The sequence below is a fragment of the Chenopodium album genome, chromosome 16, assembly GCF_948465745.1.
Source record: "Chenopodium album chromosome 16, dcCheAlbu1.1, whole genome shotgun sequence".
In the NCBI taxonomy this organism is placed as follows: domain Eukaryota; kingdom Viridiplantae; phylum Streptophyta; class Magnoliopsida; order Caryophyllales; family Amaranthaceae; genus Chenopodium; species Chenopodium album.
In genome coordinates, this window is record NC_137849.1 from 10,465,102 (window position 1) to 10,589,933 (window position 124,832).

Consider the following 124,832-nt stretch of genomic DNA (forward strand, 5'->3'; position numbering starts at 1 on the left):
AACGAATAATATTCACATTAGACAGTCGTGGAACCAATTCCCAAGTTCCATTGTCAATAAGAGCATCAAACTCTTCCTGCATAACAATTTTCCAATTATGGTCACGTAGCACATGTACGGGATTTTTTGGAATAGGTGATATGGAGGTAGAAGTAAGAAGGAAACTGTTTTGGTATTTTGGGTTTGGTTTGACTATCCCATGCTTGCTACGAGTAGCCATGGAGTGGGATGGTGGTGGTGGAGGGATCGGACAAGAACTAAGAGGAGATGTGCGAGAGTGGGATGAAGAAAGCGAAGAGAGAGGAGATGTGGACTGCCAGTCGAGCCCTCACCAGCATGTGCTTGGAAATCAGCTTGCTGGTCAGCAGCATCAACGAGTGTGACGCCTCGCATGCTAGTGCCCGCTTGTATCCCGGCAGGGTTAGCAGTTGGTGGTACAAGACCACGGTGCTGGGCACTAGCTGGAGTGTCACACAGGGGTTGAGGCGGGCTGTTAGGTGTAGAGGAAGGGTTGAGAGGTGTGGAATGCAGTCCACTCCGCGAGGAGGGTGCGGGCTGGTCAGACTCCCTACGGCCAGGCTGCGGAGCTGTCTGGTTGGAGGCATTCGGTGAAGGTGAGATGCCTAAAATGTGGTGTCTAACCACGGGATTAATTAGAGGACTTGAGACATCATCTAAAAAATCATAGGTGTGAGGATTAGGCGTGTGAATTTTAGAGAAAGGAAAGGACGACTCATCAAACCAAGCATGCTTAGCAATAATAATTTTCCGAGATGATATATTGATATGTCTATTTTATATAGTGATTTTCCCCTGTCCCTTGGTTATAACTAGTAGTGTTTTTGGCTCTTTAGAGCCACTTTTATTACTAATTTGTGTTTTCTAGTATTTTTGTAGTTTTAGTTGAGTTTTGTAGGGAATTGCACACTTGGAGCATTTTCCCGGGATTATTTGGAGCAACTACAAGCATTGGAAGAGCACGGCCATCTTTCATAGCCTAAGGCCAGTTAGAGTTATCAAACCGGTGATTAAGGGCTCGATATAGGAGAATCCGAGGCATTGGACCGAGTTTTCAAGCCCCAAAGAGGAAATCTGGACTAGGCTAAAGAGTTGAAGCCCAATCATTAGTCCGAATTAGCCCAAGTAGCCTCGCCCGTCCAGATAGGGCCTCGCCCGAAGGCTAGCTCGGCCGGGCAGGGCAGAAGAAGGAACGAGCAGCCTTTCGCCTGAGCTCGCGCCCGACCGGGCGCGAGAGAAGCTTCGATGATCAAAAAGGCAGGCGCGGTCGGGCGGTGCTTCGCCCGACCGGGCCCGTGTCTTGGAGGATTGTTTCCGATGATTTTTACTTAGTTTCTAATTAGGAGTTTTGTATAAATACGTTTTAGTTGTTTTTGGTACAATTTTCTCTCTTTCATTAGTTTAATCTTCTCTTAAGCTTAAACTTCTCTCTTGTTTTTCTCTCTATACAACTTTGTTCCTTAATTCAACTCATTATTTCCGTTAAATTTGGTAATGATTTCTTCTCTATTATTTTCAGTAATTTAATTCCTTTAATTCATCATGTCTTGTTTAATTGCTTTGATTAGTTTAGATTTAATTATGTGTGAGTAGTTTCCTTTCTAGGGTTTGTGGGGATCCATAAATAATATGAAGGGGGTAATTTATTATTGTTGATTGTCAATGCTTGATTAATTTCCTATTGATTGATTTAATGTTATGCAATTAGATTAGGCTTGGTTTAATTGTATGAGTTTTGCAATATTGATTCAAGATGAGAGATGAGAATTGATGTTTTGGCTTAGTTTCAATACGAAGATTAATTTATAAATGGTTAAGTCGAGATTCGAGAGATGAGATTTAATACCGGTAGATTAACTCTGTGATTACGTAGTGAAAGCCCTTTATGATCTTAATTGATGCATTAATGATTGATTATTATGTTTTCCCTAAAATATTATTTTTGACTAGGTGATACGACTTTATCCTGTAAAAATTTGGCGCCGTTGCCGGGGAAACGGTTTTATTTTTATTTCTGATTGTTTTTGTGGTCTAAATTATTTTCTCCCATCTCAGAGAACGCAAGTTCTTTGAGACAATTTTCTCATATTTGTTTGTTCAGTTCTGTGTTTATGCCCAGGGATTCTAAATTAGGTTACATTCCATTCGATCCTGAAATCGAACGATCTTTTCATAGACAGAAGAACCTTTACTGACAAGTACGAGACACTTTTGAAGGTAATCCACCTTTGGAACCCCCATCTGATTCTAGTGATTCAGAAGTTTCTATAGAATCAGAATTAGAGATGGCGAATCCACCTCCACAGCCATCTCACAAGCTTAGCGATTATTCGCAGCCGTCAGTGACAAATTTTCCACATCTTACTCCTACTGCAGCTCTTGATGGAGTGCAATTCGAGATCAAGCCCCAATTTATCACGATGATTGAAAGAAAGCAATTCAGTGGAGCTAAGGGTGAAGGTCCTAATCTTCACATTGCAAATTTTTGTCAATATTGCAATACCATTAGGCAAGCTAGGGTCACGCAAGATCAAATCAGGGAGATTCTTTTTCCCTTTTCTTTATGTGGAAAAGCTAAACTGTGGTTTAACGGTTGGAATAGAACTGCACTTGGTATTACCGACTGGGAAACTCTTGCTTTAAATTTTTATAATAAATATTACCCTGCAGAAAGAACAACTTTACTAAGGAGTGCAATTCAAAACTTTGCCCAAGAGCCAAATGAAACTCTATATGAGACTTGGGAAAGGTTCAAGGATCTACAGAGAGAATGCCCCCACCATAATTTAGCACAATGGCAATTGATTCAAGATTTTTACAATGGGCTTGGAAACACATCAAGAACAATTCTAGATTCTACAGCTAGTAGGAGGTTTATGAATCTTAATGTTGATAATGCAGGTCACGTTATCGAAGATATGGCAATTCATAATTCCCAATATGGGAATCCTAGAGGGTTTGCTAACAAAGGAAAACATAATGTTGATTCCGTATCCTTTTTGCATGCTCAGTTATCATCTATTTGCCAAAAACTAGATAATCTTACTGTTGTTCCTAACTCTGTAGCTAATGTTTCTGCTGTCAATAATACTAATTAAGCTTTTTGTGAAAATTGTGGAATTGTAGGACATTGGGAGCAAGATTGTAGGAGTTCCATGGAGAAAGTTAATGCCTTCCAAACATATAGGCAAAATAACCCATACTGTAACACTTATAATCCTGGCCTCCGGCACCATCCATATCTTTCCTACCGGAGTACCAATGTACAAAATCCTCCACCTCCACTACAAACACAACAACAACCACCACCACAGCAAAAATATTACCATCCTAACTCTGGCCAGAAAACCCAATCACAACCCTCCTCATCTTCTGACCCTACTTTGTCAAAAATTAGAGCAATGCTATCAAATATGCAAAAGCACATGGAGAGTAGGGATGCACAAATTGATTCGATTATAGCTCATAATAAAATTATGGACAATCAAATTGCGCAGATTTCATCTACCCTACAAACCCGTCAGCAAGGAGCCCTACCATCTCAACCAATCCACCCTACGGATCATGCTAATGCAATTACTCTAAGGAGTGGTTCACATTATGATGGGCCTTCTATGCCCAAGGATGATGAACCTATTGCTAATCCTGATTCCCTTATACCAAGTGCTAATGTTACTAACCCTGCAGGGCTACAAGAGAAAACTAATCCTTCTAATGTTTCTTTGCAGGGTAAATCTCAGGACAAGGGTGGAGATGTGCAGAGTCCAGTTATCAAACTTCCATTCCCAAATAGACATTTAAAGAGTAAGTTTGATACGCAATTTGGTAAGTTCTTGGAGGTTGTGAAAAATTTGCAGGTAATAGTTTCTTTCACTGATTTAATCACTCAGGTTCCTACATATGCTAAATTTATGAAAGATATCTTGACTAGGAAAAGGACCTTTGATGAGGTAGAAACTGTAGCTTTTACAGAGGAATGTAGTGCTTTATTGCTAAATCCCCTCCTAAATTAAAGGATCCTGGTAGTTTTTCTATCCCTTGTCATATTGGTAATGTCTTCATAGATAAAGCATTATGTGATTTGGGTGCTAGTGTCAGTATTATGCCATCGTCTGTGTGTTCTAAACTTAATATGGGTGATTTGAAAGTTACTAACATTACTTTACAGATGGCAGATCATTCTATTAAATACCCCTTAGGTATTCTAGAGGATGTTCCTGTCAGAGTTGGTAAATTTTTTATCCTTATAGATTTTGTTGTTTTAGACATGGCTGAGGATACACAAATTCCCATTATACTAGGTAGGCCTTTTCTCCACACTACAGGAGCCATAATTGATGTGAAAAATGGAAAACTAACCCTTTTAGTTGGAGATGATAATATCACTTTTAATTTAGGGAAGGTTTTAAAAGGACCTATGCTAGAGGAAAATTGTTGTTTGATTGATGTTATTGATATAACGGATGATATTTGTGAAGAAATATTACCACAGGTTCTTGCAAGGGATCCCTTGGAGGAAGTTCTTTGTGGAGATCTGACTGCAGGTGATGCAAGTATTTGGAGCAACGAGGTGGATGCTATAGAAAAAGCTCTTGCCATAGAAGAACTTGATCCTATAGAGAGCAAGAAGGTAGTAAAATTAGTTTAGGAATCAAAACCTGCAGAGGTTAAGAAACCTAAACTAAAACCTCTTCTTTCTCATTTAAAATATGTTTTTCTTGATGAGGAAGAGCTATACCCTGTAATCATTAGTACTGCACTTGATGACCCACAAACTTCCCAACTTCTAGAGGTTCTTCGAGCCCATAAAAAGGCAATATGGTACAATATTGATGATCTCAAGGGTATTAGCCCTGATTTTTGTATGCACAGGATACATCTAGAGGACAACTACAAGCCATGTATTCAACCCTAGAGGAGGTTGAATCTTAATATGCAGGAAGTAGTTAAGAAAAAGGTTATGAAATTACTTAATGCAGGTATTATCTATCGTATTTCTAACTCAAAGTGGGTAAGTCATGTTCAGATGGTTCCTAAAAAGGGTGGATGACTGTGATTAAAAATGACAAAAATGAATTGATTTCCCACTAGAACTGTTACGGGATGGCGTATGTGCATTGATTATCGTAGATTAAATATCGCCACTAAAAAGGACCACTTCCCCCTCCCTTTTATTGATCAAATGCTTGAGAGGTTAGCTAATTATAAGTTCTTTTGTTATTTAGATGGGTATTCGAGATTTTTTCAAATTCCAATTCACCCTGAAGATCAAGAAAAGACTACATTTACATGTCCTTATGGTACTTTTGCATATCGTAAAATGCCTTTTGGTTTGTGTAATGCCCCCGCTACCTTTCAACGTTGCATGATGAGTATTTTTTCTGATTTCATAGAGTCTATAATGGAAGTATTTATGGATGATTTTAGTGTGTATGGGTCTTCATTTGATGCATACCTGGTAAATCTCGCTAAAATTTTGAAAAGATGTGAAGAATGCAACTTGGTTTTAAATTAGGAGAAGTGTCACTTTATGGTGGCAGAGGGAGTAATCCTTGGTCATATTGTATCTAATAAGGGTATATAGGTAGATAAGGCTAAGATTTCTGTGATTGAGCAATTGCCCCCTCCAGTTAATGTTAAGGGGGTTAGAAGTTTCTTAGGTCATGCGAGGTTTTATCGTCGTTTTATCAAGGATTTTTCTAAAATTGCTAAACCACTAACCCAGCTTTTACTCAAGGATGCCCCATTTAATTTTACTGACGAGTGTCTTGAGGCTTTTAACGGGATTAAGCAGGCTTTGATATCGGCACCCATCATATGTGCACCCGATTGGAATCTTCCTTTCAAGATTATGTGTGATGCAAGTTATTTTGCATTAGGAGCTGTGCTAGGACAAAGAAAGAACAAAGTTTTGCATGCTATTTATTATGCAAGTAAAACTTTGGATGAAGCCCAAGTCAACTATGCCACTTCGGAGAAGGAGTTTCTTGCTGTGATTTATGCTTTAGAAAAATTTAGATCATATCTAGTTGGTTCTAAAGTTATTGTTTTTACTGACCATGCAGCTTTGAAGTACTTAATAGTCAAGGCGGAATCAAAGCCTAGGCTCCTCCATTGGGTTCTCTTGCTCCAAGACTTTGATATGGAGATTAAGGATAAGAAAGGTGTAGAGAACGTTGTGGCAAAACACTTGTCACGTATCAAGTATGATGAAGGTAAGGATTCTCTTCCCATAGATGATTCTTTCCCTGATGACCACTTGTATGCAATTGTAGAGCAACACCCTTGGTATGCTGATTATGCTAATTATTTGGTGGTACTCTACCTCCTGACTTGTCCTACCGACAGAAAAAAGAAGTTCCTTTATGATGTTAAACATTATTTTTGGGATGATCCTTTTTTGTTTCGTGAGTGTGCAGATGGATTATTTCGCAGGTGTGTTCCCGAATGGGAAGTTCATGGCATTCTCACTAGTTGCCACAACTCACCTTATGGAGGACATCATGATCCCACCAAAACGATGGCCAAGATTAATGAGTCAGGTTTTTATTGGCCCACTATGTTTAAGGATGCTAACACTTTTGTGTAGGCTTGTGACTCTTGCCAGAGGACTGGAAACATCTCGCGGCGGCATGAGATGCCTCAAACTGGAATATTAGAAGTTGAAATTTTTGATGTTTGGGGTGTTGATTACATGGAACCGTCCCCTTCTTCAAGAGGGAATCGTTATATACTTGTCGCCGTTGATTATGTATCTGATAAAGGAATAATTGCGTCATTAGACAACTACACCTAAATCAAATACAATTTATAACACTCGACTTATCCTAATACAAGTATATGGCAAGAAGAGGGGTCGAACCACAGGGAGAAGCACATAAACACCGCATTCATCACTAGACTTTAAGCTATCTCGGGACAAAGGATAGGAATGACTAAGAGATTAAACTAAAGATAAAACGAGTTAAAATCAATATAACTAAACACCAAGGAAGATGGGTATATGTAGATGCCGCTTGATCATGCAATAACATAAAAGCAAATCAATAGTGAACTAAACATGCATGAATATCGATATAAGGTTCAATCTAACCGCCTTCCGGGGTTAATCGGTTTCTCCTAACATAGCCTCTATGTTTCCACACTAGAACCATATATTGGGAGGTGCAATCAAAGAACAATCGATAGAAATGAACCTTAACTAAGTCAACTTCCGTTCCTTATTAGCAAAGATTCACCTTTAATCAACTAACAATGTGCACTTGCAAGAAGATCAAAGAATATCAAGCATGCAAAGATTTTAATCACAATTAACTTAATCTCAATATTAAAAGCATGAACAATTAGCAACTACACCATCCCCACACCCTTGGCTAAGAGACTACTCACAAATCATGTTGAGAACAATATCAATCATCAAATCAATAAGCATCAACATGATTAATAAGCAAAGAAGGAAAATCAAAGTAAACAAGCAAAATTAACTGCAAAAGTAAAGAGAAAGAGTAAGAGATTGCTCATTAATTGAAGTTGAAGATCTACAAAAGATTAAACAAGCTTCTTCTTCAAAATCCAAGTTCATCAATGAAGAAATCCACACTTTCTCTCTCTACCAAATGAAGACTAATAGTATTTCTCTCTCTAGATTAAGCTAAAAATTGTGCAGAAAATTAAAACTAAGTTTATCTAATTACATCAAAACGTTCTAAAATGGGACTTATATAGTCCGTACAAAGCCAGCTGAAATAGAGGAGTGGTCCGACCGAACACTAGGAAGGTTCGGCCGGACTACAGGGTAGGTTCGGCCAAACCATGGGTAGGTTCGGTCGAACCTCCCTGATCCTGGTCTGGTCGAACTTCTGAGGTTCGATCACTCCTGCAAAATTGCCAAATTGCTTCTTGACTCTGCCTCAACGTTCGGCCGGACCACTGAGCAGGTTCGGCCACACCCTGGTTCGGCCACACCTTCAGGAGGTTTGGCCGAACCTCTTCTGAATCTTGCTTCCTTCAGCTTTTCTTGAGCTTAGCTTCCTCCTCTTGAAAACCCCGATGGTTCCTACAAAGCATAAGCATGGAAATCAAAGTAAAGAGTAGGAAAAAGGGGCAAAATCTAGGAAAGAAGATGCATAAAGGGAAAGGGAACTAAGCGCAAAGAAAAGGATGCAAGCAAGCCGCAAATATGGGAAAATGACCATCAAAATGAACTTTAATCGTGACATAAATGCCACTCATCAGTATCTAAGTAGGTTGAAGCCATTGTGTAATACCTCGTATTTTTATACGTATTTTATTTAAAATAAGTATTTTGAGAAGTATTTAATTGAATTTAAATGTTTTATTTAAAGTATTTTAGTTATTTATTTTAATAAGTTGGAAATATTTTATAAAAGAAAAGTTTATTTAATTAATTATTTTAATTAAGTTGGGGTTTAATTTAGGAAAGTTTATTTTAGTAAACTTTTATTAGGGATGGGATTAGGAAAATTAAAAAGGGAAAGTTTAGGGATAAGGGTCTTAGAGAAGGGGTATAAATATCCCACATATGAGGCAAATCAAACTTTGCCCAGAGTGGAGAAAACCCAAGGTAAACTTCTCTCTCCTTTTTCCTTATTTTCTTTCTTTTTTTTCTTTCTCCTTTTTCCCCTTCCCCTTCTTTTTTTCGGCCACCCGCACCACCACTACCAGCCACCGGCAGCAGGTGGTTGCCGCCGCCAGCAGGCGGCCACCGGCGCTGGCAGCCGGCGTGGTGGCTGCCGCCACCGGCTTCCTCCCTCTTTTTCGAATAAAAAAAAATTAATTTTTGTTTTAAAAATCAATTTAATCTTAGATCTAAATATTAATTGTGGATTTTGTGCTTTGATTTTGATGTTTGATTGTAAGTATTATGTTAATTAATTTTCAGATTATGTTTTAATTAAAAAGCCCAATTTTTGAAACCCTAGGTTCTTGATTTATAAATTATTGAAGGATTATGATATATAATGGTGTAAACCTTTGATTAAAGTGTTTTAAGACTAAATTACAGCAAGATTTAATTAAAATATAGTGCTGGAATTTTTGGTAAAGCATTAAAAATCAAGTTTCTTTAAGGAATTTTAATTACCCATTAATTGAGATTGAATTATAATGTTTTAAATATAATTTCAGCTTATTTTAAATAATTATGAGGGGTTTTATAATAGTATATATTGCTGGAAATTTGTGTAGAGTGGGTTTTAATATTCTTTTATGATTTTAAATTGTAGGAGACTTTGAAGTGAGTGATTTCTATTAATTGTGGCGATATTAAGATCGTATTCAAGGTACGTTCGCGTACTTAGCATAATTATGTTGATGTAGTAGCATGCTAAATGTGTCTGATTGATTACAAATAGTATCATGCTAGGTTTGGATTGGAAATTATGATTTGGATGTTATTGGTGAATGGATTGTGAGGCATCATTCATTTGTGATGGATTGTTGATTGGAAAATAATAGCTTGGAATATTATTTATGAGCCACATATTTATTTATGGCATGATAGAGAACATGTTTAATTAAACTAAATGTTTAATTTGGCTTGGAATATTGAAAAGGAATTTATTTATGATTCATATAATTTTTATTGATGCTATAAGCATGAGGAAAGGAGCTATATAAGTGTCTTTGTACACGAGGAATAAATTGTATGTTGGTGCCTTAGTGCACTTAAGGTGTTTTTAACACCGAGGGATAGGATTTGTGGCGCTTTATGCGTTTAAGGTGTCATTGGCACCGAGGTAGAATTAAAAAGGGTTCAACATTAAATATTATGTGGTCACTAATTATTCAAGAATTAAATTGGTATATTTGATTGTTGATTAATTATTGTTGATTGAACGATTATGGTTTGAGAGTCATCACCAAGTTTAATAATCGGTAAATAACGTTCAGTGGAAGAGATTACGCACCAAAACTCTTGAAACGTATATACCTTGAGTATGAACATATGGGGGGAGTTATGGGGTTTTATATTTAACCATAACTTCTAATGGAGTACAGGACGCTGTATATTCCTTTTTATTATTATTATGCGCAAGAATTCCGCCACCTACGTGTGGTTTTGATGCTGGCACGGTTAGCTCCCGTGTCAGTAACCTCAATTTATTGGGGGAGGCTAGGGGGAAACCCGTTGGATGCGTAATCAATGCTAAATAAATTATTTAGTGTCTAGTGAGAATTTTTATTTAATGTTGTATGCTTGAAAAACAGGTGCAACAAGGTAAGCCGTGTGTTGATAGGGAATTGTATGCTAGTGTGTTATTTACGCTTATGTACTCAGCTTTGCTGATTGTGTGTTTTGTGTGTTTGTTGGCCTTGTCTTTATCTTGGCCCTATGATGACCCATTTATAATGGAGAGTAGTGGAAATAGGTAGAGATAAGCTTTTCAGGTGTTGAAGCATATTCATGAATGGACATGAGGGAAGAGCGTATTATGCTAGTTTCCATAAGTATATGATGTGTTTACTGCTTTAATTATTTATGATAATATTATTATGCGTGACTAACAAAAGGATTTTAAATTTGGTTTGGTTTTAATAAGGGCCTATAATGATTCCAAGTTGTAGGTTGATTTTATTTCACTGCGTTTGACTTCGGTTTGACTTTATTTTCGTTGATTGACTTTTTAAGTTGACTTGTTTTGAAAGGGTTAGGAAAATTAGTCTTCCGATGTGTGTCTTTGATAGTTGCCTTAGCCGTTATCACGGTGGCGGTAATGTCTTAGATATTCCTAATTAAAATTTTAAACAGGGCAAAACAGGTATTTTAAAAGAAAGGAATTTCTAGGGTGTTACAAAGTGGTATCTGGGAGCTTTGGTTGAGATTTATTTCCACTAAAGCCAAAAACGTGTTTTAAAGTGTTTTAAATTTAAACTTGGCCAAGTACTTATTTATTGGTAAAATTTTTAGAGAATTAATTTTTATTTTATTTTATTCTATTCTAATTATTTTATTTTTGGAAGATTAAATATTTATCGATTTAATTTAAAAAAAAAATTTATTTGGTTCGAATTTTTTTAAAAGAGGGGTCAAATTTTTTTTTTTTATTTTATTTAATGGTCCGAAAATTTTTTTTTTTAGAGGGAAGATTCGAAATTTTTTTTGGGAAGTTCGAATTTTGCCTTCTTTCTTATTTAATTTCGAAAAATTTAATTAAAAAGGAGCTAAAATTATTTTTAGTTTGTTCATTTTGCAGGAAAGCAAGGATTAAGGTAAGTATTATGTGTTAATAGCTTTTAAAAAGCATGCTGGTGAGATTGGGTAGGAAAGAAATTGGGCATATAAGTTAGAAATAATCATGTTCTTGTATGCATTAATATTTAGGTTGTGATGTTTAATCATGTTTATGGACTACTTGTGAGCATGTATTTATGTGGTTAGAAATAAGAAAATTGTTTGATTGAACATTGAACCTATTTCATGCAAGAACTATATTTTTTTTTTCTTTGGGAAAGGGAATTCTTTTCTAAGTCTTTTCCTTACATGATGCCGAATCTTCCTAGCAGATACACCGAACTAGGCACTCTCACTAAGAAACCAAATGAACATCCCTATGATTACGTTCAAAAGATTCGCTTTTACTGTTCCTACAGGAGCAATGTTTTAAAGGATAGAGTTTTGATAGCCCTGATCGTATTTCAGCTATGATTCTCCGTTGCTTGCCGGATGAGCCCCCTTATTATGCTGTCAAATCCAAATTTTCTGATTTCTATTTACCAGGGGACATCCCAAACTACTACAAATATAGGGACTATTATGGACAATGGTACCCGAATTACAGATTTTTAATTTCCTACCTTGTTAGGGTCGAGAAAGCCCATTGCCGACAACCTCACCTTCCATACCATGATTATTATTTCGAAAATCCAATTGGGCAAAATCCACCTTCTCCTAGTCATCAGTCAGGAAGTTCTTCTTCTTCTTCTCATTCTTCAGGAGGAAATCAAGCAGAAAATGAGGAACAACCACAAGAAGATAGTTCACTCATGGAAATTTCTAATCCATATCCACCTCCAACTCCAGTCATTATAGAAATTTCTTCTGATGAGGAGGAAGAGGGAGAGTTCGTGCAGGTGGAACCTGAACCAGAATCACCTGAGCCAATGGAGGAGGAAAATGATCCGGAGTTCGACCCTGGTAGCTACAAACAGTCGGCCGACAAGAGAGACGATGTCCGAAAGGATTAGATTTTTATAGTTTTCCTCGTCATGAATTTTCAGTTTTTATTTCAGTTATTATCACTTTAGTTTTAAATTAATAAGTGGCATGACCACCTAAGTTTCTAGGAAATAATTTTATTTTAGTAATTCCAGTTTATTTTAAATAATAAAATCTTGTTTATTTCTTTGTCGGAATTTTTATATGATTAATAAAGAAATTCATTTATTTTCCAAAATCTTCCATTTCACATCACTATTCCAATAGCCAAAATTCCAAGCAAATTAATCCCAATAAATTATTTCTAAGCTATGGGAATCTATGGGAATTATTTTTTTTTATATCTATGTGATGCTTTATTAAGTGTATGGTTGGTTAGAAATCAATAATTGATTGACAAAGTTACAAATTTAGGGAATTCTTAGCTTTCGCTATCCCAATTTGTTAGCTTCAAATTTTACTGTGAATGTTTCAAAGGGTGCTAAGTAACAGATGAGTGTATGTTTTGAGAGTTAATCATAGCCATTCTCTAACATAGACCCTTGTTCTTAATTCAGGAGAAGCAAAATGGCAGGGGGAGGTAATTTTGGTAATAATGGGAGTGAGTTGAATGAGGTTGTGAGGCAATTAGTAGTTGTAGCCCAGCAGTTGGCAAGGAATTCATCCTCCAATGGGGATGCTCAGGGAGAACTCTTTAAGAAGGTGGCTCAAAGCAAACCACCAACCTATCAAGGAGAGCCTAACCCTCCCATACTGGAAAATTGGTTAAGGGAGTTTGAGAAACTATTTGGGGCAGTTGGGTGCCCAAAAAATTCTAAGGTGGGTTGTGCTACTTACTACTTGAGAGGTGAAGCTGATCTTTGGTGGCAGCAAAATGAAACAATTATTATTTAACCATAACTTCTAATGGAGTACAGGACGCTGTATATTCCTTTTTATTATTATTATGCGCAGGAATTCCGCCACCTATGTGTGGTTTTGATGCTGACACGGTTAGCTCCCGTGTCAATAACCTCAATTTATTGGGGGAGGCTAGGGGGAAACCCGTTGGATGCGTAATCAATGCTAAATAAATTATTTAGCGTCTAGTGAGAATTTTTATTGAATGTTGTATGCTTGAAAAACAGGTGCAACAAGGTAAGCCGTGTTTTGATAGGGAATTGTATGCTAGTGTGTTATTTACGCTTATGTACTCAGCTTTGTTGATTGTGTGTTTTGTGTGTTTGTTGGCCTTGTCTTTATCTTGGCCCTATGATGACCCATTTATAATGGAGAGTAGTGGAAATAGGTAGAGATAAGCTTTTTAGGTGTTGAAGCATATTCATGAATGGGCATGAGGGAAGAGCGTATTATGCTAGTTTCCATAAGTATATGATGTGTTTACTGCTTTAATTATTTATGATAATATTATTATGCGTGACTAAAAAAAGGATTTTAAATTTGGTTTGGTTTTAATAAGGGCCTATAATGGTTCCAAGTTGTAGGTTGATTTTATTCACTTCGTTTGACTTCGGTTTGACTTTATTTTCGTTGATTGACTTTTTAAGTTGACTTGTTTTGAAAGGGTTAGGAAAATTAGTCTTCCGCTGTGTGTTTGATAGTTGCCTTAGCCGTTATCACGGTGGCGGTAATGTCTTAGATATTCCTAATTAAAGTTTTAAACAGGGCAAAACAGGTATTTTAAAAGAAAGGAATTTCTAGGGTGTTACACATTGCCACTCCTACCAATGATGCCAAGGTGGTCCATAGGCTCTTCAAGAAAACCATCTTTCCAAGATTTGGAGTGCCTAGAGCTATAATCATTGATGGAGGATCTCACTTTCATGAGCGAAAGTTAGACTCCCTCCTCAAAAATTATGGTGTATACCATAGGACACGTTTAGCCTATCATCCCCAAACGATTGGCCAAGTCGAAGTTTCTAACCGTGAGATTAAGGCCATTCTAGAGAAGGTGGTGGAAAAATCAAGGAAAGATTGGAGTGATAAGTTGGATGACGCCCTTTGGGCGTACAGAACTACATTTAAGACTCTGATTGGTACTACTCCCTATAGACTTGTGTATGGTAAATCATGTCACCTCCCGGTGGAATTGGAGTACAAGGCATATTGGGCTATTAAGGAGCTCAATTTGGATGCTAAGCTAGCAAGAGAAAATAGGCTACTTCAACTTAATCAACTAGATGAGTTTAGGTTGACGGCCTATGATAGTGCACGTGTCTACAAGGAGAAGACCAAGAGATGGCACGACAAGATGATCCCTCCAAGAGAGTTCAAAGAGGGTGACAAGGTTTTGTTGTTAAACTCTAGACTTAAACTTTTTCCAGGAAAGTTAAAGTCAAGGTGGTCGGGTCCTTTCACTGTTAAATTGACAAATAAGTTTGGTTCTGTGGATTTAATCGATGAACATGGTAGTGAGTTCAAGGTAAATGGCCAAAGACTTAAGATATACCATGAAGGGGCTACGATTGGTGTGGTTGAATTACTTCACCTAATCGATTTCAGTTCATCTTGAGTGACATGTGGTAAGAGGGTCATGCGGGCCCTAGATAAACCAGCACTTTACGGGAGGCAACCCGTATTTTCTTGCTTTTTAGTTTAATTTTCTTTCTTTCCTTTTCTTGTGAGGGGAGAGAGGAGGGAATTTAATGAGTTTTATGAGTTGTTGTACAGGTTTGGAGGAAAAGAGTTAGCCAAATTTGGAGAACAGAAAAGAAAAATCGGACTAGTAGCGCTGTAGCGCGCCCGACCGGGCAATGCTCCGCCCGACCGGGCGCGAGAGAAGGGTAAAAAATTCAACAATTCTCGCCTAACCGGGCGCAAGAGGTGACGAGTACAGACTTAATTTCCGCCCGTTCGGGCGAGATGGCGCCCGACCGAGCGCGAATGTAGAAGAAAATTGAAAGGGTTTGTTCGCCCAATCGGGCGAGCTGGCGCCCGGCCGGGCGCGAAAGGGGCAAAATTACATATTCAAGATCACCCGATCGGGCGACCTGACGCCCGATCGGGCGCGAGTTTCGGCCGCCCTTTTTTTTCTTCTTCTTTCTTCTTCCTTCTTCTTTCTTTCCTCCTTTCTTCTCTTTCCTCATTATTTCTCTCTCTAAAACCTTAAAAACCTCTACCTTCTCTCTATGATCTCCTCTCAAATTCTCACCCAAATCCAAAAATATTTACATATTCATTCTCCTCTCTTCATCCTCTACATTTCTACACCAATTTCATTCAATTTCAATCAAACTTTTTCAAAACCCATATTCAAAAATGGCGTCAAAGAGGTCAAGAACACAAGGGGGCGTGGTTCAAGCTCAAGCCAAGGTTATGACCCGGATTTGCAACTCCCTCAATGGCCGAGCATCCGAATCACAACGGAAACCCAACGAGAACGGCTCATCAAGCTCTATGAGCGTGAGATAATCCCTTCTCGGTGGTTACACCGCCTTACTCTTGAGTTTTTGGGATTGTATGATCATGTTAGAAGATTCATGAATGACATAGGAATGAGGAAATTATTTGACATGCATTACCCTACTTTTCGTGAATTAAAATGTGAATTTCTGTCCTCTTTGAATGTTGTTAATAGTAAAAATGGTCCTAATTTGTATTTTAGGTTGAACAATAGAAATATTAGTTTAACTTATATCGAATTTTGTAAATTGTTTGATTTGGAATCTGAACACCTCCACCATTGGCATGCACAATATAAAATGGAAGATATTTATCGTGTTCTAACTGGTTTGCCGACTGTAAACTCCCAACATGCTAGTGCCCGGCCTATTCACCATCCCGTCCCTAAAATCTAGCAAAGATTTTCGGGCACATATTTTTTAGGTATATATGAGCCCCATAATGCCCAAACCAACGAACTAGCAATTATAGGACACTATGTGTTTGGGTACGATAAATTGAACATAGGTAGATATATTATCCACCACTTGAGTAGACATGCCACTGCTAGTACCACCACTAGGACCCCTATCCGATTAGGAGGCCTTATTACTAGAATAGCGGTTAAGAAAGCCGGGTTTAGTGAGTCTAGGCTTCAGGGTTTCACAAACTGTGGAGGGGATACCTATATGACCACTAGGTACCTTGAGAGTTTGGATTGGGTAGAGTAGGATAGCCAACGAATCCCCCATTGGTGTGTTAAGGCAGGAACGGAGCCTCCTTTGCGTGTCTTTCCCCTCCCTAACCCCGAGTTGACCGCCTTTCCCCCTGAGTAAGAGTCTTATACCTATGATGCCTTAGTTGCCCATGCCCAGGGGCGAGCACCACCACCACCACCACCACCACCCCAGCCTGAGCCCATGGCGGTGCCATCACCACCACATATGCCTACACCTCCCCCTAGGCAAGTTTCCGAGACCGTTTGGGATTTACAGAGTATAGGACAGGCCATAGGCCGTATTAAGGGGTCTTATGGGGAGATTAGACAAATGGTTGGTTTTATAGACCAACAGTTAGGGTACATTGAGAGAAACCAGGGTAGAGCTTTATAACCCATGTTTGATTACTATGCTTGTCGGGGTGCTATTCTTGACGATGCTCTCTACCCCGACTGGTTTTAGGCACCACCTCAGGGATACGTCGATCCCAACTCCTATGGCATTTACACGAACTATTCGGCCTTTTCATGGTTATGGCCAAGACATTCCTTTTGGGGGGCCTCCAAGGGGGACTTATAACTCTAACTATTTTGGTGGTAGTTCATCTGGTGGTGCAGGTGGTAGCGGCGGAGGATTTGGCTTCATGGATGAGGATGCTGCGGATTAGCCATGCTGGGCTAGTTCCCGAGCTAATGAGGACATTGTCTGATCTTGGCTTGGGGGATATTTTTGGATGTTGGTATCTTTCTTCTTTTCTTTCTTCTATTTTTGGTGTGTTTTAGTACAGATTTATTGCTTTCCAGTATAGTTTTTATTGCTTTGAAAAAATAAAAAAATACAAAAATACGTTCCAATGAATTGTAAATCATGCTTTCCTGTGCCCCATACTTAAAAATTATTTTGATTCTTGGTATATGATGATGAACATTGTGGATAGGTTAGCCATGATTTGATATTTGATTTGCTTGGATGCCTAACATTCGTCAATTTTGCCCAACTACTTGAGAATATAGTGCTTGACTAGTTGATTTGGTTAGGATTGTGTGTTAGTTCCTGGTATGTCAATGAATTTGAGTATTGGATTGCAACTTTGAGTAATGTTTGTATGACTCATTATTATGCACATTGAGGAGGACGAAGGCATTTGTTCTTTTAGGTAGCCTTCAGAAGAATTTAGATACATTTGTTCCCTTCTTGCTACCCATGTTGTTGCCTTGACTATTTCTTGTTTATTAGCTATATTACAAGCCGATTTTGCCCCATTGGTTACTAGTCCCAAGCTTGGCTTGGGGGAGCTAATAGTTAATGAGGTGAGCGGGTTTATAGTGTGCATATAATTTGCACAGTTTGGGTGAATTTGAGAAGTTATTTATTTGTTCTTATGTTATGATTGGAAAAAAAAATTAAAACAGGTGTTCAAAAGTTGAAAAAATTCCAATGTGAGATAAAAAGAAAAAAAAAAAGAGCAAAAGAAAAAAAATCGTTTCAATGTTCAAGTGTTCTAATTGAAGGTTGCTCAAGAGAAAAATAAAATAAAATAAATAAGTGAAAAAAAAAAAGTGAACTTCAAAAGAAAAAGAAAAAAAAAAAAAAAAAAAAAAGAGTTTTAATGAAAAAAAATCAAGTTTGAAAGTTAAAGTTTGTTTATTCACTCAAGTTCTACATTGTTATATTTTTATGAGTGAAATTGTAAGTGTTGGGAATTATTGTTATGACTGGAGTTGTATTTGGTGAATTTTTGGTGGAGTTGAGTTTGTTGGAGTTGTTTGGTCATTATTTATTTTTGACCTTGGGTTTTATTAGGATTTGGCTCCCTTAAGCATGGCTTTACTCTCACATTTTCCAAAATTTATCCTACCTTTTACCCTAGCCTTACATTACAAGCTTTAAAGACCTTCCGACCTTTGTGCACAGAGTTATGTGAATGTGAAATTAGTTGTTTATCAATGCAAAGAATGATTTGACATATTTCGAGTCGACCGTTAGGTTGAGTGTATGTCTTTTTAAACACACGAGAGTGTGAGTTGGGAGGGCATTGTTCACATATAAAGGGGTTGGGATGGAGAACGATCGAGTACATCTTTTAATCGCCACATAAATGAGAGTTGAGTGTGTGAGCACTAGTCTTAAATTCTATATGCTCTTGTGGTTTACTCTACCTGACAATTGTTAGGGAGGATGAGTGATTGGATGGATGAGATTGGTTGATGTTGAATCATATTTGTTAGATTTGCCTTGAATTGCTTGTTCTTGATTTTGATTATTTGGGGTGAGGCATGTTTTATTTATTCATTGATGAGCTCTTTGCTTAGGGACAAGCAAAGGCTTGGCTTGGGGGAGTTTGATATGTTTATTTATATAGTGATTTACCCCTATCCCTTAGTCATAATTAGTAGTGTTTTTGGCTCTTTAGAGCCACTTTTATTACTAATTTGTGTTTTCTAGTATTTTTGAAGTTTTGGTTGAGTTTTATAGGGAATTGCACACTTGGAGCATTTTCTCGGGATTATTTGGAGCAACTACGAGCATTGGAAGAGCACGACCATCTTTCATAGCCTAAGGTCGGTTAGAGTTATCAAACCGGTGATTAAGGGCTCGATATAGGAGAAGCCGAGGCATTGGACCGAGTTTTCAAGCCCTAAAGAGGAAATCCGGATTGGGCTAAAGAGTTGAAGCCCAATCATTAGTCCGAATTAGCCCAAGTAGCCTCGCCCGTCCAGATAGGGCCTCGCCCGAAGGCGCGCTCGGCCGGGCAGGGCAGAAGAAGGAACAAGCAGCCTTTCGCCCGAGCTCGCGCCCGACCGGGCGCGAGAGAAGCTTCGATAATCAAAAAGGCGGGCCCGGTCGGGCGGTGCTTCGCCCGACCGGGCGCGTGTCTTGGAGGATCGTTTTCGATGATTTTTACTTAGTTTCTAATTAGGAGTTTTGTATAAATATGTTTTAGTTGTTTTGGTACAATTTTCTCTCTTTCATTAGTTTAATCTTCTCTTAAGCTTAAACTTCTCTCTTGTTTTTCTCTCTCTACAACTTTGTTCCTTAATTCAACTCATTATTTCCGTTAACTTTGGTAACGATTTCTTCTCTACTATTTTCAGTAATTTAATTCCTTTAATTCATCATGTCTTGTTTATTTGCTTTGATTAGTTTAGATTTAATTATGTGTGAGTAGTTTCCTTTCTAGGGTTTGTGGGGATCCATAAATAATATGAAGGGGGTAATTTATTATTGTTGATTGTCAATGCTTGATTAATTTCCTATTGATTGATTTAATGCTATGCAATTAGATTAGGCCTGGTTTAATTGTATGAGTTTTGCAATATTGATTCGAGATTCGAGAGATGAGAATTGATGTTTAGGCTTAGTTTCAATAGGCAGATTAATTTATAAATGGTTAAGTCGAGATTCGAAAGATGAGATTTAATCTCCCTACCCCGTTGCTATTGCTTTAAGACTTGTGTGTTGTTTTAAGTCTTTATAGATATTGTGCTTGCCTTGTTTTAAAACATCCCCACCAAACCAAGAGACCCTCAAAAGACGCCTTCATCTCATCGGTTCCGCTTGTGTCCGATTCGAAATATCGGTCGTCACAAGCCCCGACCCCGCACTCATTGTTGATGAGTGTAATGCCCCGTATTTTTGAAACGTATTTCTAATTAATTAATTAATTAATTAGTATTATCTTAAAAAGGGTATTTTAGTAATTTATTTTACTTTTTGAATTTTGAAGCCAAAATGATAATTGAATTTTGGCGCCAAAAGTATTTTAAAACTCAATTATTATTTTTGGATTTTGGAAAAGATTTATTATCCATTTATTTTATTTTAAAAATCGAATAATTCGGATATTTCAATTAAACAAAATTGTATTTTCTTATTTAATTTAAAAGGGCCGAATTTCCCTAATTAATTAGCTAAGATATTCGGATTTTCTAAGTAGAAAATCTGATTTTTCTTAGTTAAATTAATTAGAGAATAATTGGTATTTTCCAAATTAATTATTTTATACAAAATATATTATTTACACAATTATTTTTAAGCCTAAAATCTAGCAAAATAATTTCCTAAACACTACTAATATGGTCCGAAAATTTGGAGCTATGGAAGCTCAAAATTTTCAGCCACTTTGGTTGGATTTTGGGTAATTTATTTTGGTAATTGTATTTTTAATTATCTCCTTAAAATCTCTTATTTTCCTTAATTTTATTTTTCCATCTCACAAAGATTTGATCATCTTATTTTCCTACCTTATTTCATCTTTGATTATTCCCCAAGTAATCACTTTTGTCATATTATTTTCATGACAAACTCACTTTCCTAAATTATATTATTCTTAATCACCTTAATATCAAAAGTTTCTATATTTCTTTATTCACTTCTCCAAGTAATTTCTTTATTTCTTTTTACCATAATTCTTCCCACATTCTCTTGCCATAATTCTTGCATGAGCTAGCCTATAAATACCCCTTCATACCTCTCATATTCTTCACACCAAAAACCCAATTCTCTTCTTCTCTCTTATTCTTCTTTTCCTTGAACCTTTTCATACTTTTCTTCTCCTCTTTTCATACAAATATTATCCCGTATACCTTTGAAGCCAGTTTTTGGGCACTTCTGGTCAGTTTTTGGGGTATTAATGTTTCACAGAAGATTGTTCCTCTCAAAAAATCCTTGAGGTTAGGCTCAAAAATCACCCAATTCGGAGTTATATTGAAGGAGTTATGACCTCTGCAAGTTCTGCCTATTCTTTCCAACGAAAATTTAATTCTCTTTAATCCTATTCCTTTATCTTTTTCATGGTTAGTTTTCTAGAATACAAATACCTATTGCAAAGCTATAATTTTATATTAAAGTATTATTTTAAAAGAGTTTTATAGTCCATGCACATTAGATTTGAGTTTATGTTGTGATAACCTTATGGTTATGTTATTTGCAAGGTGTATTCGTGATTGAACTTTGAAAGTGCGAAATGTTGATTGATATTCGGAATCAAGGTTCTTGAGGTTCTTTTTGTGTGTTTTTTCTAGCAAGGATCAAGGTACATTTAGGTGGCTAGATACCTTTGAAAGTGATTGGTTTGAATAACATGTTTTACATGATTTGATTGGTGATTGAATTAAATTGATTTGAATTATGATTTTGAAATAAATTATGTTTGAAGGTATTGATTTTTAATAAACGTATTTTGAATGATTGATTTTTAAATCATGTTTTGAATGGTTTGAATTACTTATCGTGTTTAAATAAAGGAATTGATTTTAAAAGGTTTGTTGAATTAAATAAAAGGTTTTTCAAGGAAGAGTTATTGATTTTGAAAAGTTATTAATATGAGATTTTATTCTCAAGTATCTATTTAAAAGGTTTTGATTTTGAAAGTATGTGGAATTATTAAAAAGGAGTTTGAATTATATTGGAATTTAATGGATATTAAAAGGATTTATTGAACCATTGAATTATTATTATTATTATTAATGCTTTATAAGCATGTTGGTAATCCCACTATGCGGATTTGGTTTATTGATAAGGCCTTGGACTTTGTATGACCGGATCTTTCCTCAAGAATAGCCTTGTAATATAAGGAGACTAGTTGGAGGATGTGTACACTTGGGTGAGGAATTGGATTAAAAGAAATTGGTTCTTAATAAAAGAATTGGTTTTATTAACTATTATTTTGAATATTGAATCATTGAAATCGGATTTGGAATAATGTGTTTGGAATTTATTGGATTAATTATTGAAATTGATTTTAAAAACATGTTTGCAAATAAATTGAGTTTACATTATCTTGCACTTATCGTACTTAGCATATTTTGCTAATCCGTATTTCCTATTTGTTTTGGTGCGCCCTGTTTACCGTAATGGTAAGCAATGTTGACTATTTTCAGGTGGAGTCATGAATGAGCATATAAGAGTCCGGGATTTGCTTCACCTAGTTTAGGAATGTTGGTCTTGTTTTTATTTTGACTACTCATAACAATGTTACTATTTTTATAAGTATTAATAAAAAAAAGTTGAGTTTCCGCTGCAAGTTTTGTTATTGAGTTAAGTATTTTGAGTAGGCTTGCGTAATCACGCGGCTGTAATATGTCTAAGTCTATCTCTACGGTTTAATTATATGTATTATACTAGTATTTCCGTAGAGGGAGATTTGGGGGTGTTACAACGAGTACTTCCTTAAGATACTTTAGGTCCGTGTTACTGTGTGCTCACGAACCTCTTTCATTATAGGCTCGCATCCTTGTCGCTAAAAGACAAGAGTGCGCCACACGATCCGGTGTCAAAACTCTCGGACCGTGACAGTTGGTATTGGTAGATTAACTCTGTGATTGTAATACGTAGCGAAAGCCCTTTATAATCTGCTTAATTGATGCACTAATGATTGATTATAATATTTTTCCCTGGAATATTATTTATTGGTGAACCTATACCCTAGGCTTTTATTAATTGATTTCTCCCTATTTTTATCTCCCTTAGTTTATTTCATCATATCTATAATTTAGTTACTTAATAATTTAGATTATTTTAATTAATTAGGAATAGGAAGACTTGTTTCCCTGTGGTTTGACCCTTCTTCCCTATCTGCATAGTTAGAGGAACTTAGGAATTATTTTTGACTAGGTGATACGACTTTATCCTCTCATATATCAAAGCATTTATACCCCCGATGATTGGACGGATAACCAAGAAAAACACAAGGTGAAGACCGAGATTGAAGCTTGTGAATTTTGGAAGAAGGGAAAAGGGGATAGCACAAACAACCAAAAACTCGAAGATGTAAGTAGTCGGGTTGTTTTTGATATAAAATCTGAGTCGGAGAATTATAATCAAAAAGCTTTGTGGGCAAAATATTGTGAAGATAAGTGGCCATTTCAAGAGCATGATGCCAAAAAGACGGTGGCAAGGATGCATGACAGAGAAGAGTACGAACAATATTATTGATCGTTTTAATTTTCTTTCGGCCTTGCCATTTTGAGGAGAAGTGTAAGGACAAGAAAGACGGAAAGTCATTCCATGTTGGTGACCAAATTTTTTAAATGGATCATTTTTAAATTCAGTACCATTATCAAATTAGAAAGCCTTAATTTCTCTCTCAATTGAGTGCGAATATATGTACGAACACGAATAAATAAATTAAAGACTTGTGACTTTGAGGAACTCGGAAAAGTCCATAAAAAATTTGTGTAATCGTCGAGAAAGAGAACATAATATTTATGGCCAAGAGAACTAAGAACAGGAAAGGTCCACAGATCACTGTGTATAATATCAAAAGGCATAGTAGTGTAAGACATAGAATCGTAAAAAGGCGATTTTATTAATTTACCCAATGGGCAAGAATGACAGACATGAGTGGCCTTATTACATTGAATGAAATTACTACTACGTAATGAACTAAGAATTGCATTTCTCGGATGACATAGACGGGAATGCCACACACTAGGAGAAATAACTGCAAAAGCTGACGGAGTTGAGGATGAAAGGACTTGACGATCAGTGAAGAAGGGATAAAGATCGACACTGCTATTACACCTCACTAGCTTGCTCCCCGTCTGCAAGTCCTTCACAGAAAACCCAAAAGGATCAAACTCAATGGAAACATTATTGTCAATAGTGAATTTCTTAACAGAGATGAGATTTTTAACTAATTTTGGGGCATGAAAAACATTTTTGAGTTGGAGTGTGTATTGGTTCAAAGATTTGTGACCATAACCATTAATAGGAATTTTTCTACCATCACCAACAATAATTGAATTATTTTGACTATTGCTCAAAGGAAAATACAATGTCAAATTACCTTGAGAATTTGTCATATGAGACGTTGCACCGGTATCCATGTACTAGTTCGAATCAGTCAAAGTCATAGTGTGCATCGCTTGTTCAATGTTGGTAGGCATGTAACTAGGAGAAGGGTGAGGCGCCACATAGTATGCTTGAGGTGGTCGTGGCCCAAGAACACCAGCTTAAGTGTGTTGCTGCTGCGGTTGTCTAGCTGCTAGCTGGGACCCGGACCTGTTGAAGGGTACGGGCAGGGGGGATGGCCCAAGGGCCTTGCTGCCAGTAACCCCAAGGTGGAGCATAAGCCAAACCCGGCTACTGGGACTGCTGCTGTTAGGAGGGACGGTGCTAAGTCTACTGCTGCTGCTGCCCAGAGCCACCCTTGCCCTTGCCGGAGCCACCTTTGCCCTTGGTGTTCTTCCGGCCATTTTGCTGATTTGTTCCACGAGAAGATGTTTGGGAATTTTCAGCATGGTTCAATGATGCTGTTGGGGTTTGCGTGAGTGAGCCTCTATAATACCCCGTATTTTCATACATATTTTCTAATTAATTAATTAGGAATTATTTTATAAAAAGGGTATTTTAGTAAATTTATTATTTGGAGCCAAAATGATATTTGAATTTTGGTGCCAAAAGTATTTTGAAATCCAATTATTATTTTGATAAGATTCATTATCCATTTATCTTATTTAAAAATCGGATTATTTATATATTTCGGATATTTTAATTAAAGCAAAATTATATTTTATTAATTATATTAAATGGCCGAAAATTCCCATTTATTTAGCTAGGAAATTTGGATTTTCTATGTATAGAAAATCTGATTTTCTTAGTTATTTATTGGTGAATAATTGGTATTTAATTAATTAATTATTTAACTAATCATTCTATATTATTTATACAATTATTTTTATTCCTTAAAACTGAGCAAAATCTTCCTAAATACTACTAGAGAAATCCGAAAATTTGAGCTATGGAAAGCTCATGATTTTCGACCCTCTTGAATTATTTTGGGGGAAATTATTTTGGTAAATTGTATTTTTAATAATCTCCCAAAAATCTATTATTTTCCTTAATTCTATTTTCCATCTTCTTAATATTTGATCATCATATTTTCTTACCTTTTATTCCTCTTGATTATTCCTCAAGTAATCTTCCTTGCCATATTATTATTCATGACAAACATACCTTCCATATTTAATTATACACAATCACCTTAATATCAAAACTTTCCATATTTCTTTCATTCACTTCTCCAAGTAATTCCATAAACCCTACTTGCCATAATTCTTCCTACATTCTCTTGCCATAATTCTTGCATAAGCTAGCCTATAAATACCCCTCCATACCTCTCACATTCTTCACACCAATCCTCTTCTTTCTTCTCCTCTTTTTACACAAATCATCCCGTTTATCTTTGAAGCCAATTTTCGGGCACTTCTGGTCAGTTTTTGGGGTATTGACGTTTCACAAAAGATTGTTCCTCTCGAAAAATCCTTGAGTTTAGGATCAAGAATCACCCAATTCGGAGTTATATCAAAGGAGTTTCAGCCTCTGCAAGTTCTACCTATTCTTTCCAACGCAAATCCAATTCTTCTCTTTTCCTTGGTTCCTTATCTTTTCTTCTTCTCTTCTCTTATTCAATTATTATTATTATTATTATGGGGGATTTATAAAAATTAATATGAGTAGTTTTAATTATATAAAATCAGATTTTTAATGATGTTTATGAAAATTAATTTAAAAGGTTCATGTACATATAGTTGGGGGGTTTTTAATTTAATTATTGTGATTATTTGTTAACCTTATATTGATTAAGATTATATTTATTTGTAGGGTGTGTTCGATCAAGATTCTTGAGGTTCCTTTTGTGTGTTTTTGCTAAGTAAGGATCAAGGTACGTTAGGTGGCTAGATACCTTGAAAGTGATCGGTTTGAATAAGCTTATTTGAATGATTTTTGATGATTGAATTAAATTGAATTGAATTATGATTTATGAAATAAAAGTATGTTTGAATAATTGGTTTTAATAATTAAATTTGAGTGTTGATTTTATATCATGTTTTGAATAATTAAAATTATTATTCATGTTTAAAAGGTTTGATTTTAAAAGCATGTTGATTTAAATAAAAAGGAGTTTGAATTATTATTAAAAGTTGGAATTATTGGATTTAAAGAGGATTTATTGAATTATTATTATTAATGTTGTACAAGCATGTTGGTAATCCCACTATGCGGATTTGGTTTATTAATAAGGCCTTGGACTTTGTATGACCTTGTCTTTCCTCAAAGATAGCCTTGTAATATAAGGAGACTAGCTTGGGAGGTGTGCACACTTGGGTGAAGAATTGGTTTTAAAGGAATTGGATTTTAAAGAGGAATTGGTTTATTGAATTGACTATTGATATTGATTATTGAAATTGGTTTTGGAATTTTGAGTTGGAATTATCGGTTAAATCATTGGAAATGATGGAATTGATTTCAAAAGCATGTTTGCTAATAAATTGAGTTTAATTATCTTGCACTTATCATACTTAGCATATTTTGCTAATCCGTATTTCTTGTTTTGTTTTGGTTCGCCCTGTTTACCTTATGGTAAGCAATGTTGACTAATTTCAGGTGGAGTCAATAATTGAGCATTCGGAGTCCTGGGAGTAGTTTCACCTAAATTAGGAAATGTTGGTTTTGATGTTTATTTTTGAGTACTCATGACAATGGTTTTATAGTCTATTATTAATAAGAGAAGAGTATTGAAGTTTTCCGATGCAAAGTATTGGTTTTGTTTAGTAAGTTTGAGTAGCCTTGCGTAATCATGTGGCGGTAATACGCCTAAGTCTATCTCTACGGTATAATTATACGTATGATACTAGTATTTCCGTAAAGGGAGATTTGAGGGTGTTACAGCCTCGTCATGAGACTCAATAGAGAGATCAGCGGCATTCCCTTGTTCTTCCAATTCAAGCATTGAACGAAGAGCATCAAAAGAGGGCAAAGGATTAAGATGACGAACGAACGTCCGAAAGGGTTTATACTCCTTCGAGAGACCTTTCAAAAGTTGAGAGCCATTCGATTGTCAGAAACCTTGTCTCCAACATTTCTCAAATTATCATCCAGGGTTTTGAGATGAGTGCAATAAGACTTAACAGCATCGAATTGTTCAAGCCGAGTGTTTGTAAATTGCGCATCAAATTGCAAAGCTCTCGCAAACTTGTTGTTGAGGAAAAAATTCTTCAATCGGTTCCAAGCATCAACCGCCGCGTCATCGGGATCGAGGATAGAATTGAGTAGGTCATTGGAAATAGTCCCATAAATCCATTGACGAACTATGTCATCAAGTCTCTGAGTGAAAGCTTTTTCAACTTCCGTCGGAGCGGTAGCCTTGGCCGAAGGATCAACTGACGGAGGTATAATATGGTCAATCACCATATTTGCGAGGCAATGCAGTTGAAAAAGCGTAAACCAGCTGTTATATTGCTTTCCGTCATAATCAAGGGTACACAGGTATGCAAACCTTGATGTTAGGAACAAGAGTGGCTGGATGTACTTTGCTAGAGTTGGCCATGGATAAGAGGATGAAGAAGAGAAGTGGAAGTTAAGGTTTAAGGAAAAAGATAACCTAGAGCTCTGATACCATATAAGAATATTTGTCGTGCCTATTATAAATCACAAAGGTCAGTTATATACAAACTATGAGCATAACTATAGGCTACAAATAAGGAACTAATTGATAGCCCTTTGACTATGAGATATACAAGATAATTACAAAATAATTATAAGAAATTGTTTACATAATCTAACACGTATAGAATTTTCGAGATTATATTGAAGATGAAAATGAATCATTCTAGATGTTTTAATGTATAATTTAAAGCAAAATATATTAAGGGTCTGTTCTCTTCATCTTAAGTTCAGTTCAGTTCAGTTCAGTTCAGCTCCAATATATTCAGTTCGGTTCAGCTCACTTTAGTAAATCAGAACAGGCCCTAAGTCCAAGACCTTTTTTACTCTGTAAATATTTGCACTCAATTGGAAAAAGGAGAATTAAATTAAATTATTAGACTCAATGAATGTATTGGTTCTTATTGATTCGCTAAAAAAGATATGAACCTTAAAACTTCTTCAAACTCAAGACATGTAGTTAGGAGAGATTAAGTGTACGAAGAGTACATGTACTCTTCATTTTTTTAATGACAAAATATTTCCACATGGAGATTTAAGAAAAACATGTAGTGCGTGCACTTAGGCCCCGTTCTTTAGAGCTGCTCTGCTTTGCTCAGATCAAATCTGCTCTACTCTGCTCAAAAGAAATCTGCTCTGCTCTATTTTCAAATAATAATTAATAATAACAATAATAATTAATATTCAATTATAATAATTAATATTGTATTGATGATAATAATTTATTATTTTAAATAATTATAATAATTATTAATATTAATAATAATTAATATTTATTAATCATAATAATAATTATCAATATTAATGTAATGTGTGTGTGTGTGTATATATATATATATATATATATATATATATATATATATATATATATATATATATATATATATATATATATATATATATATATATATATACATATATATATATATATATATATGAAGGGGAGTTTTTTCCCAAATTTTTAGAGAGCCATATAGGATTTAATTTTCTTAACGCGCTGTAATACCTCGTATTTTTAATGTATTTTATAAATTACTTATTTATTTATTTATTTATAAAATATAATTTGGGTCAAACTATTTTAATTATTGGATTATTAATAAAGCAAGTATTTATATTTAGGCCAATAAGTATTTAATCAAAATGTAGCCCATCTTCATTATAAACCCAACCATCCTATTTTTATATTTGGGCCAACTCTTTTATCATCTAAGTTTATTATTTTTATGAAGCCCAAACCTACACTAATTACCCTACACTATATATATCTACTAGATCCCCAAAATCTCCCACACAAAAAGGTTAGTCTTATTTTCTTCCCTTTTCTCTCCTCTTTTCATTCTAGCTATTTTGATGATTTTATTTATGGGTTTTGGTTTTAATTATTCAAAGTATGTTTGATTAGTATCATAATTATGTTTTGATGATTAAAGATTGTAAATTTTAAATCAGATTTCATAAAATTATAAGTTAGGGTTTTAAAATTATTAAAGACTTGATTTTTAGGGTTTTTATGAACAATTGATTTAGGGCTTTTATAGTAATGATATTTTGGAAATTTTGGTGATTATAACTACTAATTAGTTTAACTTAATTCTAGATTATTTTGAACACATAAATTCGTGTTTTAATTTTTAGATTTTCCGTTCGTTAATAATAATCCCGTATAATTCCGATCAGGTTCTAAACTCATCCGATTTTGACAAAAAAGTAGTGTTTTCCATGTGGAAACAACGTTTTAAGAAAGACTCACTACCTTTGGTAGTGAGCATCACCCTCTCGTGGCCAAATTCAGCCTCTAAGTATGATTTTTGGGCAGTTTTTGATTTTTAACGAAGTTTTTTTTTAATTTTTATCCTTGAGTTTAAAGGGTAAAGGATAATTTAATTTTTCTATGGATAATTTAAGTATGAAAATATATTTTGATGAAGTTTTAAAGGGGTTTTTGATTAGTTTAAAATGCTGGAATTTTATTTAAAGTAGTATAATTGTGATTTTAATAAAAGGGTGTGATAACCTATTATAAAGGAGTTTAATTAGGGGTTTCTAAATAATTTTCAGATTATTCTAAATAGTTTAAAGTGAGTTTAAGTTGCTGGAAACTGTGTGTACAAGAGTAATTAATTTAGTATTATTGTCCCTTTATGTAGGAGACTTGATTCGGGAATTGTTGTAGTGTTTTCGGCCACTTTATGGGTTTAATTGAGGTACGTTCGCGTACTTAGCATATTTGATGATGTAGAATCATGCTAGGTTTGGTTTCAATCAATTACAAGCAGCATCATGCTAAGGTTTATGTATTAAATTGTGAATTATTAGTATTGGTGATTGAATTATGAAGCATGAATTTATTTGTGATGATCTATGGATTGGAAATTTATTTTTGGCATGAGTATATGGACTACATATTTATTTATGGCATGTTAGAAAGCATGTTTAATTAAACTAATTGTTTAATTATGTTTGGAATATTGAAAAGGAATTTTATTATAGTCCATATAATTTTTATTGATGCATTAAGCATGAGGAAGGAGCTATATAAGTGTCTATGTACACAAGGAATAAATAGTATGTTGGTGCCTTTGTGCACTTAAGGTGTTTTTAACACCGAGGGATAGGATTGTTGGCGCTTTATGCGTTTAAGGTGTCTTTGACACTGAGGTAGTTTTAAAAAGGGTTCAACATTAAATTATATGTGGTCACTAATTATTCAAGAATTAAATTGGTATGTTTGTTTGATTGAATAATTGTTGTTGATTGAGTTATTATGCTATGGGAGTCATCACCAAGTTTAATAATCTGTAAATAACGTAAAGTGAAAGAGATTACGCACCAAAACTCTTGGAACGTATATACCTTGAGTATGAACATATGGGGGGAGTTATGTGACTTTATATTTGATCATAACTTCTAATGGAGTACAGGACGCTGTATATTCCTTTTTATTATTATTATGCGCTGGAATTCCGCCACCAATGTGTGGCATAGGTGATGCTGGCACGGTTAGCTCCCGTGTCAGTGGGCCTCAATTTATTGAGGTAGGTTTAGTTGGAAACCCGTTCGATGCGTAATCAACGTTAAATGAATTATTTAGTGTCCAGTTAAAGAGTCTTGTTGTTTGTTGTGTGTGCTTGTAAACAGGTGCAATGAGGTAAGTATGTGTGATGCTAGGAGTTGCATGTTAGTGTGTTTAAATACGCTTATGTACTCAGCTTTGCTGATTTTGTGTGTTGTTTGTGTCTGGCTATGTCTTTATCTTGGCCCTACGATGATCCATTTTAATGGAGAGTAGTGGGGACAAGTGGAGATAATCTTTTCGGGTGTTGAAACATATTTATGACGGGGCATGAGTGAAGAGCGAATCATGCTAGTTTCGATTAGTTGAGATGTGGTTTATTGCATTCAAATATTATATTATATTATATTATGTTATGCTTATGAGACTAACGCAAAGGTTTTCATAATTTAATTGGTTTTGATAAGGGCCTTCAATGGTTCCAAGTTGTAGGTTGATTTTATTTGACTTCGTTTGACTTTGGTTTTAATCTTTACTTTCGTTTGGTTGACTTTTAAGTTGACTCGTTTTTGAATGGTTTTGAGTTAAGTCTTCCGCTGTGTGTCTTTGATAATTGCCTTAGCCGTTTTCACGGTGGCGGTAATGTCTTAGATATTCCTAAATCGTATTTTAAAAAGAGTAAAGTGTACTTTAAAGGAAAGGAATTTCTAGGGTGTTACACGCGCCATGTAGGATTATAGATTTTAATTGTAGCCAATAAAATAAGAGATTATTAATTTCTTTTTAAACTTAAATAATTCAAATTCCATGTAAGCAAAATTGTCGAATGAGATTTTTAAATTTTAAATTAATTAAATATAAAATATTATCTTTTGATATTATGAATTTTATCTAAATATATAACAAATTTTAGCACATACATAAAAAAATATATATTTTTAAAAATTCAAACAAACCGTGCATCGCACGGGCTTCATCTAGTATTTTATAATTCAAACTATTAAGAATTAATATTTAATAATATTATTAATTAATAATTATAACAATTCTTTCAAAAAATAAAATAAATAATAATAATAATAACAATTAATAACAATTTCCTTTTATAAACATTTGATATTAGAATCACAATGTATAGAAACATTTAACGTGGGTATTGATTGTTAGTTCATTGAGTTGAATTATTTTTCAAATCTTTCCATACAATTTATGAATTAGAAAAAAAGAGGTTGTTTTCAAGTAGTACTTTGTATATCATTATTTTGAGGGTTAAAAATATATGATTAAGACATATTTATAAGTAAAATCATTATTACTCATTAAATCATTTTATTTTAAAATTTTTGTGAAATGAATATAAGTAAACTGTTGTCTTTTATCTTTCTACTATTAACACATGTTAAATATGGTACACATTTATTTATGTTTTCACTCATCTAAATCAATGGTATATGCACATAATAATAATAATAATAATAATAATAATAATAACATTAATAATAGTATTAATAATAATGTTGAAATCTGCTCTACTCGACTCGGCTCTGCTCTGCTATCCTGAAATCTGCTCTGTTCTGCCCAGAAGCTCAAAAGAATAGGGCCTTAGGGTTTAAAAAAGTTGGAGTGTTAAAGTAATGTTGTCTAGTTGAATAACTTGAATTGATTAAGGACTCTAAAACATCATAACTTTCTCCCATTAAAATTAAATAATTCTAAATTTGAATTATTTTTAAATAATTTGAACTTTTCTAACTTTAAATTATTTTTAAATAATTTGAACTTTAGGAGTCCTTCGCTTTCTTTGGGGCAGCTGTGTCAACCTTAGGGGCAGCTGTGTCAACCTTAGGGGTGTTCATCATTAGATACCTTTGGGGCCTTCATGCTACGTCACAACTGTTCAATTGAGAATTTGAGATCTACAATTAAGCAATATTTCTCCTTCGTCTATCATTATTTTATTTTTTTTTCATTATTTTTCTTGGGATCAACCGGCATAAGCTCATTGCATTGGTGAAACCATTACACTCAAAACTCATCCAAGTCTTCAACCATAAAAACAAGTTTGAACATCTAATTATTTTTTAACTGAATACAAATCACAACAAAATCCATAAATTGGAGATACATATTTCTATCAAAAGGCTGCAGCATCAAAAATACAATTCAAGGTAAAATATAGGGACGCAACCAAGTCTGCAAAGCTGGTTGTGTTCCTGGTTAATGAACATTTTTTGGGGTACGGCGAACAATATAAAAAAGAAAATTAAAAGTACAACAGCTTAGAAGAGCACTAGATATGAATGAATGAAACTAAATTGAATCCTGATATGAACTCTCAAATCTGCACCCCAGCAAAGACCTCTTAACCGAAACCTAAGCCACAGCAGGCATGTCCTTCAGCCAGGGATCCAAAGGCTTACCAATCGAGTACACGATGAACCCAATCTGCCTTAGTTCATCAGCATTCACGATGTTCCTTCCATCAAACACAAAAGCTGGCTTCTGCATGTTGTCAAAAATCCTCTTGTAATCAAGTTTCTTGAATTCATCCCATTCTGTCAAAATGCAGACAGCATGAGCATCTTTTGTGGCCTCATAAGCATCCCAAACCACGCTGACTTGCTTCACAGTTGTCGGACTTGTAGGCTGGAGATGAATGGGATGGTCCCAGTCAAACTTTTTCATGGTGAGATCTCGCTGAATCTGGTCCTCTGTAACTTGCGGGTCATAGATGCTCAACCTTGCCTTGTCTCCCAACAACCCCTTGCACACATCAATGGCGGGTGTCTCCCTAGTATCACCTGTATCCTTTTTGAATGCAAATCCAAGAACAGCAATCTTTTTGTTTGAAACAGTGTTGAACATGGAGGCAACAACCCTGTTCACAAAACGGGTCTTCTGGTAGTCATTGACCTTGATGACCTGTTTCCAGTACTCAGCCACCTCAGGGAGGCCGTTGCACTCACAGATGTATACCAAGTTCAGAATATCTTTCTGGAAGCAAGACCCACCAAACCCGACACTAGCGTTCAAAAACTTGGACCCAATTCTAGTGTCCTTACCAACAGCATATGCTACTTCGGTAACATCTGCTCCAGTTGCCTCACAGAGTGCTGACATTGCGTTCACAGATGAAATCCTCTGTGCTAAGAAGGCGTTGGCAGCAAGCTTTGAGAGCTCAGCAGACCAAAGATTAGTGGTCAAGATCTGGTCCTCAGGAACCCATTGAGCATATACTTCCTTTAATGACTGGACTGCCTTCAGGCCCTCTGGGGTTTCCCGACCACCAATGAGAACTCTGTCAGGGTTAAAAAGGTCCTGAATAGCAGTACCTTCAGCAAGGAACTCGGGATTTGAGAGGATCTGGTATTTGATTCCTTTGCTGTTGTGTGTCAGAATCTTTTCGATTGCCTCAGCAGTTTTCACAGGGACAGTTGATTTCTCAACAACGATTTTGTCAGATTTAGAAACATCAGCAATCATACGGGCAGCACTCTCCCAGTAGGTCAAATCAGCAGCTTTGCCTGCTCCAAGACCTGTGGTTTTGGTCGGGGTATTGACAGAGACAAAAACAATGTCGGCCTCAGCAACGTGCTTTTCAACATCAGTGCTGAAGAAAAGGTTCCTCCCACGGCATTCCTTAACTACATCTTCTAGACCTGGCTCATAGATCGGAAGCTGGTCACTGTTCCATGCAGTGATCCGAGACACAGAGATATCAACCACTACAACTTCGATCTTTGGGCACTTGAGTGCTATCACGGCCATAGTAGGGCCTCCCACATAACCAGCCCCAATACAGCAAATCTTCACCATTTTTACTATCTGCAATAAAACAGAACAAATTAATCATGCATAAAAATCACAGAATGTAAAGGACAATACAAAAAACACCCCACATGAAAAAAATACAATCTTAAATTCCAGATTTACTTGGACTTTCTTTCATCAATAAAAATTATCAATGATCACTACATGCTTCACATTATAAACACGATGGAGCCAATTTATTTATCAATTTTAACAGGTAAAGAGTAATGATCAACCAGATCTCTAAGCCATCTGACTCAAACGGTCATATACCAACATAATCAAACAAATCTCACCTAATACATTAATTAACAGACACTACTAATTAATAGCATATACTTTATTCCATGAAACACCAACAACATTCCATACTATTGTAAGCTACAAGTACCACCAGCATTAGGGGCATTAATGCGAGTGATTCAGAATGGATGAATGGATCAAATCCATAAGTCAATGTCGGTTGAGCCTGATCAATGTCATGCTTTGGGCATGGAAAATTGAAGTGTGATCCAATGAAATTACCATAGTATAAGGAAACAAATCAATTAAATAAACATATTTTTCTGAACTCTTAAGATTTCCAACATAACATTCAAGATCTGACATTTACTTTAAAATAAATGGAACCCAATTTGCAAATCAACTATAATTACCTTATTTGTGATTAAAAATAGAATTTTATTCATCATATTATTCAAAATCATATCATATGACAGATCTAAATGAGATGTCAGCATGCTTAAATTTGCAAAAATACAATACATCCAATGCATTAATCAATACTAGATCCACAACACTAAAAAAAACAAACAAGAACAGCAAGCAATAAGATGAAAACAGATCAAATCAAATTCAAATTCAAACAAAATATTCCAAAATTAAGAAAACCCATGAAGCTTCAGATTAAAAATGTGCATTTAAAATGAAAAATAAGCAAGAAAACAAAAAGCTATAGATGAAAGAAGAAGAGAAATTACCTGTAATAAGAGAGTATAGTTGACTAGAGAGAGAGATGCGGGAGAAAAGGAAGAAAGGTAAGAAGGGCGGGGTGAAGAAGTGACTATTTATATGCAAAATTGAGGAGAGGAATGAAATGCAAGAAAGAGAGAACAGATCTACCCACTGGTAGGAGAAGTGTGGGGACACCTTTACTTTGGTTTCAGCATTTTTGATTGAAACTGTAGCGGCAACCATTACGCGTCATTTTTCTATTGCACGTACATAAAGATGCACATAGGGCCGTGTCGGGCCGTCACTCGTGCCGGGCCGGGCTGGATTCACAGAGGGCCGTGGCGTGCCATACCAAGTTTTGGCACACGCCCACGTGCCGTGTCGGGTTGCGGGCCAATTCTATTTTTTAAATTTTTTTTTAAATATATATGTATATTAAAAAAAATCGATATATAATTTATTTATTTTTTAACAACTTAAGTTTATATAAATAATTTTTTAATGTTAATATATTTTTTTTAACCTTAATTTAATTAAGTTTATATAAATAATTTTTGTTTAACTTTATATAAATAATTTTATTAATTTAGCAAAAAACAATAATGCTTTGCTAATAATAATAATAAATACGTGCCGTGCCGGCGTGCCGATCCCGGGCCGATGACCGTGCCGCCCGTCGTGCCCGTGCCAATTTTCCAGAATTTTGTTCACGGCACGCCCCACAAGTGGGCTGCGTGTGCCGGAATCGTGTCGGGCTCGTGCCGCCCACGTGCCGGCACCGCCCATGGCCATCTTTACACGTACATAAACTATCGGAATACTCCCTCCATATTTTATTACAGCACTACTTCCTTCATTTTTCCGAGTTTTAGAGTCTGTTCTGATTTACTAAATTGAGTTGAATTAAACTAAAATGAACTGAACTGATTGGAGCTAAACAGAACTGAACTTAACTTAACTGAGTTGAACTAAACTGAATATTTTGTGATAGAAGGAAATTAGAAACTTAACTGAACTCAACTGATTGGAGCTGAACTGAACTGAATTGAACTGTTCTCTGAACTAAAAATAAGCTGAAGAGAACAAGCCCTTGGACATATCAATAAAAACAATAACTGTGGTATTAGACGGGCTTACAATAATGTTATTGTAAGACATCATGTTAAGGATAACTTTACAAAAATTTATGGTAACTTTAAGGAAATTTCTCTTTGATAAGACCTAATTTCTCTTTTTCTCTTTGGTAAATTGAAAAAAAAATAATAAATAAATAAATAAAATAAAATAAATTATCTTGATAACATTATGTTATTGATTATTAAATATAATAATTATTTTAATAAAAATCTTCGACTATAGTTAGTTTTTTAATTTTTTTAATAGTTAAATTATTACAAAAATAATTGAAAAAAAAATACCAAACTCCCTTACCCAACTCCACTAAGCCAAAGTGTATCATTCTCTCTCTTCTCCCTCCTCTCTCTTTAGTATTTTAATTTTTTTGGTCGTTTAGGACGAAAATAGTCTAATTTCTTCAGAAATTAGATTATTCCTGACCCTTTTTCTTTGATTTAATTTGCTTTTTTGTTATTTGATTTATTTTGCTTTGTTTTGTTCTCTCCGTTTGTGAGAGTCTATCCCAATTTTTTTGGGTTTTTCCCAAATTTCTAGGATTTTGATTCTCATCTATGGATGAGAATTTTTATTTTTAGGGTTTTAATAATAATTGAGAAGGTGATTTGGATTCATATGAGTTTAGGGCTCGTCATTAACTCTACCATCAAAACATCAGCGCAGATTGCAAAGGTCTGTACTTGGAAAGATGCAAAAACATCGAAAATCACGGCTCGCGTCAAGTTTGAAGCGGTGGAGTGTGAGCTATGCACGGTATGCAAATTAGTTATGATTTTGATTTTAAAAGTTATGTTATTTTCTCTAGATCTGTGGTTTACAAATCTTTATTGATGTCGTATGGCTATTTATTAATGATAATATTCTTCTTCCAATCAAAAAAAAAATAAAAAGAAAAAGAAAAAAACCACTCCACCCAACCACCAGCTTCCCCAACCCTTACAGAAGCCTCCCCACCTACTGTCGGTCGTACCCAACCCACCCACTCCCGGCTGATGGCGCTCTCCCACCCCCCGTCGGTGACCCTTCCCCTCTCCTTATTTCTTTCCCCTTACCCCGCAACGGATATCCTCTCCTCCCATTTCCCCTCGACCCACCACACTCACCTTAAACCAACCCGAAAAAGGCCCCCTCCCCGATTCACGACTCCCCTCCCCTGTTTTCGGCCCCCCAACCCCTAAAACCCACTCAAAACTACCTAGAAAACCAACCACCCAAACCGATTTCTAGGTTGTTTAACGGTTTCTGAGTGGTTTTGGGTGGGGCTTAGGGTTTGGGGGGCGGAAAATAGGGGAGGGTCGATTCAGGGAAAGGTTGGTTTCTCGAGGTGGTTTGGGGTAGAGACAGTTGGATTGGGGCGTGCGATGAGGGGAAAGAGAAAAGGAGTGCGCGGGGGTCGCTGGTGGGGAAGGGGCTTCGGGGTGCTACCGGCCGGGGCCTACTGGCTGAGGGGGCAAGGCTGGTGGTTAGGTGGGTGAGGGTTGGGATTTTTTTAAAAAAATTATTTTTGTAATAATTTTATTACTCATTCCGTTTTTTTTTTATTTGCATCACTTCTATATATAGTAACTTTATACCATAAATTATGATTATTTCCGTTTCTTACTTTAAATTCCACTCAAATTAATTTATCATTTTCTCTCTCATGGTCCCCACTACTTTCTCTCTCTCCCTTACATATACTTTCACTTTCATGGTCCCCACATTACCTTTGGCATAATAAATTATTCATCTACTCACATTATTATGTTATGGGAGGGACTAGGGTACACATAATGTACCAAATAATATTGTACACAGAGCTCCCATTGGTGGAAATGGTATCTTTTTTATATGGGTCATCCCTCTTTTCATTTGAATTTCAAACCTTATTTCGGAAATTTTAAAGTTTGAATTTCAAATTTACCGTAACCTTTCAACTACATAATTTAATTTAGTATATAATCCCAAAAAAAATACCTCTAATTTTTTTCTCTCTCCAATTTTTTTCTTTCTCCAGTCCTCATAAAAAGCAATAAAGAATGAAGAACTTTCAAGGATTCTAGAATTCTTAGTTGCGTCATGAGATCGTTTGCCCCGCTGCGATTGTTGAGAATTACTTTGCCGTTGATTTGTTTTGTCCTCGACGTGGTTATCGGCCATTCGCCGGTGGTTTATAACTATTAAGATTAATTTTAATGTTTATAATTTTGAAGAATAAAATTGTTTAAATACAAATTTGGTTGATACAGATTAATGTTGAAAAATTTTCATAAAATTTGTAGTTGGAAATTGGTTTAATGTTGCTCTCGGAATTGTAACTGGACACATAAAATTTTGCCAAAATTTTAATGGACATCAAAGTTTCGCCAGAATTGTAATTAGACACCAAAATTTCGTCGGAATTGTTATAGACACTAAACCATTTTAATAAATAAATTTCTTTTCACCTAATCAGATACCCCTTAGTCCAATGTTCTACTATACAAGTTAAGTGTGTAATTTGTATAGTTTACCTGAGTTCGACCCTGTGACAGTGCGTAAAGCTTTTTTTATTTTTTTGGTTTGATAACTTTTCTATTTTACGGAATCATATTTTTTTTTTAATATAAAAATAACAAAGTCATATTTTATTTTATTTTTGAAGGGAACAAAATTATACTTTTAGATGTATAACACTTTTTTATTTATCTTTAATAACTATTTTTTATTAATTCAAGTCTACACCGTGCTCTTAAATAAGTATTTTATTTTTCCTAAATAACAATTTTTTAAATTTAAGAAATTAAAAAAGAAAACCACTTCATTTAATACCATCATATTTAATATTAAATAATAATGTTTAGAACTAATGAATGTGTTGATACCCCCTTAATTAATAATAATGTTTATAACTAATATTAAATGTATTCCATGTTTATTGATATGATAATTAAAAAAACAAAGATTATAAGAATTATTAAATGATTACCATAAATAGTTCATTTTAGTGGATGTTTATGAATATGTTGACTATTATATATACATGTATTGGATTTCAAATAAAACTTAAATAAAGTAAAACTACTTAGTAATGCCTAACAGAGAGTGTATATAAGCATTTAGAATACTTACAATTTACCTCTATGTTAATATGTATTATTAAATTATTTACAATTTGAACTCCGTGGTAATACATAAAACGTACAATTTTAAGTTACAAAACGAATGACACACATTTTTTTTTTTTTTTGAAATGTAAACATAACACTAGTATTAACATATCAAATAGAAGAAATCATTACAATGTATAAAAGCAACTAATACATCTGTAAACTAATCCATTCAGAAAGTGATGCATATAACAGAATAAGAACTGTACATAAATTATGGTTACATATTCTTGTGAATACATATTATTAATACAAACTCTTGCTCATGCATATTATTAAACCACACAACGACATTCAATACCATTATCCTTACATTTGAATCCTTGTAAACCCTAAACCCTAAATACAATGATAAGAAGCAATAATAATTATGTATTACTAAGCGTCATTTGAATATTTAAAGAATCATATTGTCATTTACAGAATCATGGAATTCATTTGACATCAACATCAAATGTAGAAAACAATACAAATTTCGTTCACCAATGTGCTGATACCCCTTGGTTTAGTTGGTCAATGCTTTCTTATTGTACACAAGTAATTCGTGTTTGATACCTAACTATACCCATTTTTCTTATTTGTTTTAAATTTTTACGTAAAATCACATATTAGCCATAGATTCGGCTGAATAAACAACTGCTCTGTCTAAATATTCCTTTTTATGTATCCAATTTAAATTAGACTTTTAAATACTATTGTACTAATTATCAATAAAACATTTGAGGGTTTACAAAAACAAAAAAAAACAAAAAAAAAAAAAGGTCAAAATAACAATTCAAAAGGTCATTTTGTCTTTAAGAGAATCATATAATTCATTTGATGACATTACAATAAAATGGTGCAAATACTAAATATTTGAAAATTTACGTGCTGATACCCCCTATCTTGGTTGGTCAATGCTTTCCTATTGTACACAAGTAATCCATGTTTGAAACCTTACTATACTAGATTTTTTTTAATATTTTTTTTTCAACCACATATAACCCATAAATTCTCCTGAAACTGTGTTATCTGAATATTTCTATAAAAACAAAAACTTAATACTTATATATTTAAAAATATAAGATGTATCCAATTTATAATAAATGTAACCCATGTTTATGGATAGGGATGGCAACGAGTCGGATCTGGACCGGGTCCGGATGGACCCGGATCCAGATCTGTTTTTCAACCTTGGATCCAGATGCGCCCCGGATCCGTCGGGTCCAGAAAATGAGGACTCAGATCCGACGGATCCAACGGATCTGGGTCCAGATTCGGGTCCAAAACGGGTCTTGCACGTTTTGCCTACTTTTTTCAAACAAATGTAATAAAAAAACGCATTTCAACCAAGTTCAACACATAAGTTAGAGTTATACAGCTAAAAATACAAAGTAAAACACATATTGTCTTTGGAAAAAAAAAATCCAAACTTATAAAAAAAAAGTACGATGTTACAAATGACCAAGAAAAAAAAATAACAATGATATATCCGAAATGAGCATCCAATATCCATCTCCCGAAAGGACTAATCTTCATCACTAATTCACTACTAATATCATCACATCCTAGAATAAAGAAACAAAACAAATAAAGAAAAGAATTAGTAATTGGCAAAAACTAAATTATACTTCGTATCAATCATATGTCTTAATATTAATTAATAATAATTTATAAACCTTACCATATCAATTATATCCACCTCTTGTAATTATGCAATTCCTAATTGCTAATAAGTAACTATGCAATTCCTAATCGAACTCACAGTAGGACATTACAAATAAATCAAACAAATACACACAAATTACATAAATTACACAAAATTGCAGCATAAATACATATAATTAAACACACAAAATCGCAGCAAAAACATGTACAAATAACTTGTAAAAATAAACCCACGAAATAAACCCATCAAATCAAACGCAAACTTGTAAAGAAACATCAAAAAATAAACCCACGAAATTGCAGGAAACCCATAAAAATAAACCCATCAAATCAAATGCAAAATTGTACAGAAACATCAAAAAATAATCTGAACTACTACCTTAATTTTTTTTGCTCATAAAAGGTAAACAAAAATAAACTAAAAAAGAGAAGGGAGTACGCTTTACAGATCTGAACGGAGGTCTTTGATGCCGTTTCGTTCGTCGGCGATCTGACTGGGAGTCCGATGGAGATTGGAGAGTAGGTTGAGTATAGGGAATGGAAACTAGAGAGAGAAAGCTAGGGTTTGTAAATTGTTTTGATTTTTGTTCTTGATATGGGCCGAAAGTTGTGAGTCCTGTATTACAAATTTTTTTTTTTCAAAATAAATTTATAAAACGGATCCACGGATCCGGATCCGGGTCTAGGAGTTAGACCCAGACCCAGATTCGTTTTTTCAGCTGGACCCGGATCCGACCCGAATCCGTCGGGTCCAAATTTTGAGGACCCGGATCCGTGAAAAACGGATCTGGATCCAAGAATCCGGGTCGGGTCCAGATCCACTGCCATCCCTATTTATGGATATGATTCTGGCAATAAAAAAACAATTGTATTAATTCCCCTAATGATTAATATAAATAGTTCATTTTAGTGGATGTTTTTTAATATGATGAATTTAATACATGTATGATTTCAAACTAAACTTAAATAAATGAAAACTAACTTAGTAATGGATAACCCAGAACTTATATAAAGAATACTTACAATTTACCTCTTTGTTAATCAATCAATAACTTAATACTAAAAGCGAAACCACTGATGACACATGTCATCCACTGGTTGAAAATTTTCCCTCCACTTGTTTTTTTTTTTTTTTTTTTTTTGGGTTGTCTATCGTTTATATGAAAAGTATTTATAGCCTATAATATTCACCTTCCACAATTGTATTTATTCTATACATACTCAAATGAAATATTTTTACTTATTTATTTTTCCTTAGGTAATTTGGTTATAAAAATGAACAAATAAGTAGTATATTAAGATACTATAAAATTTTTAAAGTATATAATTGTTAATTTTTGCGTTAATGTTATACTTTACTATACAAATATAATTTAGTATTTTTTTCCCCTTTCAAAAAAAAAGAAGTATAATTTAGTAAAAACCGTGCATTGCACGGGACTTTAGCTAGTACGTATTATTTAAAAAAACTTACAATTTAATTAAACTCCGTGATAATATGTAAAACGTACAATTTTAAGTTACAAAACGAATAACACACTTTTTCTTTTGAAATATAAACAATTGACTAATATTAACATATCAAATATAGAAGAAATCATTACAGTCTAAAAAAACAACCGATACATCTATAAACTAATCCATTTAGAAAGTGCATGCACATAACAGAACAAGTATTGTACAAAACTTCTTGTTAATACATATTATTAATATATATTCTTGTTAAAACACATTATTAAACCAAACAACAACATACAATACTATTATCCTAACATTTATAGCCCAATAAAATTTTAACCCTAAACCATGTACCCTAAACCCAACCCTAACAACATTTATATGCAACAATAATTATCATAATAAATTAATAAGCGTCCTATTAACATTTAAGGATGGATGTGGGGATTAACATCCGATTATTGAGAACTATTCTGAGAACTCATGACGACTTATCTGGGAACGCCTCTGCCACAACTACATAGGTTCATAGTTGTTCTAGGCTGTTGAAATACTTGACCACCTGGGCTTTGATTTAATCCTCCATATGGGTTGTGCTGGTAAATACCTCGAGGGTTAACTGATCCATAGTGAACAGGACCACCGTAAACAAAGCTGAAATTACCAGCATGGTGCTGTGGATTCACTCCATAAAACTGGTTTACGTCACCAAAGATACCATTTTCAAAAGGATCATCCCCAGGTTCCCAAACATAGAACAGTAAAAAAAATAGCAAGAATTAAAGAGTATATATAACACCAGAATAGTTGTAGTTCAATCAACACATTTCGCTTTCCACTTCACTGCCACAATGTCAAACACACTACTGTATTTTATTTCAGATGCTACAAAATAACAAAAGATACTATCTATAAAATAATATTTTAATTTCTTATTGACAAAATGATCCTACGTATAACAAAAAGCAAACAAACCTCGATTCCATTTAACAATTGTTTCCATTACAATGGAACCCAGAAATACTCCTTCTTTAATTAAATAACATTTACATGAAACAATTATAAAATACACAAATCCAAAACAACATACAAAGCAATTTATTAACCTGAACGATTTACCCTTTCAAATCAATCTTTATAAAATTTCTAATTTTTACCCAAATTCAATGTTTTTTCAAAATCAAACAATAAAAACCCTAAATTATTACTAGCGAATATTTGTAAATGATTGACGAAATTGATATCCACACTTGAATAATTTCTTCACACTTCATTCCCTTATTCAAATTAGTATGTTCTTCGCCAAGAAATTTTGGGGCAGAAAATGAAATTTTGGGGGAGAAGATGAAAAATTTTAGCACTTAATTGGGAACTTAATTGTGTATTATCCATTAATTGATTGTTTGATTCAATTCATTGATTGTTGGCACCAGTGAAAATCATCCCACTTAGCTTCCTCCCAATGGCGCCCAAAGTGAAATTTTTGTCGCCCCTTTTTTCCCTCTTCTTTTTTTAGTTTTCCTAACTTCAAGGCTGAGTTGGCGATTACTGATTGGTGGTGTACAATATTCTTTGGTACACTATTATACCAAATTCATTCTCCTAAAACTCCGCGCATTTGCAAGTGATGCAAAAAAAACGAAGGAAGTATTTAAAAATTAAATAAAGAAGACCAAACCTCTGACTACAGTTAAAAATTTAATAAAAAAAATGATAAGTAATGTTATAAATAACTAAATACTACGTATAATAATACAATGTTGCCAAAGATAATTGTTATTTTTTTTCCAATTTACCAAAGAGAAATAGAGAAAGTTATTATTATTATTTTTTTTTTTTTGACATCAGCATAACACAAGCAAATTACAAATGAAAAATAAAGGTAATTAAACTAGATCGACTATGATAAGCCAGTAAATGTTCCCGCTGTACCTAGTCCCTATCTACTTTTAGGATATTGCAACACCGAAAACTTTGGCCCAGCTTCTTAATATCCTGTATGGTTCATAATATGCTTATATCATTTATGTCTTCCTTTCGTAAAAGTCTGACTAGATTTATTGAGTCCTAATAAAGAAGCACTTTAGTAAGTCCCATTGTAGAACGCCATTTTAAGGACTCGAAACAGGCTTGGGCCTCCGCATGTAGGGCTGAAGTTGCAAGACCAAAGTTTGCTCCGCATCAAAGTAATCTCCATCGTTAACTTTCATAGCCCATCCAGAACCACTTCTCCCACTTGTTTTTTCCCATGAACCACCAATTTGTAGCATACAATCCGGCCATCCCATACTTGGACAGAAACTAAAATTCTTCTGTCTGATATGTACTTGGGAAAACCAGGTAGCCCTTGGATTTCAATGTCTTGATTATGTAGCATACCTGTAGTTTGCAGACTTGTTTTGTTGAAATCCTGAAGAGATTGTAATGCTTCTTCAATGTTCCTTTTCAAAGTGGTAGCACCACCACTGTCCCCACAAAAAAGGCGCTGGTTCCTAGTAATCCAAAGACCCGATAAAGTTGCAATAAAAGTGGATATTGCTGGACTATGAATACCATCCCGACTATAAAAAAGCAGGATATAAGTCTGAATCCATTCTCAAATTGAAAGGGAGGTGGAATCATTAGTTGTATGACCATCAAAAATGATTGCATTATTCCACGCCAATTTAGCCAAATCGCAAAACCTAAAAATGTGTTGTGTGCTTTCATTCTCCAACCCACAAAAGTCACATAGAGCATTCATGTGCATACCTCGTTGTGATAATTTCTCTTTTGTAGGAAAGGCATCATAGAAAAGTTTCCATATGAACATACTTCATTTTGGTGGAATTTGAAGTCTCCATATTATTTTAAAGAACTCAAAACCTTCTTTACTGTGAATTAGTTCCTGGGTTGTGATAAAAAACCATACCCAGTTTTAACCATAAACTTTCCTGAAGAGTGATTAGGCCAATACAAGAAGTCCTCCGTCCTAGCTTCTAGTAGTTCCATCCCTAAGATTTCCTGGGCACTATACCACTCAAACTTCTCTCTTACAAGAGAAGCCCTCCATGACCTAGAATGTTGGTTAATAAAGTCTTTAACCTTCCATCTCAAACTGTCATGTAGAGTCTGATTCGAATTGACCACTGGAACTTTCCTGTTAACTCAATTACTGCTATAAGCAGGGATGTTATCACCATTCCCAATTTTCCAAGCAAAACCCGGTAGGAAACGGTTAGCAACTTGAAGAAAACCTCTTCGAGCATACGAAATAGGCCCAAGCACCTGATTTTTAGGAATACCATGACACAGAGCACATTTGATTTTTGCATTGAAGACCTTATCTGCTAAAAGTTGAGGATTTTTGTGCATTCTAAGAACATTCTTGAATAAAAGGGTGTCATTCATCAAAGTAGTAGCCCTAATTCCTAAACCGCCCATTCCTTTTGGTAACTGAATGATTCGTCTCTTCGCCCAATGAATACCCTTATCTCCACTTGTAGCCCACCAGAACCTGGTTATGATTGAATCTAATTTGTTTGCTGTTACTAAGGGCAACTTAAGAGATTTTATAACATGTGAAGAAATTCCCATTAAAACTGAATTTATAAGCACCAGTTTTGCAGATTGAGACAGTCTACATGTAGACCATGCCAAGATTTTTGTTTTCACTTTTTCCACCATGAAGTTAAATGTAATACCCCGTATTTTTATAGGTATTTTATTTAAAATAAGTATTTTGTGAAGTATTTAAATAAATTGAAATGTTTTATTTATAGTATTTTAATTATTTATTTTAATAAGTTTAGAAATATTTTATAAAAGGAAAGTTTATTTAATTAATTATTTTATTTAAGTTGGGGTTTAAATTATGAAAGTTTTATTTTAGTAAAGTTTTATTAGGAAAGGGATTAGGAAAGATTAAAAAGGGAAAGTTTAGGAAGAAGGGTTTCTAGAGAAAGGTGTATAAATATTCAACACTTGGGGCAAATCAAACTTTGCCCAAAGTGGAGAAAACTCAAGGTAAACTTTCTCTCCCTTCTCCTTTATTTTCCTTTTCTTTTCCTTTCTTTTTCCCCTTCCCCTTTTTCGGCCTCACCACCACCGGCCACCACCGCACCACCGGTGGGCCGTCGGCCACCGCCAGCAGCAGCAGTGCCACCACCAGCACGGCAGCAGCCGGTTGTGGTGCCGTGGCTGCTGCCCTGTTTTCTGAAAAAAAAAAATTAATCTTTTGTTTTAAAAATTGATTTAATCCTAGATCTAATTATTAAATATGAGTTTTGTGATTAATATTATGATGTTTGATTACAAGTAGTATGTAATTTAATTTTCAGATTTTAATTTTAATTAAAAAGCCCCAATTTTGAAACCCTAGATTCATAAATTATTAATTATTGAAGGATTATGATATAGGATGGTTTAAACCTTTGATTTAAGTGTTTTAAAGCCTAATTACAGCAAGTTTTCATTAAAATATAATGCTGGAATTTTTGGTAGTGTATTAAAAATCAAGTTTCTTTAAGGAATTTTAATTATCCATTAATTGGGATTAAAGTATGATTTTTTAAATATAATTTCAGCTTATTTTAATTAAATTATGAGGGGTTTAATAATAGTATATATTGCTGGAAATTTGTGTAGAGAGGATTTTAATACTCTTCTATTATTTTAAATTGTAGGAGATTTCGAAGTGAGTGATTTCTATTAGTCGTGGCGATATTAAGATCATATTCAAGGTACGTTCGCGTACTTAGCATAATTTTGATGATATAATAGCATGCTAAATGTGATTAATTGATTACAAGTAGTATCGTGCTAGATTTGGAATGGAAATTGTGATTTGGTTGTTATTGGTGATTGAATTATGAAGCATGATTTATTTGTGATGGATTAATGGTTGGAAAATAATAGTTTGGAATGTTGAATATGAACCACACTTTTATTTATGGCATGATAGAAAGAATGTTTAATTAAACTAAATGTTTAATTTGGTTTGGAATATTAAAAGGGAATTTTATTATGGTTCATATAATTTTTATTGATGCTTTAAGCATGAGAAAGGAGCTATGTACGTGTCTATGTACACGAGGAATAAATTGTATGTTTGTGCCTTAGTGCACTTAAGGTGTTTTTAACACCAAGGGATAGGATTTTTGGCGCATTAAGCGTTTAAGGTGTCTTTGGCACCGAGGTAGATTTAAAAAGGGTTCAATATTAAATATTATTTGGTCACTAATTATTCAAGAATTAAATTAAAGTGTTTAATTGTTTGAAGAATTATAATGTTTGATGTTATTATGATTTGAGGGTCATCACCAAGTTTAATAACATGTAAAGAACGCAAAGTGAAAGAGATTACGCACCAAAACTCTTGGAACGTATATACCTTGAGTATGAACATATGGGGGGAGTTATGCGACTTTATATTTGACCATAACTTCTAATGGAGTATAGGACGTTGTACATTCCTTTTATTATTATGCGTAGGAATTCCGCCACTTACGAGTGGTTCTTTTATACTGGCACAGTTAGCTCCCGTGTTAGTACCCCTTTATTGGGGCAGGTTAGGGGGAAAACCCGTTCGATGCGTAATCAAAACTAAATAAATTATTTAGTTACTTAATTGAGAAGTTTTGTTGAATGTTGTATGCTTGAAAAATAGGTGCAATAAGGTAAGTTGTGTGTTGATAGATAAATGCATGTTAGTGTGGTTAATTATGCTTGTGTACTCAACTATGCTGATTGTGTGTTTGTTGGTCTTGTCTTTACCTTGGCCCTATGATGATCCATTTTGAATGGAGAGTAGTGGAAACAAGTAAAGAGAAGCTTTTCAGGTGATGAGCATATTCATGATGGGCATGAGTGAAGAGCAAATCATGCTAGTTTCCTTAAGTATTCGATGTGTTATTGCTTTTATTTATTTTATGATATTTCTATTGCGAGACTAACGCAAAGGTTTTAAATTGAATTGGTTTGTTAAGGGCTTACAATAGTTTCAAGTTGTAGGTTTAACTTTGTTTTACTTTAGTTTGACTTTATTTTCGCGAGATGACTTTTAAGTTGATTTGTTTTAAAATATTTTAAAGGAGAGTCTTCCGCTGTGTGTCTTTGATAGTTGCCTTATCCGTTTTCACGGTGGAGGTAATATCTTAAATGTTCCTATTTAAATTTTTAAATAGGGCAAAACAGGTATTTTAAAAGAATGGAATTTCTAGGGTGTTACATTAAAGATGTCCGACTTTTTCCCCAGTATATCAATCGGATTTCCTAAATGTGTTCCCATAATTTGAACACTAGGAATCCTGAGAATTTCCTTAAATTCAATAATAAGATCTTGGGGAACAGAAGAACTAAATTTTATGTATGATTTTTGAAAGTTTATTCTTTCCCCCGAGACTGCTCCGAATCTTGTTAAAATATCCCGAATGTTAGTGCAAGAAGAATGATCAATTTTGAAGAAGAACCTGGCATCATCCGCAAAAAATAAGAGTGAAATTTTTGGAGCTTTTCTTGCAATTTTGTGTCACTAAAAAGTTTAATTTCTTTGGCTAAAAGTAAAATTCTTGACAAAACATCCATACAGAAAAGGAATAAATATGGGGAGAGAGAATCACCTTGTCGGAGACCACAGTGCGGCTTAAAGCCTTCGGTAGTTTTCCCATTTACGATGGCCTTAAAGGTGACGGTCGAAACACATTGGGAGATCCACTGAATCCATCGCGAAGAGAAACCATAAGCTTTAAGGGTTTTAAATTAAAAAAACTCAGTCTACACGGTCATAAGCTTTCGACATATCCACCTTGACAGCTGCAAGATGAGTTGAGTGTTTTTTCATATTAATAAAATGAATAAGTTCCTGCGATAAGTACACATTGTCTTCCATATAACGACCCGGGATGAACGCGTGTTGGTAATCTGAAATTAAGTAAGGTAAAGCTAATTTCATGCATTTCACCGAACACTTGCAATACACTTGTAGACTGTATTACAAAGACTAATCGGCGTGAATTGTGTAACCATTTCAGAAGAATCAACCTTTGGTAGAAGAACCAAAAGTGAAGCATTAAGTTCAGTCAATAGAAAACCCATGTCAAATAAATGTTGCACACTTTTAATGACTGTTTCTCCGACGGTCTTCCAGTGAATTTTAAAAAATTCTGCTATAAAGCCATCTGTCCCTAAAGACTTTGAAGAATGGATGTCAAACATTGCATCTTTAATTTCTATCAAATTGAAAGGTTTTTCCAAATCCTCCGAAATATGAGTTGGGAAATTAGGGAAATGAATTTCCCTTAAGAGAAGATCAATGTTCTCCTCATGTCTTGGATCTATCTCAGGCTGGAAAGCATTCTTGAAGTTATTGAAAAACAAATCTGCAATTTTCTCCTGCCCTTCCACCCATTCCCCATTATCATTGCATAAGGTTACAATTTCCTTTCTCTTCTTCTCTTGTTTAACCTTGTAGAAAAGACGTTTAGTTGGAGCATCCCCTTCTTTCAGCCAATTTGCCTTGAGACGTTGTTGCCAATTGCCATATTGTAGCAGACACTTAGAGATAATAACATTGAGATGTTGTACTAACTTATTACCATCACTCAAGCAAGAAATATTCGAACTAGAACAGAGGAGTTCCTTGTTCACAACTTTCCAGTTAATACCTGAGACCCTTCTATTATCAAGACACCATTTTTTAAGGAAATGTCTCAAGTTACGCAATCTTCTCGCAAGAGTAAAAAAGCTAGAGCCAGGAATGTGTTTGCCCCATTCCATTTTAATGAGATGAGCAATTTCCGGAAATCAAAGGCACCACACCTCCACCTGATAAGGCCGGTTTACAGCAAGTGGTGGTGGGTTCAAATCAAAAATGATTGTTGCGTGATCTGACACCGTAATGGGTTCGTATAAAATTCTCCCATTACCAAATTCATCAAGCCAATCAGAAGAAACGTAACCACAGTCTAATCTTTCCATAATCAAATCATTCCCAAGTCTTTTATTGGTCCAAGTAAATCTTGGACCCGAAAAAGGAATTTCAAGAACATCATTATTTAAACGCCAATCCACGAAATTATCTACTCCTCTAATAGTCGGGCTTCCACCAAGTTTATCCGCAAGATATTCTATTTGATTAAAATCACCAAGTAACAGACATTTAGGATAATTGCAAATAATGTCAATTAACTCATGCCAAACCGAAACCCGGTCCTCAAGAGCCGGAGCACCATACACAAATACTACATACTTGGATATTCCACTAATTTCAAGAATACTACATAGCATAATATTTTGAGAGCAAAAGCTTGGAGTAATTGTAGCATTACACCAAGGCAAAAGAACCAAGCCGCCCCTAGTACCTACTGCATCAATGCCAAAAGAAAAATTAGGGGAAAGACAGTCCAGAATAGGATTAACATCAGTGACAACCATTTTTGTTTCACACAAGAACAAAAGACAAGGTTTTTTAGTATTAGTTAACCACGCAAGATAAGGAATTTTAGGGGCGTGTGGGTCATTTAAACCCCTAGAATTCCAGCAAATTATCTTCATATCGAACTCGGGGGCTGGAACGATACAACCGCCTCACTAAGATGCTCCACAAAAGATCGTTGTACTGCTTTCTGAAAATCAACATCCATTTCATCCTCATCTTGATGTCTCCATTTAGAAGTGACTTCCTCGCTTCTCTGTTTTTTGCTTGGACCAGACGAGGACGAAGATGAGGTAGCAGAGGGCCTCATCTTCTTCCCCTTGAACTGATGAACTAGTGGCTTCACACCCAAGTTCGAGCCATGTCGACATTTGACATAGCTTTAGATTTAAATTTTAGAGTACCATGTTTATCACGCTGTTAAATATTAAATGCTCCCTTTTCTGACCACCGATTCAGCATCTTCAGTTTCCTGTTCGCCACCAATTCCAGATCATTAAAGCTTCTTCTGACTGTCGACCCATTTTCAGATTTGACACGAGTAGCTTCATCCAATTTCCTTCTTTTCCCAGCCCAACTAGAGTGGCTTGAGTTGAATAAGCTGTCAATATAAAGCGTTCCAATTGGAGAAATTGAAGTAACATAGTCCAGTTCTTCACAATGTTGCATGAAATCATCGTAGTAGCGAGTCTAGCCTGAGTTAACAATTGGAATTGTTATTTTCACGTCTTATGGTGCTAGTTGAGGGATTTCGACGAATTCTTGCAGTCATATTTGTGGTTGTAGGTTGTACACTCGGGATTTCTTGACATAGTGGTACAAAAAACGTGTGAGTAGTGATCGGTTTTTTTGGTTGGCGAGCTCCATGCTTGTGCACCGCACGCTGATAAACCTCTTCAGTGTTTGCTCCAAGTGCGGTAAGCCTTGGGCGAGGTATGGTTTTCTGTGTTTAATTCGACGGTATTAATGTCCCTATAAATCTTTTGTTTCCTGACATCCTTTTGGGTGTTTGGTGGACCTTGTGGCTGGGTCCGTCCTCCAACCTCAACGGCGAAAACCAAGCGTTGTTGGTCACGGAGTATTAGGTGGATCGTACTCTCTAAGTGGCACGTTCGGCAGGTTCGTACCATAGATAGTTGGAGACGAACCTACAAAGCGCGAACGAGTAGGCTACCCTTTTGGGAAAACACGAGCTAAATTGCTTCTTGAAAGTCTGAGATTTCGCGCAAGACGCCGACCTGTTTCAATAAAATTATATGCAGCAGATGTAATACAAAAATCACGATTAGAATCCTGACTATTTTCGGGCAGAGCAATGGGTTCCGGTCTTGGCTCTAAGAGCCTAGGACACGACATAGGAAGCACCAACGAAGGTGGCGCAACAATAGTTAGGGTAGTTGAAGATTGTTAGGGTAGTTGAAGATTCACCCACCTCAAAGGTTGAGGGGGGTTCCTCATTCGAAGCTGAGATAGGAGAGCTGCTGCGAATTAGAGGAGACAGGGGCTCGATTGGAGCTTTTCCCCTATCTTGAGTCCTCTGTTCTTCCCTGCTATTGGATGCTTGGCCCAATTGCAAGTTCAGATTATGAATTGGGCTTGTAACTTCACGCGAGCTTGGGTTAATTCTCAGGCTAGTAAAATTGTTTCGTGGCTAAGAAGGGTAATAACGAGCATATGGGCTGTAACACCCCCGATTTACTAGCTGATAAAAAACAGGAATTAAAGGAAAAATAAACAACATTTGAATAAAATTACGGAAGCATACACTTAAATCGGAGGTATTACCTCCATACTCAACAACCTGTCAAGTGTTAAGGCTTACAAAAAACCCAATAAATCTAAGTGAGCTATTTATACAACTTTACAAACTCGTTATAAAAACACTAATCGATCACTTGAGCTCCTTTAGCTACGATCACTTGATCAACCTGCTCAAACAATCTTGACTTTCGATGGAAATTACTCCAACACTTTGAGTAGAATATGGTACGCATATAGTATAGTGATTGATGAGCAAAATAATTAAGTCAATCAGTTGCACACCACTCAAAACTCACGAACAACATAATAAATTGTTGTTGACTTGGCTTGAATGGCAAAATTCATGTTGGAAGAAATAATTTATGAAGAATTACTAATCCCTTATTTTGATTTATACGCAAAAGCAAAGCTAAGAGAGAGGCCAATACGATATTATACGGCTATAGTTTGTGTATCAAAAACTTAATAGGGTTAGAATAGTTTATATACACTTAAAATTATAGAGTCTTATTTAAATAAAATAAGGTTTTAAAACTTTCCAAACTCTAAAAATAAAAATATGAGATTAGGAAAGTTATTTAATAAATAAAAATAATCTATTTTTTTTTATAATAATATCTTATATAAAATCATAAAATATTCGGATATTACAATCTACCCTCTTAAAACAAGTTTCGTCCCCGAAATTTAAAATAGAAAAATTTAGGGTATTACAATGATACAATCTACCCTCCTTAAAGCATGTTTCGTCCTCGAAACTTAAAATAGAAAAATTTAGGCTATTACAATAGAACAATTTTCGTTTTCGAAACTTAATGTAGAAAAATAATTTGTGAATTTGAAAGAGAGTAAAAACTAAACCAAAATTTTTCTTATAAAATATATAGATAAAGTACTAAAATATTAAGGGTATTACATACTCACCCCCTTAAAAAGGAGTTCGTCCCCGAACTCAAAACTAGTCACATAAAAAGAAAACATAACAAGCACGAGCACATATAGAAACACTCTTGAAACGGCTTAACCTATGTCAATTTTAATCCTAACTCTTAATAAACAGGTTCATTCCTAAACCAAACCACGCTGGGATATGAAGATCCCTGCGTAAACTCCAAGAACGGTTAGGCTCTGAATACCTTTTTGTAACACCCCTGATTTACTAGCTGATAATAAACAGGAATTAAAGGAAAAATAAACAACATTTGAATAAAATTGCGGAAGCATACACTTTAATCGGAAGTATTACCGCCACACTCAATAACCTGTCAAGTGTTAAGGCTTACAAAAAAACCCAACAAATCTAAGTGAGCTATTTATACAACTTTACAAACTCGTTATAAAAACACTAATCGATCACTTGAGCTCCTTAAGCTACGATCACTTGATCAACGTGCTTAAACAATCTTGACTTTCGAAGGAAATTACTCCAACACTTTGAGTAGAATGCTATGCAGATAGTATAGTGATTGATGAGCAAAATAATTAAGTTAATCAGTTGTACACCACTCAAAACTCACGAACAACATAATAAATTATTGTTGACTTGGCTTGAATTGCAAAATTCATGTTGGAAGAAATAATTTATGAAGAATTACTAATCCCTGATTTTGGTTTATACGCAAAAGTAAAGCTAAGAGAGAAGCTAATATGATATTATACGGCTATAGTTTGTGTATCAAAAACTTAATAGGGTTACAATAGTTTATATACACTTAAAATTATAGAGTCTTATTTAAATAAAATAGGGTTTTAAAACTTTTCGAACTCTAAAATAAAAATATGAGATTAAGAAAGTTATTTAATAAATAAAAATAATCTATTTTTTATAAAAATATCTTATATAAGATCATAAAATATTCGTGTATTACATGGGTCATTTCCCAACCCAAATCTCATACCCGATTGCCAAACCATATTGGATCTATCCCCTGCATGTTCACTTTCAACAATATCAGAATCAGATTCACCAGCAGAAGCAAAATTATACCTTTCTATACCACTGCTATCCGAGCTTTCACCAGAAAGATTCATGTCCCCTCCTCCATTCCGATCCATAAATGGAAGATCTTCAGGTTAAGTTAGTCGAATAAGGTTTACTTCGGGTTTTGGTAACGAAAACTATTTGGAAGTCCTTTGATGTAATTGGTGTAGTAAGCCTGCTGACGAGGCCCATAAAGAACCCTCATTCCCCGTCTTTCAAGAGCAGCAAGTCTGCACCGAAAACGACGGGTAGACACCTCCTTCTTCACCTTGTATCGCTTTTCACTATGGCCAACAAACCCACAAGATTTGCAGAATTTAAAGAAACCTTCATACCTGAAGAACATCCAGACTACACGATCACCTTCCACAGGCACATAACACCCTTGGATGAGAGGTTGAGAGGTATCAATTAACATCTGCACCCTTATATCTGCATGCATGGGTAGCCTAGCTCCAACCCATTCATATTCTTCAATATAACCCACATGAGATAGAATTTTATTTGCCCACTCTCTAGTTAGGTACAACAAGGGTAAACCTTGCACTCTAACCCACAAACGAGAGGTTGCAAAGCTGATTTCTTGTGGAATATAAGAGCGATGGTAACGCCTTAAATTAATAAGGCGACCCTCAAAGACAGCCGAGTGTTGTCGAATGATTTCATCATAAGCATTGAGACGCTCAAAGAGAAAATAGTTTCCAGATTGGTGAACACGAATATACCCTTTTCGTATCCACCTAAAATTGACAATATGCTAAACAAAAGTAACTGTGGGGGGTAGGGTCCCAAGAAGATGCCTTCACAACGATTGTAATTAATCGGGCCTAGAAAGGTGAAGCAGGAGGGGTTGTGATACAGGATGAATTATGCAAATAACAAATTTATACTTTGTATTAAGTTTTGGGCGGGAAAAGTTGTTATAACAGCTTTTGTCCTTTAGCAAGTTTGTTACGGTTTTGTTAAGGGAATCTTGAGTTGCTTAGCTGGTATTTAGTGTTGTAATGAAAGGATCACAATTCAATGAATGATTACAACAAACTTCCTCTATCTCTCTTCTCTCTCTATATATATTTCTTCTTCTTCTTCCTCCCTCACCGTTTCCTGTTCTTCTTCCCTATCACCATTGTTCTGTTTTCGAACTAAATTACAGATTAATCTGTAGATAAGGTTTTCAACCTTATCAGTGGTATCAGAGCAGACGCTGCCCGCTCTGCATTCTGGCACCTACACTCTCGACTCGGGTGACCAGAATGGAAGCTTAGTTGACTGCCTTAGAGAAACGTTTGGAGACACATTCTCTGGCTACTGATCAGAAGCTGGAGGACCTTTTGCAGGACTCTAATCGGAAGTTTGAGGATATTTTGCACATGATTCAGTCTCTGAAGGATCAAATCACTGATTTCAGATCACCTAGATCTGAGGATCGCTCTCTTCCACCTAGATTGGGGTATTCTCCTAAGCTTGATTTCCCTAAATTTTATGGTTCAAATCCTAGAATTTGGATAAAAAAATGCTGTAAATATTTTACTCTATGCAAAATTCCTGATGATTAAAAAGTTGATCTAGCATCTCTTAATATGATTGATAAGGCTGAAAACTGGGTGACTAGTTACATGTCTTCTAGATCCTCTGTTGATTGGAATGATTTTGTCCTTGATGTCAATAGCCGTTTTAAGGATGATGTTGGGGTGAATGTTGTGGAAGAATTTAATAAGTTACAACAATCTGGTAGTATTGAGTCTTATGTTGATGCATTTGAGAACTTAAGAGCTGTTATGCTGCAGCACGGTTATGTGCTTCCTGAGAGGTATTTGCTGGAGAGTTTTATAGGTGGTCTAAAACCTGCTATTAGACCATTTGTAGAGGCTTTTAAGCCTCAATCCATTGCTTCTGCAATTGAGTATGCTAGATTACAAACTGAATCTATCTCGATCAATTCCACTAAATTTTCCCAGCCTAACTCATTTGTCACACCAAAGAACCAACAGCCTTCCTTTCCTGTCAACTCCTCTAAACCACCACTTTTACCCACCCCACCAAATAAGCCATTTCCCTTCTCTAAATCAACCACAAAACCCTTTCAATGACCTAGATATGTTCCTGCTGAGGTAAGAGCAGAGAAAATTGCCAAGGGTCTTTGCTATTACTGTGATGCACCATATGATAAGAACCATGTTTGTCAGTTTAAAGAACCCCAACTTTTCACTGTAGAAATTCCAAGTTCAACTGAATTTGATGAGATTGAACCTCAACTCTTCACTGTAGAAATTCCAGGTTCAGTTGGGATGGAGGACAATGATTATGATGATGTATATGCTTTTGAGACTGAATTTGACTTTGATCCAAGCATTTCATTGAGTGCTCTGACTGGTAGTCAGAATTTTCACACAATGAGAGTCAAAGCTTTGGTGGGTGATAGGCCTTTGCAGACTTTAATTGACTCAGGCAGTACTCATAATTTCTTGGATAGCCAAGTGGCTATGTCTTTGGGGTGCAAGGTGGAACCTATTGCTGGACTGTCTGTCACAGTTGCTGATGGCAACAATTTACTATGTAATTCTGTCTGCAGGAATTTCTATTGGTCTCTTGGGGGTCATGATTTTGTGGTTGATGTCATGTTAATTGCATTGGGGAGCTGTGACATGGTTTTAGGTGTGCAATGGTTAAGTACTCTTAGTTCTATTTCCTGGAATTTCAGGCAACTCACAATGCAATTTTACTGTAATAATGACTTGGTTGAGCTGAATGGTATCCCTGCTGCTAAGTTAAAGGTGACTGAGAGTGGGCCATCTTCTAAGTTATTTCAGCAGGCTGCTCAGTTCTATTTAATGCGGGTTACTGATATAGCACAACCTGTTTTACCTGGTTTGTTTCAGTTGTCTGGTGTTGGTGTTGTTGATGATCCTGAGCAGTTGCAGCAGCTTAAAACTCAGTTTGCTAGTATTTTTGAGGAACCTACTTCCTTACCACCTAGTAGAGGTGTGTTTGATCACAGGATTCCATTGGATCCTGGTAGCAGGGCAGTCAATATCAGGCCATATAGATACCCTCTCAAGCAAAAAGATATCATTGAGCAGTTGGTGAATGAAATGCTTGAAAGGGGCATTATTCAGCCCAGCTCTAGTCCCTTTGCTTCTCCAATAGTGCTAGTGGGTAAAAAGGATGGAACCTGGAGGTTATGTGTTGACTATAGAGAATTGAACAAAAAAACTGTGAAAAATAAGTTCCCAATTCCAGTTTTGGATGAACTTATTGATAAGTTGGCTGGGGCTGCTGTTTTTAGTAAGCTAGACCTCAGAGCTGGCTATCATCAATTGAGAATTCACCCCAATGATGTGTTCAAAACTGCTTTCAAAACTCATGAGGGACACTATGAGTTTTTGGTCATGCCCTTTGGCTTGACAAATGCTCCCTCCTCTTTTCAGAGTTGGATGAATTCAGTCTTTAAGCCTGTGTTAAGGAAATGTGTGTTGGTCTTCTTTGATGATATTTTGGTCTATAGTAAGAGCTTAGATGAGCACTGGCAACATCTTAATACTGTTTTCTCTTTAATGCTGCAACATTCTTTATATGCTAAATTGAGTAAGTGTTCATTTGTTACTTCTAGAGTAGAGTACTTGGGTCATTTCATTTCTGTAAAGGGAGTGGAAACTGATCCAGCAAAAGTTGATGCTGTTATTTCTTGGCCTGTTCCTGCTAGTGTGAAAGAACTAAGGGGTTTTCTAGGCCTAGCTGGTTATTACAGAAAATTCATCAAAGGATATGCTACTCTTAGCAGACCTTTGACTGACTTGTTAAAGAAAGGAGCATTTGAGTGGACTGATATTGCTCAAGCTGCTTTCTCTTCTCTCAAAGAGGCTTTAACTAGTGCTCCTGTGTTAGCTGTCCCTGATTTCTCTAAGCAATTTGTCATTGAGACAGATGCTTCAAAAACAGGCATTGGTGTTGTCTTAATGCAGGAAGATCATCCTCTTGCTTTTATCAGTAAGTCTTTAGGTCCTAAGTGGCAAAGGTTGTCTGTCTATGAAAAAGAACTGCTTGCCATGGTTTTTGCAGTTCAGAAATGGGAACAATACTTGACTGGTTCTCATTTTTTTGTCAAAACTGATCAGAAGAGCTTAAAATGGTTGCTGGAGCAAAAGATATCAACCCCATTTCAGCAGTTTTGGCTGTCAAAACTAATGGGATTTGATTATGAGATACAGTACAGGGCTGGGAAGGATAATCTTGCTGCTGATGCTTTGTCTAGATTACAGGGATCTAACATATTGTTATTAGCTATTTCAGTTGTAGATTCTGATCTAGCTACCTTGATCCAAGCCAGTTATGCTCTTGATGATACCACTAAATCTCTTTTTCAATCCCTTTCTAGTGGTTCTGTTTCCACTCCAGGTTACTGCTTACAGGATGGTCTAATCAAGAGACATGGCAAGATTGTGGTTGGGTCTGATGAGAGTCTAAGGATGAAATTGCTCAATTGGCAACATGCTTCCTAAGAAGCTGGTCATTCTGGAAGAGACAAAACATTGAAAAGATTACAAGGCATTTTTTATTGGAGAGGGATGGCTAAGGATGTGAGTCAGTTTGTGAGAAAGTGTGTTACATGCCAGGCTTCAAAATATGATACCTCTGCTAAGCCTGGTAAACTACAGCCTTTACCTATTCCTGACTTGATATGGACTAACATTTCCATGGATTTTATTACTGGTTTGCCTCAGTCTATGGGTATGTCTGTCATTTTTGTGGTGGTTGACAGATTGAGCAAGTATGCTCATTTTAGAGCTTTGAAGCATCCTTTTCTGCTGTAGAGGTTGCTCAAGCTTACCTTGACTATGTTTTTAAGCTCCATGGGTGGCCTAGAAGTATTGTAAGTGACAGGGACCCTATTTTTCTAAGCCAATTTTGGAAAGGGATGTTTACTCTTTGTGATGCTGAGTTTTTGTTGTCATCATCTTACCATCCTGAGACTGATGGACAGACTGAGGTGATAAATAGGTGCCTTGAAGCCTATTTGAGGTGTGTTTCCAGTGATAGACCTAAGGAGTGGTGCAAGTATCTACCACTTGCTGAGTGGTGGTATAACACCCATTTTCACAGTTCTGCTAAGCTCACCCCCTATGAAATTGTGTATAATCAACCCCCTCCTCTTCACTTACCTTATTTACTTGGTGAATCAAACAATGAGTTGGTAAACAGGTGTATGATTAGAAGAGAAGAAATGATTTCTATTTTGAAACTGAATTTGCTGAAGGCACAGAACAGAATGAAAGTTCAAGCTGACTTAAAGAGGTCTGAGAGAAGTTTTGCTGTAGGAGCTTGGGTGTGGTTGAAGTTACAGGGGTATAGGCAGCAGTCAGTTCAGCATCGCAGTAATCAGAAACTTGCTGCCAGGTTCTTTGGGCCATTTCAGGTCATTGCTCAAATTGGCAAAGTGGCTTACAAATTGCAGCTGCCATCTCATGCTAGAGTCCATGATGTTTTTCATGTGTCTCAGTTGAAAGCTTTTCATGGTCCTTTGCCTACTGTGGCTTTGATTCCAGATTGGAATGACACATCTCCTTCTGCTGTTCAGAAGCCTGTAGCTATTTTGGATTCTAGGGTGATTCAGGTTGCAGGACACCCTCAAGACCAGCTCTTGATTCATTGGTCTGGCTTACCTGCTCATGAGGCTACTTGGATGCCTAAGATTGATTTTCAAGCTCAGTTTCCTGGTTTCCTACCTTCGACTTGAGGACAAGTCTTTTTGATGGGGGAGGGTATGATACAGGATGAATTATGCAAATAACAAATTTATACTTTGTATTAAGTTTTGGGCGGGAAAAGTTGTTATAACAGCTTTTGTCCTTTAGCAAGTTTGTTACGGTTTTGTTAAGGGAATCTTGAGTTGCTTAGCTGGTATTTAGTGTTGTAATGAAAGGATCACAATTCAATGAATGATTACAACAAACTTCCTCTATCTCTCTTCTCTCTCTCTCTCTCTCTATTTCTTCTTCTTCTTCCTCCCTCACCGTTTCCTGTTCTTCTTCCCTATCACCATTGTTCTGTTTTCGAACTAAATTACAGATTAATCTGTAGATTAGGTTTTCAACCTTATCAGGCTGCCAACACACCCACCCTTTGATCCTCATCTGGACCCCTATTATTATGGGCCCCTTGAGGTTGATTGTTTTCCATGGAAAAGGAACTTTTGTTGTTAAAAAAAAGAAAAGATCTGGGAGAAAGTAAAGTAATGCACAGGACAAAGAAGAAGAACATAAGTGAAAAGGACTAGGAAGGACAGAACAAGAACAAAAGGGAGCTAAAAAGCCACACCCTGATTGAAAAAGAGCATTCAATGCTCCTATATAAAGGTAAAGGAAAATCACCAGCCAAAATAAATGGCTAATGCATGAACTCCAAGTGTCACAAAGAAACTAGAGCAAGGAACATAAAACCAGAGAAGAGTAGATAGATTTAAGAAAACAATCTTTGAAAAATTTTGAGTATTGGAGTATCTCAAATTGTATTGGCTGTAGGAATTCAAAGAAGGAAGATTGAAAGTTTTACCAAAAGTTTCTGACAGGAACAAAGATACAAGAACAAAGATTCGAAGGAGATACACAGTTGCATGTGACAGAAACAAAACCAAAAACTCAACTTAGTGAGAGATGCTCTCAGCTAGCAAAAGTTGGGTGTTACTAAAGAGAATTTCGTTAACTTTAATCCCTTAAAGGATAAATTTTAATTTGTATAGAGTTTGATTATATTTTATTGTGTAATTTCTAATGGGTATATGGTATGAAGGCTAATATGATAAATCTAATACATTATAAGTGTTTTTAAGTGTAAAATTTATGTTAGAAAAATGACAACTTTTGTAGTATGTAAGAGTAAATTTATATATTTTTGGGTAAAATTAACTCGTCTTACAACAAGTTAATGAAAATCCAACTTAATCAAGAATATGTAGTAAAAGTTTTGGAAGTGGGGTTGGTTGAAGAGTTATGAAAAAAGATAAAGTGAGTATAAGTGGGAAGGAGAGAGAATATGAAAAATGTTACAATATTTTGCGAGGGGATCACTAGTTGGAGGAAATTAATATAAAATATTATTACAAGTTTTCAAAAAATAAAATAGAGCAAGTAATAAAATACGGCCATCGTAAAAACAAAGTGGAGAAAATAATAAAATACGAAGGGAGTATTTTTTTTTTTTCATTGCAACACTTCCTCACTTGGGAAATTGATTGTTCATTTACTAGTACGTCGTCTGTTAATTCTCAAATAATTGACACATTTAACTTATTTTCACTATTCATATACAGTTTTTGACCATCGTTTTTTACAACGTATTTAAAAAAAGAAAAAAAAAACTTTATCATGTTTTAAAAAAATAAGAAAAAAAACTTTTATCATGAAATATTGTTCATAATATCTACTTTTTAATATATTTTACTAATATTTAGTCATATATATATAAGGTCAAATTAGTGTGTTGGCATGTGTGCCAAGTTTGACCGTCAATTATTGAAGAGATTATTAATTCTCTCATCTATGAGCCATATTTACACATTTTTTTTTCATTAGTTCTCTCCAACTAATAATTTAATATATCCAATAATTGCCCTCAAAACATATATAATCAAGCCAGGGTTTTGAAAAAAGAGGGTAGTACCTACTTTAAAGAAAGTGAGTTTGTTAGTGTTGCAGGGCATAAGTATGATAGAGGGCTAAATTTTCTATGTTTTGGGTTACCAAGGGATGAAGATGATAATGTTATGCTATTTAAGAAGAAGTGTGGCTGAATTAGCCTGCCATTGTATTAGGAAGAGAGTGAGAGTAAGGTGGGTGAGTGGCTGCCACAAATATGGAGAGGATGAGGGAAAATATAAGATTAAAAACAAAAATCTTAACCAATATCCAAGCAACCGCTCATAAGGGATCAGTAGAAATGAATGCTCCCCAAAGTTGGAATTATTATACAATAATCAAAATGTGGGTTTATCAGCGAACCGACAAAAGGTGAGATTATGAGAATAAATTTATCCTATCTTTTTAATATATCTATATATAGATTTTATAGAGTATATATATTTTTAATGCACTTTATCACATACTTAGTGCGTGTATGATACTTATGAAATAAAATAATCGTATTGTAAGGATAAATTATACCTTGAATCTTGGTATAAAAAGGTTTAGGCCAAGATTCAAGAGGGGCCAAGCTCCTGCCCGCCATAGTGAAGATCCGCCTATGATTCCAAGCAAGTGTATTTCAAAAATCAAAGTTTTCAAAGAAAATATCAAACATGATATTTAAATAATCTTCACATGAAGCTGGATTCACACTCGAAATTTCTCCATTTTTCTAATTAAAAATACCTTCATTTTCTGTCATTTGTCCATGATGCACGGGAATGAAGGCATCTTCATTCTCCAAGCTAGACTTTGTTCATTTGGGAATTTGGAACCTTTTGAAGTGAAGTGAATCATATTTTAATCTCTTCCTCTCTTTAAGGTATAAGAGGTATAAACCTCCAAAGGTTGTATAGTTTTTTTTTTTTTTTTTCTAACAGCTAGTACAAAGGGACTTAATCCCCATGGTTATAGTCACTTATAGCTAAACAATGAAAAGAAGGCATTAAATTTTCAATCCTCTGCAGCCACTTCCTGTCATCTTGAAAGCCTATGTTTTTTCCTTTCATCCATCGAGCAGCCCTTGAGTCTTGACAGCAAACCTGCAGGTGCCAAATATGGTTTCCTAGAGCAGCTTTTAGACCCCTGTAAATAGCACATAACATGCTAGAAGTTCCTGAACCAATTCTTCACCCTGCAGTAAGGTGAGATCAACAGTCCTCAGATGCCAGCACCAACTTATCTGCCTTCCTGAGCGCTTCCCTTTTTGCACAATCAGACTTGTAGTTCTGCAACCACCTGTTCCAGCAATTGAAAAAAGACTCTCATCCATTTGTTTCCCTTCCCTGCAATTAGAACCAAACCCAGAAGGAATACTGTTATCATGGTCATGGTTTTGATCACAGTCCTCAACCTTTGATTCAAGCTTCTTATTAGCCAAAGCCACCCTGCTTTCCATCTTTTTAATGATTCCCCATGGGTTAAGTTTTGAGTTTCTGAAGATCACAGCATTCCTTGCTTCCCAAATGCTTTCTAGACCTGCTAAGAATAGTTGATAGTTGCCTTCCAAGCTCTTGTCTTTCCCTCCTAGAATTCTTTGCCAGTTACTAATCCAATCTGCAATTGGGATATTGCATTGAAAGGCTACATTAATACCAAGGTTGCATCCTTTTCACACATGACTTGCAAATGTACAGTCTTTAAAGAGATGTTCTAAGGTCTCTAGTTGATAGTTATTCTGATTCTCACTATCCCGGCAAAGAGGACATTGGTGCCTGTCACCCAGGCCTCGTTTTTTCTCTCACTTCCAACAGGCAAAGCTCCATTCAAGATCTTCCATATGAAAGTTTTCTGCTTTAAGGTACCAGCATATTTCCAGAACCTCTTCCATCTGGAGTTACTTGTTTCCCTCGAGACTTGACTTGTGCAAGTGCTATCCTTGGCATCAAAAACAAACCTGTAGTTACTTTTAACCGTGTATATACCACTATTGTTTCCTTTCTAGAAGATTAAATCATCACAACATGTTTCCATTATTGGTATATTTTTAATCTTCTCAATTGTATCATCTGAAAACCACATCTTACACTTAACCAAATCCCACTCCCCATTTTCTTTCCGAAGGCTTCCAACTTCCTCAGTTGTGTGAGTATCTTGATTCTTCCATTCTGGAGTCATGGAATTTACCCAGGGATGGTGAATTTTTGCATAGCACCCATCTCCTAAAGACCACGCACACCCTTGTTTAAGAATCTGTAATCCCCACTTAATTCCATTCCAGCCCCAAGAACCAGCTTTTTCCTTATCCCACGTATCTTCAAACAAACTTTTCCTGTCAATTCCATATTTATTGCCAAAAACGTTGCTGATCAAGGACTCAGTGTCATGTATGATATGCCATCCTTGTTTTGCTAGGAGAGCTTGGTTAAAAAGACGAGCATCCATAATACCCAAACCCCCTTTATCTTTAACTTGAGATAGGAGTGACCATTTCTTCCAATACACTCCCTTGCCTATCTTGTTTCCCAACCACCAGAATTTAGCCACAATGTTGTTAATTTTCTTTAGAATATTAATTGGGCATTTGAAAACAGACAAAACATAAGTTCCAAAGCTAGAAAGGACTGACTTAATCAAAGTAAGTCTGCCAGCAGGGGAAAGAAAAAGTGAGTTCCATGCATTTAACCTTTCTTTCACCCTGTCAATCAGAGTACCAAAAATCTGTTGTTTAGAGGTCCCAAAATCAGCTGGTATGTCTAAATATACCCCAAATTTGCTGCTTCTTTAAATTCCCAGTAATTCTGTAACACCCCCAAATCTCCCTCTACGGAAATACTAGTATAATACATATAATTATACCGTAGAGATAGACTTAGGCGTATTACCGCCGCGTGATTACGTAAGGCTACTCAACTTACTAAATAAACCAATACTTTGCAGCGGAAAACTTCAATACTCTTCTTTATTTAATAATAGACTATAAATAGTAACCAATGTCATGAGTACTCAAAATAAAACACAAGACCAACACTTCTTAATCTAGGTGAAACCATTCCCGGGACTCCATATGCTCAATTATTGACTCCACCTGAAATTAGTCAATACTGCTTACCATTAAGGTAAACAGGGCGAACCAAAACAAAATAAGAAATACGGATTAGCAAAATATGCTAAGTACGATAAGTGCAAGATAATTAAACTCAATTTATTAGAAAACATGCTTTTAAAAATCAATTCCATCCTTTCCAATAATTTAACCAATAATTCAACTCAAAATTCCAAAACCAATTTCAATAATCAATATCAATAATCAATTCAATAAACCAATTCCTCTTTAAAACCAATTCCTCTAAAACCAATTCCTTTTAATCCAATTCCTCACCCAAGTGTGCACACCCCCCAAGCTAGTCTCCTTATATTACAAGGCTATTCTTGAGGAAAGACCCGGTCATACAAAGTCCAAGGCCCTATCAATAAACCAAATCCGCATAGTGGGATTACCAAAATGCTTGTAAAGCATCAATAACAATAATTCAATAAATCCTCTTTAAATCCAATAATTCCAACTTTAAATAATAATAATTCAAACTCCTTTTTATTTAATTCCACATGCTTTCAAAATCAAACCTTTTAATAAATATAAATACTTGAGAACTAAATCTCATATAAATAACTTTTCAAAATCAATAACTCTTCCTTTGAAAAACCTTTTATTTAATTCATCAAAATTTTCAAATCAATTCCTTTAATTCAAGCCATTCAAAACATGATATGAAAATCAATCCTTCAAAAATGCATTTATTAAAACAATATTAAAATCAATACCTCCAAATATAATTTATTTCATAAATCATAATTCAAGTCAATTTAATTCAATCACCAATAAAATCATATAAAACATGTTATTCAAACCAATCACTTTCAAAAGTATCTAGCCACCTAAACGTACCTTGATCCTTGCTTAGCAAAAACACACTAAAGGAACCTCAAGATTCTTGCTCGAACACACCCTACAAATAAATATAACCTTAATTAATATAAGGTTAACAAATAATCACAATAATTAAATTAAAACCTCCCAACTATATGTACATGAACCTTAAAATTACTTTCTCAAGAACATAATTAAAATCTGATTTTTATTTAATTAAAACCATTTATTATAATTTTATAAATTTCCCATAATATAAATAATTAATTAAATAAGAAGAAAAGGAGAAAAGAAAATAAAAACCAAAGAAGAGAAGAGCAAGGAGGTGGCGGCAGGTGGCGCCGGAGTGGTGGCTGGGGTGGTGCTCGGTGGTGGCACAAGGGAGGAGAAAGAAAATAAGAAAAGGAGAAAAGAAAAGAAGAGAAAATTATGAGAGAATTTGAGAGAAAATTATGAGAATTGTGTGAGTGTTTGATCATGAAATAGAGGGGTATTATTTGATCATGAAATAGAGGGGTATTTATAGGCTAGCATGTGTATGAATTATGGTAGGAAAATGTAGGAAGAATTATGGTAAGTAGGGTTTAAGAGATTACTTGGAGAGGTGAATAAAAGAATTAAGGAAAGTTTTAATATTAGGGTGATTGTGTTTAATTGAATATGGAAGGTACGTATGTCATGAAAATTAATATGGTAAGAGGGATTACTTGAAGAATAATCAAGGAGGATATAAGGTAGGAAAATAAGATGGCTAAATATTTAAGAGATGAAAAATAGGATTAAGGAAAATAAAAGATTTTAAGGGAATAATTAAAAATACAAATTACCAAAACAATTTTGAGAAAATCCACTTGGGGTGGCCGAAATTTTTGAGCGTTCCTAAGCTCATATTTTCGGCCCTCCTCTTTAGTATTTAGGAAATTATTTTGCTAGTTTTAAGGAATTAAAAATAATTGTGTAAATAATATTTATTGTATAAAATAATTAATTAATAAAATACCAATTATTCACCAAATAATTTAACCAATAAAATCAGATTTGCACACTAGGAAATCCGAAATTATTGGTCCATTAAATGGAATTTTCGAACCTTATTAAAATAATAATAAAATATAGCTTTTTCCTTAATTAAAATATCCAAAATATATAAATAATCCAGTTTTTAAATAAATAAATGGATAATAAATCTTATCCAAAATAATAATTTATTTTTAAAATACTTTTGACGCCAAAATTCAAATATCATTTTGGCTCCAAGATTTAAATAGTAAGTTAAATTACTAAAATACCCTTTTTAGAAAATAATAGTTAATTAATTAATTAGGAAAATACATATGAAAATACGGGGTATTACAAATTCACTGAATATCATGGATACATTCTCATCCATATTAGGGCTGGAAAGCAGGATAGACTTGTCCTGATTTATTAACTGTCCTGATGCCTTGTAGTATGTATCTAGAATCCTGCTTAGGGATTGCACACAACTATCCTTTCCTTGAAAAAAAAACACAAAATCATCTGCAAAGAAAAGATGACTAATTTTTGGGGTTTTATGAGCCACACTAATCCCCACAATATTTCCTGTATCTTCTTCCATTCTAATTAACCCAAACAAACCTTCCATACAAAGTATGAACAAATAGGGTGACAGAGGGTCCACTTGTCGAAGACCACATTTAGGAGAAAAGTTTTTCCCTGGGGAATCATTTACAATTACAGAAAAGGAGGTTAGGCTCACACAGTTCATGATAGTTTTGATCATCAATTCAGGTAACCCAAATTTATATAGAACTTTCTCTAGGAAATCCCACTTGATTCTATCATAGGTTGTATAGTTAATTACCGATAATACTTGCCAAATTTCGATAAACTAACCTAACTCTATTAGCATTCAAATTTCTGAACTTTAAAGTTCGTACCTCAAACCATTTATTATTCTTACATCTAAGGTGTTGTAATAGTAATTAGTCATATGTCTCTACCCCTCTCTTGTTTGAATGATAAGGATCCTTGCTTACTTGATCACACACGCATGCTCACTATATATAACCTACTTGATCACGTTATAAACCAGTTTGATAGGGATCATTAAAATCTTGACTAATCGAAAGTGGTAGTATATAGTCCTTATATGATTTTAAATTGTAACATGCTCATCCACCTAGAAAATATGCTAGGTTGTCTAAATATGATGTTTGGAATCAAGATATTTTGAAATAAAGGTATTTAAGAGAATTGAAATAGATTGAGCAACACAAATTCGCCACTGGTTCGAATGAAGACAAATTAATATAATTGGAGTCATATTTAATTAGATTCCTAAGTTACCTTAAAATAAAATACTTGTTGGCGAGTCTCAGAAATCAAGGTTGCACCTTTCAAGGCATTTTATAACCCTCGCATGACTAGCCATTTAAATAGGGTACAATTGTTCAAATACAAGCCATGACATGCGATGCCATGCACGCCCTATAAAAACGTACAAACAATGTTTTCTTTAAAGCTCCACACACCTTGTAGGTAGTCGAGGAGTTGAGATTGCGATTTTTCCGATCGATCTTATAGTTTGGTGACTCCACGCACTAGGGAGACTTTGCAAACCCAAGCGGTGGTTGCACAACTGCTTTGCATGGTGTATTCTTCACCTAAGTTTATTTCATTCTAAATGCCTTAGGTTTTTATTCAGATTAAACTTGAAGAGTGTAGCTTTCAACTTTTCATTAAATGGTGGAAAAGATTCGATTTTGCATCACATTTCGAAATTCTGAATTTTCTTAGGTATTATGTCTCATGTTATTAATATTATTCTAAGGACTTCTAGCCTCACATGGCATGTTTTATGTTTGAGATTTAGCTACAATGGTTTTTGTTAGAAACTATTATGATTAAGGTGTTTTCTTACATAAAAAAATAAATTTAAAGATGGCTTATGGCTAAAACTAAATGTTTAAATGAGATTTATGACCAAAAAAAAAAAAACGCATGTTTAAAGTAGTCTTGTGACTAGCATGCGATGAGTCCACGCCTGAAAACGGGATCAATTGTTTGAATCCAACCAAAGGTGATGTCACATATATGTTTTACTACTTTTTAAAATGAGATTTTCCACAAAAATATGTAATTTAAAAAAGGTTCTTGACAAAATTTATATATAATAAGATTGTAAACACAATTTTTTTAATCTGGAAAATAAAGAGTCAAAATAAATGCAACAAATGTAATTTTTATTATTATAACAATTTTGAGTACAATCTCTAATATAATCCACTGATTCGATCTCCACACTATGAAGTCGTTTGATGACTTGCTTAGTCGCTTTGATGTTGTCGAAACTCTGGCTCAAATTCCTTGAAATATAGAGGGCCAATGAGGCTTGATCTCGATCAATATTTGTCTCTAAAATGAAACGATGCGCCTGATTCGGTGCTTGTTGTTCTTCTAGGTTGCAAATTGGTTTTTAGAGAAGCTTTTAGGTTTCCTGAAAACTTTGTAGATAGGGTTTTAGGTCTAGAGAGGTTTTTCTGTAGAGAGATTTTTCTTTAGATTTTCATGTCTGTGATATGAGAGAAGAGAGTTGTATTTATAGATTTCTCCCAAGCTGATGACCGCTAAAGGGTCTCATAACCATTTTCACTTCATTATATGAATAACCCATATAAATTAAATCCAATTTGTTGAACTTTATCATTAATTAAATGAGTTTAACTAAAATAAACAACATGGGCTAAAGTAACACGGATTAATTATTTAGTCAATATATACTAGTCAACTGTTTGACTTTGATCCGAGTAATATGTAACGACACTTAATAAAATTTCCGTGCCTACAAAGATAATCAGAACACTTAATACAATCAACTAATTATATTGGTCAAACTTACAATCATAAAATATCCACAAACTGTCAAAATTTTAATTACATAACCTAGCAAATTTATATTAAAGTTTTTCATTTGAAAAACAAATTGTGTATAATAAAAAAAAAAAAAAAAAAAATGTGAAATTTAATAATGTTTATTTATTTTTTTCTGTTTTGTTGATTAGTTTCCTTATAAATTGGGTGTGACAATCTTGATAGGTGTGATTAACAATCTTGATATACTCCGTACTATATTCCACATTTAACGGCTAGCGAAAACTAATCAACAAAACTTCAAATTTTTTAATAATTCATATTTGCCCCCATCTTAATCGCTCCCTCCTACAACAGGCTCCAAAAAACTAGCCGTTACGGAGCTCCGTGTCCAACGTTCATCTTATTTTCCCTCTTCTTCACTTTCTCACAATCAACGCTTCCAAATTCTCCATTTTTCTCTCTCTCTACTTTCTCCAGTGATTTCAGTTGAAGGAAGCAACAATGGCGACTCCAACAAAAGAACCACAAAGTGTTCGATCAAATGCCGCAAAGAATCAAGAGAATTCTAACCCTAATTTGAAATCATCTCCTTCGATTAAATCTACGAAATCCCAGAAATCTGGGAGTAAAAACCCGATTTCTTCTTTTGTATCACCCAAGAAGAAGATTAGGGAGAGGAAATTTGTGGTTGCGAAGAAGAATAATGCGAAGAAGCAAGAATTGAATCGGAATTGTAAGTGTAAAGATAGGGTTAATGGGAAGTGTTTGTGTGTTGCTTATGAGAATTTGAGGGTTTCTCAGGAAGAGTTTTTTAAGGGTAGGGATGAAAATGATGGTGGGGTTGAAGAGTATGAAGATTTTGATAAACCCAGTTGTGAGAAATTAGAAGTTGGGGGTGTAGATGATGTGGGTGATTGCGAACCGGAGGCGGCTGATTCTCCAAAAGGGGTGGGTAGTTCGACTACGAAACGAAGGCGAGATATATTGTTGCAGGAGGCAAGGGCTAGTGTTCCGGATCCGGGTTCAGGGAGGGTTTTGCATCTGGTGAAGGCATTTGAGAAGCTTTTGACATTGCCTAAGAAATCGGAGGGTAACAAAGATGATGAAAATGTAGAAGATGAGGAGGAGGAAACAAAGAAAGGGACTAAATGGGCGTTGCCTGGATTGCAGCAGCCTCCTAGAGCACCCGAAACACAGGAATCATCGTCTGCTTTTTGTCCCGGAGAATTGTTCTTCAATGCTGAAAGCTTGGGGATGGATGCTCATGTTACTTCTTCATTGGATAGTAGCAGGGGAAGGTACATTGTTATTCAATTGTGTGTGTTTGAGTAGTTTTTTTCGGGTTTGGATGTGTCTTAACTTGGTTTTAATTGTAGTGTTTCGAGCAGAAGTTCCATTGGAAGTCGAAGAAGAAGAAGTGTAAGCATAGTGTTTTGGGCTTTATGTTATATTTTTATGTTTTAGGATGTATGTTGTTGTATATTGAGGCTTATGTATTGGAATTTTATGTTTTTCAGGGCTCATTTTCTTCAGGGACTGTTGGTGGAAGCAAGTGGAAGAAGAAGCAACAGCATAGAGTCACTTCCCAGAGACCATTTAGGCTGAGGACTGAGGTATAATCACTGCATAGTTGCTATGTGTTTTCTGCTATTGAATTACTAATGTGTTATATAGGATGAAGAATGATTTTGTCATGAACTTTTCTTCATTGATTGAAAAGAACTTGTCATGAACTTTATTAGGATGAGGAATTCCTTGCTGTGGGCGGTTACACTCGTGTATTAGTGTCGAAAAGATTAATTAGTCTTCCATGTTTGCAGCCCAGGGTAGGGAACAATTTCATCAGGTCTTTTGTGTTAGAAGAACTGATAAACAATGGAAGTCTGCTTTGCATTTCTGGATTGATTCTGGTGATCCTTAGTGTATCTTTGCGGCATTTATTGATATGGGATTTCGAGGGGGAAAGGATAGCTTTCAATGATGCAAACAAGTATTTTTGTTTTTTTAATCAAAGGATGTGTCTCCATTATTAATGGAGTGTAGTTGACCCTTTTCAATGCAGAATTTCTAAAAGTGGATTCTTTTTACAACGTGCCTGTTAGTAGGATACAATAAGTTAAAGCGTCGTCACGTTCTGCTCTAAGCTGTCATATTTATTTTCCGTGTACCAATTTTTTATTATATGAAGAGGGGCACAAAGTTATTATTAATATTGCCTTCTGATGATGAGTTATAGAGCACGTAATTTTATGAATGAATGTTACTCTATCATACATGGGGCAAATTTCTATTGGTGAATTCTTAGCCGGATTTCTAGAGTTGAACTCTCTTTGTTATAATTCTGTTAGTGTAAGCCATTAGCCATAGCATTGGAATATTTGGAACTTAGAACAGATAGATAGCTTTTCTATACAACAATAGATGTTCTGCTGGAATTTCATTTGTATAAGCTGTTGATGTGATAGGCCTGAATCAGAGAATGATAAAGCTGCAAGGATGAATTTTTAGTTTTTGTTATTTATTTATTTGTTTTTTCAGTCAAATTCTTGTGATTGTTGAGGGGACATTCATGTTAACTTTGGGCTTTGGCTAAGTTCTGAATTCAGAAGAGATATAGTGCTTATATGTGATATTATCTGCCACTTTTAATGTCTTCTCTGAACATGTTTGAAGTCAATATTCATCCATTTAAAGTGAGTGATTATCAAGTTCTATCATTACAATGTTGTTTTGGTGTCCTTTTCGACTCTTTGTTCCATATGAGAGGGGTTAGACTAATAGGCTATAACTTCTGGTGGCTGTCTTTTCTAGATAAGTAGTAAACTCTAATTCTATGTAGGCAAATAATGTGTGCATAAGACTAGATTATAAGAATACACATTTGTTTTTCTGTTCTTTTTTCAAGTTTAATTTCCACCTTTTCTTTTGCAACCTGCAAGTTTTATCACAGAAGAGATGTATCGCACTGCAACCTGCAAGTCTCATCTCTTAATTACCCTATGTATGTGTCTATTATAAGTGTGACATGTTAATGCAGATGATTAAGTAATGGTTCATTTTAATAAGTTACTTGAGTACTGCAAAACTTTAATTTTATTATTAGTTCTATGTAGGTTAGTCATTTCTACTTCCCTTTACCAATGCTTTTTCTTTCCCTTCTTTACGTGTGTGTTGTAAATATTTCATCTGATTCCTCCACCCATAATTTCAGCAAAGAGGAAAAATGAAGGAGGAGGAGTTTGTGAAAAAATTACAAGAAATGATGATTGAAGAGGAGAAGCAGCGGATACCTATTGCACAAGGCCTCCCATGGACAACTGATGAACCAGAAGTGAGTCCTATTAAACACTGTTTATCCTCAATTAGAAAGACTTCTATAATTGCTCTGTCTAATAGATTATACTTGAATAATTCAGCGAATGCTAACTTGACGTGTACTTTCATATGTAGTGTCTGATAAAGCCACCAATTAAAGACATAACAAGGCCAATCGACCTGAAGCTGCACAGCGATGTAAGGGCTGTGGAACGGGCAGAGTTTGACCACCAGGTATGTTTAGTGATTATTGAATTCATTTCTTTCAAGTACTTTTGGTAATCATAGTATGCATCACATATGTTGCTAATGTAATTGTGATTCAATTACCAGATTTCTGAAAAATTGACGTTGATAGAGCAATACAAACTGGATAGAGAGAGGCAACAGAAGGTACACTACAAAATAACTGATAAACTGAACATAATCAGTATTATTATGATCGCAGTAAATTAAGTCAGAAACTTCTCTTTTGCTCTAACAGTTAGAAGAGGAGGAAGAAATAAGAAGATTAAGAAAGGAACTCGTCCCGAAAGCTCAGCCCATGCCTTACTTTGACAGGCCTTTCGTCCCCAGGAGGTACGGGGTAATATCTACATTGAATACAGATTTTGTATCTTTTTACTTTAGAAGATTAGCATCTAATTACAGTTGATCATCTCGGGATTTTCAGGTCAACAAAGCAACCAACGATACCAAAGGATCCAAGGTTTCAATATCCCCAGCAAAAGAAAATTAAGTGTTGTGCTTCATGGAATGACTTGAATGATTATATCCATGCAGCATGACTGGAACCAATCTATCACATTTTCGAAGCAATTCTCAGTGTTGCCTATCCTTGAAGATGTCATAATTCTTTTGTTCATAATTTTTTTTTTTTTTGTTTTCTTACAACATTGATTTAACTTGCACCCAAAGTGTTTCTCAATATGAGTTTGAAGAACAAACGGTTGCCAATTACTCCGTAATTAGTACACAAGATGAGTTAATGTATTTCTTGCTATCTTCTACCCTTTTGCCTTTCAACTTCTTCACCCATCTACAATATAGGTGGGGGTAGCAATTGCAAAAACTGAAAAACTATCACCATCTCTTACTCTAAGAAACATGGTTTGATAAAATTATCTTAAAGTAACGACATTATGAAACCGCAAGCTAAAATGAATTTAACAACATGCATTAAAATAACTTTTTCCTTATAGACTATGTGGTCAAATTTTTTAAACTACGAATATTAAAAGCAAATGGTGCATGTAGTATAACTTATTATCAATAGAAAATATGAGTGGATCTCTTTTATGATATTTTTCCTTCCTCCCATGCATTAGCAAAATAGCACCATCATTTTTTAAACCTTGATTAGGAGAGAATATATGGATTAGGAGAGAAAAGATGGGTTTCTTATTCTATAGAACTAGCTTAAGGCTCATGTCATGCACGGTAAGTCTTATTTTTTTTAAGAATACTAATTATATCCAACAAATAAAATTTTATAAAATATACAAATCAAATATATAGAAATTATAATGTCCTAATCTATATTAATAGGCAAAGAAACAAATTATCTAAAAAATGGATTTTTTAGTCTGCCCAAACTCGAGAATTTTTCAGGTGGGGCTTAATCAGGTCTAGTAGCCATATTAATGAATACTTATTTATAAATGCATTTATAATAAACATCAAAAATCAATCGAACAACAAACTGAAATCTCCACTAAAATCATTAACAAAAGAGCAAACATACACAAAACTACAAATAATATATCACCTTTATATCTAAAAAATCACTTGTTAAACACAATATTTACTTTATAGCTATATTATTTTCTATAAATCAATTTGTGATAATATGTACCTATAGTTGTAAAATTTCATAAACAAAATTGTAATTAACTTAAATATATAGTTATATTGAATTGAAATTGAAATAAAATATTAGCTAGAGGTATCTGGAAAAAAAAAAAAAATTAATCTTTTTTTTTTTTTTTTTTTTTTGGGAAAAACAAGAAGTAATTTCTTTAACATCTATTACATGAATCAATTTATTATAACTTTTTTGACAAAATCGAATAATACTCCATTTAAAAGATAGTTAAAAAGGAGTTGAAATAATTAATTTTTTTTCAAAGAAGTTGAAATGATTATTTAGGTAAATGTATATAGAATAATTATGAACACCAAATAAAAAGGAATATATATATTTGTCATAAAGATAATATAAAATATTTGGAATGATATTATTATAGAATTAAATATTAACAACAAAAAAAATGGTTAAAAAGGGAAGGAGAGTTTTGGAGGGAAAAAACAGCACCAGAATGTGACACGTGTCACCAGAGTATTAAGTTATTGATTATTGATATTCTATTTTATAGAGTACATGGATATCATGGGCATCCACAAATATTTCATGACAGGTATAAATTTATATTATTAGTATATAGATGAAGGGTCGGATTATCTACCTTAAATATTGCACATTGTGACCGTTCAACTCGATTTATATATTGACATGTAGAAATGGATTTTTGTACAACATGCAAATACAATATCAAGCCCTATCTGTCTGTCAAAAAAAAAAAAAAAATATTAAGCCCGAAAATTATGCTATAGTGTGCTGCATTGATCACACAAAAAGACTAAATTTTGGTGACCACCTTGAATTAACATCGATTGAAAAAAGAAAACCTAAACATGTCATCCGTAATTATCTTATGTTAATGTGATTATTTAATATTTCGATCTTAATTAGCATCATAATATATGGGGACAAAGCAATTAATTCACATAAGCATACATAGTATATTAATTAATACAATCATACAATTAATTACTATATACAATTGTACTATACATTAAAAACATAATTAAATTGAATCTCTACATTGAGAATAAGCAATAGTATAATCAATTAAAAATGATAGTTGAATAGAACTAAAAAGGAAAAAGATTTTGTTTTTAAAATGGAATTATTTTAAATAGAAGTGCCAACATAATTGACCTTTTATTGGGTATATATATGTTTAAATCTCAAACTGACCTTGAAATATCTAAGGATTGATGTATAACACGTTTTACAACTTAGGATTAATGGATTAGATCACCTAGGGCTTGAATTGACTTCAAATCACCTTGAATAATACTTGATAGGGAGATTTGAGGAGGTTTTTGTGATTATAATGCCGCTGTTTTACTATATAAATAATGGTTATAAAGTGAATTTTTTGTGTTGAACTTGGGTGGAAGAAGGGTTGTATATATAATGAGCTTAGCCGGCTCACGAACTATTTGAGCTCGGCTCGTAATTTTTACAAGCCAAGACACAACCACGTTTGGCTCGAAAGCTCGCGAACAAGCTCGAAATATTTTTTAAATTTTTTTTTAACATTGTAACCTTAAATATTGGTATAATATTTTTAATAAGTCTAAGAAAAATAAATAAACTTAGTTATAATATATTATATCTTAAAAATAGACATTATATTGTAATGATTTTCGAATGATTTTCGAACCTAAGTCGATTTTTATTGTAATTTAAATTTGATAATTTAAGCTCGAAAAAGCTTGAGGCTCGGCTCGAACTCAAGCAATAGTGTAACGAGCCAAACCTGGCTACCCAAGCTCGGTCTCAGCTTGGCTCGTTAACACCCCTAGCCGCAAGAAACCAGTTCTGGCACCAAATGCGGTAAACTAGTTTCCCAACGCTACCTGGTTTTCTTGTCGACATGTTGACTTAATTCCATGTTGATGTTTCATGTGTACCTGGGTACAAGCATGGTGCATAGGGTTTTGAGTCGATTTAGTTCACCATGGATAGCTTTGAGTTTTGTGTGAAAGGTTTGCACAGGAATTTGGCCATTGGATTGGGTATGAAGGTAGGTTAACAACCAAATATAAGGTATTAAGAATTAAGTTCCAACCCCATACCAATTTAGTTCCATCTCGATTCTAAATCCATAACACTTTGTGAACCAATTGCCCTTGTAAAGGTTTGTTGACATTTTTTTTATTCCATTTTCAGTTTTGATCCAAACAAGGGAAGTTATTTGAATTCTGTTGGCAAATTATTTTGGACAAACAAGATTATGTCTCACATAAGTAGGGTTGTTTCTGATTTACCGAACTGAGTTGAGCTGAATTGAACTGATTTGAGCTAAACTGAACTGATTGGAGCTATACTGAACTGAATATTTTATGAGAGAAAGAAATTAGGAACTGAACTGAATTGAACTGACTGGAGCTGAACTGAACTGAAAATAAGCCGAGGAGAACAGGCCCGTAGTTTTAAGTTTCAACATGGTGAACTAGGAACATAAAGGATTATTAGGGGAGATTTTAGTCCATCATTAAACCCAAGTAATACCATTATGCAGTAGTTGCCATTTTTTATGAGTTTCGGTGATTGATTGATTTTCCAATTAAAATAATTCTCATTTAGAATTTCTATTCGAGGAACTTTTGTCGGCCTTAAGACCCGATTTCAAACGCAGTCAAGTTGCAATTTCAACAGAGAAGATACCACTTAAAGAAGATCCCTGACAAGATTCATTCGACGTAGACGGAGAACACAGGAGGGGAATACGGAGTACCTCTAATTCAAGCAATCTATCTGAGCTTGAATAGAGATATAACTTCCCAAATAAATAGAGACATAACTTCCCAAATAAAGTCACATCTCCAATCGTACCATACAAGCTTCGCATGGGCAACAAGGCAAGTTAAGTCGGACCTTTTTCTTGAACTAGCTGACCTCTTCTTCAAATCAAACATTCAAACTACGGTTAAATTACTAGTTAGTGGACTCAATTTTACTGTAAACCCTCAAAAATCAACCACTTAATTTTATTTTTCACATTTTCCCCGCCATTTGTAATTTGTGTAATCTTCATTATTTTCTCTCTCTACCTCACTTTCTCTCTCTAGGGCTTATTCCTTTCAAAATTTCCCAATTTCTTCAACCTCTCTCTCTCTTTCTCTCTCCTCTCAAGCCCTAATTTTCCAGAAATTGAAATTCCAATTTCACTGAATTTCATCAATTGATGATCAAATTCCAACCAAATTTCACGTCAATTGCTATAATTCATTGAAGAATGAGCACCAATTTCAGCGATTGGACTCAAAGAGGCGTCACTCTCTCCAACACTCTACACTCCGAGGTTGCGCCTTGCTTACCTCTGCCGTCTCTTCCGCCGTTTTGCGGCGCTTCCGATGAGCACCTTCGGCTATTCGATGATCATCTCTCTCGGCCACTAAACCGCCGTGATATCCTTGCTCAAGCTCCGAAAATCGCTGATCTCTTGCTTCATACTGATGTTTCCTACTTGTATGTGCTTAATTTTTCTCTCTATATCTTTCTTTGTTGTTGAATTTGAGTTTTGCTTTGAATTTGAATTTGAATTGAGGTGGTTTTTGTGCGAGTGATTGGAATTTTGGTTTGAAAATTTGAATTTATTTGCTGCTGCTGCTGTTAGTTTTACATTGTGTTTAATTCGTCAGGATTCTTAAAAATGATGCGAGTTCAGGTTCTGGTTCTACAATGGCGCCTATGGATCTTTGCGAGGAGGTTTTACGATGCAATCGTGACGCCTTCGAGTGTACACTTCCAGGTAAGCGTAGTTTCATACGGCAATTCATTGGAGTCGTTTCAGCTATATGAATAATTAAATCCGAACGAGAGACAAATGCAGAATATACATCAACAATTTTTTAAAATTCTACTCATCGATGTTTGACTGTGATTAAATCCAATGAGAGACAAATGCTAATTATGAATCAACAAATTTCAAAATTCTTGGCTGCCGATGTTTATCTATTTTATTTTCTTGATTAAAAACTGATAAGATTAATCCTAGGCATTGTGGAACCGGTGCTGATGTATCTTACTTCTAGTTTACTTTCGTGATCTTTTCTATCAACGGGCTTGAGAATATATGTATGAATTGGTGGCTTATTAGATGTTTCAATTTTTGGTTTAAAATATCAATTGAGGAATCGAGTGTACAATCTATGCAGCCATTTGAACTCGTGGAGTGTGAATTATATTAGCTGGATAGATATACTCGAGGGTGGGATAGAATGGAGTGCCCAACAAATTAGGTTGGCGAGAAATTATGGACACTTTTCCTCATATGGCCTAAGCTGAAGGAGAAATGAAGTGGTTATGATGTATGATAACATGACTCAGAAGAAAACTATGTAAAAAGAGTAAAAAAAGGCGAGGAAACCAATTTTGAGTGATTGGAGGAGGATTTTAATGAGGACATCACACCTTTAAACTGGAAAAATTTGTTAATATCAATGTGTGCTGTTGTGGATTTTGTGTGAGGCATTCCTAGTGATAATGTTGTTTCGGGGCTGTCTCCATTGATGCATCATGTAAGGAGGGATATTAGCTCATAAAAGGATATAGCATGGAATTGCTGGCTTTCTAAGCCAATGGGCCAAGGAAATTGCATATTAGACTTTAGTTGTCTTCCTAGGGATTAGGCAGTTGGATAGATTTTTCTACCTTTTACTCCCATGACTAGTCTCCTGTGCATCTTGGATGAAAGTGTTGAAGATTTGTCCCTTATTGTTTATCGTCTCGTTCAAGTTTCTCAGGTCCTCTTGAAGAGCGAATCTCTAATGTGGAGTCTGATCGCAACATTCATGAGAAGAATGAGCACGTATCCTGTCAAGTTGATGGAGACCGTGAAGAAAGACACATGCACCATCATGCTCATGTTGTTGATGTATGCGATCCTTTCATTTTTTTGTCTTTTAATATATAAACATTATGTACAAGACCCTTTTATTTCTTAATTGCAAGCTGAATTTCAGGATGCACCTTCATCATCTAAAAAAACAAGAGCTAAGAAGAAAGGGACCCAGGGATTGTCATCATCTGCTTTGCCAGATTTCAGTGACCAAAGAGGTTAGTATAGTTTACCAATAACTGGAATTGGCATCTTGGTGTTTCATTCTATAAACTTTTTACACTAAGACTATTGTTGATCAAACTTGTCAGATGCTATGATTGGGCGATTCTGTGATTTTTTGGAGGACTTTTGTAGTAGGGCTGAGATTCCTGGTGAAGAGCGAGATGAATCAGAGTGGTTAATGTTACCCACCTCCGACATTCGTATGGTCGTGAAGGAGATATTGTCTATCAGAGAAGAAAAATTGGTACATCGAGTTCCTGTTGATTTTCTTGTGAGACTATTAACAGTTTTAGACCATCAGATTCATCGCGCTGAAGGCCTATCAATTGATGAATGTGAAAATGTAAGTTAATATGTAATGCATTCTCTAATCCACTGGATGTGAGGGGGAAGGGGGTGGAGGGGGTATATTCTCTTGCGCTATAAGAATTTTTGGTGAGTTATGTCCTGTGTTTTCTGACATCCTATTACTTCTGTGATTTTTTTTTTTTTCAGTCAGATTTTGATGTTTCATCGATTCTCTGTGCTTTGGAGTCTATTCATGCTGCTCTGGCTGTAATGGCTTTTAATGACATGCCAAAGCAACTATATAAGGAAGAGGTATGTTTTCTTCCAATTTTAATTCAAAAGTGTAGCATATTGCTTGCTTTCCTTTTTACCCTGATATGTTATTTGTCAAGTACTGTGAGAATAGCTGTTTATACCAAATTTAATTTGTGATCTTCTTACTATTAGATTATTGAGAGAATACTCGAGTTCACTAGACGTCAGGTCATGGACGTGATGTCAGCTTATGATCCATCATATCGCGCTTTGCATAGACCTGGTGATAACAGAGTTGCTGAAGGTAGGTGGCTTAGAAAAGATGAGTGCTTTTATTTATTTTTATTTGTGTCAATGTCTGTTTTGTAAAATTATGGCAATTACAACCCACTGTTATGGATCCACATTTATTTGCCTTACTTTTATATCTCAAATTTAGGCATGTGCTTTTAGATAATCATACTAAGAGACTTGCTTTCCAGGGGAAGATGATCCAGATGTCGAGGCTGAGTTTGGTTCTGCAAGCAAAAAACGGCGTATAACTAAAAGTGTAAAAGTGAAAAGAACTATGGCTAACAGGTGAGTTTGTTTCTGCAATTTGCTTTTTATGGTCATTGATTTCGTCTAAGTGATTACACCCAATTCAATGCAGCTGTAAAGTGTTAATTTATACTTTATTTTTATTATTTTCCGTTATTATTGTTATTGTTCTCTCTGCTTTAAGCTTCCTGTTGAACTGTGTACTGGTCTTTAGATATTCTTCTTTGTCTCCAAGAAACAATGACATGCTGTATGTGTTTGTTGACTCCTAGGATTCCAGCTGCTGTGAACACTGTGTTTCAAAAGCTTTGTACTATCCTTGGTCTTCTGAAGGACCTCTTGCTAGTTGAACGCCTCTCAGACAGCTGTATCTTGCAGCTTGTGAAAACGTGTTTGTCAACATTTTTGGTTGAAAATATTCAACTCTTGCAAATGAAGGCTATGAGCCTGATCAGTGGGGTATTAAAACAATACATTTTGACTTTCCATTTACCTAGAATTTCCTTAATTTTGCAATGGTTCTGTCCACACATCTAACTTTTTCTATCATTGGGGTTGCAGGTATTCTATACATACACTCAGCATAGGAGCTATGTTGTTGATGAAGTTATTCAAATTCTATGGAAGCTTCCATTCTCAAAAAGAGCTGCCAGAGCATATCATTTACCTGATGAAGAGCAGAAGCAGATTCAAATGATTACTGCTTTACTGCTTCAGTTAGTTCTCCATAGTGCTAATCTTCCTGAAGCCTTGAGGCAAACATCAAGTACCAGTGCGATCTTTGAAACTACTATTGAAACAAACTACCTGGTTCAATGCAATGAGGCAGCCACAGAGGCATGCGTTTCATTTTGGACACATGTACTTGAGCGGCTTACAAGTAAAAGTCAAGAGGCATCCGAAGTGAAGGTGATAATGGAGAATATTGTGGTTGATCTGCTAACTACATTGAATCTGCCAGAGTACCCTGCTGCTTCCCTCATTTTAGAAGTAAGAATTCTACTATTGGTGCTTATTGCTTAATGTTTGCTTCTAAAATTTTCCACATCTAAAGATGGTTGCTTGCAGGTTCTCTGTGTCTTGTTGCTTCAGAATGCTGGTCCAAAATCAAAAGATACTTCTATACGCTCGTTGGCAATTGATATTCTTGGTACAATTGCTGCACGGTTGAAGCATGAGTCTGTTCTTTGCCATAGTGATAACTTTTGGATAGTTCAGGAGCTGTTAGGTAGCGAAAGTTTAAATGAGAATGAACAGACAGATACATGCTCTGTTTGCTTAGATGGAGTAGTCGAAAAAGCTCTAGTGATATGTCAAGGCTGTCAGAGACCATTTCATCCTGATTGTGTGGGGGTCAGAGAACGTGACATCTCTACACGTGGTTGGCAGTGCCCTTACTGTCTCTGTAAAAAACAGCTTATAGTGTTACAATCATATTGCAAATCTCAGATCAAGGATGATAGCAAAAACAATCATAATAGATCAGAAAATTTGCCTGATGAGTCTGCTTCAAAGATGGAGATTGTTCAACAGATGCTTCTTAATTACCTTGAGGACACGGGCTCATCTGATGATCTTCATCTTTTTGCCCGTTGGTATGTATCTGCTTAATCTGATCCTATGATACTTGTCATTTAGTCTTTTTTCATGTTAGTACTTAGGTTCTGTACTCAACTCCAAGTATCTTGGAAAGGATCATCAGAAGTACCAAGCTGGTTTGCTTCTAGTTAAAATGTTTTTTTTCCCCTGTTTTTGAAACTGTCTACCGCAGCTTTAATTTTCACTGTTCATTAATTGTAGATAAGTGCTTAAGTCTTTGTTATAAAAATTAATGTAATGATGATTTGATAATGTGGTGCAAAATCTGTTGTACCTTATAGCTACTATATATTTGCAGGTTGTATCTCTGCCTCTGGTACAAAGATGATCCAAAAAATCAGCAGCAGTTCAGCTATTGCCTTGCCAGATTGAAATCCAAAGCAGTTATTCGTGATTCAGGGGCCTTGTCATCGATGTTAACCAGAGATTCCATTAAAAAGATAACTTTGTGTCTTGGACAGAATAATTCATTTTCCAGAGGATTTGATACTATTCTTGGCATGCTTTTGGTTAGTGTTAACATATTTTCCAGTTATCTTTTGTTGAATGAATCATTCCTTTTTAACTTGGAAACTCATTTCAGGTTAGTCTACGAGACAATTCACCTGTAATTAGGGCGAAGGCATTGCGTGCTGTAAGTGAATTTGATATCCATCTTATTTTGTATCTGTCTCCTTTAATATTGATTTTTGTCCTGATTTCTTACTTTGGTGCATTTTGGACATCTACTGAGTTGCTGACCACTCTTTGATGCTGCCAACTAAACAGGTTAGTATAATTGTAGAGGCCGATCCTGATGTCTTGCGTGATAAGCGTGTTCAACTTGCCGTTGAAGGAAGGTTCTGTGATTCTGCAATATCTGTTAGAGAGGCTGCTTTGGAACTTGTTGGAAGGCATATCGCATCTCATCCAGATGTTGGGTTGCAAGTATGTATGAGTTCTCCTACATATCCTTTCTGTATGTGTGATTTTATTGGTGCAGTGTCTTATTGTGTGTTATGTATCATAGTATTTTGAAAAGGTTGCGGAGAGAATTAAGGATACTGGGGTAAGTGTTCGGAAACGGGCGATCAAAATTATCCGAGATATGTGTACATCAAATGTTGAGTTTGTGGAAGCTGCACCTGCTTGCATTGAGATCATTTCCCGTATAAGTGATGAAGAATCAAGTATTCAGGTATAGGCTATACTATGATTTATGATTTTTAAGCTTTTATCCATTATCCAAGCGTGTTAAATGTAAATATTCATTTTTCTTTTTTAAATATTATTGTGGTAATTGAACTCGCTAGTCATAATCTGGAATCTGGATAAACTGCCAAGATTCAGGATGATCCTCAGTGAAGCGTATCAAATGGAGGTTCAATAGTGGATCTGAGTACATACCTAGAAGCAATTAAAGCAGATAGGAACTATGCCAAAATAAAAGAAAACAGGCTTGTCTTTCTCCACCCCAATCCCCCCCCCCCCCCCAAGAAAATAAAAGAAAACAGGCTTGTATGATTAGGTAATGTTCAATCTGTTCATATGCCTAATATTCAAACACCATACCTTTCTCTTTTAAAAAACCTCACTCTGCATGTTTCTATTTTAATTCTGTGCTGTGACTTACCCTGTTTTATGGGTGTACAACTACAAGGGGATATAAACACAATAGTACAGTTTGCATTACTTGGCAATAATGTGTTGCACAGTAGACATTTTAAATGAAGAAGAAAAAAAGGAGATTAAGAAGAAAATGAGATTTCTTGGCTGAAACAACTGAATTTGGGGATTTGGTACATGAAAAAGTGGTAGAAAGAAAATCTGAAATAACCGTGGATGGATCCAGGGAGCCGAGGGTGGGTTAGGAGAGAATATTTTTGGAGGGAAAGAAAAATACGATAGTCAAACTTGTTTATAAGTGCTGAAACAGGTTTCTGTCCTAGTGGAAAACCTGGCTGCTTTATGCCGATTTTGCTTGTGTTGGTGCATAGGCCATTATGAAATGTCAAGTCTTTGACATGGATTCCACAAGTGAATGGAAAAGAAAATGGAAGGGTGAATTTTTTCCAAGTTGAGTGGTGTTAAACTGAATAATCACTACCGTACAGGTAAGCAGGCTGGATCTAGTCATCTTTGAGCAAAGCAGAAGGGTTGAAGGTTGATCCTAAAGAGCTTGTCTTGCATTCCAATATATTAGGCATGTAGCTTACTTCAGCTTATGTCAGAGCTACATAGGATGTTATGTGTTGTTTGAGCCACTAAGCCTGCTCTATGTTGCACCTTGTACTTAGGCATTTGCCAAAACTTTGATAGGTCTCTGTGAATTAGTAGTTATCTAGACTCCTATATCAGAAAGATTGTTATAATGCCGTTGCATGTGACTTGAGAACTTTGCATACATATCGTTCTTTGTTCTCTGAAAAATTCTACGTGTTGCTGTGCTGATCTTGTTTTCTAGGCTGTATATAATATGCAACACTTTTATCTTGATAACAGGATCTTGTGTGCAAAACATTTTATGAATTCTGGTTTGAAGAACCTGCTGGGAGACAGTACTTTGGAGATGATAGTTCTGTGCCGTTAGAGGTGGCTAGAAAGACTGAACAGATAGTTGACATGTTAAGGAAGATGCCTAATCATCAACCCCTTGTCACTATTATCAAACGCAATTTGGCTCTTGATTTCTTGCCTCAGTCGAAGGGAACCGGGGTTAATCCTGTATTACTGGCGACAGTGCGCAAGCGTTGTGAAATGATGTGCAAATTTTCACTTGAAAGAATTTTACAGGTATTCTTGCTGCATATTTTATGAGTAAACTTTGGTATCATTTGTGTGATATGAACTTTTTTTAACAGGTAGAGGAAATGAACTCTGAAGAAGGGGAGTTGCGGATACTTCCTTATGTGACGGTTTTGCATGCTTTTTGTCTCGTGGATCCGTCACTCTGTGCACCTGCCTCCAATCCTTCCCAGTTTGTTGTCACACTGCAGCCATACCTTAAGAATCAGGTAATTTGCATATGCTATTCACTAATCACTATTCTATTCCGCTGAGTATTTGTTGTGTATATTTTACTTTCATTTGGTGTTTTTTCTTTTAGATCGCTTTTGTGATGAGAATACTTAGAAGACCTGTTTCATTTTATATCTTGTATTTATAATTTGGATAGAAAATATTGATGAATGTGTTGAACCTAACTTTTTTTGTTGGATGATATGGTTCTAATTTCAGATGATTAAGCTATAAAACAGTTGCTGAGAGCTGGGTATAATGGGCTTTTTCCTTTAAATTGTATTTAAAAATATACTTGTAGGACGGACTCTAACCTGTCGCTTAGATCCATACTCGGCGTGGGAGTCATTATGATCTGTTTTGGAAAACCAGTTGAGGTATAAACTACATGATGTTAGAAGTGGTTGTGAAGAGTTTGAGATCATTTGCTCATGTCATCATAGTATCTATGCTCTCCTGGGCAAGAGTGGTTGTGGAAGAGTTAAGGGATGGGATGGTGGAATATTGAGTGATTCCCTTCCTTAGATCTAAAACAAACAACAAGATAAACTTGACATCTAACCTTTCCTTCCCCAATTTTTTCTTTGTTAAAAAATCTTTGGGAAATTCTCTTTGTTACACCCAACTTTCTCTTTTTCTCTTTGATAAAATGTAAAAATTCTTATTACCATTGGTAACATTATAATATTATATATAGTTACTTATAACATTAATTATCATTTTTAATTAAATTTTTAACTATAGTTAGATATGGGGTTTTTTTTTTTTTTTTTTTTTTTTTTTTTTTTTTTTTTATAAATAATTAAATAATTACAATAATAATATTTTGTTTAAAAAAACCCAACCCCCACCCACCCAACCACCAGCCTTGCCCCCTGCTGCCAGTACCCACTCCCGGCCGGCGGCACCCCTGACTAGTTAAGAACTAATACACGAAATTGCTTGCTGATTGTTGTATGCTGATTGCTATAACCGTCCAATGGGGCACAAATTATTGATGATTTTTGAAATGTTCCAATAACTGGTCAAAGACGACATGAAGTCCTGAACGAATTGATCCCACGCAAGATTCACAAATTGAAATTGTTGTAACTTTATTTGGATTTATAAAGTTTTGATGTATTATTCGTCGTATTATTCTTGTTAAGTTGCATCTACTGACTAAAGACTAATGTTTTGGGCGGCAAAACCGTTTTTGGTGATTGGTTTTTTGGATGGTTTTGGGTGGGGCTTAGGGTTTGGGGGGCCGGAAACAGGGGAAAGGGGGTCGCGATTCGGGGAGGGGGCCGTTTTCGGGGTGGTTTGGGGTGAGAGTTGTGAGTTGGGGGGGCAAATAGGAGGAGATTCTGTAGGGTTGGGATGTCCGTCGTGGGTAGGAGGAAAGAGATGAGGTCATGAGGAAGGGGCCGAGGGTCATCAGCGTGGGTTAGGAAGAGGCTGGTGTGCTGCCGGTGGGAGTGGGTGAGCTGGGTATGGCCGGCAGTGGGTGGGGAAGCTGCCAGCAGGGGGTGGAGAGGCTGGTGGTTGGGTGGAGTAGGGTAAGGGGTTTGGTTTTTTTTTTTTTTTTTTTTTTAAATATTATTTCTTAGGATTTTAATTATTAAAAAAATTAGAAAACTAACTATGGTTAAGGTTTTTTATTAACATAGTTATTCTATTTGGTAGTCAATAACACAATGCTACCAAAGATAAAAAAGTTGAGTGTTACCAAAGAGAATTTCCCAATATCTTTCCCTTTCTTGAACCAATCGCTCCCTTAATGCTCTAAAAAGGCAGGGTTAGGTGTTACTGAAAGGTGCTGTTTTTGCTATGCCCTTCTATAAAAGGGTATGAACTTATCTACTACTCCGTCAAAATTAGAAGTAAAGAGCGATGTAATGAGTATTGAATTTTTTTTTCCCTGCATTTTCTTAAGTGCTATATAACAATACTGGTATCCAAGTAATTCTCACTGAAAGTTCAGATTATTGTATCCCATATCCTCTTGCAACCTTCTGCATGTTATACTATCAAGTTCTCACCTTCGTATTTTGTTTCAACGTCCTCTATTGCATAGTGTTGTTAGGAAGTAAAATAATATATAGAAATCGTAGAGCTAATTCAGCTTAACATATTTTTTTTTGTGCTGTTACACAGCCTCCTTCCTTTGGAGGAGGAGAGGGCGGGGGTGGGGGAAGGTGTTTCTGAAGTTACATTATTCCTTGTTGATGATTTTTTTTGTTCTTGTATAAGGTTGATAATCGAGTTATGGCCCAGCTTTTGGAAAGTGTTATATTTATAATTGATGCTGTTCTTCCTTTACTGCGGAAGTTGCCTCAAAGTGTTGTTGAAGAACTCGAGCAGGATCTGAAGCAGATGATTGTTCGTCATTCCTTTTTGACAGTTGTACATGCTTGCATCAAGTAAACATACTTACTGCTTGTTTATTATTCAGCTTTTCAGTTCTGTATCCTTGTTGCCATTGTAACTGTAATTGCTGGGCCTTTGTAGTTGGTGATTGTGAAAAAATTAGCAAATTTAGACAATCTATGACAACTTGACAAGTCATTTATTCCTTCTTGCATATAACTATCTTTCAATGATATGCACATCTATTAAGGAGTTGATTTCAAAACTGATACTGTTGCATTAATATCTTATACATACAAGTAATAGCACATTCTGTATTCTAAATGGCAGGTTTTATGAAATAGAATAAATTGGTTAAGTGGTTAGAAAAATATAGAATCAAGGGAGTATGAAGTAGGTTTTGGTGATCTCTGAAAATAAATAAATAATCAGGCTTGTGTTTCAAAATAATTAACAGTGAAATGTCCGAGATACATGAGGCGGTTTAAGGTACATCATTACCCATTAAAAGGAGTTATGTTCAAAAATACTTTGCTTTCTCTAATACCTGCTTTGGTGATTTCGAATTTTCGTTGAAGTATTATAAGGTTTGTTGGTTCAATTTGTACTATTGTGATGCATTTTAGTTTGGCTATAGAGAGTGAAATCTATCTTGGAAGAAGCATTTTATGGTTTCTGTTTTTTTTTGTTGTTGGTTGTATAATCTTAGTTTGACTTCAGAGAGTAAAGTCTGAGGGTGATAAAAATTCTTAGTGACCCGTAAAACTACTTGTAACCCTTTGGGTCTTCAGAGAATGGGCTATAAAATAATCCCTTTGGTTGTGAGGGGTAGGGATCATTTAAATTTTCTCATGCATTTATTTTTTGCACAACCCCATCTGATGAAATTACATCCCCATCTGCTGTAGGTGTCTTTGCTCATTGAACAAAATTGCTGGTGGAAAGGGAGCTAGGTTAATTCAGTTTCTGATTCAGGTGTTCGAAAAGCGTTTGGATGCCCTTGGTGTTGATAACAAACAGGTTTGCTCCTGCCAATTTTGTTAGGGTTGTCTCACCATCTCTAATGCTACTATTCAATATCCTTGATGTTACTTTAATTGAGCAGAAGTTAACTAATTTCCCTAAATTGCTTATCTAAAGTTTCATTTGGAATTTATGTGTGTGCACAATGAGTAGTAGTATATCAAAATTTTGTTGTTCATTTGTTTTCAATTGATGTAAGTTATAGCTAACTGAGTATTAACAAGATTACAAGCTTTGAGTATTAGAAATTTGAACAAAAGATGCATTTATTATAATTGCTATTGGATTATTGGGAATGTTTGTATCATATATGTTAAAGTTTCTCATACATGTCATCTTTGTCTAAATGATGAACATTGCTTGCTGTTTTAAGGGTGTAAATTGGATGGGCTGGAATGGACTTTGACCCAGTTCATTTGGACTTATTTTGTAGTTTTTTTTCAATTCATTATTTTTAAGCTTCATAATTGTTTTTACTATTGTTATTGTTGTTGTTAATTGAACTTGTTACTTAATTGTCAGCTCTTCACCTTTTCAATTTAATGCAGTCGACTTAATCATATTTATTGCTATCGCTATTATTTATTTTTCACTTCAGTTGATTTAACCGCATTTTCTAACTGCCTAGGATTTGGCTTGGGTCAGCTGATTTGTTTATACTTATTTTGGTAAACTTGAGTCCTATATTGCTTAAAAAGTCTTCTTTAATAGAAAAAAACAACTTTGGTCCTAAGCCTACATTTGTTTAGTGAATGAGCATGCATCGTGTAAGTTATTTGTAATCATTGATTATCTTAATATAAATCAATGTTATATCCCTCCAGCTACTTTAGTGTAGTTCTTATCTCTTATTCTTTCATTATTTCTACTACACATAAGTGATGCTACCTACTTTGTTACCACAATTAAAGAAACAACTACTAAGAATTAGGTATGTTTGTTAGCAATCTATAACTTTATACTAACAGAGAGCCAACTTCTCTCTCTCTCTCTTGTTTATTTTTTTATTTCAACTTTTACTTTTTGGAAAAGTTTTCTGTTCATTTGACTAGAATCTTATTCTTCCTGGCAGAATTGATCATCTGTTATTCTCCTTGATATTTTTAACTATAAAATTTTTAAAAAATTTAAATTGTGTAGAAATCATAAAATTTATCCTACTATATTATTCTTTTCCAAAAGTGCCAAAATCTTTTGATCCATTTTCTGTTACACTTTCTTTTAGAAGATTTTGAACTACTTGACTATAATACAAATGCTTTTTTTTTTTTTTTTTTTTTTTTACTACAATATCCTTTATATTTTTAAGAATATAGAAGTACCCACAAAATTGTACTTCCTCCGTTTCTTTATAGTTGCAATACACACTTTATCATGGTATCTAAGAAAACTGGACCTCACATGTTATAATACACTTAAAATGGGGCTAAAAGGTTGTAAGGAGTATAATCAAGTGGGCCATGTGCTTTAATTAAAGGTAATAGTACAATTTCCACCATAAAAACCTTCCTTTTATGGTGAGTTGCAACTATTTTGACATTTCCATTTTAGGGAAGTGTTGCAACTTTAGAGAAACGGAGGAAGTACCTTTTATCATCATATGTTTTAAACTATATCCACAATTTGTTCTCCTTAAAAAATCTTTCAAATTATACTTTTTCTAAAGATAATTCTTATGGACGCTACAACAATTATTATGTTGTTCCTTTAAAATAGGTCAATGTGTTTAAATTTAAATTATGACAGTTGAACATTGGATGGAACTTTTACTTAAAAAAAAAAGAAAAAAGAAAAAAGAAAAAAGAAAAAAGAAAAAAGAAATGTTCATAAAATTAACTACATGCTTGATTATCATACTTTTAAATGTCATGAATGCTGTATTATTGAATTTTTTTTGGCCAAAAGTTGAAGTATTTTGACATACCATGGAATATAAATCCATGATTGATTATTAATTGATTCTTTCCTATTGTGGTTCACCTTTATAATTATGTGATGTGATTATTTTACTTTGAAATGACAGGGATTGTGAAGTCATAAACTAGAATACATAGTAATATCTACCAAAAAAAAAGGAATCAAGTCTTATATAAAAAGCATAGTAACATACGTTGTAGTTTAATGATAATTTTCTTATTGAAATTTAATGTCATTAGTCCTTGAATGATTATTAATTGATTTTTTCTTAATATAGTTCCCATTATAATTATGTAATTATTTTACTTTGAAATGGCAAGGTTTGTAATTATGTAATTTATACCCCCCCAAAAGAAAAGGAATCAAGTCTTTTACAAAAAGCAGATAACAAAAGTTATTGTTTAATGATATTATGATAACTCTCTTATTGTGATTTAGTTTCATAATTTGATGAATAAGTTTCTAAAAAAGGATTATTTTTCAAGGGGTTTAAAACGGTATTGTTAATATAATTTTGTGTTTTTTATGTCAAAAAATAAATGAATAAATATATTCTTTATGTAATTTTAGTCATTTTAAATGATTTTGTTTTTACACTAGTTTGGATTTTGATGCTACTACATGTCATTAATATAATGTTTTTCGCTTGTCAAAATTCAAATTTATTTCATTTCCTTAAACAATATTTTTTTTATTTTTTTTTGCAAGCTTCTATTTAGCTAGTAGCATCCATGTATTGAATGGGTGATAAACTAGCTTCAAGAAATTCAGCAAATACGATTAATCTAGGGAAGGATTAACCCCCTTGTATTGATGATCAGTGTAACCAACGATTACAAATTATCACTGTTTCCGAGTACTTTTTCTTTCTACATTCAGCACGCCTCGCTTTCAGCTTTCCCTTATTTATATATAACTAATGATTTCCGTAGCAAAACTTCATTCTGACAAACTCTTAGCTACGAGACCCCTACACCCTCTTATAAACTCTAGCATCTGTTAACTTCATTTCACTGTCACTTATTCTTTGCATTTTCCTTGGGTGATTTTCTGTTGAATGTGACGAGCACAGGAGATTTAGGGTGAGTCTTTGCAACAACCATTGAGACAACAATGTATATAGAATCAACCTTATGACTAGAAGAAAGGTAAATGGCAATAAAGGAAATATTGTTCAGATTTAGTAACAAGAGGAATAATCTAGTTATTCTAGTTAGAGTGTTGGAGTAAAGAGCAAGTCAAGTATTTGCGAGGGAAGAAAAGTGGGTGGGTAGCATATTGAGGGTTAGCGAGAAAAGCTGAAGTAGAATTGATTGGGAGAACACTAACCTCTTGAATGTTGGCAAGCTTGTAATTGGCGATTCTCACCTTGATAGTTTTAAATTCCGTCATATTTATTTTTCTCCCCTAGATTTGGTTCCTTCTTATTCCTTCATATTCTTCTTAATTAACTATAATATTCCTTTCTACTGAGGGAATAGGTAAGGATCATCTAGATTCTCAGCACAATGTTAGCTTGCATATTGTAGAAGGATTACTTATAGTGTGTTTGGATAAAGAACGTAGAATGAAAAGAAGAGGAGGGAATGGAAAGGGGGGGAGGGAAGAATGATGAGTTTTCCTTCCAAATCTCTCTTTTGTTGTAGAGATCAATTCTTACAATTTAATCCCAGTATTCTCTTCTTCCCAATTCCCTTCCTTCCTCATTTGTTATCCAAATGAAAGATATTTCACATTTCCTTCAATCTAAACAAAGGGTTAGTATTTTTGTTTCCCAATTGCAATGTTTGATTATCTCTATTGAATCAACGAACTCTTGAGGAATTGGTGACTTATTTTTGAACTTGCTATAATATCTTTTTGAGTGTTAAATTTGTTTAAATGCATAATTATTGAATCTTGGCAAACATCTTTGAAGTATTTGATACCCAATTTTCATTTTGATTTTTAAGGTGTAGTTGGATTGGAAAAAATGATATTCATATCACATACTCCTTCTGCCTCTATTCATTTGACACACTTTCTTTATAGGGTTTCCCTATTGTTGACACACTTTTATTTCCTTTCTAAAAGGAATGGTCCCATTAATTTTACATTGTTTCTTTCACTTGATATGAGTCCCACTTTTTTCCCAACTTATATGAAAATGATTAAAAATGATCTTTCACTCCCACCAACAAAACTACACTAACAAGTTACTCCACTACTAACTTACACATAATAAAGTAATTTTCACGTAAACACCCCCCCCCCCAAAAAAAAAAAAACCAAAGTCAAATAATTTGCCTAAAACTTTGTGACAGTGTGAACTAGATAGGGAGGAAGGGAGTTATTCGCATTGTTATTTGATCCACAATTATTCAAGCTAATGAACAAAATCTTTCTTTTTTAGATAATTTCACTATCCAAAATTCATCATAGTGTACTACACATTTGTAACTCACATACGATCCATTTGTGGTGTTTTGAATACCCTTATTATGCATTCATTTTAAGGTATTTTAGCTATTATGGTTATCATATATAATACCAATGTATTTCTTTTGTATTCATATCAAATTTCCATATATTTCCTTTAGAATTTTTTGACTTTTACCAACAAAAAAAAAATCAACAAATTGTTTTTTACCACCAAAACTTTAAAAAGTTTGATTTTACCACCAAAAAAATTTTTTAAAAATTGTTTTTTACCACCTATCGTCAAGAAAACCATTAAATCTAATGGTTTAAAAAAAAATTCTTTTATTTTCGTGCGCAAAACATGTTCTTCATAGGTTTAGTAGGGCATTTTGGTCCTATGGTTTCAATTTGAGGTCAGAATTGACAAAAAATGATCGAAAATGCCTCGTTTTGCGCGTTTCACGCAAATCGAGGTATTTTTAAACACGCACAAGGAAGCATTTCCGATTATTTTTTGTCAATTCTGACTCAAAATGGCCCCAAGAACCCCTAAATATCATGTGTTTGGAACGAAAATCAAAGAATTAAAAAAATTCCGTTAGGTTTTTTACGGCAGGTGGTAAAAAATAATTTTTAAATTTCTTTTGGTGGTAAAATAAAACTTTTAAAAGTTTTGGTGGTAAAAAAATAATTTTTTGATTTTTTTTTTTGGTGGTAAAAGTCAAATATCCTTTCCTATGTAAATATTCAACAACTATTTTTAGGAAGTAACACCAATGTCGTACTGTTGCGATCTTCTCTCTAAGGAATTTCAACATCCCTTTCACACGGCTAATTCCTAAGATACCCCTACCACAAATTTTTTATTCACATTGTTTTTTATCGCTTTCACCTATCTTAGTTATTATACTTTTCAAGGAAGTAGGATTAAGGTTTGCATGTTACTAGTGTGTAAAGAAAGGGGAAAGAAAAGAAGGGGAGGGAAGGGAAGGGAAAGGAAGGGAAGGGAAAGGGAGGGGATGGAAGAATGATGAGTTTTCCCTCTTAATCTCTCAATTGTTGAAGATATCAATTTCTTACAATTTAAATCCTCCATCTATTACCCATCCTATTCCCTTCTTTCCTCATTTGTTATCGAAATGAAGGATACTCCATTCCTCCATTTCCCTTCCCTTCCTTTCCCTCCATTTCCTTGGTCCAAACAAAGGGTACGTGTCTATGCTTCTTACTTACACGATACTGTGGGCATGGTGTAAAACTAAAAAATCGGCCCCAACGTATTATTTGTCGAGTTGTATCAATTTTCAAATCTACCGCACGGATTTATTTCGCATTGTATTGGTCTTTAAAACCAATCGTGGGTTCATGGTTGATATTTGGCCCTACCACATGTGATGCCTAGCTATTTAGACAATTATGCAACTTTTCTCAACTCATTAGTCATTACTCTAATAATGGCCTTAAAAACTCTAATATTTTCAAGATTATACTAGATTTTTGTTATTATAATCTCCAAAGAGAATTTTAAACCACTTTCATGTGACATAATTGCGATCTAGTTCATGCATCATCTTCAATACCACAATCGTTATCACATTTGTGACTAGTGGCATTTCAAACCATGATTGTGGGTAATTTACAAGGTTTTTCTAAGTTGATTACATAGTTATTTGTGGTCTCTCACCATTTACTCACTTTTTTTTCCCCCGTCACAATTTATTGTGAACCAAAGGGAATTAGGTAGTAATGTATTATATTGCAAAATTTGCATACTTTAAAAGGTCAAATTAAGGAAACTTAAAAGCCAAGTGGAACAATTGTCTTATGAAGAAAAGCAAGCTAGCTTTATATTGAAGGAATATTATCCAACAAAACATATGGAGCAATGTTAGGCTAAAATCATTGTGTAGAATATTGTGATCAGTGATCAGTTGTAGTATTAGGAGAATAGTATTCCTCTCAAAAGATTGGCGAGGCTGCATTTGGTGATTAGAACCTTAGTTAGCATTAATCGACTCATTATTGTCCTTTTTTACTCTTTCTTTCTTCTTAATCTCTTATTTCAGTCCTTAATCTCTTTGCTTTGCTCACTAATCTGAGCTAATTCATATAAATTGTGTTTGATGTACATCATCATTGATGTGCTCTTGAATCTTATTGGATGAAGGATTCCTGGTCCTAAATTTAGCATATACAAAATAATGATTGTTATACTATGATTGGATCCACTGTTTTAAATGTAATGCATTGACTTGGAATATAAAGACATTATGTATTATGCAGCTTTGGTTATTGTACGTATTTGTAGTTTCTTCCTTCTCCTACAATGCATGCACTGTCTATTTTCAGTTTTTCATGTTCTTTTCTTTTGCTTGTTTTTCTTAGTTGGTAGGATAGAATTTATAACCTTACTGCTTCTGAATCAATTTTACCTTTTCAAATTATGTAGCAGGTTGGCAGGTCACTGTTTTGTCTTGGGCTTCTAATTCGCTATGGTAGCACCCTGTTAAAGGAATCTACTGAAGGTGTTGATGTTGGTAGCAGTATCAGTTTATTTAAGAAGTATCTTCTAGCTGATGATTTTGGTATAAAGGTCAGAGCTCTGCAGGTAAGGGTCTTTCTTCTCATATTGACTGTAGGAAATTTTTTAGTAAATATGTTCATAGGCTCATAGAGAGGGTGCACTTTCCAGGCACTGGGATTTATTTTGATTGCTAGACCTGAATGCATGTTGGAGAAGGATACTGGAAAAATTTTAGCTGCAACGCTGTCTTCCAGCTGTGATGCTCGTCTGAAGGTAAGGGCTTGTTTCTTTGCCTACCTGTTCCTCCTACTCTCTTTAGTAAAGCTTATGCTTTGGCCCTTTCTAATATGATATGATCGCCAGCTGCAAGCTCTGCAGAATATGTATGATTATCTCCTTGATGCTGAAAGTCAGTTGGGCTCAGATACAGTTGAAGATAATGTGGTTGAATGCTCCCACGATGGTGGTTCTGTGGTGCCTGTTGCTGCAGGTGCTGGTGATACAAACATTTGTGGTGGAATAGTGCAACTTTATTGGAACCATATCTTGGAAAGATGCTTGGACACAAATGAACAAATTCGCCAATCTGGCCTGAAGGTAAATATTCCTGTCAAGTTTTCACAATCATGGGTTAGTTTCAATTTTACATTTGCCAGCTCTATATCATGATTTGAATTTGAATTCCAATCTGGCCTGAAGATAACTATTCCTGTCAAGTTTTTTAATTGTTTCCTAATTAACTCTATTGAAAGAGGTAACAGAAGGAAATATATTGTTATTGCAATGGTTTACTTCAGTAATATGACATAGAAAATCACAATTTCACATTGATAAATTTCTAAATTGCAAACCAAAAAGTGAGAAGAAAAAGAGAACTGTGACAGTGTGAATACTACTGTGTGCATGTATGTATATATGTAGTATCGCTTTTTTATTTCCTTGTTAAATTGCCTGCTAAAGTATTCTATCATAATATCAAGAATATTGGCATTTACCACCTTTGCTTGGTAATGCAGTGTATGGAAATATATAATTATAACATGCCAAAGTTTAGATCTTAGTATCTCATGTGCTGTAGATTGTAGAATGCAGTAAGAGGATGTTAATGCTTAATGGAAATACGTTTTATTTTTTAATTTGTTTTTGAAAGAGCAACACTTTACTTAATCGGCTATTTTTTTAGTGCAACAATTCCAAATTTGGAAATCTTCTATACTTTTTATTTTTTTTATCTATTTTTTATTGTGTCTATCTCCACCCTCCCCACTTTTTTTAAATTTTTTTTCTTCCTCTCACATCACTTACTTTTAAATAAACAGTGCACCCACTTTCTCTTTTCTATAATTTTCAATTCCCCAACAAACCCTTCTTACATATTTTCATAACAAATTCATTTCATGCACTGGAGGGATTGTTTCTTAGACATGTGGAACTGGTATATGTAAAAATTTATCTTCACTAGTTCTTCACGGATGGCTTCTGAGCAGAGAATTCACTTTACCTTGGACTAGGGGTAGTTTAACTTCAAAGAAGGTATTGCTGTAGCTGTTGCAAAGTTATCCTTCATTCGAGCAATCAAGCGTGTGTGAGTAGATATGTTTGGTATTTGTAAATAAATAGTTGGTGATAGACTGATATATTATCGTTCTTCTTTTCCAATTTATTTATTTATTTATTTTTTGGTATTTTTGCATTAAACTAGTCATTCAATGGGGCTTTGTTGGCTAAGTATTTTTTACTCCCTCATTATTCATTTGTCGGATTGTAATCTGATGATTAATTGGACTCCACCAAATAACGTTGTAGTGTTTTCTGCATTAGATAAATTTGTTTTTCTGTTTTTGGCATTGTATTTTTGGATGGTTCCTTTGACGATTCATATTAGCCGACCCCAAATCATTTTTGGATTAAGATTTTGTTTTTATGTTGTTAATCTGTTTTTGCATGATATTTCTGCAGCAAATATTATAATGATAGAGATAGGTTTGAACATAACAAATTATACTACCATTTGTTTCAAGCAATTTGTGGTCAATGTTAGATTTAAACATCAATGTGTTTATTTGCTGCTTGAATTTTTGTTCTGGTCTGAGATTCGCAATCACATTTTATATGTGCTTTTCCTTGCCAAAAGCTTACCTTGTGCCTACTGTTAAAAGGCAATACTGACTGCAAGTCTGCTATTTTTATGTGCCTGCAGTGCATGATTTATTGCTTGATTTTGTATTTTGCTCTGTGCAGATTGTGGAAGTTGCTCTGCGCCAAGGTCTTGTGCACCCAATTACTTGTGTTCCATACCTCATTGCTCTGGAAACAGATCCTTTGGAGGTGAACTCAAAGTTGGCACACCATCTGCTAATGAATATGAATGAGAAGTACTATTCTGAAACTTTGTATTTAACATTTATTATTCTTTGCTCCTGCTCACTATTTGATGAATCATTTCAGGTATCCAGCTTTCTTTGAGAGCCGCCTTGGTGATGGACTGCAGTTGTCATTTAATTTTATGCGATCAATGAATGAGAATTCTGTAAATTCAAGTTCTAAAATCCAATTCAATGTTGCTGAAAATAAGGGAAAACATGAGGATGCATCATTTGCAAATGCTAGAATAGGAGTTTCTCGTATATACAAGCTTATACGGGGAAACCGTGTTTCTAGAAATAAGTTCATGTCTTCGGTTATTCGCAAGTTTGATAATCCAAGCTGGAGTGAAACAGTTGTCCCTTTCTTGATGTAGGCTATCCTCCCTCTGCTACTTTGTGAGCTTTAATGTTACACTGTGGTTTGGTAACTCATATTGCATCTAATATTGTCTAGGTACTGCACGGAAATCCTTGCTTTGCTCCCTTTCACAACCTCTGATGAGCCCCTTTACTTGATTTACACCATAAACAGAGTGAATCAAGTTAGATCTGGGACACTGGAAGCAAGTCTAAAAGCTGAATCCCAATTCTCCCAGCGAAGTTTGCAAAAGGTCCTGACAGAAAATGGGAGTGTTTTGCAAGAGTTACCTGTTGGGTCTCTCTCTGCATCTTTTGTATCTTTTGAGTTAAATGGACAAGTTGAGGTTCCTGAAGATGGGCATTTTCATTCTACGGTGAATGAAGAAACTGTGCACACAAGACCTACTGGACCTTGTGTCCTCGCAGAAGATGATCAGCAGAGAATACAGGTTGAATTTAAGAAGCAATTTTCAATAATTCTGTAGTAGATCAAAGTAGTCTTACACCTGATAATTGGTGTTTGTGCAGGCTATCTGTCTTGCAGCTACAGCACTTCAGCTTCTCTTAAAGTTGAAGAGGCACTTGAAGATTATGTACAATTTGGATGATGTTCGATGTCAAGTAAGACTACTATAATCTAAATTTTTTTGTGCTTTGCTTAAACTAATTATTAGTTGTCATTTAAATAACCTTGTTTAACAAGAGTGCAATTCTTTTTAATAGGCATTTTCACCTGCTGATCCTCCCAAATCTGGAGAGGCCCTTTCCAGACAGAATATTCCTTTTAGCATTGGTGTCATAAACGTTAATATGCCCTCTACGTCTGAAGAGTTGACCCAGAGATATCAGGTACTATTACATGTACAGCAACACCACCCCCCCTCTCCCCCCTTGGCCAAATACTTGAGTTGTAGGTTGTAACTGCATATCTGCCTTTCCTAGCTTCCTTTTCCAACAGTAAATCGATATAGATCGGAAAAATAATGGGAACCGGAATATTCTAATGGGAAAATATATTGTACAAAGATGAGTAACCAGTATGGAAAAATAATCTACGTATTTTTCAGTGCCCTTTCACTTCAAAGGGTATGCATAAACATTTCAAGATGTTAGGGGCAGGGTTGTATACTTGTATGTGGATTCACTGATCCCTTGATCTATTTGTTTGTTTCCTGCTTTCGTTACTAATAGGAATTCAAGAATGCACTGAAGGAAGATACTGTTGACTACTCAGCCTACACAGCAAACATTATTAAAAGGAAACGCCCAACCTCCAAAAGAGGAGGTAAAACAAGCCGAATGATAAGTAGGGAGGATGAAGATGAAGATGATAATGAAGATTGGACTGGAGGACGAAGGAATCAAAGTGGCCGACAAAGCAACGGTGTTAGAGCAAGCAGGCGGTTGTAGTTTGTACATAGCAGGTTAGGCTAACTTGTACAGTTTTGTAGCACAGATGCAAAGAAAACATACACAAGAACGAAGGAGAGTTAGGTTTGCTGAAACAGAGGTCCAGACTCAAAGACCATAAATCATACTGGCTCTGAGACGACTTTGGGCTGCTGCTCCAGTCTTGTAACTTGGTTATCAATTATACCTGAGTATAGTGCTTGGTAGGAATTCGCCCCACATTGGCCCCAGGCTTTGTTTGTTGCTATTTCATGTGAATAGGCCAGGCGTACCCCTATTTTTTTGTACCTTTGGGGTTTGCTTTCCTATTTATGTTGGGCGGTAATTGTAAAGGATATGAAGTTTCATTCAATGGAATGTAAATACTAGCTTCCGTGCGTTTTCAAGCAATCAATTGCTCTGCCTATCTTTAGTGTAGGTGTAGTTTTTCCTGTTGCTTATCGCAGCTCTGTGGTGTTCAAAGGTTTCCCCCGGATCAGGTGCTATTGGCTTTCGGTAGGGGTGCTCCCCATGACCCCATGCAATTTGATTGCCGGTTGCCTTTAATTGTTTCAGTTTCTTGTTTACGTTTACAAAATTTCTTTTTACAGGTAATGCTGACCAAATTCATCAAGTTTACAGATCTGATTTTGTTGTGAAGAATCAAAATATGTACTAATGACAAAAATCACTATTTTTTGGATTGGGAGAATTGGAAGGAAAGGAAGAGAAGAAAGAAGGGATTCATCCTCCCTTTGGATATCTTTTAATAGGGAAGAGAAGGGAAATGGAAAGATACATTTTCCCTGCCTCTTTAAATCCTTCTAATGTTGGAAAGATTTAGAGGGAAAATGTAACTTTACCTTCTCCCTCCCCTTCCATTCCTCCAAATTTTCCCCCTTCCCTTGTTAAACTTGGAATGAATACTGCGACTAATTTAAGACTAACGATTTGTTTGGATAGCAAAGTAGAGGAGAAAGAGATGGGAGGGATAAAGAAGGAAAGAGAGGGAGAAGGTATGGTTACATTTTCTCTCCAAATCTTTTCAACATTGGAATGATTTGGCTTTGTTGAAAAGATTTGGTTTACTAAAGAGGGAGGGAAATACATCCTTCCATTCCCTTTTCTTCTTTTCTCTTATCTTACCTTCTTTCCAATTCTTCTAATCTAATTCTCATAATATTCCTATCATGATACTACTTCACTTTTCAAAATATATATAAAAGTAAAAATTGTCAAAAATAATATGACCTTTGGCCGGTCATCTAAAAATAAAATAACTGTTGAAACTTATAGGTTTTGATGATGATGAACACAAACTAGTAAACTTCAGCTAATAAGTATTTTCTAAGTGTTGGAATAAGAACATGTTTTATAAAGACTCAAGGAAAACCAAGAGGAAAGTTAAAAGAGATAGAAGAAGAGTTCCAATCAGGAGCAAACTGAGTTTCCTAACAGGAACATGAAGACTGCAAGTTGAGAAGCTCAACTTGGTTTGCGTTGAAGACAACAAGTTTCACAAGAACTTGGTCTGCGAAGCTCCAGTTGAGAACTGGAAGTTAAGTGACAGCAGCAATTTAGTTATGTTAAGTTTTTATTCTTTAGAAATTGCTGTAAATATGTTTGGCAGGTTTATACATGAGATTTATTAGAAACGTGACAAAAAGCTTGGCAAGCTTAAATTAGAAAAGATTTAAAGAAGATTAGTTTTGGGAAAAGATTTATTAAAAAGATTTTATTTTATAAAATCCGGATTTTCTAAAAGATATTATTCTTTTCAAAGTTTATCTTTGATAAGTTTTTCTAAAAAGATTTACTTAAAACCGTGTTTTGTGATTTTGGTAAAATAACATAATTATCTTTTGAAAACCCTACTTTCTATATGAGCTAGTCTTATATAAATTGTAATAATCACATTTCATATTTTCTATGAGTTTATGCGTGAAGAATTCGAAAAGTGCTTAAAAGTGTAAGTTTGCCAATATCACTCCTTGTCATATTAGTTTCGGATTTCATGTGTATCTTACCTTTCATATACTAGAGATCAATTATTTGTATTGGTTGGGTTCTTAGGGGTGTGTGTGTGAGTTAAATCTTTGCATATAGTTGTGTAAGGTTCTAGGTTGAAGCTGAGTGAGAGTACTTAGGAAGTACGAGTGAATCTAAGTCAGGGACTTGGATTGGGTAGAATAGGGTTCTAATGTGTAGCAAGTTCAGTCTGAAACTTGTGAGTAAAGGTTTGAGTATAATAGGTTGTAAGTTGTGAGTTTGCCCTATTATAGTGGATTGGTTTGGTTTTGGAAATCCTTTAGAGGGTCGAGGTTTTACTTTCAGTTGGGCCCTGGAAGGTTTCCTCGTAAAATAGTATGTGCATTGCAAGTTCTTTTACATTCTATTTTTATATTCCGCAAAAGTAGCCACTAGGAACTCACATACAATTCACCCCCCTTCTTGTAGTGTTCTTCTCAATTAACAATTGGTATCAGAGCACGGTTCTCACGTGTAAGCAGATAACTTTGCTGAGTAAGTTTCTGAGGAGAGATGAATTACAAAGAGAAACTTGAAGAAGGGTATTCTACCTAACGTCCACCTATGTTCAATAGTAAGTTTTCCACCTACTGGAAGAATAGGATGGAAATATTCATCAAGGCTGAAAATTACCAGGTTTGGCGTGTAATTGAATCTGGTGCTTTCGAGGTAACCTCAACCAATGAGAAAAACGAGGTAGTTCCTAAACTTATATCTGATTTTGACAAAGCGGATTATCAGAAACTTAAATTAAATGCTTTGGCTATCAAATACTTGCATTGTGGACTTAGACCCCATGACCATAATCGAATTATGGGATGCAAGTCTGCTAAGCAGATTTAGGATCTAATAGAAGTTACTCATGAAGGTACAAATGAGGTAAAATGTTCTAAAATTGATTTATTGATGTCTAGGTATGAGAGGTTTGAAATGATGTCTAAGGAGTCCATAGAGGAAATGTTTACAAGATTCAATGATATTATTAATGAACTGAGTTCCCTTGGCCGACACATCCCTATAGACGAACAAGTTAGAAAAATCTTGAGAAGTCTTCCACAAGATGAATGATGGAGATCCAAGGTTACTGCAATGCAGGAATCCAAGGACTTTACAAAGTTCAATATGGAACAGCTAGCAGGATCATTGATGACTCATGAACTACACTTAAGTTCTAATGCCGAATGTTCCAAGAACAAGAGTCTTGCTTTGAAAGCTCAAGACTCTGAGGAATCTGAAGTTGATGAGGAAGAGATGGCTATGCTGGTGACAAGATTCAAGAAAATGATGAAAAACAGGAAGTTTGATAGGAACAAGAAACTTTCAAGTTCCAAAGACACTACCTGTTTCAAGTGTGGCTCAAAAGATCACTTCATAAGAGACTATCCACTAAACGAGAATGACAAAGGGAATTTTAAAGGAAAGTATCAAGCCAAGGAGTCCAGAGTCTATAAGCCTTACTTTTCAAAACAAAATGTAAAGAAGGCTATGATTGCTGCATGGGGAGACTCAGATTCTGAAGAAGAAGAAGACCAACCTTCAGAAGAAATGACTCATCTATGTCTTATGGCCAAACCTGATGAAAAGGCCAAATTAAAAGAATTCGAGGCTGAGGTATGGTATTCTTCTAATGAATTAAGACATTTGTCTGAAGAAAATTTGATACACATTATGTTAGATATTTAGGAAGATTTAAAAGAACTTCATGTAGCTAAAGCACAAAGTGACAAGGCACTTGACACTTACAAAGAACACAGTGAATGGATGGACAATATGAATTTGATATTCAATATAGGTTTTTTAGTCTTTTTGATGATAATGTAACTCTGAAAGAGATTCTTGAAAGACTAAAACATGAAAACACTCTTTTGAATGTGGAACTATCTTTGTTAAAAATTGGTGAAGCAGTTCCTAAGTCCGAAGTTCCTCTTCTTGATTTGTATCAAAATTTTGAAAAATTAAAATCTGATTTAGAAGAATTAAAAGTGGAGAAAGCAAATCTTGAGGGGGAACTTAAAAGAGTTAGGAAGGGCAAACAACCCATTGAGTATAATGTACCTGAATGGATTGCAAATGCCCAAGCCAAAAGAACAGGTTTAGGTAACAAGAAGAAGTTCCAGAAAGAAAAGAAGTATGTTAACTTACCTAGTTGTGTTGTTTGCTATTTCTGTGGTAAGATAGGACATAAGCAAGTTAAATGCCCTAAGAAAGAAAAGAGCACTCCAAAGAATGAAAATCATGTTAGACAGATATGGGTTAGGAAATCTGATTTTACATCTGTTACACAGGAACCCAAGGAAACCTAGGTTCCTAACACTAACGTTTGATTCTTCATGTAGGTTCCAGTGAGGGGGAACAACACATGGTACCTCGACAGTGGTTGTTCTAAGCACATGATTGGAGATAAATCTAGATTTCTCTCACTGGATGCCTACTATGGTGGAACTGTGACCTTTGGTGATAATATGAAAGGTAATATAATTGCTATTGGAAAGGTAGGAAGGTCAAGTTCCCATGTTATTGATAATGTATTTTTAGTCGAGGGTCTCAAACATAACTTGTTGAGTATTTCACAGTTTTGTGATAAAGGTAACTCTGTTAGCTTTACTTCTAAAAAGTGTAAAATCATCCACAATGACACTGAAAACATTATATTAGAAGGAACTCGTAAAGGGAACACATATACTGTGGATCTCAACGAGGTTCCAAATAGCAGTTTGACATGTCTTAGTGTTATTGAGGATGATCCTCTACTGTGGCATAAAAGATCTGGTCATGCAAGTTTTACTTTGCTTGATAAACTTAGATCCAAGGAACTAGTGGAAGGACTTCCTTGTATTAAGTTCCTATATGATAAAGTATGTCATGCATGTGTTAGAGGTAAATAGTCTCGAGTTTCTTTTAAATCTAAGAAGATGGTAAGCACCAAAAGACCTTTGGAACTAGTTCATATGGATCTTTGTGGTCCTATGATAATCCAAAGTAGAAGTGGTAAGAGATATGTAATGGTTATTGTTGATGATTACTCAAGGTTCACTTGGGTGTTCTTTCTTGTTAGCAAAGATGAAACGTTTGATGAGTTTGTTGCATTTGTGAAGAAAGAACAGATGTAACACCCCAATAATTCTCTCTTTAAACCTCTGAGGACCCTGAACAATATTCAAGAGAATTACTGGCGTGCTACCGCCACGTGTTCAAACGTTAAGGCTTTATCAGAAAATAGCAGCGGAAAAACTAAATCAGTTATAAATAAGTTTCAAAACCAACGAATGAAACCAAATTAAGTCATACAACTTGGAACCATTAAGGCCCTTATTCAAAACCCAATAAAAGTAGTAAGTGATTAAATTCAGTGTTCAAATAAATTCAAACCCAAAAGAAATAGTGTCGAATAAAATCGAATTAAAATAAATTCAAACTTGCAAAAGAAATAAAATGAAACAACCAACTCTCTACTCAAGATCCCACAACCCTGATGAATGCTGCATGTGTAAGAACCTGTGGTAATTCTGCTCCCCAATATTACAAGTGTAAAAATTGGATCGTCACAGGGTCATTGAAAGGCGAAGGCCATGACCAAAGAAAGACACACAAAGCACGCAATCAGCAAAGCTGAGTACATACAAGCTGCAAAATAAATTAAGAATTCCATAACATGCTACTAATAATCAATCATCATGCATCATTAAATTATAGACTCAACACACGACTCAACTATTTATATTACTAAGACTCCATTAATTAATAATAGGTAAATCATTATTTTTATTCATTGGATTACGCAATAGACAAGGTTGTCCAACCCATGCTCCATTTGGAACATCAATAAAAGAAAAACCCCATGCCTCCTTTCGGAAACATCAATAAACATCCAACGACCACGGGCGCGACTCCGTGACCGTAGTTAGTATGAGATCTCACCTAACTCCTAGTTTTGAAAAATATTTGAAATAAGAGACTCGTAGATCAGACGGCCTCGAGAAAAGTACACGGCTAATACCCCATGTACCCCAACCCCTGATTGTCATTACTCCAGAAGTGCACCAATCCAGAGTTTTATTGCTCATCCATCTTGCACTTTACGTGATTTACAGGTTTAGACTTGGTGATGACTCATATGCATAACAATACAATCAATCCAATATCAATTCAATCAAGTAAAGCAACTTTTCAATTTCAATTCTTGATTTATTAGTGGCAAGCAACATTTATTATTTATTTCTTTACTACCTCGGTGTATAAACACCTTGAGTGCATAAGGAACCCCAAACTCTTAACCTTGTCTTATAAGACATGAACCATTCCTTTACTCATCCTATTTCATTAAATCATGAATGAGTAATAATTAAGTCATTTCACCAATCACATACCTTTGCCTCTAAGCGCACCTTGCATAATTAGAACATAACCAATAATTACAATAAGGAATAGTGCACGTCAAAGGAAATTCACAATGTATAACCAAACAATTTAACCCAGTCATCCCTAGACATGATACTAAGTTCTCGATCCGTCCTTAAACATGCACCTAAAAGCAAGGTTTTGTAACTTGTACGTACCTTGAGCAAACGAATCGGTATGCCACTTTACTAACTAGAAATCACCTTCAATAAACTCCTCTCCTAAGCCAAATAATAACATCTCAATCAATACCCAATCAATTAAATTTACAGCAATACTAACTTACTTTAAAACCTTCAAAATCCAAATCAAACAACACTTTAAAACCTTCCCTTTTGTTAAAATTAAAGGCTTATATATAGTTCTTTAAATTTTTCTTCATAAAAACCTTAAAATACACTCTTATACATGAAATTACAGCAAGTTCAAAGTCTAATAAAAATCTGAAAATTATATAAAAACCCCTAAAATCTCTCTTTTTAATGGGTGATTAAACCCTCTTTATAAAACATCAAAAGTAGTACTTAGAAACTATTTCCAACACTTGAAACTTCAATAAAAACATATATTTATGCTTAATTAACTTTAAACATAATTAATTTTATTAATCAAACTCAAGGATAATATTTTAAGTATGTAAAAACTTCGTTAAAATCAAAAACTGCCCGAAAATCATATTTAGAGGCTGAATTTGGCCTCGAGAGGGTGGTGCTCACTACCAAAGGTAGTGAGTCTTTCTTAAAACGTGGTTTCCACATGGAAAACACTACTTTTTTGTCAAAATCGGATGAGTTTAGAACCTGATTGGGATTAAAACGGGATTAATATTAACGAACGGAAATCTAAAAATTAAAACACGAATCTATGTGTTCAAAATAATCTGGAATTAAGTAAAACTAATTAGTAGTTATAATCACCAAAATTTCAAAACATCATTACTATAAAAGCCCTAAATCAATTGTTCATAAAAACCCTAAAATCATGATTTTCAATAAATTGAAACCCTAGGTTTATAATTCATAAAATATGAAATTTATAACATAAATATAATCTGAAATTTATAATCTTTATACCATTAAAATATAATTTGATACTAAAAATATAATCTTTATACTAAAATCAAAACCCAAAACAATTAAATTAACATTAAGCAAAATAATGAAACAAAGGAGGATGAAAATAAGACTAACCTTTTTGTGTGGGAAATTTTTGGAGATTCATGGGATATTTATAGGAGAGAATTATTGTAGGGTAAAAAGAAAGATTGGGCCTCATAAAAATAATGGGTCGATTAAGTAAACAAATGGGTTAGGCTTGTATGATTGGACATAAATTGTAGAATAAAGGTGCATAAAATAATTTGTTCAAAAAATTTTCGACCCAGATTATAATTTGAAACTTTTGAAATTAAATTATGAAAAATAACAAATAAATATTATAAATAAAATAAATTTTCATTTATAAAATATTTAAAAATACGGGGGATTACAACAGAGAAGAACAGGTAACCCGTTGGTGTATCTAAGAACAGAATTTGAAAACACCAAGTTTGATGAATTCTGCACAGAACATGGAATGGATCACAACTTCTCTGCCCCAAAAACTCCACAACAGAATGGTGTGGTTGAACGCAAGAATAGAAGCCTTGAGGACATGGACAGGACAATGTTGATCTCAAGTGGTCTGCCTAGGAACTTCTGGGAAGAAGCAGTGAACACAGCTTGTTACATTCTAAATAGAGTATCAGTCAGGGCCATCACCAACAAGACTCCCTATGAACTCATCAAAGGGAGAAAGCCTAATATTTCTTATTTTAGATCTTTTGGTTGTAGATGTTTTGTTCATAACAATGGTAAAAGAAACCTGGGAAAGTTGGATGAACGTAGTGATAAAGCAGTATTCTTAGGATATGCCTCAAACAGTAAAGCCTATAGAGTTTATAATAAAAGAACAATGTGTGTTGAAGAGTCTGTAGATGTAATTTTTGATGGAACTGAACAATTGATTGATGTACAGGATGATGATGATGATTTTGAAATAGAACTTGTACGAAAGTATGATCCAGATGAGGAATCAACATCATTGCAGAAGCAGCATGTAGGAAATGAAGGTGAGTTGAACAATGATGCAAATGAAGAGCAAGCAACATAAGATGCACAAGGAACTCTAGCTCAAAATCAAGATCAAGAGCAACCAGAAGTTCTAGAAGAAGTTCAAGCTGAATCACAAGATGAATTTCCAACAGAAGTACCAGGCAACAACAATCAAGAAAGATTGTATCCAATCAAGGACTTCACACCTAAGTCCTGGAAGCATCAGAAATCACATCCAGTTGATGCAATCATGAGTGACATCACTAAAGGAACTCAAACCAGATCTCAGCTTCGGAACTTCTGTGCATTTTTATCCTCCATGGAACCTAAGAACTATGTTGAAGCTTTAACTGACGCTGACTGGATTAATGTTATGCAAGCTAAGCTAAATGAGTTTGAAAGAAATAAAGTCTGGCATTTGGAACCGAGACCAGTTGATCAAAATACAATTGGACTAAAATGGGTATTTAAAAATAAACTAGATGAGCATGGTATTATTGTTCGGAACAAAGCAAGACTAGTTGTACAAGGTTTCAATCAACAGGAAGGAATTGACTATGAAGAAACATTTGCACTAGTAGCCAAGTTAGAGGCTATACGCTTATTGCTTTTGCTGCTTATATGGAATTTAGGTTGTACCAGATGGACGTAAAATGTGTATTTTTGAATGGATTATTGAAAGAAGACGTCTATGTGAAACAATCTCCTGGATTTGAAAATCCAAAGTTTCCAGACCATGTTTACAAGCTTGACAAAGTCCTATATGAACTTAAGTAAGCTCTTAGAGCATGGTATGATTTTGCAGAATGATTTTAAACGTGGCAAGATTGATAAAACATTGTTTTTAAATTCAAATGGAACTGATATCTTAGTTGTACAAATTTATGTTGATTATATTTTATTTGGTGCAACTAATGAATCTTTGTGTAAGAACTTTGCTGACCTTATGTGTGGAGAATTTGAGATGAGCTTGATGGGAGAATTAAATTTCTTTCTTTGTTTGCAAATCGAGCAAACTGAGGAAGGTATCATGATCCATCAACAGAACTTCATTAAGGAACTGATAAAGAAATACAAGCTTGATAATGCAAAAACCAATAGAACTCCTATGGGTTTTGCTACAAGACTGGATGAAGATCCATATGGAACTTGCATAGATCAAATTATGTATCGAGGTATGATTGACTCCCTAATTTACTTAACAGCTAGTAGACCTGACATATCTTTTAGTGTAGGTTTATGTGCCAGGTTCCAAGCTAATCCAAAGGAGTCTCACCTGAAAGCAGTAAAGGGAATCCTTCGTTACTTGAAAGGAACTGATGAATTGGGTCTCTTCTATCCTAGAAGTGACTCATTTGATTTAAATGGCTTTACTGTGGCTGACTATGTAGGTGATTTGGTTAATAGAAAAAGTACTTCAGGTATGGCATAGTTTATAGGACCTTGTTTAGTTTCTTGGGGTTCCAAGAAGCAAAACACAATTGCATTGTCTACCACTGAAGCTGAATATGTAGCTGCAGTAGCTTGTTGTTCTCAAATGTTATGGATTAAGCAACAGATTAGAGATATTGCAATTTTATTTGAATGTGTTCCTATTTATTGTGATAATACTAGTGCTATATGTATTTCTAAAGATCTAGTTCAACATTCAAAGGTCAAGCATATCCACATTAGGCATCACTTTCTAAAAGACAATGTGGAGCAAGGGAATATTAAGTTAGAATTTTGTCCTACTGAAAGTCAAATTGCAGATATTCTAACCAAGCCCTTGAATAGAGAAAGGTTTGAGAAATTGAGATTGGAACTTGGGATGATCAAGCTGACTTGATTGCTTCTGAAGTTCCAAGATATGGAAAAACCAGAAATAATATAAAAAGAGCAAAAAGGGCATCTAGCACAATTATGGTGTGCTAAACATAGCTGAAGTGTCACCGTTGGTGAATTCCTAGAGGTTAGTTCACAAACACTCAATTGCGTGTGTAAATAGTAATGTACATTGCATGTGTGTAGAAAGCGTGTTCCAAATACGTGTTTTTGGTAATTAAATGTTTTCGAAAATAAATTGAATTTGGAAAGAAAACGAAATTTAATAAAAAATCCTGTCTAAATTTTGAAAATTAATTGAATTTGTTCAATAAATGACTAAACGGTACAAAACTCTTTATTTATCTTACACTGCTTCATTAAATATAAAAGGCATCTTCACCCACCTCCACTCATCACTGTCAAATAAAAATTACCCACTGTCAAAAATTCTCCAAGCTTCTCTAAACCCTTAATTTCAAAATCATGGATATTATATAAATTAGCTCCTCAGAATATTCTCAAACCGACCCAAAATCTGAACCTGAAATTGTCTCTCCCCTAACAATGGTATCCTACAAAGAACCTGAGAAAACCCAAGCCGAAAGTGTTCCAACCTCTTCCACCACCAACAAAAACCCTAGAGAGAAGGCTTCAATAGTTGAAGAAGTGGAAACTTCGTACATTCTCAAAAGATTGAGAGCCTGGAAAGAAAGCAAAGACAAGGGAAAAACAGTGGAGGACCACATCAAAGAGGTTGAGGACTTTGTGGCAGGAACTGTTGAATTAGAGGGGAAGACGACCCAATGGAGGAAGAGACAATTGGTGATCAATTGGAACTTGAGGCACAAGTTGGAAGGTATGTGGTTGGTCATAGACTTGATTTAAGTTGGTGTAGAAAAGCTAGGTTTTTGGAATTCTTGGATTTAATTAAGTTTCAAGGTTGGGAACATCTTTTGTCGAAAGCTTCTCACAACTACATGTATCCTACTACCATGAATGAATTTTGTAAAATTTTTTAAGTAAAATAAGGGGTAATTTCGAGCGAAATTGATGAAATAAAAATTGAGTTTGATGTAGAAACCCTAAGGACTATTCTGAAAGTTCCAACCGAGGGTTATGAGAGTTATGTGAAAGGAAAATCAAGTGTGAAGGTAGGAAACTTTCTAGGGGTGATATAGTTGAATTTCTAGGAGGAAAAATGGGGAAGAAAATTATGAGCCACAATGATTTAAGCCCTATGAACAAGCTATTGTTTAATTTGGTCAGAAAAACTATATTTCCTCGAACTCAAAAAAAGGGTGAAGCATGTTTAATGGATATGGCTATCATTTTCTTCTTATCTAAAATTATTAAAGTGAATTTCCCTTCTTTGATTTATCAACATCTTGCCCATTGTGTTCCCAACAAGAATAAAGTAGGTTATGGGGCTGTTCTGTCCACTGTATTTGAGTCACTTGGAGTGCAACTCAAGGGAAAGTATGGAGAGTTGAAGGAGAAGGCAGAAAATATAATAAATGAAGAGACCTTGCTAGGTATAAGCCTTGAGGTGGTGAATGGGAAGATTTAGAGAGTGGAGGAGAAGAAATCAGCCAGTGGAAAGAAGAAAGAAAAGGCAGCTCCTGAAGAGCCTTTGAGGAAGAGTAGGAGGCTGTCAGCTAGTACCCTTCCACAGACAAGCATGGAAAAACCTCAGGATTTAGACGAGGAAGATGAAAATGTGATGGCAGGGCAGGTTACTCAGCTATTTGACAGAGCGGAAGTTGTAGAAAGGCAACTCAAAGAGGCTACAGGAAAAATTCAGAAGCTAGAGACAGGATTATAGGGTCTTGAGAAGAGTCTCACGGAACAGAAGGTGGAGTTCCAAAAGGCTATCAAGAACTTGGAAGATAATCTGGAAGCAAGCATTGGGCACCAAAAGGAGGACAACAAGAAGATTCTGGAGTTCCTTCACAGTTAATCCAGTTTATATCTCTCTAGCCTACCTTAACCTTAACCTATATTAGCCTAGCCTAGCCTTATTACATCTTTTCTTCCTGCTATCTTAGTCATGAACAAATTTCAGTTTTTGTTTTGTGAAAAATTTGAAATATTCTGGTTTGTAATCGAATTAAGCAGGATTATCTTTTGGTTTTAATTGAATGTTTGGAACTTAGCCTATACATGTGTGTTTTTGTATGTTATGAAAGCATGTGCATGAAAGTGGAACTGACTAAAGGGAATTTAGCAGCGCTGTCTTCAGTTTCCCACACTCTATGAATTGCTTGTGTGGCTGTGGCTAGATGCTTAATAACTTAAAGTGCAAGACTTTTTGATAATGCCAAAAGGGGGAAAAGAAGAAGCAAATTTGAAGGCTGAAGTTGTTCTGGGTTCCAGTTGATAAAGTATCAGAAGTTTCTCTGATGCTGTGTTTATAGCTTAAGTTTATGTTTTGTTCTGTTTAAGTTCTTTTTGTATTTGTGTGTTGTTTTGATTTCTGTGTATGTTTATTTTCAGTCAATAAAATCAAAAATACAAAAAATATGTCCTTCTCTAAGTTTAACTTTATTTGGAAGTTTGCTAAAGTTTGTCATCATCAAAAAGGGGAAAATTGTTGAAGCTTATAGGTTTTGATGATGATGAACACAAACTAGTAAACTTCAGCTAATAAGTATTTTCTAAGTGTTGGAATAAGAACTGGTTGTTTTATGAAGACTCAAGGAAAACAAAGGGGAGTTAAAGACGATAGAAGAAGAGTTCCAATCAGGAACTGACTGAGTTTCCTAACAGGAACATGAAGACAGCAAGTTGAGAAGCTCAACTTGGCCTACGTTGAAGACAGCAAGTTTCACAAGAACTTGGTCTGCGAAGTTCCAGTTGAGACTTGAAAGGTAAGTGACAGCAGGAACTTAGTCCTGGACTACGTGAAGCCCAAGTATCCTAGAATGCAATAATTGCCGGAGCAATTTAGTTTTGTTAAGTTTTTATTCTTTAGAATTACTGTAAATATGTTTGGCAGGTTTATACATGAGATTTATTAGAAACGTGACAAAAAGCTTGGCAAGCTTAAATTAAGAAAGTTTTAAAGAAGACAAGTTTTGGGAAAAGATTTATTAAAAAGATTTTATTTCATAAAATCCGGATTTTCTAAAAGATATTATTCTTTCCAAAGTTTATCTTTGATAAGTTTTTCTAAAAAGATTTACTTAAAACCGTGTTTTGTGATTTTGGTAAAATAACATAATTATCTTTTGAAAACCCTACTTTCTATATGAGCTAGTCTTATATTAATTGTAGTAATCACATTTCATATTTTCTGTGAGTTTATGTGTGAAGAATTCGAAGAGTGCTTAAAAGTGTAAGTTTTCCAAGTTCACTCTTTGTCATATTAGTTTCGGATTTCATGTGTATCTTACCTTTCATATACTAGAGATTAATTATTTGTATTGATTGGGTTCTTAGGTGTGTGTGTAATTTAAATCTTTGCATACAGTTTTGTAAGCTTCTATGTTGAAGTTGAGTGAGAGTACTTAGGAAGTACGAGTGAATCTAAGTCAGGGACTTGGATTGGGTAGAATAGGGTTCTAATGTGTAGCAAGTTCAGTGTGAAACTTGTGAGTAAAGGTCTGAGTATAATAGGTTGTAACTTGTGAGTTTGCCCTATTATAGTGGATTGGTTTGGTTTTGGAAATCCCTTAGAGGGTCGAGGTTTTACTTCCAGTTGGGCCCTGGAAGGTTTCCTCGTAAAATACTGTGTGCATTGCAAGTTCCTTTACATTCTGTTTTTATATTTGGCAAAAGTAGCCACTAGGAACTCACATACAATTCACCCCCCCTCTTGTAGTGTTCGTCTCAACTAACAATAACCTTTTGATTATTCCAGAATAATATGATCTTTAAGGGCTATATTCTCAAAATAGAATAAAAAAGTAGTAACCAATTCAATAGATTAAACTAAACACGTGTTATGATTTCTTAGGATTTTTTATTTTTATTTTTACATTTAATTAAAAAAATTGATTTGTAATTTTATTTTAAAAAAAAAAACAATAAAAAAAACCTCCCCTCCTTTCCCGTAAGCCCATCCCCACTCTTGTTCGGACACTATGGTAGCCCCCTACGCTTTTGCATTTAGCTACCATGTCAGTCCATTCCTCCTTCTTGACCTCCAACTTCATCCCGAAATCCCACCCAACCTTAAATCGAAAATCCCACCCCCGTGCACCAAAACCATACTGTTAGTTCAGATGAACACTACAAGGTTGAATTGTATGTGAGTTCCTAGTGGCTACTTTGTTTTACGGAATATAAAACAGAATGTAAAGGAACTTGCAATGCACACAAGGTTTTACGAGGAAACCTTATGGGACCCAACTGGAAGTAAAACCTCGACCCTCTTAGGGATTTCCAAAACCAAATCAATCCACTATAATAGGGAAAACACACAAGTTACAACCTATTATACTCAGGCCTTTACTCACAAATTCTAGACTGAACTTGCTACACAGTAGGATCTTATCCTACCCAACCTAATTCCCTGACTTAGATTCACTCGTACTCCCTTATCACTCTAACTCTCAGCTTCAACCTAGAAGCCTACAACTCTGTATGCAAAGAAGTAAATCACACACACACACCCAGTAACCCAACCAATACAATAAAATGACTCTAGTATATGAAAGGTAAGATACACATGAAATTCAAAACTAATATGACAAAGTATGAACTTGGAAAACTTACACTATCAAGCATCCTTCGAATTCTTCACGCATAAACTCACAGAAAAATATGAAATGTGTTTACTACAATTTATATAAGACTAGCTCATATAGAAAGTAGGGTTTTCAAGAGATAATTATGTTATTTTACCAAAATCACAAAACACGGTTTTTGAGTAAATCTTTTTGAAGAAATTCATTTTAAGAAAACTTAACAAATATTTAGAAATCCGGATTTCATAAAATAAAATCTTCTAAAAAAATCTTTTCATAAAAACTTATATTTTTAAATCTTTCCTTATTTTAAGCTTGCTAAGCCTTTTGTCACGTTTCTAATAAATCTCATGCATAATCTTAAAAAACATATTTACAGCAAATCTAAAAGATAAAAACTTAACAAAGCTAAATTGCCTTCGTCAATTATAATGCATTCTAGGATACTTGGGCTTCACACAGTCCAGGACTAAGTTCCTGCTATCACTTGTACTCCAGTTCTGAACTGGAACTTTGCAGACCAAGCTCTTGTGGAACTTGCTGTCTTCAACGCAGACCAAGTCAAACATCTTAACTTGTTGTCTTCAAGTTCCTATTAGGGAACTCAGTTAGTTCCTGTGAGGGAACTCTTCTTCTATCTTCTTTAACTTTTCTTGAGATCTCTATGAGTCTTCAAAGCTAGGTTACTCTTTCACTTCCAAAGTCAACTTCACCTGTTCTAATCACAACACTTAGAGAACTCTTATTAGTTGAAGTTTGGCAATTTATATTCATCATCATCAAAACCTTTAAGCTTCAACACATACCTTCACCGCCTTCATCGAAACCCCACAACCACCCGCTACATTTAAACCCCATTTTCCTATCTTGTTTTCCATGATTCCTTATTTTTGGGTTTTGAAGTCATATGAGAGCGTTAATTCAACGGATCGTAACATACATCCCTGTTCAAAAGCCACATGCCCTCACGTGGCTTCGAAAGAAAGGTGTCTGCTCTGATACCATTGATACAGGGCAATAAGAGAGTCATCCCTAAAAGCAAGCTTAAGAGAAGAAGAGCTTATTATCTATAAACCCCACATTAGTCCTTCACATGACTGATGTGGGACTCAAGTCCCATACTAGAAATGGATCATTAAATCCACACTTAAGAGCCACCCTCATGTGGCCTCACAAAAGGATTGTAACACCTTCAAGCACAAGAATTTATGAATAAGAAGATTTACACTAAATCGTTTTGTCTAAAAATAATGATCATTTGTGCAATAACTATCCCTCATACTAGAGATGATAAAAAAATCGGGTCAGGTAGGGCCTTAACATAATTTCCCATGCCCAAACCTATAAAAGTAGTGGGCTTGTCAGACCAAAGCGTGCTTTTTAGGGCCGGGTTCGGGTTTTAAACTAAAAATGTATTTTAAATCTTGCCTTATTTTTGGTCGGATCGGGCCAGGTCAATGTTGATCACCTCTACCTCATGCCCTCACCCATAAACAAACCGGATTTTTCACGAAATACCACTGAGTTTTAACAAAATTCACCAAATACCACCAACTTTTTTCAAATTCACCATATACCATTCAGTTTTTACACATTATCACACAATGCCTATTTTTTTAACGGACGTTAGGTTGCTGTTTGTGTAATTTTACAAATTCACCATATACCACTCTAAGAAATTTTTTTTCACCATATACACACTAATAAAACTTATTTCACCATATACCCAAAAAATAATAATGACTACTTTTCCACCTAGGCAGCCTACACCACCACCAACAAAACTTGTCGGAGGCTTGAAAAAAATCCTATGGTGTCTTCAACAAGGCTATGTAGGCATCTGTTGTAGGACTTGGAGGCAAATCCTGACATTATAGTGGATTCATTATGGAGAGTGTGCATATATAGAAAGATATTATCTTAATGTGAAGCCGAGGTTATTCTACAAAGTGAAGACATTATCTAGGGTGCAAATTTATGGGGGTTTTGCTGATTTGTATGGACTGTTACCCTAATATGATTAAAGCTACAAATCATGGATCCTATGCACTTGTTACCTAGACTGACAGTGGAAATGAAGGATCAAAATTCAAGGCTTGTTTTATTTCGTTTGCAGCTTAGGTGAAGGGTTTTTTGGGTGGATGTGGACCCATCATAGGCATAAATGGTGCACATCTTAGTGACTATTATAAAGGCCAGGCATAATGCTCACTATAGTTGCAATTGATGACAATAATGAAATTTTTGTCATAGCATACAATCTTGTTGATACAGAAAGTATAGATAGCTGAACATATTTATTCAGGAACCTCTGGATTGTGTTTCAGTAGTATGGATGTCAAAAACATGACTGGACATTCATTAGTGACAGAATGAGGGTAAGTAATTATATATGCGTGTTCAGTAGTATGGATGTCAAAAACATGACTGGACATTCATTAGTGCTTTTGTTTCTTTTATGAAGGGTGTTGAATCAACTCTGTTTGACGTTTTTCCTAGACTAATAACATTTGGAGATTCATAACATGAGGATGAGGATTTAGAATGTGTGGACAAGTTTGAAAATGAACTTAGTGGTGTGGTTGTGCTTTAACTCCCTATAGGTAGCTGCTTTTATTATACATAAATTAGCCGTTATAAAAGCAATGGCTAGTGTTTTTTTAAAAAAAAATAGAAAGTACCTGTTATTATTTTTGGGTTTATAGTGAAATAAGTTTTATTAGTGTATATATGGTGAAATAAATTTCCTCAGAGTGGTATATGGTGGATTTGTAAAGTACCATAAACAGCAGCCTAACGTCCGTTAAGAAAATAGGCATTGTGTGATAATGTGTAAAAACTGAATGGTATATGGTGAATTTGAAAAAAGTTGGTGGTATTTGGTGAATTTTGTTAAAACTCAATGGTATTTCATGAAAAATCCGTACACAAACCTATTGAAATTTAAAATTTAAGTCTATGATTGCCAGCTTTTATCTAAGAGCGTCCCCATTAATATCACATATTAACGTTTCTTGTTGATGTAGTGGCAAAGTTGAAAATAAAAGCACTATTACGTAAAGTATTCATTTTATATTTCAACCGGTGATGTGGACTCCGTTTATTGAGTTTGTTTTACCAATTCCAGTTTGAGGCTTAGTTAACGGCAAAATTAACATCGTTGATTACTAATTGTCTGCGATTTTGGGTAAGAGGGCACGAGGAGAGAGAAACCAAAATTTAGAGAGAGAAAGCGAACAGGAATCTGTTCATTATTTTGGTGGATTTGGCTTGAAATTCTGGTAGACTATCAACAAAATTTTAGCTCTAATATATGGTCAATTTCTATTCGTAACTTTGATCCTTCCACTGATTTTTTTAGGGTGTGGCGGGTTCCAAAAATCGTTGCTATGCTTTAAATCGACACTAAATCGTTTTGTCCAGGAATAATGATCATTTGTGCAATAATTATCCCTCATACTAGAAATTATAAAAAATCGGGTCGGGCTAGACTTTAACGTAATTTCTCATGCCCAAACCCGTAAAAATAATGGGCTTGCCGGGTCAAAGCGTGCTTTTTCAGGACGGGTTCAGGTTTTAAACTAAAAATGCACTTTTAAACTTGTCCAAACCCGTCCTATTTTCAGGCCGGATCAAACCAGGTCAATGTTGATCACCTCTATCTCATACAGCATGGGGCCCTCCTCATACCCTGCACTTAATAAGTTAATATTCCTCTTTGAAAGGAGGGATATATGAGATTTGAATCTGTAACCTTTGTATCAAACTGACTCTTAATAACATGTGAATATTAACGGTGGCTCTACCCCAATAAGGGAGCTTAACGCTCATATATGTACAAAATCATCTACACTATAAGATTCGGAAGCAAGTTTCACTTCCAATTTAGGATTAAAAAGTGTATTATTTTTCAGTATTGTATCATCTTTAGACTCAGTGTAATACTCTGTCTTAGTTATAACTTTACTCTCTCTTTTTACAGCATCACCTCTCCACCTCTAACAACTCTCTTACCTTGCCTACCTCAACTAACTCTCTCACCTATCCCACTAGTCCCTTACCTGCAATATCACTAGTAACCATACACTAATTCACATAAAAACTTTACCACTTTCAAATTTCACAACAAAAAAATGAAACTTTAACAATTTTAAATTAATATAAATAAGTATATATGATGTTATGCACCTATTACCCTTCCCCCAATATGCATAATAATAAAAATTAAACAACTCTATAGAAATTCAAATAATCAAACAATAATCTAACCTTTTTTTCTTAGGCAAAAAAATAACCTAACCTAACAAAGCCGACTCTGCATAAATTCATACACAACTTTCGACTTAAATTCCTATATTACTTTAAAATTTGAAATTAAAACCTATTTTATTTTATAATTTGATAATCGCCAAAAACCCTAACTTTGTAAATGCATAAATTAATATTAAAGCAACCAAATTTCGAGTAAAAACCAAAATCTACTACAAAGTTAAGTTCCAATTGCACAATTATCCACTAGATAACCAACTAAACACATGCAACACTTCATAATTTGAAAAATGCAGCTTCACGGAAAACCCTAACTCTAAAATTAAATATCAATTTGTAAATTTACTTCATATTCTCTAGTAAATAAGCAAATCACATGCAATTCTAACAACTATTACACAAATTCAGCAATGAAACCTAACAAAGACTCACCTCCACCCTTCATTTTTGTCACTCAACTACAAATGATCTTTACTCAACTATCTTTTTCCCCGATAATCTATGTGCAGAACTAGTTGGGTCTGTAGGAGTTAATAGGTACTATAATGTGGAAAATATGAATCATATTCATAAAGCACCTAATCCCAAGATCGCATGCATAACAGACTGTAGGGCGTCGTTTAAAGTGCACCTACGTTAAAGCATGTATGAATATGCTTGGCACTCATAGGAAGTGGGAATTGACATAATAAGATTAGGGACAAGGAAAGTAAGGAGCCGCCAACAAGTTTTTAAGGAACTTGTAAACCGTTCACGGATCATAAAAGGCAACCACGATAAAGGGACAACGATAGGCAACAACGATTGACCCGTGAAGGTTACACTCCATTCATAATCCATGAGATCACTAACTCCATATGGTTTAGAACCACGAAAGGAGGATCGGGGGTGATGGTACAAATTGTGTCATGGAGTCACATTCGCCAGTATTGGCCTCTACTCGATTCTTATTGTGAAAAGTGATTCCTTCGATCACAAAGGCATGCAAACAAAGATTCAATTTGCTTCAAACTATTATTATGCTAAATTGGTTGAATATTAATGCAACACATAATTCTAAAATATCGTGATCACTTGATTAAACAACAAGATTAAAAAGAAACCTAAACCGGTCGTCCAAATTATCTTATTAGGCGTGATTTTCAATTACATATTCCCTTTAACATGCAATATGGTGATCAATAAATATATAACAAACATTAATATTGGAAGCAATTCAACAATAATAACGGTATCAAATCAAATATAAATTAACCTAACCATGATACTAGCAATATAAAAATAAAATAAGTAATAAATTAATTAATTACTCACATTACGCGCGTTTCTTAAAATTGCTACATCATGAATAAATTGTTAGTAACTTCAATAAAAATATAAATCAAATTGAAATTAAATTAAATTAAAAGTAGAGTTGATTTGATCCAAACCCTCAATTAATTGTACCTTTCACGCCTTGGTTTAAGCACAGAACCTCGGGTTAAGTATGGACTCCTTGGAGTGCTTAAGGAAGGAATGATGTAGATAGGAATATAAGTTTAAGGCTTAGAGTATGAGAGAGAGAGAAGAGAATGATTTTTTTGGTGTAAGAGAGGAAGAGAGAATGATTAAGTGCCCCGAAATTGCAGAAATCAGGTTTATATTTATAGAGGAAATGAGCAAAGGGAACACACGGAACCCTAAAAAGATAAAACCCTAATTTGGGGCACCGTGACACGGCATGTGTCTGCCGCGACACGGCAAAAAGTGACGTGACACGGTATAGATTACCGCGTTATAGTGCAATAGCTGCCCTAAAATGATAAAACGCGTGCAGGTTTTACGCGGATAAAACACAGAAAATTCTCGTGATGCGGCATGGGTACCGTGACACGGCAGAAGCTGCCATGGCACGACAACTTCCACAGTGGCGTGGCACGTGGTGTCGTGTCACGGTGCACTGCTTTTCCCGAAATGCGTCCAAATTCATAAACGTGAGAGAAAAACGCGGAAAATACACGAAAAAAGCACCGTGACACGGTGTAGAGTACCGTGTCATGGCAATATGCACCGTGCCATGTCATCTTTTTCCGCGACGCGGCATTTTAGCCGTTGCGCGGTAATTCCAGTTTTTTACACGTTTTTAAAACTATGATAACTTTTGATCCGTAACTCAAAATAAGGCATATAATATATCATTGGAAAGATTATCAAGTCCACTTTCTAACCTAATTAGAATAAGTTCAAAATCATTTTTAGATTTTAAGATATGGCCGTTTTAGTGAAAGGGTGTCGATTTTGGGCCGAGTTTAGTACTTTGCTCATATCTTCTTCGTTTTAAATCGGAATTGGGCTTATGATATATTGTTGGAAAGCTTATTTCAATGCCTATCCAACCAAATAATAATTGGATCAAAATTTTAGGGCCAAAAAATCAGTTTCTCTCGGTTTTGTGATGTGGACACGAAAAATGGAAAGTAAGTTATGGTTTAGGGAAATGAGCTAGGAATTGGATTGGTTTATGAAATGTATTGGGAATGAATATGGATTTAAGAAATCCAATGGTTAAATACTCAACTTTACCAATAATGGCGGTTAAAGGTTATTCATCATCAGGTTTGGTTTTGGGGAGACATTTTTAGGTGTCTACACACACAAGACACATAATCATACCTTTGAAGCGTGAATTCCACGTAGCTATTCGATAGGAAAATCAGGGAGAGAATAGAGCCCCAAGTGTTGCTCCTCTACTTAGTCCACGGGATTTGAACGAGCCGTCTACCAATACTAGATTGGTCGAGTGAAAGAGGAAAACCACGATCACTACCTTTAATGGACAGAGCTGACCACCACGAACCACCAACACCGGCGCCGAGGGGAGGAGAGAGCCGTGAGAAAGAGAGAGAGTTTGAGAGGGGTTTTTTCTCGTGTTTGCTAATTAGGGTTTGATCAAACTGATCACTAAATTGTTCTATTCAAACCCTAGGCACCTAGTCTATATATAATCCCTATTATAATTAGACTAGGTTACGAAGGCCAAAACCCTCCTTATTCCTCCATATGGCCGGCCACTATAGGGGATGAGGCCCATCATGGGCCTCGTCTTCTCGTGCTCGATCAAGGCCCATTGTGTGACCTTATAGGATTCGTCTAATTGGGCTTTGGCCTATTTACTAGCCCAACGATCGTTAGTACCTCTAGTTATGATATAACGATGACCCAAATGTACGAACTTAATTATCTCCATAATTTGAACCATTTATATATCTAGTAATTGCACATGACGAAAACATAAATCCTTCAATCTCCCACTTGTCTGAGACAAACGTGCAATATTCAAATTCCTTAAGTCAATGTGTGTCGATTTGATAATATGATTGCATCTCATGTCAAGATCATATTAATCTACAAATCCTTTCTTGAAATTTGAGTTCGAATTACAAAACCAAATAATTACTGAGTTATACATTTAAACGCGGCCATGTATTTTCTGAATTCACCCTCTTCAAGCGGCCATGACACATTCCCTAATTTAATAGGTAGACTCAATCCAATCTTGCAACAACAACGCTCCCACTCAACTTTTGAAGTAACCATGAAGCATCCTTTATAATCTCCAGTTACGGGTAGACGTTTGAATGTACCACAGTTAAATCAATCATTGAATAGAATCAATGTTCCACTCATGTCAAAGGAATCCACTAATATATCCGGAAGCTCTATACTTAAACTTCTAAGTAGGTTAATAGTTTGATCAAGCATCATTCATGCATATCCAAGTGATTGACCGAGCATCACTATGCCCCTATTGCCCATGAAACTGCGCTATCCAATCAACCTTACATGCTAATCCGTTTATTTGAAATCATTTATGTCCACTTTAATGATTTCGAACTAGGAACTTAAATAATATATGAATTTTGTTCACCTGTGGGGTTTCATTCACCAGGCCATCAACCTGATGAGCCCATCAATTCATAATTATTTTGGACATTTTATTTAATTTCCAAAACCATAATTGAATAAGAGAAATGAAATTTCTGTTTAAACATAATTCCGCAAGTATATGTATTTTTTATGTAATATGTTTTCTCAAAACATACACAACTTGAATTACACAGCATGCTACAATCCAAGACTTTAGTATGACTGTCATACCTTAGTTTGTGGAAGGGGTTTAATAAGTAAACAAGTGATATTCTCACTCATAATAAAACTTTGTAGATCATGACATTCCACAAGTCCTTGATCTCATAAACGAAGTGATATCTCAGATAAATTGTTTGGATTTGTGATGTGACCCTAGCTCCTTTGTTTTGGCAAAGGTATCCTTTTAGTCACAGGACAATTTGATCCAAACTTCCTCTTTAACTACTTTATTCTTACAAACACATATTCTGACATTGAGTATGCGACAGTGTTATGCTTTGAACTCTTCAAGCTCACTGTACTTCCCCATAAAGACACAAAATGTATCCAGACCAACATCTAAAGTCATCTTGTCTGTTTGGAAAACTTACATACGTATAACCTTTTAACAACTTGTTCATTTTTGCCACCATAAACTAGAAACATTCCTTTAGTCCTTCTCAGTTAGTACTCTAGGATTTGTTCTTAGTAGCTTTCAATACGCTTATTCTGAATTTGCTTGAAACCTGCTACACATGCACAAGTCATATGTAACATCTTGCTTCGTACATATCATGGAAAATATAGTGGACCCTTTTGTTAAAGCATAAGGCACACTATCCATACAACTCAACTCTACTAGCTTTTGAAGGCACTCGGTTTTACTGAGCGTAACACCATGAAACATGGGAAGATATCCTCTATTAGAGTCTTGCATCTTGAACTTATCAAGAACCTTATCAACATAAG

General features: G+C 34.9%; 7 protein-coding genes across 8 annotated transcripts; 4 read left to right on the forward strand and 3 right to left on the reverse strand.

The window, feature by feature from the left end:
* Positions 1 to 27,114: 27,114 nt before the first annotated feature.
* LOC145583886 (uncharacterized) lies at positions 27,115 to 27,492 on the reverse strand. The gene has a single exon (XM_081640840.1). It carries the CDS (start codon positions 27,490 to 27,492, stop codon positions 27,115 to 27,117), a length of 378 nt encoding a protein of 125 aa, XP_081496966.1.
* A 5,319-nt stretch (positions 27,493 to 32,811) lies between these two features.
* Positions 32,812 to 35,707, reverse strand: LOC145586227 (UDP-glucose 6-dehydrogenase 1). The gene is made up of 2 exons (XM_081643007.1): positions 35,551 to 35,707; positions 32,812 to 34,585 (listed from the first exon to the last, which is right to left on the reverse strand). Exon 2 carries the CDS (start codon positions 34,574 to 34,576, stop codon positions 33,134 to 33,136), a length of 1,443 nt encoding a protein of 480 aa, XP_081499133.1. The 5' UTR covers positions 34,577 to 34,585; positions 35,551 to 35,707; the 3' UTR covers positions 32,812 to 33,133.
* Positions 35,708 to 50,673: 14,966 nt separating this feature from the next.
* On the reverse strand, positions 50,674 to 51,303 carry LOC145583887 (uncharacterized). Its single transcript, XM_081640841.1, has one exon. The coding sequence runs from the start codon at positions 51,301 to 51,303 to the stop codon at positions 50,674 to 50,676; it is 630 nt and encodes a 209-aa protein (XP_081496967.1).
* Positions 51,304 to 56,626: 5,323 nt separating this feature from the next.
* LOC145583889 (uncharacterized) lies at positions 56,627 to 59,545 on the forward strand. The gene is made up of 2 exons (XM_081640842.1): positions 56,627 to 56,949; positions 57,142 to 59,545. The coding sequence occupies exons 1-2, from the start codon at positions 56,627 to 56,629 to the stop codon at positions 59,543 to 59,545; spliced, it is 2,727 nt and encodes a 908-aa protein (XP_081496968.1).
* Positions 59,546 to 70,741: 11,196 nt separating this feature from the next.
* Positions 70,742 to 74,666, forward strand: LOC145584895 (microtubule-destabilizing protein 60-like). Of its 2 annotated transcripts, none has more exons than XM_081641674.1 (8): positions 70,742 to 71,749; positions 71,828 to 71,870; positions 71,969 to 72,064; positions 73,663 to 73,782; positions 73,902 to 74,000; positions 74,100 to 74,159; positions 74,251 to 74,345; positions 74,440 to 74,666. In XM_081641674.1, the coding sequence occupies exons 1-8, from the start codon at positions 70,953 to 70,955 to the stop codon at positions 74,552 to 74,554; spliced, it is 1,425 nt and encodes a 474-aa protein (XP_081497800.1). In that variant the 5' UTR covers positions 70,742 to 70,952; the 3' UTR covers positions 74,555 to 74,666. The 2 variants fall into 2 exon arrangements, with proteins under 2 accessions (XP_081497800.1, XP_081497802.1); XM_081641676.1 differs by having other exon boundaries at positions 74,251 to 74,352; positions 74,440 to 74,639.
* Positions 74,667 to 78,650: 3,984 nt separating this feature from the next.
* On the forward strand, positions 78,651 to 101,126 carry LOC145586229 (sister chromatid cohesion protein SCC2-like). Its single transcript, XM_081643008.1, has 28 exons — positions 78,651 to 79,089; positions 79,263 to 79,372; positions 80,367 to 80,497; positions 80,586 to 80,679; positions 80,773 to 81,029; positions 81,182 to 81,286; positions 81,422 to 81,533; positions 81,712 to 81,808; positions 82,042 to 82,228; positions 82,331 to 82,759; positions 82,838 to 83,364; positions 83,667 to 83,877; positions 83,952 to 84,002; positions 84,137 to 84,295; positions 84,378 to 84,545; positions 85,850 to 86,140; positions 86,209 to 86,361; positions 88,598 to 88,767; positions 89,623 to 89,734; positions 96,504 to 96,662; positions 96,747 to 96,851; positions 96,942 to 97,175; positions 98,820 to 98,953; positions 99,027 to 99,314; positions 99,399 to 99,753; positions 99,833 to 99,925; positions 100,028 to 100,153; positions 100,496 to 101,126. Exons 1-28 carry the CDS (start codon positions 78,857 to 78,859, stop codon positions 100,712 to 100,714), a joined length of 5,310 nt encoding a protein of 1,769 aa, XP_081499134.1. The 5' UTR covers positions 78,651 to 78,856; the 3' UTR covers positions 100,715 to 101,126.
* Positions 101,127 to 103,324: 2,198 nt separating this feature from the next.
* On the forward strand, positions 103,325 to 103,789 carry LOC145583890 (uncharacterized). The gene is made up of 2 exons (XM_081640844.1): positions 103,325 to 103,545; positions 103,636 to 103,789. The coding sequence occupies exons 1-2, from the start codon at positions 103,325 to 103,327 to the stop codon at positions 103,787 to 103,789; spliced, it is 375 nt and encodes a 124-aa protein (XP_081496970.1).
* The last annotated feature ends 21,043 nt before the right edge of the window (positions 103,790 to 124,832 follow it).

Excerpts from the sequence above, each read along its gene's own strand:
- LOC145583886 (XM_081640840.1), bottom strand. The coding sequence starts at position 27,492 with ATGGTGATTGACCATATTATACCTCCGTCAGTTGATCCTTCGGCCAAG.
- LOC145586227 (XM_081643007.1), bottom strand. The coding sequence starts at position 34,576 with ATGGTGAAGATTTGCTGTATTGGGGCTGGTTATGTGGGAGGCCCTACT.
- LOC145583887 (XM_081640841.1), bottom strand. The coding sequence starts at position 51,303 with ATGGTTGTCACTGATGTTAATCCTATTCTGGACTGTCTTTCCCCTAAT.
- LOC145583889 (XM_081640842.1), top strand. The coding sequence starts at position 56,627 with ATGATTGATAAGGCTGAAAACTGGGTGACTAGTTACATGTCTTCTAGA. Across the intron at positions 56,950-57,141 it reads TCCATTGCTTCTGCAATTGA|ATATGTTCCTGCTGAGGTAA; the intron begins GTATGCTAGATT and ends TCAATGACCTAG.
- LOC145584895 (XM_081641674.1), top strand. The coding sequence starts at position 70,953 with ATGGCGACTCCAACAAAAGAACCACAAAGTGTTCGATCAAATGCCGCA. Across the intron at positions 71,871-71,968 it reads GAAGTCGAAGAAGAAGAAGT|GGCTCATTTTCTTCAGGGAC; the intron begins GTAAGCATAGTG and ends TATGTTTTTCAG. Across the intron at positions 74,001-74,099 it reads GGGCAGAGTTTGACCACCAG|ATTTCTGAAAAATTGACGTT; the intron begins GTATGTTTAGTG and ends TTCAATTACCAG.
- LOC145586229 (XM_081643008.1), top strand. The coding sequence starts at position 78,857 with ATGAGCACCAATTTCAGCGATTGGACTCAAAGAGGCGTCACTCTCTCC. Across the intron at positions 84,546-85,849 it reads ATGAAGAATCAAGTATTCAG|GATCTTGTGTGCAAAACATT; the intron begins GTATAGGCTATA and ends TCTTGATAACAG. Across the intron at positions 86,141-86,208 it reads CACTTGAAAGAATTTTACAG|GTAGAGGAAATGAACTCTGA; the intron begins GTATTCTTGCTG and ends TTTTTTTAACAG.
- LOC145583890 (XM_081640844.1), top strand. The coding sequence starts at position 103,325 with ATGGAAATATTCATCAAGGCTGAAAATTACCAGGTTTGGCGTGTAATT. Across the intron at positions 103,546-103,635 it reads AATCGAATTATGGGATGCAA|GTATGAGAGGTTTGAAATGA; the intron begins GTCTGCTAAGCA and ends ATTGATGTCTAG.